The sequence below is a fragment of the Somniosus microcephalus genome, chromosome 9, assembly GCF_052327205.1.
Source record: "Somniosus microcephalus isolate GS21.2 chromosome 9, FLI_Smic_1.0, whole genome shotgun sequence".
Classification (NCBI taxonomy): Eukaryota; Metazoa; Chordata; class Chondrichthyes; order Squaliformes; family Somniosidae; genus Somniosus; species Somniosus microcephalus.
In genome coordinates this window covers 158,312,344-158,456,522 of record NC_140995.1, presented here as the reverse complement: position 1 = coordinate 158,456,522, position 144,179 = coordinate 158,312,344, and positions in this window count along the sequence as shown.

Here is a 144,179-nt window from a genome sequence, read left to right as displayed (position 1 = left end):
TGGACTCTAAAGGACCAGGGATAATGCTCACCAAACGCAGGAATAGTTTGTAGAGTGGAAAAAACTTGCAGATCTTCGGTTTCTTCCGAGTTGGTTTCTTGTTGGTCACAGTGGCCCAGTATTACCTGGCTGGCTTCTGGTAATATTTGGTTGTTGGTTTCGTGGGGCCCTTGGTATCATGAGGTGTCCGATGATGTGTTACTTCTTCTTCTTCTTCTTCGAGAGAGAGAACTGCTTCCAGATGCTTGCTTCTGAAACCACTGAGTTTCGATGGTGTTTTAAACTTGAACGATGGGTCTCTCCTTTCTTCTCAAACTGGTTGAACTGTTTCTGTTGAACTCCTTCTGCTGAACTGTACTTATTGAACTGTTCAAACCCATCGAACTCATCGAACTGCTTTCTTGTGGAGACAGGTCTTTAGTTTATACTAATTAAGGCCTGCTTCTCTGCCCGCCAAATTAGTCTCGGTTCATTCTTAAATTTTGGGCGGGCTCATTAACATTGATTGGTCCCATTTATTTAACTGGTTTCAGGATTGCTTCAAAACCTAAATTGGCTTTAAATGACTATTTAATCTTTTGTCCGATTAGTAAGTTTTGTCTTCTCCTGCTGGGGTCAGGGTCCCTTTTGTTGATCAGTGGCATGTACTGCATTATGCATACTCTTGATGGCCCTGTAATTTTGGCAGGAACTGCTCTTCCATAGGCCTTTTGTCATTTATGTGAAATGACTGAGACAGCCCAGAACATTCACAGACAGTTTGGCCTATGCCAATACCCTAGCTGCTTGTTTTACAGGGGCCCATCCCAACCCCTTTGTTGCAGCCTTCCACAGGCCTGGACTTGCCCTTTTAAAATAACCAAAATCCTGGGGTTTTAACTTTAAGCCCCTTTTTGGCCCAACATTCTTTAAAAACAGCCCAAAAATCTCTTCTTTGGGGTAATCTTCTTGGTTTGAGGGTGTTGTATCCGTGTGTTAATGGAGACACGGAATGCAGGAGTTGGTTTAACAGGTGTTTACTGAACAAAGTCTGGAGGTGAACTAAAAGATACAAGACGCTATACAGGCTTATATACCCGAGTGGTCACTACCGGTATTACAGTACACAGGGGCTCTTAAAGGTACATACACTACAATTCCTCCCCTTTTAGATAATTAGTACATAACATTTTAAGTAATCATTAATTAACATGTTTAGAAGAACAATAATCTACACATTTGCTGCAGTTAATCAATTATAAGTCAATCTCTCTGGAGGCTTCCTGACTCGGTCCGGATAACGCCTCGGTGGTGTAGTAGTTTTCAGTGGTGTAGTAGGTTCTTTTGGCAAGGTCGATTCGGCTTGAATGCCAGTGTCGGGTTCATCTGGTTCCAGTATCACCGGATCGGAGGTAGATACTATGGGTATCTCTGCTTCATCATTAGGCGTATAGAGTTGTGGTATAGGTTGTCCCTTTTCGGATGACTCTATGATCTGGTCAGCATGGCGCCTTATTATGCTTTCTCCAATGTCCACGGTATACATCAGTGGTCCTAGTCGTGTGCAAATAGTTCCAAGCTGCCATTTCTCGGTACGGTAGTCCCGGGCCAAAACTTGTTGACCTATCTGGAAGGTTCTAGTTGGCCTTTCATTCATGCCTTGAAATTGCCAGTTCTCTACGTCCCTTCTGATGCTTGGCTTGATCAAATCCAGCCGGCATCTTAGTCTTCTATTGAAAAACATCATGGCGGGAGTTTGGTTTGTAACCACATGTGTTGCATTCCTGTACGCAAACAAGAAGTTATCTACCTTATGTTGTAGATTTATGTCTTCATTACCCATGGCCTTTATGGCCTTCTTGAAGGTCTGGACAAACGTTTCAGCTAATCCATTGGTGGCGGGATGGTATGGGGCGGACGTGTAGTGCTTAACCCCATTGTTTTTAAAGAACTTCCTGAATTCTTCGGACACAAATTGCGGTCCATTATCAGAACAGATCTGTTCATGCATGCCCATTCCTGGCAAATATGGTCCTTAATACTGTGATGGTTTTTTCCGTTGTGGTGGAGGACATCTTTATTACCTCCAGCCACTTGGAGTGTGCATCAACCGCGATTAAGAACATTGAGTCCATAAATGGACCAGCAAAGTCGATATGTACCCTTTGCCATGGAGATGAGGGCCACTCCCATGGATGTCGAGGGGCTTGTGGTGGGGCGTTTTGGACCTTCTGGCATCCTAGACAGCTCTTGGTCATTTCTTCGATGTCTCCATCGATACCTGGCCACCACACAAACGCTCTGGCTAGGTTCTTCATTTTCACTCCATCCAGATGCCCCTCGTGAAGCTCCTTTAGCACTTTATCCTGGAGTTTGGGTGGAATCACCACTCTGGATCCACACATCAATGTTCCTCGGCACACTGACAGCTGTTCTCTTCTTTGCGAGAATGCTGGCAACAGTGGTTCGCCATGTGCTGGCCATCCCTTCACCGTTAAATCGTAGACTCGTGAGAGAGTCGGGTCATTTCCCGTTTCCTTTTCAATGGTAGAATTTGTTACTGGTAGACATTCCACTATGGTTGAGTGGAACATCTCCACTGGCTCCACTGTAGGTGCCTCTTCTACCGTTGGCAATGGTAGGCGCGATAAACCGTCAGCATTCCCATGCTGTTTTGATCCTTTGTATTCTATGTCATATTGGTGTGCCCCTAGGAAAAGGGACCACCTCTGTAGCCTTTGCGCTGTCATAATGGGAACGCCCTTTTTAGGGTTGAATATGGAGACGAGGGGTTGATGGTCAGTCAACAAGGTAAATTTTTGTCCGTGTAGGTAATGGTTGAATTTCTTCACTCTCCACACCAGGCTGAGTGCTTCCCTGTCGATCTGGGCATAGTTACGCTCAGCTGAGTTCAATGAGCGTGACGCAAAAGCTATCAGGCGCTCCGAGCCATCAGGGAATCTATGCGATAATACCGCTCCTACGCCGTAAGGGGATGCATCGCACGCCAGTCTGATTGGCAGTGATGGGTTGTAATGAGCCAACAATTCCTTGGACGTGATCAAGCCTTTGCATTTATGGAAGGCACGTTTACAGTCTTCGCTCCATTTCCAAATTACTCCCATTTGTAGCAGTGCGTTAAGAGGGTGCAGAACAGTTGACAAGTTCGGTAAAAATTTATGATAGTAATTTATCAACCCCAGGAACGACCTTATTTGTGAGACATTTTCAGGTGCTGGGGCTTTTATGACCGCTTCAATTTTTTCAGGTGACTTATGCAACCCTTCTTCGTTAATTATATGGCCAGAATATGATATTTGTTTCTGGAAAAATTCGCACTTCGGGTGATTTGCTCGTAGGCCCCATTCTCTCAGCCTCGTGAGCACCTGCTCCAAATTGGCAAGGTGCTCGTTGTCGTTTTTTCCTGTTACAAGGATGTCGTCTAGGTAGCATTGAGTCCCCGGAATCCCATGCAGGACTTGCTCCATAGCTCTTTGCCAGATAGCTGGAGCTGATGCTACTCCGAAAACCAGTCGATTGTACTGGTACAGGCCTTTGTGTGTGTTTATCGTGAGATACTTTTTGGAGGCCTCCTCAACCTCCATCTGTAGATATGCCTGTGCCAAGTCAATTTTGGTGAAACGTTTCCCTCTGGATAGTGAGGCGAAAATATCTTCTATCCTCGGAAGAGGATACTGTACCGTGTGAAGGACCGGTTTACAGTCACCTTGAAGTCCCCACAGATGCAAATTTTTCTCTATTCTTCAGATTTATCATTATTCAACGTTTTCTTCATGACCGGGACGATGGGTGTTGCCCACTCGCTCCAATCTACCTTGGATAACACGCCTGCCTTTTCCAAATTCTCCAGCTCTGCCTCGACTGCTGGACAAATTGCGTATGGCACTGGCCTTGCCTTAAAAAACTTGGGAATTGCCGCATCTTCCACTTTTATTGAGGCGGTGACGCCTTTCAAGGTTCCTAGTTCCTGTTGAAACACTTCTTTGGCATTGGCCAAGATGTCTTTTAATCGTTCAGGTATGACGTCATCCTCATTTTTTTTTCTTACTGGTCACCGTCAGTGCCTGAATGGAGTGCCAGTCTAAACATATCTTCCTGATCCATTCACGTCCCAACAGCGGTGGACCACCATCTTGCAGAACGTATAAATACAACTTCTGTATTTCCTTGCCGTTGTATACAACAGGCACCCTTATTTTCCCTCTGGGGTATACTTTCTGCCCCGTATATGCCTTCAAGATAATGGATGTGTCTTTCAAAGTTATATGCGGAAATAGCCGCTCGTAATTCCGTCGACTTATGACGGTCAGAGCTGATCCTGTATCTAGCTCCATTTTAACTGGGGACCCCGCGATCATGAGGGTAACCCAAATGGTCTGGTAATCTTCTTTGGCAATTACATTATGTAATTTGAGACAGCTTAGTCTCTTGTTTCCGGAGTCGCTATCGCTCTTCTGGTCTTCGGAGCTACTGTCCGTCATCATTTGTACCTTTCTGTACTTTTCCTTATTGATTTTTTTTCTGTCAGTGGATTTTTTGTTTCCAGATCGGCATACACGTGCAATGTGTCCCATCTTTCCGCATTGCCTGCATGCTTTGTCCTTGAACCAGCAGTCCTTCTGGTCATGGGTGGATCTGCTGCAGCGATAGCATCTCTCGAAACCCCGTGTCATTTCATGGGTGCCGAAGTCCTGTGGCTTTTGCTGTATCTCTGCAGCTCCTCTTGCTGCTGCTTCGTATGATACAGCCACACTGAAAGCCTTGTCCAGTGTCAAATCTTTCTCAGAAAGTAACCTTTTCTGTGTTCCTTCACTTCGGAGACCGCAGACGAAATTGTCTCATAGAGAATCTGCCAGTCCTGCCCCGAATTGGCAGTGCTTTGACAGCTTTCTTAATTCGGTGAGGTAATCAGCGTTACTTTCATTCTTGTGCTGATTCCTCCTGAAGAATTTGAATCGTTCCGCTATCAGCAGCAGTGTTGGGTTTAAGTGCTCCTGTAGGGTATCAACAATCTCCTTAAAATTCTTGTCCATCGGTTTGGCTGGAGTGATTAAGTTTCATAACAGCCCGTATGTCCTTGCGCCCATCAGATTTAGAAGTACCGATGCCTTTTTATCATCCTCTACTTCATTCGCTGTGCAATATACCTCCACTCTTTCCACATATGTGGTCCAATCCTCTATATTACGATCGAAAGCAGTAATATTGCCAGTCTTAGGCATCCTGAAAATCAAAAATGGCGCCTCCCGTGCTTTCCTTTCTTCCCTGCCGAGAAAAAATGGCACCTCCCGTGCTTTCCCGCCACTGCCGCTGCTGACAACGCTGTTCTCCACGGTTTTTATTTACACAGATATTTTTAATAGTTGGAGACTCGTTCCCGCTGGAATCTCTGGGACTTTTCCCTCCCTCTGCTTGGTCCGAACGCCGACCTGCTTTGCAGCGCCGGCCGTCTCCCGAGTGCGCCACCCTCCGTCTCTGTTTGCCTCCGCCTTCCGACTCGCTGCTTGGCACCGTTGCAGAGCCACCCGATCGAGCCCCAGCCCGCCGCCCAGGAAGGATTAGTGCAGTACCTGCCACCAGCCCGGCTAGCTGGTGAAACCAGTTTTTTTTTCTTCGACCTTCGTCTGAGGAATCGATCTCCTTGAGGTGCTGTCGAATTGCAGGTAAATCCGTTTCCAATTCGTCGCCACTGTTGTATCCGTGTGTTAATGGAGACACGGAATGCAGGAGTTGGTTTAACAGGTGTTTACTGAACAAAGTCTGGAGGTGAACTAAAAGATACAAGACGCTATACAGGCTTATATACCCGAGTGGTCACTACCGGTATTACAGTACACAGGGGCTCTTAAAGGTACATACACTACAGAGGGAATCTGCAGAATTTTGTGAACCTTACAATTAGTGCTTGATTTAGCGCTTCAATCCTTTCTTTGTGCAATGAAACTGAATTTTGAATGCAGTCTGAAGCATTAATGCCTGGCGATAATTCTCAAACTTTTCTAAAGTTACTGCCCTTTCCTGGGTTATAATGAATTTCTCCCTCTTTCTCTGAGAAATAGGACACTGGTACTCACATGAAACACAGAAGTAAAAAATATCTGTAGCAAAAAATTAGTAAAGAAACCCCAAAAATATAATATTGGATATACTATAAGTCCCGGTCCAGAGCTAGTTGGACTGAGGGGAAAATGGACAATTTTAAGGGCATATTTTCCACTGTTGGCTAATTTTAGTGAAAACATATAAAGGCAAGTACAAAGCACCCTTCCCTACTTTATACTTTCATCAGATTTTTCCGTTAGAATTATTGAATGGTGGAAATATATTTGGTTCCTTCTACATGCTTGTGATGCTATTTTCTAATACACAGTTATAATTTCCCTCCGTAATCTTGCTATACATCATGCACAGTGGAAATCTTCACTTTCATGTAAGTGCAGTTTTATGAAAAACTGAGTATCCAAAAAGTCTTGTGATTTTTGTCACTTTCATGAGGTTAGGTTCTACATACCACTTTCAGCCTTGGTGTAAAGGCTAATGTACTTACTTTTTCTCATCTGCTCTGCAGTACACCGTTAAGTGATAAGTTCCACAAGTGATAATTCTTGTTTGATTTTAAATCTAATAATACTCAAGTAATATTTTGCTTAGCTTTTTACAACTTTGAATTTCCGCATTGATTAAGAAAATGTAACATTCATATTTTCCTCTGCTGGGCGTACTTTCTTAAATGAAGAACTGAAAAACTCACAGGAAATTAAACCTCAAGTATGTTATTAGAAATAGGAAATATCTGTCAGAAATTAATTCTTGCAGTTTATAGTGTCTTCAGGGTAGTCTTTGTCACACTGTGCCTTTTTACTATGTATCTGACTAATGTTGTGCGTTACTAGCTCTCTGCAGCACAAAAATACACAATAACTGTTTTCAAACAGATGTTTCGCGGCTCCAACAAAAGCCAACACTATACACCTGCCAATAGTCATTAGATCACAGCCAGCTTGCAAAACGCCCATGAGGAAAATCCATGCTCATCAGGATCAGTTAATGGTCAGCAATTCATTAGCACTCAACCCCACAATCTGTTTGAACTGGAATGAGCTACCAGAGAGAAAAAAAATCTCAAATCATTATATATCGGATAGTATGTTGCTAAGTGTTAATTGTGCATTGAGATGTTCTGATGAGGTCATCAATCAATTTACTCTGAATCCTGAAAATTTGGCACTCTTTTTAACAAACTCTAAATGCGTCATTCTACAGAAGTGCAGAAAATAAAAATTCTTATTGTTTTTATGGATAATTTACAGCAGGAATTCAAATGGACAGCATGCTTCTGTAACTGCCGCACATGACTCAAACTGCAGTGATTTAAACACATTGGCCATGTTGCAGTGACACATGCACTTGGACCTTGCAGAGTAACAACAGACTGGCTATGTTTTATTGTGAAAACAGAAAAGAGATTGTACTGTAGAGCAGGAATTAATATTATGGCCTTGAAATTATACTGTATGCTAGTGGATGAAAGTTTAATATATTTGCCTGAAATTCCTGTCTCTGCTAGTTTAGTGAATATATCAACTAATTTATTTCAAACAGATTACAGCTCTGTTAAAAATAGCAGAGAAAGATGGCTGGGGCAGAATTAACTTTGTTTGCAGCTAATCACTATACAGTGAAGTTTTGTATTCATGCACTGCTAATGATCACACAGTGAATGTATATATATAATATATATACTAGCTGGTGTGCCCCGGCGGGGCCGAGGCTTTTTCGAGGGCATGTTTTGTTGGAAGAGAGAGAGCGACTGGGGGAGAGAGAGAGAGAGCGACTGGGGGGGAAGAGAGTGAGCGACTGGGGGGAAGAGAGAGAGCGACTGGGGGGGAAGAGAGAGAGCGACTGGGGGGGAAGAGAGAGAGCGACTGGGGGGGAAGAGAGAGAGCGACTGGGGGGGAAGAGAGAGAGTGACAGGGGGGGGGAAGAGAGAGAGAGCGACTGGGGGGGGAAGAGAGAGAGTGACTGGGGGGGGAAGGAGAGAGAGTCGACTGTGGGGGGGAAGAGAGAGAGCGACTGGGGGGGGAAGAGAGAGAGGACTGGGGGGGGGAGAGAGAGAGTGGACGGGTGGGAAGAGAGTGAGAGGACTGGGGGGGGAAGAGCAGAGAGCGACGCGGGGGGGAAGAGAGAGAGCGACTGGGGGGGGACAGAGAGAGAGCGACTGTGGGGGGGGAAGAGAGAGAGCGCACTGTGGGGGGGGAAGAGAGAGAGCGACTGGGGGGGAAGAGAGAGAGCGACTGGGGGGGGAAGAGAGAGAGCGCGGATGGGGGGGGGAAGGGTGGCCCGATGGACCCCTGCGAAGGAAGGAAGAAGGTAAGCTCTCCCACCCCCTCACTCTTTTCCCTCCCTGTCCCACCCCTTCACTCTTTCCCTCCCTCACCCTCTCTCTCCCTCCCCGTCTCTCCCTGCTTTACTCTCCCTCCCCCTCTCCTCACGCTCTCCCTCCCTCACCCTCTCTCCCCTCCCTCCCCCTCTCCTCCCTCTCCCTTCCCGCCCTCCCCCCTCTCCCTCCCCCCCCTCCCTCCCCCCTCCCCCCCACCCTCTCTCGCTCCCCTCCCCCCACCCTCTCTCGCTCCCCTCCACCCACCCTCTCGCTCCCCTCCCCCCCACCCTCTCGCTCCCCTCCCCCCACCCTCTCTCTCCCTCTCTCCTCCCCCACCCTCTCGCTCTCTCTCCCCTCCCCCACCCCTCTCTTTCCCCTCCCCCACCCTCTCTCTCTCCCTCCCCCACCCTCTCTCTCTCTCCCCTCCCCCCACCCTCTCTCTCTCTCCCCTCCCCCCACCCCCTCTCACTCTCCCCTCCCCCCACCCTCTCTCTCTCCCCTCCCCCCACCCTCTCTCTCTCCCCCTCCTCTCCTCCCCCTCCTCCCTCTCACCACCTCCCTACCCCCCTCCTCCTCCCTCTCACCACCTCCCTACCCCTCTTCCTCCCTCTCCCCCCTCTCCCTCTCCCCTGCCCGAGCCCTCATCCCCGCTCCAATCCCTCTTTCCGCCCTGGGGCCCGGGCCTCGGCACCTGGATGAACGCGTTCCCTCGGCCGTCACCCTGATGCCGTTGGCCGAGGCGAACACCCGCAAAGACATGGCCCAGCCGAGTCCAGCGCCCTGGTCAGCTCGAGGTCCGCAGCCGCTGTTCAGCCACAGGCCACAAAGCACCCGAGCCCAGCGCCGGCGATGGCTCCACGGAGCTCCGTGCCGCCCCACGCACTGACATGGCCCCCGCCCTCCCCAGCTGGCTTGAAGAGCGCCGATTGCGACTGTGAGAGACGGCCGGCGGGCCCGGTTGCCGGGGTAACCCTTCCCGCTCTCCAAGCCCCACCCGAGATCAGCACTCCCGAGAGCCCCGCCCCGCCCGAGCCGAGTGGGGAACAGAGAGAGACGCCGCGTCTCAGCTGCTCCTGCTGCGCGCGCACCCTTTACTAAGGTAGCGGCGCTCGGCTGAGGCCCGCCCCTCCAGCCTTCACAAAGATGGCGGCGATCGGGGCCGCTTGTTGACTGGGGCCGGGAGGTGCCTAGCTCGGGCGTGGGTGTGGAGGAGAGGCTGAGGCTTCGAGGCCTACCTGGAAAAACGGGGAAAGGTAGGAAAATTAATGAGATTAGATAAAAGATTTAGAAAGTAATTAACTTTTTTAAAAAACAATATGGCGCAGAAATTCCAGGCCAGAAGCGTGAGTACGGTCGGCTTACTCACGCTTCTGGCCGTTGGAAATGCCGGCGTTCAGCAGGAACAGCGCATGCGGGGAACGCCGGCATTTCCAGAACTCGAGCGCGTGCGACTGCACAGGCAGCGCTTGCGCAGTGAACTTCGTGGATTTCATTCATGAAATCCGTGAGGTTAAGTCCTTAGAAGTTACACTGAAAAAAAGCAAGTGTAAAGTGGTTCATTGGCTGCGGAGGAAGATATATTTTATCGTGGAGCTTTTGAAATGCGAATATTTTTGTTTGGGAAAGGGAGGGAAGTTATTTTAAAGAAATTTTAAGTAAAGTAAAAATTTTTTTTTTTTTTTAAAGGGTTTCAGAACGGTAGGTAGAAGGAGCAATTGTGGCTGTGTGAATGGAATGTGAGAATGAGTTATGTATGTATGTCCACATATATTCCTTTACGTATATGTATGTATGTTTTATATTCCTTTACTATGAATGTATGTTTTTAATTATGATTTTCCAATAAGTTACTTTCTCTGAAAGTCATAATTAAATAATACATTCATACACATAAGTAAAGGAATATATACATAACACGCAAAGGAATATATACAGACATACATACTTTCAGAAGCTCCACGATAAGAAATATCTTCCTCCGCAGCACTCTGTAGCAACTGTACCCATGCTTTTTTCATGTGTAAGTTGTAATGACTGGACCTCACTGAAAGCATTAATGAAAGCGGCGAATTATACTGCGCACGCGCTGCATGTGCAGTCGCACGCGTTCTGCCTCTGAACCCCTTCGTTCAGAGGACAGGAAATGCCGGTTTTCCCCACATGCACTGTGCATGCTGAAAACCGGCATTTCATCCGGCCAGATGCGTAAGTACCCCGACCGTACTAGCGCATTTGGAAGGGAATTATTGGGCCAACATTTTACATGTCAATAAAATAAAAAATTTAACACTTGCACGACTTGCCCCCTCGCATCTGCGACTGAGGGTCCAAGGAGGTGCATTGCGCAAGAGGTCATCATCGTACGTATCCTCACACTGTTCCCTTTGGGGAACTGTATGAAGTGGTGGAAGGATTTATGGCCGTGATTAACGCTCGTTCCGTGACCGTAACCATCTTTGAACCAGCCATTAGGGTGGTTAGTCCTATGGCGGGAGGGTTTTACGGGCTCCCACAACCCATCTGAGGGGGGGGGGGCCACCAACACCCACAGACGCAAGTATCCCGCTGGATGTCCACCCAGAATTTAAAGTTGGAACTCCGACTCCACTTGCCGGGACTGTCTGGAGTGGGGTTCAAAAACCCTACTCCTTCTGGCCCAGCGGCGGGGATGCTTACTGCTACGCAAAAGGCCCACTCCGCACAAAAGGTGACACCCATACGTTTCCTGCGCCTTTTCCCTCCCCGTGACTGGAGCCCTATGCTGCCATTTCACGTTGCTAATCGGATTGGGCCTTTGTCATAGCGGTAGGATCCCCGCCGCTGGGCCAGATCAGGGTAGGGTTTCGAACCCCGCTCCAGACAGTCCCGGCAAGTGGAGTCGGAGCTCCGGCTCTAAATTCTGGGTTGACATCCAGTGGGATATTTGCGTCCGTGGGTGTGGGTGGCCCCCCCTCCTTGTATAGCTTGTGGGAGCCCGTAAAACCCTCCCGCCATAGGACTAACCGCCCTAATGGCTGGTTCAAAGATGGTTACGGTCACGGACATGAGCGTTAATCACGGCCATAAATCCTTCCACCACTTCATACAGTTCCCCAAAGGGAACAGTGTGAAGACACGTATGACGACGACATTGCTAAATAAATAAATGGAATTTAAAAAATTCTTTTAGGGCTTTTAAAAGTCTTTAAATTGCTTTAATTCTCTTTAAAACTACTTCAGATTACTCAAAATAATGTAAACATTTTAAAAAGTTTATAAAAGTTACCAAAATCTTCAAAAAACTTCCAAAAACCTATTTAAACTGCTGCTTTGCATGTAAAAAAGCAAAGCAGCTTGACAGAAACATTGGGGGCGTGTCCAGTGAAACTGAGACCTCAAGGGGCATGTCTCACTTACACTGCACGCTCCTGGGTCCGCGCTGGCTGCACTCCTGGGCGGCGTGACGTCATACGCTGCCCGGGAATGTGCTTTCTATTTCTCCAAGTTCAGGCGTCCCAGAAGCTGATCGGCAGGAGCGCGGGGTAAGTGCAAATACGGGGCTTGCACGCGCTGCAAGCCCCGTTCTGGAATTTCTGGCCATATGTGTTTTAAAAGCAACGTTTTTTTGAAAGACGCAGAAAGCGGGAAAAAGAAAGGAAAAGTTTGGAATCAAGATGGCGGCGACTCACCTCGGTTCAGAACGATAAGGCCCGCCCACACACGCAGCGATTGGTCGACCGTCAGGTCACCGAAGCGTAGGATTGCTCAATCGTCCCGTCACTCGACCATAGGAGGGCCCGGCCGCACGCGCCAGGAACCCGGCGTATGATTGGTCGACCCCGAGGTCACTCTGTCGCTAATGAGCGGATAATGAGATGCTAATGAGCAGAATTTTGAACGTTTTTCGGATACCGCGGGCGCGATTTTCGTCCGTCCGAAACGTAAATACGCTTACCACCGTTCCGGAAAGGTAAGCTTTCTTTCGACGTAACGCACGCGTAGGTACGCTCTATAACTTTCGAGCGCATAGCCGGACAGACGCACACGTGAGGACAGACAGAAGGACAGACAGACAGAAGGACAGACAGACAGACAGACAGACAGATCGATCCATTTATATATATAAATACACACATCAATGAGATCAATGACTTACTCTGTGGATGATTGAGTGCAAACTTGCATCTGACCAGTCTGCAGCTACTGCACTTCTTTCTCATTCTTTTCTTAAATTTATTCCTTATTAGTTTAACCAGAGACCTTTCTGTAATTTGAAAATGCATTAGATAAAATGATGGATGCTGTAGTGACCTATTGCACCTTTCACACTGTCACAAGCTGTCTGTGAAATGGGCTCAGGCTGCAGATGGTCAGAAACCCAAAGCTGCAGTCTACTCAGACTGCCCACATTCAACATGACAGCCACAACGTGGCAACAGAAGTGTAACCCTCTTGTGGTTTTTAACTTTCTTAGTATTGATTTTTTTTTGTCAGTTTACTGATGCTGGAATAGCAATATTTCTAATTTCATTATTCATTATCCAAAGGAGGGAGTATGCATTCTTTAATTACCAAAAGCTGCCAAGGAACTTATCAGATGCAACAGATGTAACTATCTTAGCAACTGAATTGCATTGCATGGAGAATAATGGGAAGGATGGGAAGGATTTCAAGAAAATAATCATATTGAGGTTCAGATAATGTCTGAATTCACAAGTTCAAAGCTCAGTTTATTGAACCCCATTCACTTGTGGTGATCCCTTCTCTGTAAATTTAATTTGTGACGCACTCAGTACAAGATAGAAGGCAAGTGCTTTATTGGGCAGTAACACTGCTGTTACCATTGCTTTCAATGGGTGATTCTGTGATCCAGAGCTGTAGTCATAGAGAGTGCTTCTTGGGAAACACCACCCTAGAGTTCCTGATATACATTCCTTGTGAGCATTGAACCTCACTGAAAGTATCCGATCAGGAATCACCTCTCCAATGTCTTTTTTAAGTGACCTCAATAAATCGCTACAGATCCTTGCTGTAGTGTTTTCAGAGATCAGTTACAAGGAGCAATCAATACACAGCAGAGAGAGTAAATAATCCAGAAATTAAATTGGATGGTTTTTTTTCAAAATTGGTTTAAACTCTGTGATAATGGGATGACCAGCCCAAACATGAACTGAAGTCTGCCATTCATAAGCCTCTGTACTGTGATTTGCTAACCGAGAGTTGCATGCACAAAGTGTTATGGAAGACAGTCCTGCAGTTTAATTGTGAACCTCTGTATCATTGTACAGACGCAGTTGGCAAGGATCCCTGTGCTGGGACATAGTTTGGGCTGATTACAGTAATAAAAGCACAACCTGCTGGAATAACTCAACATTTGTAAAAAGGAAAGCACAGGTTAACAAAACCTATGCTGATTACAGTGTTTCTTTACTGGGAACTGTTGCTGTGCTTGAGTATCTGTAATAATTTGACCATTCATAGGTAGGAATGATTTTGTCAGATAATTGGACAAGTTAATAAACAGCAGCTTGCACAATTCAAAAGTTGCTAAGAAGCAGCTAAAGGAAATTGGAATTTGCACCGAATGTTTTTGTATCCAGGAAACATAGGGGTAAATTTGAGAGGTGAGGCTCCCAGCACAGAGCCTTGCTTGATGCAGGATCACAGATCAGCAAATAAGGCTTGGAGATCAGTGACCTGATTTGCAGTGTGCTGATCCCATACCTCAGTCTCTCATCAACTGAGGCTCTAAGCTGGGAGCCTAGCCTTGCAAAATGTAGGCAAACTCTTAACATCACTTCTTTAGAATAATTTCCATTCTCATCAATTTGAAGGTTATTATTTGCTGGAAGTAAAACACTTTCCCATTCTGCCATCCAGTGTCGTCATCATCAGAGGTTAGGTATAGCATGACCCGATGAAGAATAAAGGGGCCTCTATTGTACCCCAGTCACATTCCTTAACCCCACCAATAGAAGTGCACCTTTTATTGCACCACTGTGAATTTCTCCATTACCAACAATTGTTGTGGTTTGTATTGGTGAGGTTGCTAAATTATAGGGAGTTCTGTGTTGTGTGTCCACATCAACTGGGAACTATGTTGGGTCTAATTTGATTTTTGGGGGAGTGACCAGTGGAGTACATTCCAGCAGTGACGAGGCCCCCATGATTTTGAGGTCCTGGCCTCATTTAAATCAGGCAGATGAGCTGCAGGGCGCCAAACAGGTGCAGCTCCATGGATTCAGGTCTCAAAATCAGGCCACCAGCAAGGTATGTTGCGGGAGTCAGGAGGAAGGTTATGATCGTTGATCTAGCTCGTCTGTAGCCCACATTAATAATTCAACACTCACCTTTATGTTCTTTAGAGGGCCTCTTCGGATCCATCGCCTGTGGAGCTGGTGCTTCCTCACCATACCTTGTGTCCAAAAACATTTAAGATTTGGGCTTCTGCTTCCATTTCAACTCCCCCTTGCTTCTGCTGGCCACTTTCATTACCTTATAATTGTTGATCTTGGGCCCACTTGTTGCTCTGTGCTTGCCTACAATGTTCTCAGACTAGGCCTCCTGCCACACTGCTGAAGGTGCTGGGTCTCTCCAGTACTACCAGCAAGAAATTGAAGCTTCTGAATTTTTTATCATTATATAAATTACAGTTAACATTTTTAAAGATGTTTTTAATATATTATAGATTGCATTTTATTAAAAATGTGATGACTTTAATAATTATAAATTACTTATTGTTATTATGTAATGATTTGACAATATTATACTAATTAAATTTAATAAAGGCTGATTTTAATGTTATGGATTGTATTATATTATATTTTATTTTCACATTGCTATTTCATTCCCCGTGGTGTTGTATGCTGGGAGTGTGCAATCTTCAAAGTGTAGTGAGATTAGAGGGAGGGAGATAATTTGCCAAGGGCGTGTACATGTAAAAAAATTTATGTTTCTACTATAAACTTGTACTTCCACATGTATAATGGAAACTGCCTATGTAAACTTGTCACACTGTAACTACATCCTCCATCCAGTGGTATGATGCCACACCTACACTAGAGGGAGAGAGAATGTAAAAGATGTAACATAGTAACATAGAGATAGGAACAGGAGTAGGCCATTCGGCCCTTCGAGCCTGCTCCGCCATTCAATGAGATCATGGCTGATCCTCGTCTGAGATCATAGCTGATCTTACCAGTTCAGTACCCCGTCCCCGCCTTTTCTCCGTAACCCTTAATCCCCTTAGCCTTCAGAAATATATCCAATTCTCTCTTGAAAATATTTATTGAATTAGCCTTCACAGCCCTCTGTGGCAGGGAATTCCACAGGCTCACCACTCTTTGAGTGAAGAAATTCTTCCTCATCTCTGTTTTAAATGATTTGCCCGCTATTTTTAGACTGTGGCCCCTGGTTCTGTGCTCCCTGGCCATTGGAAACATTCTCTCTGAATTCAGCCTGTCCAGGCCTGCCATAATTTTATATGTTTCGATGAGATCCCCTCTCAATCTTCTAAACTCCAGTGAGTACAAGCCCAAACTATTTAATCTCTCTTCGTAGGTCATTCCCGCCATTCCAGGTATCAGCCTGGTGAATCGCCGTTGCACTCTTTCCATGGCAAGAACATCCTTCCGCAGATGGGGCGACCAAAACTGTACACAATACTCCAGATGCGGTCTCACCAGCACCTTGTACAGCTGTAGTAAGGTATCCCTATTCCTATACTCGAACCCCCTTGATATGAAGGCCAACATACCATTTGCCTTCTTAATCGCCTGTTGCACCTGCATGCTCTCCTTCAGTGACTGGTGCACAAGAACACCCAGGTCCCTCTGCACTTCCCCATCTCCCAATCTATTGCCATTTAGATAATAATCTACCCTCCTGTTTTTACCCCCAAAGTGGATAACCTCGCATTTATCCACATTATAGTGCATCTGCCACGTATCCGCCCATTCCCCCAACCTGTCCAAATCGCACTGTAGCCTCCTGACATCCTCATCAGAGCCCACCCCTCCTCCTAGTTTAGTGTCGTCAGCGAATTTGGAAATAACAACACAGTCCACATGGAGAAGTTGTAATGGAGCATTTTTTTAAGCATTAAAACTTAAAATTGTATATCCATATAATTAAATCTAGACAATAAAATCTCTGACGCTAGCATCAGAAGTCCACTTTGAACAGATTATAACTCATCACTTACTGAACAAAGTAGGTTACTTTCAGCTAAGAATAGCCAGCACCTCCTTTACAAGCATTAAAAGCGGAAAATGCTGGAAATAATCAGCTGCTCAGTAAGTGTCTGTAAAGTGCAAGGACAAGCTGTGATGTTTCAGGTACGTAGCATTCATCAGACTGAAGGTGAAGAGATAAACATATTAATAAGGTTGGGAAAATGTAGAAAAAAGGCGGGTGCGGAGTGGAGAGAAAACCAACAGAAACAGTAATCACAGAGAGGGAGTTAATTTATTAAATAACCTGCAAACTGAATATTGATAAACAGTTGGGTGATACGAAAGATTATCAGTGAGGTAATCCAGACATGAAGAAAGGATGGTGTTTGTTAGTCTCTAGGGTTGTTTTTAACCCAGATCAGGCTTTGGGTATGCGGGGGGTATTTTGACTCCTGGGCCTCATTTAAACACAGTTGGCTCATTTCCAACCCGGAACAGCTCCGGGCAGGTGAAGATCGGCCGGCCGGCCGAGGGCCGCCCACTGACTTACCAGGTGAGTGGAGGGGAGGGGGTTTTGGAAAAGTTTCACAGGAGGGAGGGAGGGAGGGGTGGGGAGTTCAGGACAAGGGAGGCCACGACTTTCCTGGTGGAGTTTGGAACAGCATTTCTGTTCTTCCTGGCTCCACAAAGGAAATGTGTTAACTTACCTGGTGGTGGCAACTTCATAGAAACATAGAAACATAGAAGATAGGAGCAGGAGTAGGCCATTCGGCCCCTCGAGCCTCTCCCGCCATTTAATGAGATCATGGCTGATCATCCAAATTCAGTACCTTGTCCCTGCTTTCTCCCCATACCCCTTGATCCCTTTAGTATTAAGAAATATATCTAACTCCTTCTTGAATATATTTAATGAATTGGCCTCAACTGCCTTCTGTGGTAGAGAATTCCACAGATTCACCACTCTCTGGATGAAGAAATTCCTCCTCATCTCAGTCCTAAATGGATTACCTCTTATCCTTAGATTGTGACCCCCTGCTTCTGGACTCCCCCGCCATCGGGTACATCCTTCCTGCATCTAGTCTGTCTAGTCCTGTTAGAATTTTAGAAGTTTCAATGAGATCCCCTCTCATTCTTCTAAACTCTAGCGAATATAAGCCTAATCGACCCAATCTCTCTTCATACGTCATTCCTGCCATCCCAGGTATCAGTCTGGTGAATCTTCGCTGCACTCCCTCCATGGCAAGAACATCCTTCCTCAGATAAGGCGACCAAAACTGCACACAATACTCAAGGTGTGGTCTCACCAAGGCCCTGTACAACTGCAGCAAGACATCCTTGCTCCTGTACTCGAATCTTCTCGCTATGAAGGCCAAAATACCATTTGCTTTCTTAACCGTCTGCTGCACCTGCATGCTTACCTTCAGTGACTGGTGCACAAGGACACCCAGATCTCATTGCACTTCCCCCTTTCCCAATCTATTGCCGTTCAGATAATAACCTGTCTTCCTGTTTTTGCCACCAGAGTGGATAACCTCGCATTTATCCATATTATACAGCATCTGCCATGCATCTGCCCAATCACCCAATCTGTCCAAATCCTACTGGAGTTTCTCTGCATCCTCCTCACAGCATACACGCCCACCCAGCTTTGTGTCATCTGCAAACTTGGAGATATTATATCTAGTTCCCTCATCTAGATAATTAATATATATTGTGAATAGCTGGGGTCCTAGCACCGATCCCTGCGGTACCCCACTAGTCACTGCCTGCCACTCGGAAAAAGACCCGTTTATTCCAACTCTTTGCTTCCTGTCTGCCAACCAGTTCTCTATCCAAGTCAGTATCTTACCCCCAATCCTATGTGCTTTAACTTTGCATGCTAATCGCTTATGTGGGACCTTATCGAAAGCCTTCTGAAAGTCCAAATACACCACATCCACTGGTTCTCCCTTATCTATTCTACCAGTTACATCCTCAAAAAGTTCCAGTAGATTAGTCAAGCATGATTTACCTTTTGTAAATCCATGTTGACTTTCTCCGATCCGGTCACTGTTTTCCAAGTGCTCTGCTATTACATTTTTATAATGGACTCTAGCATTTTCTCCACTACCGATGTCAGGCTTACCGGTCTATAATTCCCTGTTTTTTCTCTACCACCTTTTTTAAATAGTGGGGTTACATTAGCTATCCTTCAATCCATGGGAACTGTTCCAGAGTCTATAGAATTTTGGAAGATGACCAGCAATGCATCTGCTATTTCTAGGGGTACTTCCTTAAGTAACCTAGGATGTAGATTATCAGGCCCTGGGGATTTATCGGCCTTCAATCCCGTCAAATTCCCTAACACAATTTCCCTACAAATACTGATTTCATTCAATTCCTCCCTCTCGTTAGACCCTATGTTCCCCGACATCTCTGGGAGGTTATTTGTGTCCTTTTTGAAGACAGAACCAAAGGATGTATTTAATTGGTTTGCCATTTCTTTCTTCTCCATTATAAATTCCCCAGATTCTGACTGCGAGGGACCTATGCTTGACTTCACCAATCTTTTTCTCTTCACATATCTATAAAAGCTTTTACAGTCAGCTTTTATGTTCCCTGCAAGCTTACACTCATACTCTACTTTCCCCCTCTTAATTAATCCATTTGTCCTCCTTTGCTGAATCCTAAACTGCTCCCAATCCTCAGCTTTGCTGCTTTTTCTGACCATTTTATATGTCCTCTCCTTGGATCTTATCATATCCCTAATTTCCCTTGTTAGCCACGGTTGAGTCACTTTTTTGTTTTATTTTTATGCCAAACAGGGATGAACAAATTCTGTAGTTCATCCATGCGATCTTTAAATGTTTGCCATTGCCTATCCACAGTCATCCCTTTAAGTAAAGCACCCCAATCCATCCTAGCCAACTCGCGCCTCATACCATCGTAGTTTCCTTTATTTAAATTCAGGACCAAGTCTCTGAATCAACTACTTCACTCTCCATCTTAATGAAGAATTCTATCATATTATGATCGCTCCACCCCAAGGGGCCTCGCACAACATGATTGCTAATTAATCCTTTCTCATTACATAATACCAAGCCTAAGATGGCCTGATCTCTAGTTGGTTTCTTGACATATTGGTCCAGGAAACCATAGAAACAGAAACATAGAAGATAGGAGCAGAAGTAGGCAATTCGGCCTCTCGAGCCTGTTCCGCCATTTAATAAGATGATGGATGAACATCCAAATTCAATACCCTGTCCCTGCTTTCTCCCCATATCCCTTGATCCCTTTAGCCTTAAGAAATATATCTAACTCCTTCTTGAATATATTTAATGAATTGGCCTCAACTGCCTTCTGTGATAGAGACTTCCACAGGTTTACCACTCTCTTAGGTGAAGAAATTCCTCCTCATCTCAGTCCTAAATGGCTTACCCCTTATCCTTAGACTGTGACCGCTGGTTCTGGACTCCCCCGCCATCGGGTACATCCTTCCTGCATCTAGTCTGTCCAGTCCTGTTAGAATTTTAGAAGTTTCAATGAGATCCGCTCTCATTCTTCTAAACTCTAGCGAATACAAGCCCAATCGACCCAATCTCTCTTCATAGATCACTCCTGCCATCCCAGGTATCAGTCTGGTGAATCTTCACTGCCCTCCCTCCATGGCAAGAACATCCTTCCTCAGATAAGGCGACCAAAACTGCACACAATACTCAAGGTGTGGTCTCACCAAGGTCCTATACAACTGCAGCAAGACATCCTTGTTCCTTTACTCGAATCCTCTCGGTATGAAGGCCAACATAGCATTTGCTTTCTTAACCGCTTGCTGCACGTGCATGCTTACCTTCGGCGACTGGTGCACAAGGACACCCAGGTCTCGTTGCACGTCCCCTTTTCCCAATCTATTGCCGTTCAGATAATAAGCTGTCTTCCTGTTTTTGCCACCAGAGTGGATAATCTCGCAGTTATCCACATTATACTGCAACTGCCATGCATCTGCTCAATCACCCAACCTGTCCAAATCATACTGGCGTTTCTCTGCATCCTCCTCACAGCACACACGCTCACCCAGCTTTGTGTCATCTGCAAACTTGGAGATATTACATCTAGTTCCCTCGTCTAGATCATTAATATATATTGTGAATAGCTGGGGTCCTAGCACCGATCCCTGTGGTACCCCACTAGTCACTGCCTGCCACTCAGAAAAAGACCCATTTATTCCAACTCTTTGCTTCCTGTCTGCCAACCAGTTCTCTATCCAAGTCCGTACCTTACCCTCAATCCCATGTTTTAACTTTGCATGCTAATCTGTTACGCGGGACCTTATTGAAAGCCTTCTGAAAGTCCAAATACACTACATCCACTGGTTCTCCCTTATCTATTCTACCAGTTACATCCTCAAAAAATTCCAGTAGATTAGTCAAGCATGATTTACCTTTTGTAAATCCATGTTGACTTTGTCCGATCCTGGCACTGTTTTCCAAGTGCTCTGCAATTACATCTTTTATAATGGACTCGAGCATTTTCTCCACTACCGATGTCAGGCTTACCAGTCTATAAATCCCCGTTTTCTCTCTACCACCTTTTTTAAATAGTGGGGTTACATTAGCTACCCTCCAATCCATGGGAACTGTTCCAGAGTCTATAGAATTTTGGAAGATGACCAGCAATGCATCCACTATTTCTAGGGCCACTTCCTTAATACCCTAGGATGTAGATTTTCAGGCCCTGGGGATTTATCGGCCTTCAATCCCATCAATTTCCCTAACACCATTTCCCTACAAATACTGATTTAATTCAATTCCTCCCTCTCGTTAGACCCTATGTTCCCTGACATCTCTGGGAGGTTATTTGTGTCCTCCTTTGTGAAGACAGAACCAAAGAATGTATTTAATTGGTCTGCCATATCTTTGTTCCCCATTATAAATTCCCCAGATTCTGATTGCAAGGGACCTACACTTGACTTTACCAATCTTTTTCTCTTCACATATCTATAGAAGCTTTTACAGTCAGTTTTTATGTTCCCTACAAGCTTACTCTCAGATGCTATTTCCCCCCTCTTAATTAATCCATTTGTCCTCCTTTGCTGAATCCTAAACTGCTCCCAATCCTCAGCTTTGCTGCTTTATCTGGCCAATTTATAGGTCCTCTCCTTGGATCTTATGCTATCCCTAATTTCCCTTGTTAGCCATGGTTGAGTCACCTTTTTTGTTTTATTTTTATGCCAAACAGGGATGAACAAATTTTGTAGTTCATCCATACGATCTTTAAATGTTTGCCATTGCCTATCCACCATCAACCCTTTAAGTAACGTTCCCCAATCCATCCTAGCCAACTCGCGCCTCATACCATCGTAGTTTCCTTTATTTAAATTCAGGACCCTAGTCTCTGATCAACTACTTCACTCTCCATCTTAATGAAGAATTCTATCATATTATGATCGCTCCTCCCTAAGGGGCCTCGCACAACAAGATTGCTAATTAATCCTTTCTCATTACATAATACCCAGTTTAAGATGGCCTGCTCTCTAGTTGGTTCCTCAACATATTCGTCCAGGAAACCATCCCGTATACACTCTAGGAATTCCTCCTCCACAGTATTGTTACTAATTTGGCTAGCCCAATCTATATGTAGATTAAAGTCACCCATGATAACTGCTGTGCCCTTATTGCACATGTCTCTAATTTCCCTGCTCAGTTCTCAGTTGAAATGCCATTGGGGTCATATTGATGCCATAGGACCTTGCATTTTATAAGTTCATTGCATAAGTTCATTGCAGTCTCCTTTACGTGGGTGCCTCATCCCCCTGAAAAACACTATGTTAAAATAGTGCAAACTGTGTTTATGTCCTTTCTCCGGGGTCTCTGCAGCTCTTCAGCCAAAGTTACAGCAATTCAGCCCCCATCAGTTTATTACAGGCATGGGATGCAGCAGGTCTCAGGATAGCTTTTATTGCACTTGACTTTAATAGTGGACAATATTACTTTCAGTTACAGACTGGTCTTGCAACATCATATTTCAGATTCTTCAGACACTAGAGGGCATCGGTTGACCAGCATTTAATCACAATATTTCTCTTCTTTGAGACACACCAGTAGGGAGCAGTAAGTCACCTTGATCAGCATAAAATTCTCCCAGAGCCACACAAAGGCAAACGTACACTCTTCCCAGGAAACATAGGCAACATTCCTCAGTGAACCTGGTACTACAGGGACATAAATATACCAAGTCGACATGTTAATCAAGCGAGGGATTATAGGAGAATGTACACAATGTAATTTGTTTTTTTGTTCCCAGGTAATCAGCTTTCATCAACTTACGTCTCCTTGCTGGCAGTTAGTAAATGAATTACCTTGGACTTAGTAATCGTTTGGAAACATACAATTCTAGAATATAATAAGTATTGTTTAAAACAGACAGCAGAACAGAGAATGTGCAGTTGTGGACTATTTGTTCCTTTGCAATGTTTTCAAAGTGATGGGGGAAAAGGAGGCTTAACTATGTAAGAACAGACTAATGTTTGCTGCTGAGAAATGTACACGTTTACTTTCCTTTCATGGGCTATAATTCCCCTATCTGCAAATAACAGAACAGCTTTTCATGTAGAATATCCATCCACCACTGAATTTTCCAATAATCAAGATAATTGCTCAATAAACTGGCAGTGATGACATCCTAACCATTAATTAATTTGTGTTAATATTATCATACCTGAGCGACTAAGGACTTGTAGGTTCTGATGACAGTTTCCTCCAGCACCATATAAACAGATCCAGAAAGGAATCGATCCCGACCTCCCCTCCACCACATAAAAATTTAGTACATACCACAAACAAACAAATAAAAGATAGTTGGGAGTGATTGCAAGGCTGTAATTTAATCTCAGGCTTCAGATCACAGTTAATAATCATGACAACAAACCTCTTGTAGTTATTGAGGTCATTTGAACCCCTGGACTCCACTAGATTTGAGCTTGAAATCATTTCCTACAGATCCGTTATTCTCGATATATTTTTGTTCTAGTGTTTTTTTTCATAGTGGATCAGAAATGTTATTACGAGCCTCACATGGGTTAATGTAGCTGAGATATCTACAGAGCAGATCTATTTATAAGAAAGATATCTTGTTACAGTAAATTCACATGATGAGACTTTTATGTTACTTTCACCTGTGCCATTTTTTGTGCAACGACGTGTAGCAAAATTTTGAGTTGCAGGATAAATGTTGTATGGGGACTGGACATTAACATGCAAAGAAGATACTTCACGGAGGTCCATGCAATAGGGCTTTTATTTACATAAATGATGCGACCATGCAATTTATGAGTATATACATAAACAAAAGCCAATTAGAGCTAACCACATAAGCGGAAATAAAAACCACATTAGAGGCTTTCAACAACTGGATAATCTGTTCTTTAATATTTTAATTTACTTAAAATGCATGTTTTAATGTTTCCTGTATTCTTTTCTTGGGGTTGGAAATTGGAGCCAACAGTCTGATGATATCAGTGTGCTATTGCCACATAGTGTGTGCCCTGATGTTATTTGTTGTTCAGCCATTGATTGAATGGATATTTGAAAAACACAATGGGGGAGAAATTCGGTATCACCCCGTTTGCGGCGCTATTATCGGCTGGGCACAAAGTTTAACGCCTGGTGCTAATTATCGCTGCCGACTGCAAACTTGGCTTCTATCACCCCTGGAGTTGATTGGAGTGCTAAATCAGGCGCTACACACCTCTCTTAAGGCGCTAAGGCCGAGGAGCGAGGTGCTACCTCACAGCGCTGGCGAAGCTCATGTGATGTCAGTCAGCAATGGAACACAGACACACTGGCTCCATTCAATTCTTAAAGGGCAGTTCTGACGAATGGTCATCGACCTGAAATTTTAACTCTGTTTCTCTCTTCACAGATGCTGCTTGACCTGCTGAGTTTCTCCTGCATTTTCTGTTTTTATCTTAAAGGGGAGGGTTGATCTTGCTCTCCATCCACATCCTGCTCATTGCAGCCTTGAATCTCAGCCTGAATCTCAGCCTGGAGAGACCTGCACATCAAATCTGCAGGAAAGAACAATGGAGAGAACCAGGGAAAGAGCTTAGAGTGCAGACCCCATAGTCTCTTCTAAATCGATACAAGGAAGGTCAAATCAAAATCAACCTGCAAAGTGCTGTTCAGTACCCAAAACTCCTTCACACAGCGTTGAATCTCTCCAGAAGTCTCTCTCTCTCTCTCTCTCTCTCTTAGAATGCGTGGTGCAAAAATGTCACTGCCAAAAAAAGGCAGGAAGTGGTCACCTTTAAATAGCGCTCCCCTAGTCCCTTTCTGACAGCATAACGCTCTCCTCAACCTGTCGTTGCTAGCGGCAGGCGGTAAGGCAGGGGGCGCCACTCAATTTCCGGTCCGGGATGCTAACGGGGCATTGCACACTCGACTGACGTCACAATCTGCCAGCGCAGGAGATCGTGGCGGTAGTGTTTAGCACCGCCGCAAAATGTCTAGTTAATTTAGCGAGCGGCACAAACATCGCTGCGCCCGGGCGTTAGTTACTTTGCGCCCCACTTGGCACCCTCTTAAGGCACTAACGGGAGGCGCAAACAACTGAATTTTCCCCCCAATGAATGGAAGTGTATTTTACAGTGGGCCCACTAACAGTATTCTTCAGTCAGCTTGAGTTCAGCCCCCAGTTTCATCCCATGTTGATGTTTGGGCTTGATGTTAGAGAATGACTTTATCCAAAAGCAAAACACTGCAGATGCTGGATATCGGAAATAAAAAACGAAAATGCTAGAAATACTCCGCAGGTCAGGCAGCATCTGTGGAGAGAGAAACAGAGTTAACGTTTCAGGTTGATGACCTTTCGCCAGAACTTTATCCAGTCTCTCCCTTGTCAGTTAGAGAGGGAAGAAACCTTTTCCACATGAAGGAAACTCATTTCCTGTCAGGACAATGCACAAATGGCATCAATTGCCTTTAGGAGCTACCGGGCAGAAAAACAATGTTTAAAAATCAAGTTTTTTTTTACAAAAAAAGCTTCACCCTAACCACTGCCAGGGTCAGTTACCTGCCATGTTGTAGCACACATGACAAGCGTTATATTTTGTTGATTTACGTTATAAGCTCTGAATAGAAATAGTTCAGATAGTATTACACCATTAAGAAAACTGCACTGGTTTATTAATAATGTGTGAGCTTTATTGAATAATATTATGTTTCTTTATCTGTCCCTTGCTGTTCCATTCATTAAACAGAGCTGAATTTAAAAATGTAGATATAACCAACAAGATATGTGGTTTATAAAAGCCACGTCCGCTAATTTTGTCTTCGTTTCTGGCTGTTGCTTTCAACACATATCTATAGACGGTTTTGTAAGAAAAACTAAACCTGTGTCTGAGTATCCTTTGTTTGTAAAGAATCGATAATAAAGTCATGCATTACACCCTTCTTGTTTAAGAAAATAAAACAGATAAAAAAGGGTGATTTGGCCAGTGCTTACAGTCAAAGTTCCAATGTGTATATAGTCGAGATCCTGAGCTGTGATACAGTGCATTCAATGTAAAACATTTTTTCATCACCTACTATATATTTATTGGGACTTAAATGTTAAAAGGAATTATCAGCATTAGAAAATTATTAGTATAAGCTATGAATGGTGTTTGTTTATATAGAATGCAATATTATTCATATATTGGAAGCTATTACATCTCTTGCTTGAGATGAAAATAATAGTGATGATATCCTTTTAATAGAACATAAGGAGAATACAAGATTGGAAGCATAAATTTATTAAAAACATTTTATACTTAAAATCCATGAATTGGGAAAGTTTAGGATTCATTGGACAATGCAGTGAAGGAGGAATGTTAATCTCACTTGTTTAGAACAAGTGGCAGATTAAGCATTGGAACAGGAGAAAGCAGGATTACAGATGCCGGGCTGAGAGTTTCTGCCAGGTTGCATTGTATTTTTCAGCGGCCAAACCAGCGCAGTAGATCGAGGAATTTCAAGTGCAAATTACGTCCAGCGCAAATCGGGTTTCCGCGATATTTAGCGCTCATTTAAAAAAACATCCCGCTGGAAGCTGGCCCCATCCACAAAACTGTCCATGCCCCCTCAGATCAAACTAATGACCATGGCGAGTTTCCACTAATTGCGCTCGTTTGTGGGCCTTTGAGGAGGCTCTTAAAGTTAAGCTGTTTTTTCGGCGCGAGGGCACTAATAGTCACCTTTTTAAAAGCTTTTTTTTTGAATTTACTAAGAAACTGAGTACTGTACACCAATATAACTAGTAAATGGTTTAGTATAGCTTTTTTAAAATTAATTTTCAGTTATTTAAAATCAGGTTACTCATAGGTGTTGGACAAGGCACTCTTGCTAAAAATGCTTATTGTTTTGTAATAAACCAATTTTAAGCTGTATTAATTAAACGGCACCAAGTTACCATTCTTAAATACATCAAGGAATATTTTTTAATGTAACAAAACTATGTTCTAAAATGCTGCCTGATTGCGTTGGTTCATGGAAAATTTTATTTTCGGTGATATGCAGATGAGTTTGAACAAAAACTTGAACCAAAAAAAATCACTTCTGAAAATTAGCGCAATTGGCACCAGGATTGCCAATTGCACCCATAGTGGAAACTCTACTATGCTGTTTAAGAGTGGGTGCAGGAACAAAAACATCCCTTCTCTCCAAATAAATTGTTTTAAAGTTTTTTCTGTTACTCTCTCATCTGTGAGAAGATCTTGCCCTTTTTGCCAATTGGTTGGACCTTGCTGGAGACCCACCGGCCTAGAAATTCAGTGCCCTTAGCACCGATTTTGCGGTGCTAGAGGGCCTAGCGCTGCAATTGGCGCCGGTTCCTAAATTGCCTGGGGCCCTTCCGCGGCGGTAGACCGGTAGCGCTGCGCCGGCACTGATGACGTCATCGGTGTGCGCAGCGTCCCGGTTGCCGTGGTAACCCGGCCCCAAGCCGAAATTCAGTTGCGGCCGCCTCGCCAGTGGCAGCCGCAACTAAGACTCCGGCAAACGAGTGTTGCCGGAGTCTGCGCCGGCGCTTTAAGGAGGCGCGGCGGCCGGCCGCTTTCCCGCCGGCCGCCTGCCCGCAGCTCCCTCCCCGGACTTCTCCCCCCCCCCCCGCCGGAACAGATGCAAGCCCGGCACTTGTCCGAGGTGCCGGGCTCATTTTTGAAGAGATTTGCGCGGGCCGCAGCCAGGTGCAGGCAGCTCCTCCTTAACGGAAGGAGGAGGCCTGCACTTCCCGAGCCTGCCGCACCGCAGCGGGCGCCGCAGCGCCGGAATAGCGCCGCAATGCGGCGCGTTGCGCCAGTTTTCAGGCGCTAAAACCCTTCAGTAGCGCCGGCAGCCGTTTGGGCGCGGCGCTACTGAATTTTTGGCGCGCGCAAAGGGACTTAGCGCCGGCGCTAACTTCCGGCGCTAAAGCCCTGGCGCAGCGCAAACTCAATTTCTAGGCCACCATGTCTAACAGGTAGAAAGAAAAGACATGCTCAGCACTTCCATTCTGGTGGTAGAGGTTGGGGGGTGGTGGGTGGGGAGGGTAGTGAGCAAGTTCTCTGCCTGCCTAATCCTACATCAAGGAAGTGTGCCTGGGGGAGTTCCTGGGCTAACCAAGGGCCCATTACGCTCTTGTAAGGTCTCAATTGAACTTTCTCTAGCTGAGAGCTAGTGTGAGTTCTGCTAAAGCCCTTGGGAACACCCCGGAAAGGTAATCATTCTGGAGGGGATTGATTATCTTTATTTCAAACATTTGTGGCTCCCTTAGGATCTGAAGACACATTTAACTACTTTTTCTTCAGCCCAGGAAGGGCCCCTGGTTCCCATTAGTGGGGCAAGTGGCACTGATGTGCCTTCACAGGCATGGTCCATACATCTGGACTATACTAATGACCCAATATCTGCAATTCAATCTGCATCCTTCATCATGGGTGTATGGGAGCTGGCGTTGGCAGCACAAGACACCCAGTATTTCAGGCCCTCTAGTTACTTTATGTTTCATTCTTCCTTTGATTAATAGGGCAGATCCTCTTAGACATAAGAATATAAGAAATAGGAGCAGGAGTAGGCCAATCGGCCCCTCGAGCCTGCTCCGCCATTCAATAAGATCATGGCTGATCTGATCCTAACCTCAAATCTACTTCCACTCTCCATCCACCCGAACCCATGTGATCTCCTGGGAGAGGTGAAAAACCAGATAAAAACCCAATGGCCAATTTGGGAGAAAAAATCTGGGAAATTGCTCTCCGACCCATCTAGGCGATCGAAACTCGTCCAGGAGATCACTCTGTCCCTGTATTTCCTGCAGTACTTACCTTCTGTAAAAGATGATCTCCACCCCAGCCAGCAACAGGCCCAATTTACTCTTGAAGGACTCCTAGCTGGCAGCCTGTTCCCGAGGCCTCCACTAATCCCTGTGAATAGAACCATCTCCTGAAATCTAACACAGAATTAGAAGACAAGAAGTAGGAGCAGGACCAGGCTACACGGCCCCTGGGCCCGCTCCGCCACCCACAGGGCCATGACCAATCTGAACCTAGACTTATGTCCAATTTCCTGCCCGCTCCCCATAACCCCTAATTCCCTTTACTTCTAGGAAACTGACTAGTTCTGTTTTAAATTTATTTAATGATGTAGCTTCCACAGCTTTCTGGGGCAGCAATTTCCACAGACCTACTACCCTCTGAGTGAAGAAGTTTCTCCTCATCTCAGTTTTGGAAGAGCAGCCCCTTATTCTAAGATTATGCCCCCTAGTTCTAGTTTCACCCATCATTGGGAACATCCTCACCGCATCCACCCGATCAAGCCCCTTCACAATCTTATATGTTTCAATAAGATCGCCTCTCATTCTTCTGAACTCCAATGAGTAGAGTCCCAATCTACTCAACCTCTCCTCATATGTCCACCCCCTCATCCCCGGGATTAACCGAGTGAACCTTCTTTGTACTGCCTCGAGAGCAAGTATGTCTTTTCTTAAGTATGGACACCAAAACTGTATGCAGTATTCCAGGTGCAGTCTCACCAATACCTTGTATAACTGCAGCAATACCTCCCTGTTTTTATATTCTATCCCCCTAGCAATAAAAGCCAACATTCCATTGGCCTTCTTGATCACCTGCTGCACCTGCATACTAACTTTTTGAGTTTCGTGCACCAAGACCCCCAGATCCCTTTGTACTGCAGTACTTTCCAGTTTCTTGCCATTAAGATAATGGGCCAGAAATTCCAGAACGGGGCTTGCAGCGCGTGCAAGCCCCGTATTTGCACTTACCCCGCGCTCCTGCCGATCAGCTTCTGGGACGCCTGAACTTGGAGAAATAGAAAGCACATTCCCGGGCAGCGTATGACGTCACGCCGGCCAGGAGTGCAGCCAGCGCGGACCCAGGAGCGTGCAGTGTAAGTGAGACACGCCCCTTGAGGTCTCAGTTTCACTGGACACGCCCCCAATGTTTCTGTCAAGCTGCTTTGCTTTTTTACATGCAAAGCAGCAGTTTAAATAGGTTTTTGGAAGTTTTTTGAAGATTTTGGTAACTTTTATAAACTTTTTTAAATGTTTACATTATTTTGAGTAATCTGAAGTAGTTTTAAAGAGAATTAAAGCAATTTAAAGACTTTTAAAAGCCCTAAAATAATTTTTTAAATTCCATTTATTTATTTAGCAATGTCGTCGTCATACGTGTCTTCACACTGTTCCCTTTGGGGAACTGTATGAAGTGGTGGAAGGATTTATGGCCGTGATTAACGCTCATTCCGTGACCGTAACCATCTTTGAACCAGCCATTAGGGCGGTTAGTCCTATGGCGGGAGGGTTTTACGGGCTCCCACAAGCTATACAAGGAGGGGGGGCCACCCACACCCACGGACGCAAATATCCCACTGGATGTCAACCCAGAATTTAGAGCCGGAGCTCCGACTCCACTTGCCGGGACTGTCTGGAGCGGGGTTCGAAACCCTACCCTGATCTGGCCCAGCGGCGGGGATCATACCGCTATGACAAACGCCCAATCCGATTAGCAACGTGAAATGGCAGCATAGGGCTCCAGTCACGGGGAGGGAAAAGGCGCAGGAAACGTATGGGTGTCACCTTTTGTGCGGAGTGGGCCTTTTGCGTAGCAGTAAGCATCCCCGCCGCTGGGCCAGAAGGAGTAGGGTTTTGAACCCCACTCCAGACAGTCCCGGCAAGTGGAGTTGGAGCTCCAACTTTAAATTCTGGGTGGACATCCAGCAGGATACTTGCGTCCGTGGGTGTTGGTGGCCCCCCCCCCTCAGATGGGTTGTGGGAGCCCGTAAAACCCTCCCGCCATAGGACTAACCACCCTAATGGCTGGTTCAAAGATGGTTACGGTCACGGAATGAGCGTTAATCACGGCCATAAATCCTTCCACCACTTCATACAGTTCCCCAAAGGGAACAGTGTGAGGATATGTGCGATGATGACCTCTTGCGCAATGCACCTCCTTGGACCCTCAGTCGCAGATGCGAGGGGGCAAGTCGTGCAAGTGTTAAATTTTTTATTTTATTGACATGTAAAATGTTGGCCCAATAATTCCCTTCCAAATGCGCTAGTACGGTCGGGGTACTTACGCATCTGGCCGGATGAAATGCCAGTTTTCAGCATGCACAGTGCATGTGGGGAAAACCGGCATTTCCTGTCCTCTGAACGAAGGGGTTCAGAGGCAGAACGCGTGCGACTGCACAGGCAGCGCGTGCGCAGTATAATTCGCCGCTTTCATTAATGCTTTCAGTGAGGTCCAGTCATTACAACTTACACATGAAAAAAGCATGGGTACAGTTGCTACAGAGGCTGCGGAGGAAGATATTTCTTATCGTGGAGCTTCTGAAAGTATGTATGTCTGTATATATTCCTTTACGTGTTATGTATATATTCCTTTACTTATGTGTATGAATGTATTATTTAATTATGACTTTCAGAGAAAGTAACTTATTGGAAAATCATAATTAAAAACATACATTCATAGTAAAGGAATATAAAACATACATACATATACGTAAAGGAATATATGTGGACATACATACATAACTCATTCTCACATTCCATTCACACAGCCACAATTGCTCCTTCTACCTACCATTCTGAAAACCCTTTAAAAAAAAAAAAAATTTAACTTTAAAACTTACTTAAAATTTCTTAAAATAACTTCCCTCCCTTTCCCAAACAAAAATATTGCATTTCAAAAGCTCCACGATAAAATATATCTTCCTCCGCAGCCAATGAACCACTTTACACTTGCTTTTTTTCAGTGTAACTTCTGAGGACTTAACCTCACGGATTTCATGAATGAAATCCACGAAGTTCACTGCGCAAGCGCTGCCTGTGCAGTCGCACGCGCTCGAGGTCTGGAAATGCCGGCGTTCCCTGCATGCGCTGTTCATGCTGAACGCCGGCATTTCCAACGGCCAGAAGCGTGAGTAAGCCGACCGCACTCACGCTTCTGGCCTGGAATTTCTGGCCCTCTAGCTTCCTCTATGATTTTTCCTGCCAAAGTGCATAACCTCACACTTTCCTGTATTGTATTCCATCTGCCAAATCTCTGCCCACTTACTTAGCCTGTCTATGTCCCTTTGCAGGTTTTTTACGTCCTCCTCACTCACTACTTTCCCTCCTATCTTTGTATCATCTGCAAACTTTGATATGTTACACTCGGTCCCCTCCTCCAAATCGTTAATATAGATTGTAAAGAGTTGGGGTCCCAGCACTGACCCCTGCGGAACACCTCTAGTTACTGATTGCCAGTCCGAGAATGAACCATTTATCCCAACTCTCTGCTTTCTGTTAGATAACCAATCCTCCACCCATGCCAGAACATTACCCCCAATCCCGTGGTTTTTTATCTTGAGCAATAACCTTTTGTGTGGCACCTTGTCAAATGCCTTTTGGAAGTCTAAATACACTGGGCTGGATTTTGCTACGGGGGCGGGTTGGAGGTGGGAAACCCACATTCGGGCTTGTTGTCCCGCCTCCATGGAGATGTGGCCAACCCACTGGATTTTCCTCTGATTGACCTTGTTGAGCCCGCCCTGTGGGCTCAGCAGGCCAATTAAGGGCCACCCGGCAACAGGTGACGTCAGAGATTGACATTTCATCTGTCAAAAGCTTTTGGCAGATGAAATATCAGTGTTTAACAGCTGTTTGAAGCTGTCAAGCACTGAGAAACTGCTAATTCAGCCTCAGTCCTTTCTCAGGATAACTTTAAAATCATTTTGCTGCCGAAACCAAGAAGCTGATTTTTTTTTAAAAATCGGAGCTTCTGTGGTTCTTGCAGCCGACTCCCGACACCGGAATGCAGGACTCCTGTAAAGGTAAGTAAAAGTAAGTTAAACTTATTTAAACACTTTAAACACTTGCAAAACACTTACCTTTGCACTCCTGCACCCCTCACTCACCTGAACACTGGACATCTCGACCCCTCCAAGACCTCAGACCCACGTCCCGCCTCGAAAACTTTTCGTGGTTTGGAGCTGTCGGGAAGCCCACAAACCAGCAATAAAAATCGCGAATAGGCAAAAAACTACCTGTTAACTACCTGTTAACAGGCAGTTTAATTGCCTTTAATCCCTTCCCGCCTCTGGGAGTCGGGTTCCAGCACTTGTCGGCAACCCGACTCCTATGAAATTGACATGGAGGCGGGTTGGAGGCGGGATGGGGTCGGGACCCCCGGATCTCCGATTTTTATCGCCCGCACGCCTCCAACCCGACTCCAGGGGCTTAGGAAAATCCAGCCCATTATGTCCACTGGTTTCCCTTTATCCACCCTGTATGTTACTTCCTCAAAGAACTCAAGCAAATTTGTCAAACATGACTTCCCCTTCATAAAACCATGCTGACTTTGTCCTATTAAATTATGTTTATCCAAATGTCCCGTTACTGTCTCCTTAATAATGGACTCCAAAATTTTACCAACCACAGATGTTAGGCTAACTGGTCTATAGCTTCCAGCCTTCTGCCTACTACCCTTTTTAAATAAGGGTGTTACATTAGCAGTTTTCCAATCTGCCGGGACCTTTGCTGACTCCAGGGAGTTTTGGAAAATTATTACCAATGCATCCACAATCCCTACCGCCACTTCCCTCAAGACCCTAGGATGTAAGCCATCAGGTCCAGGGGATTTATCTGCCTTGAGTCCCATAATTTTACCGAGTACCAATTCCTTAGTGATTTTAATCATATTTAGCTCCTCCCCCCCTAGAGCCCCCTGTTTGTCCAGTGTTGGGATATTCTTAGTGTCCTCTACCGTAAAGACTGAAACAAAATATTTGTTCAGCGTTTTCGCCATCTCCATGTTTTCCACCATTAATTTCCCTGTCTCATCCTCTAAGGGGCCAACATTTACTTTAGCCACCCTTTTTCTTTTTATATAACTATAGAAACTCTTGCTATCTGTTTTTATATTTTTTGCTAATTTACTTTCTTCATCTATCTTCCCTTTTTTAAATGAATCTTTTAGTTATTTTTTGCTGTCTTTTGAAGACTTCCCAATCTTCTATCCTCCCACTAGATTTGGCTACCTTGTATGCCCTTGTTTTTAGTCGGATACTATCCTTAATTACTTTACTTAGCAATGGATGGCTGTCATTTCTTTTACACCCTTTTTTCCTCAGTGGAATATTTTTTTTTTGAAAGTTGTAAAATAACTCCTTAAATGTACACCACTGCTCATGTACCGTCTTACCCTTTAATCTATTTTCCCAGTCCACTCTAATCAATTCCGCTCTCATACCTTCATAGTCTCCTTTATTCAAGCTCAGCACGCTTGTTTGAGATCCAACCTTCTCACCCTCGAATTGAATATGGAATTCAACCATGTTATGGTCACTCATTCCAAGGGGATCCTTTACTAGGACATTTTTAATTAATCCTGACTCATTACACAGGACCAGATCTAAGGTTGCTTGCCCCCTGGTTGGTTCAGTTGCATACTGCTCAAGAAACCTATCCCTAATACACTCAATGAACTCTTCCTCAAGGCTGCCCTGCCCAATTTGATTTGTCCAGTTAATATGTTAGTTAAAATCCCCCATATTTATAGCTGTTCCCTTATTACAAGCCCCAACTATTTCCTGAATAATACTCCATCCAACAGAGTTACAACTGTTAGGAGGCCTATAGACTACGCCCACTAGTGTTTTTTTCCCCTTATTATTCCTTATCTCCACCCAAACTGTTTCACTATCCTGATCCTTTGACCCAATATCATTTCTCTGTATTACAGTGACAGTGATTCCTTCCTTTATTAACATAGCCACCCCACCTCCCCTTCCTTCCTGCCTGTCCTTCCTGATTGTTAAATACCCTGGTATGTTTAATTCCCAGTCATGGTCACCCTGCAGCCATGTTTCTGTAATGGCCACAAGATCATACCCATATGTAATTATTTGTGCCGTTAACTTGTCCATTTTTTTTACGAATGCTACGTGCATTCAGATAAAGAACTTTCAAATATGTTTTGTGACACTTAGTTCCTGCTTTTCCCCCTTTTACTATTTTACATTTTACTCCATACCTTCTGTCCCTTCCTGACACGCTCTGGTTTTTAATTCCCTTACTGCTACCTAGGTCTATGGCCTTCTCCGTTGTCATTTTTATTATTTGCTCTCTAGAAACCTCCCCCCCCACTAATTAGTTTAAAGCCCTCTCTACAGCCCTAGTTATATGATTCACCAGGATTCTAGTCCCAGCACTGGCCAAGTGAAGTCCGTCCCAACGGAACAGCTCCCTCTTGCCCCAGTACTGATGCCAGTGTCCCAAGAAGCAAAACCCATTTCTCCCACGCCAGTCTTTGAGCCACGCATTTTTTTTATTTATCCTAGCCAAATTCGCTCGTGGCTCAGGTAATAATCCAGAGATTATTACCCTTGAGGTTCTTTTTTTTAATTTGACCCCTAGCTGCTCATACTCCTTTAACAGAACCTTCTTCCTTGTCCTATCTACGTCGTTTGTACCAACATGGACCACGACAACTGGATCCCCCCCTCCCACTCCAAGTTTCTTTCCAGCCCAGAAGAGATGTCCTTAACCCTGGCACCGGGCAGGCAACACAGCCTTTGGGACTCCCGCTCTCGACTACAGAGAATCCTATCTATCCCCCTAATGATACTATCCCCTACCACTACAATATTTCTTTTTACTCCCCCCTCTTGAATGGCCCCCCGTTCCGCGGTGCTGTGGCCAGGTTGCTCATCGCCCCTGCAGTCCCCGCTCCCGCCCTCACAGGGAGTAAGAACCTCAAACCTGTTTGACAAGAGCAAGGGCTGCGGCTCCTCCAACACAGAGTAAGCTTGCAGGGAACATAAAAACTGACTGTAAAAGCTTTTATAGATATGTAAAGGGAAAAAGATTGGTGAAGTCAAGCATAGGTCCCTTGCAGTCAGAATTGGGGGAATTTATAATGGGGAGCAAAGAAATGGCAGACCAACTAAATACATATTTTGGTTCTGTCTTCACAAAGGTGGACACAAATAACCTGCCAGAAATGCCGCGGAACATAGGGCCTGATGAAAGGGTGGAACTGAAAGAAATCAGTATTTGTAGGGAAATGGTGTTAGGAAAATTGATGGGACTGAAGGCCGATAAATCCCCAGGGCCTGATAATCTACATCCCAGGGTACTTAAGGAAGTACCCCTAGAAATAGTAGATGCATTGCTGGTCATCTTCCAGAGCTCGATAGAATCTGGAACAGTACTCATGGATTGGAGGGTAGCTAATGTTACCCCACTATTCAAAAAAGGTGGCAGAGAAAAAGCGGGGAATTATAGACCGGTAAGCCTGACATCGGTAGTGGGGAAAATGCTAGAGTCCATTATAAAAGATGTAATAGCAGAGCACTTGGAAAGCAGTGACAGGATCGGACAAAGTCAACATGGATTTACAAAAGATAAATCATGCTTGACTACTGGAATTTTTTGAGGATGTAACTGGTAAAATAGATAAGGGAGAACCAGTGGATGTGGTGTATTTGGACTTTCAGAAGGCTTTCGATAAGGTCCCGCATAAGAGGTTAGCGTGCAAAATTAAGGCACTTGGGATTGGGGGCAAGGTATTGACTTGGATAGAGAACTGGTTGGCGGACAGAAAGCAAAGAGTTGGAATAAATGGGTCGTTTTCCGAGTGGCAGGCAGTGACTAGTGGGGTACAGCAAGGATCGGTCCTAGGACCCCAGCTGTTCACACTATATATTAATGATCTGGACGAGGGAATTGAATGTAATATCTCCAAATTTGCAGACGACACAAAGCTGGGTGGGAGGGTATGCTGTGAGGAGGATGTCGTGAAACTCCAGTACGATTTGGACAGGTTGGGTGATTGGGCAGAAACATGGCAAATGCACTATAATGTGGATAAATGTGAGGTTATCCACTTTGGTGGCAAAAACAGGAAGGCAGATTATTATTTGAATGGCAATAGATTGGGAGAAGGGGAAGTGCAAAGAGACCTGGGTGTTCTTGTGCACCAGTCGCTAAAGGTAAGCATGCAGGTGCAGCAGGCGGTTAAGAAGGCAAATGGTATGTTGGCCTTCGTAGCAAGAGGGTTCGAGTACAAGAACAAGGATGTCTTGCTGCAGTTGTACAGGGCCTTGGTGAGACCGCACCTTGAGTATTGTGTGCAATTTTGGTCACCTTACCTGAGGAAGGACGTTCTTGCCATGGAATGAGTGCAGCGAAAATTCACCAGGCTGATACCTGGGATGGCAGGAATGACGTACGAGGAGAGATTGTGTCGATTGGGCTTGTACTCACTGGAGTTTAGAAGATTGAGAGGGGATCTCATCGAAACCTAAAAAATTCTGTCAGGTCTGGACAGACTAGATGCAGAAAGGATGTTTCTGATGGCTGGGGAGTCCAGAACCAGGGGTCATAGTCTAAGGATAAGGGGTAAGCCATTTAGGACTGAAATGAGGAGGAATTTCTTCACCCAGAGAGTGGTGAACCTGTGGAATTCCCTGCCACAGAGGGCGGTGGAGGCCAGTTCATTAAATATATTCAAGAAAGAGTTGGATATATTTCTTGAGGCTAAAGGGATCAAGGGATATGGGGAGAAGGCAGGGACAGGGTACTGAATTTGGATGATCAGCCATGATCTCTGTGCTGCCTCTCCCTCTAACTTAACCTCACTGTATGTATTTAACTTACTTATATATGTATAACCTACCTGTTGGGGCTGTTGCAGCAGGCTCGAAGGGCCGAATGGCCTACTCCTGCTCCTATTTTCTATGTTTCTATGTTTACTACCTCCTGGATCCCCGTACCTGCCTCACTCATAGTCACACCGTCCTGTCCCTGACCACGGACTTCATCTGAATTAATTAATTTCATAGGTGTGACTACCTCCTGAAACATAGAGTCCAGGTACTTCTCCCCCTCCCTGATGTGTCGCAGTGTCTGAAGCTCGGTCTCAAGCTCTTTAACACGGAGCCTGAGTTCCTCTAGCAGCAAACACTTATCGCAAATATAATCACCGTGAGCCTCAATGGGGTCCACCGGCTCCCACATTTTGCAACAGTAACACATCACCTGTTCACCCATTTCTATGTAATTAATTAAATTTCTTATTATTAGTTATGAAGACCCTCTGCCCCGATATAGATGATGAATATTACACCACTAATTAATAGGACTTACCAACTTATAAGGTATAACAGAGAAGGAAGAGGACCTACCAACCAGCTGATCACCTACCTCCCTTCTGAATGCTGTCTGTGGAGCCTGTTAGGTTGAGTCGTCTTGCTGCTCCGCTTCCGCAGTGCTGGCTAAGCCTGATAGTGGGAAACAAAACAGGGCAGAAACACCCCCTCACCTCCCACTTGCCCGAACTCTCTCACTTACCAAACTCTCGCTTCACTCAACGCCGTCCGCACTCGTGCTGCCGCGCTTGGCTCGCCCCTTTTTAACCCCGGATTCTACTTCCGGTTTAAACTCCCCAGCAGTTTAATTTACTTTAAGAAATTAAACTTACTTCAGAAAATTAAATTTTCCCTTCACTTAAACTCACTAAATAAACTTAAATAACTTTTCTCTCACTTACCAAACTCTCGCTTCACTCAACGCCGTCCGCAATCGCACTGCCACACTTGGCCCGCCCCTTTTTAAACCCGGATTCTACTTCCGGTTTAAACTCCCCAGCAGTTTAATTTACTTTAATAAATTAAACTTACATAGACATAGAATCATTGAATGATATGACACATAAGGAGGCCATTCGGCCCATTGTACCTGTGCTGGCTCTTTGAAAGAGCTGTCCGATTAGTCCCACTCTTTCTCCATAGCCCTGCAAATTTCCCCCCTTCAAGTATTTATCCAATTCCCTTTTCAAAGTTATTGTTGAATATACTTCTATCATAACACCTCGTTGTGTAATTTTATTTTTCCTCATGTCACCTTTGGCTCTTTTGCCAATTACCGTAAATCTGTGTCCTCTGGTTACCAACCCTTCTGTTACTGGAAACAGTTTCTCCTTATTTACTCTATCAAAATCTTTCATCTGCTAATGTTACTGAAAAATGGCATTGTGACTGTCCAAGTTTACTCCTCTCACATGGGCAGGCATTTGGCTGGTAACATCACTGCGATTAGGAACTCAGAGTGGAAGGTTGAACCACTGTGGTCTTGTGCTGTACCTGTCCTGGACAATCTATCAAATACACTAAAACATTTTAAGTTGGTGCCCATCTCATCCATCTGAGAGATCCACTGCAATTGTTGTAGGAGGGGATTAAACTATCCATGCTGTTCGCGGAGAAATAGCTAGACTTATTGACTATTTAACATGCTTAGGAGAACATACAAACATAGGAACAGGAGTAGGCCATTCAGCCCCTACAGCCTATTTAGTTAGATCATGGTTAATCTGTACCTCAACTCCATGTCCCCACCTTGGTTCCATATTACTAGATGTGTCTGTTAGAAATTGACCCTAAATTCAGTTTGGAGCTAATCTAAAGTCCAAGTCCATCCGAAGCTGTGGGTGAATCAATCTGAATGAATGAATAAATTCAGATCGAACTATTGAAAATGCTTTAACTGGATTAATTCCGGAGCTGGTATGCCATGCAGCACACATATTGCTGATGCAGGCAATGTATGTTGTTGAAACATTTCCCCTTGGACTAAATTATAGTGTGAGTAAGTGGTTTGGGAGACAAAAAGAGATCATATTGCTTTAGCTGCAGCTAATTTGGATTTGCTGTGAGTGGTTAGTATAAACATGGCTTTGTTTCCTTTTACAGTAGTCAGCCTCTAAGTAGCATTATGACAACCAGGAATGCCATAAGTTTCCAAGTAGCAAGTCACTGACTTCTCCACATATTATTACAAAGAAGAATACCCAGGTAATGTAAGGGGTTTTCTCTTGCTAGCTCTCTCTCTCTGGCGAGACCTCTCTCTTTTGCACAGTAATTTACCGAGTGGTTCGACCCACTCACCCCTTAGGTTCTGTACACTGGACTTTGAGGCAGGAACTACAATGCAGAGAATACTCTGTAGACCAAGTTTAATGAAACAAAGTGAAATTTTATTGCATAAAGGAAAAATTGAATGTAAGCCAATAAGGTACATGGGAGGGAAAAACAAATCATAATACAGTACTAACCAATATATCCACAGGCATATTATACTTGACAAGGTTCACCATGAAATAGGGAAACACACAGAACATCGAGGGACAACAACTCATTGTTAATTATCCCCTAAAATGCCCACCCCCTAAACCTAGCTAAATTAGATTATGAGGGGCCAGAAACATGCTCACCAGTCCCAGTTAGAAAAGTCTTCAAAACGTCTCCGATCCCAATCGTCTACCGAATCATCTTCTTCTTCCAAGTCTGAACGGCCTCTCTACCGAACCCGAACTCCTAACCGAACTGCACCTTCTTCGGACCCCCGAACGATCTCTTGAAAATGATCTCTACAATGCTCTTCTTGCTCTTCCGCACTGCTCTCTCTCCGAACTTGAACTCCTAATGGCTACCCCAGGTCTCCAGTTATACTTCTCATGGAGGCCCTTATCTCCCGCCCTATCAAGGTTAGTCTTTGTTTAAATTTTGGTGGGCTTGTAGCACAGAGGGGTAGTCATTGCGTTTAAAGTACTTTCGGGATGGCCGGTAACTGCCATCTCTGGTCTGGAATGACCTTGTATTGTCTTTAATGGGTCTTGAATTTGAAGCTGTTTCCCTTTGTCTGGGTAAACATTTTGATGGCCTTTATCTACAGGCCAATCTGATTGGATCTGCATCCAATCCATATGTATGGGGTTCTGTCTGGTTTCGCATTCTCCGAAATTGCATTCCAGAACTTACTATGGGCTGAATCCACAAAAGCTGTCTGTGGACTGCAGGAACCATTTTAAAATGTCCCAAAAAGCTGGTCACGGGGTCTGGCGGCCATTTTGTGTGCCCCTTTTTCTGGGCTTCTTTTAAAACAGTCTTTAAAATTAAGGCCTTTTCTGCCAATAGACCCTTATAGGACAATGTTCAATTTTGCGAATCCTACAGTAACAATATCTACATTTAAGATGTATGGTTCTATCCGGTTCAACATTTAAAATTACAATCCCTTGCCAAATGGTGCATTACATTTTTGTGGATATTATAAATGATTAAATAAATACTCTTGGAACTCAACTGCTGTGTTCTACCTTCTGAATGATGAACCCAGCAAGCCTACATAAACACAGTATTATAGTGGCAACTCACTCTGCTTTTCCAGTGTATTATGTCAAGCTCCCTTTAGTTATTTGTTTCCCTCAGGCTTACTGTACACACTCTCTCTCAGCATGAAATGTAAGACATACTTGCCTGTTACAACTGCAATATCTGTTAGTTGGCCTGCCCAGTGCAGAGTGCAATTTTGTAGCTGTGCAAAGCGCACAATACAGAATGTCCCCTGAACTCAATCTCTCTATAATGGTGTCAGCAGTTTCAATTACATTTTAAACTCTAGCTGACAGCAGCGTCTGAGAATGCTGCACTGTTGGTACCCATGTGTTTTCATGAGAACTGTAAATAACTTGCTATCAAAACAACTCATTTTCTTTTTACAAAGTCAGTGCTAGTAACTTTGTGACAAGACTACTATATCTTAAGGAAGATTCAGTACAGACATGATTCTTCATAGTTTTGAGACAAACACAAATGCTATAATGTGACATTGGACGAGTGAGATTCCTTGAGGGCTGGATTTTTGGTGGTAACTAGAAACAATACCACTTTCAGTTGGTTTGCGGTATTCTATTTGGCAGTGGTGCTAAAAGTGGAGCAGATTATTCTATCTCTTTCTAATGCTAAAGGTAGGAAGTGGGCGGAACAGTCTAATGATAGCAGCATGGTGAAAGTACTGCCCTGTCACCTAATATTCCACTTTCTGTGTTTTTGTTCTGCATTATTAATATTACTTTTTTTGAGAGTGCGATCCTCTTCAATCAGACATAGCTGGGAATGCTGTGCTCACTGGGGCAGGGCTCCAGCTGTGTGTCCCCATGGCAAACAGCAAAAGGGTTGGTAAAAATATATTTTTTGCTAAGTCCAAACCTTGCCAATTATCCCTCAGATGAATTTTCCATCTTTATCATTTTACTGCTAGTGGCTTACCTACACATTGTCTAAAGTCCACTGGGAAATTTTTTGACTGTGTTGGAATCTGGTGGGATGTGAAGGTGTCTATCAGTGCTGCCAGTGGGGCCCAGCAGGCAGCACGACTGCTGGTGTCTGCTGCGTGAGAGTGAGGTTCTTTTTAATTAATGCTTATCAAAGTAAAGAATGTCAATGCTGGGGAATGGACCATTTTCCTACTTTGTGTAATCAGGGCATTCATAGCATTTGCTAAATGCAAATAAAGCCATCTGCTCTACCCTAACAATGCACTTTAACACCAGTCCAGCCTAAGGAAGCTTATTTTTACAGGCAGGGATATTCAGGTAGAGTGTACATTATTTTCAACTGTAAATAATAAGCCACCCTCTGACTTGGACCTGCACATATCTCAAGAGATTGACGATACTGCAAGAGATTGACGATACTGCAAGAGATTGACGATTCTGCAAGAGATTGACGATGCTGCAAGAGATTGACGATACTGCAAGAGATTGACGATACTGCAAGAGATTGACGATTCTGCAAGAGATTGACGATGCTGCAAGCGATTGACGATACTGCAAGAGATTGACGATACTGCAAGAGATTGACGATGCTGCAAGAGATTGACGATACTGCAAGAGATTGACGATACTGCAAGAGATTGACAATACTGCAAGAGATTGACGATGCTGCAAGAGATTGACAATACTGCAAGAGATTGACGATGCTGCAAGAGATTGACGATACTGCAAGAGATTGACGATGCTGCAAGAGATTGACGATACTGCAAGAGATTGACGATACTGCAAGAGATTGACGATGCTGCAAGAGATTGACGATGCTGTAAGAGATTGACGATGCTGTAAGAGATTGATGATACTGCAAGAGATTGACGATACTGCAAGAGATTGACGATACTGCAAGAGATTGACGATGCTGTAAGAGATTGATGATACTGCAAGAGATTGACGATACTGCAAGAGATTGACAATACTGCAAGAGATTGACGATGCTGCAAGAGATTGACGATGCTGTAAGAGATTGACGATGCTGTAAGAGATTGATGATACTGCAAGAGATTGACGATACTGCAAGAGATTGACGATACTGCAAGAGATTGACGATGCTGTAAGAGATTGATGATACTGCAAGAGATTGACAATACTGCAAAAGATTGACAATACTGCAAGAGATTGATGATACTGCAGTCTTAAGCTGAAACACCTTTTTTCCAGGTGTGTACAAGCCATAGCTGGGTCCTTATCATAAACCCATAATCTTCATAGAATCATAGAATGCCAATTACCTTAAATCTGTGTCCACTGGTTACTGACTCTTCTGCCACTGGAAACAGTTTCTCCTTATTCACTCTATCAAAACCCTTTATGATTTTGAACGCCTCTATCAAATCTCCTCTTAACCTTCTTTGTTCTAAGGAGAACAACCCCAACTTCTCCAATCTCTCCACATAACTGAAGTCCCTCATCCCTGGTACCATTCTAGTAAATCTCTTATGCACCCTATCCAAGGCCTTGACATCCTTCCAAAAGTGTAATAACCAGAATTGGACACAATACTCCAGCTGAGCCCTAACCAGTGTTTCATAACTTCCTTGCTTTTTTACTCTATTCCTCTATTAATAAAGCCAAAGATCCCATATGCTTTTTTAACAGCCTTCTGAACTTGCCCTGCTACCGTCAAAGATTTATGTTCATAGACCCCCAGGTCTCTCTGTTCCTGCACCCCCTTTAAAATGGTACCATTTAGTTCATATTGCCTCTCCTCATTCTTCCTACCAAAATGTACCAGTTCACACTTTTCTGCGTTAAATTTTATCTGCCATATGTCTGTCCATTTTACCCATCCTCCTGAAGTCTGTTACTATCTTTCTCATTGTTTATTACATTCCTGAGCTAAGTATAATCTGCAATCTATGAAATTATGCCCTGTAAACCCAAGTCCAGGTCATTAATATATATCAAAAAGAGCGGTGGTCTTGATACCCACCCCTGGGGAACACCACTGTATACTTCCCTCCGGTCTGAAAAATAACCATTCACCACAACGCTCTGGTTTCTGTCCCTTAGCCCATTTTATATCCATGCTGCCACTGTCCCTTTCATCCAATGGGCTTTAATTTTGCTAACAAATCTATTATGTGGTACTTTCATAACATCAGCCACATTACCCTCATCAAACATTTCTGTTACTTCATCAAAGAACTCGATCAAGTTAGTCAAACTCGAGTTGCCTTTATCAAATCCATGCTGACATTCATTTATTAATCCATACTTTTCCAAATGCCAATGAATTTTGTCCCAGATTACTGTCTCTAAAAGTTTCCCCACCACCATCGTTAGGCTGACTGGCCTATAGTTGCTGGGTTTATCCCTCTCCTCTTTTTTAAACAGCGGTGTAACATTTGCAATCCTCCAGTCCTCTGGCACCACCCCCACATCTAAGGAGGATTGGATGATTGTGGCCAGAGCCTCTGCAATTTCCACCCTTACTTCCCTCAGTAACCTAGGATGCATTCCATCTGGACTGGGTGACTTTTGTACTTTGAGGATTGCCAACCTTTTAAGTACCTCCTCTATCTATTTTTATCTTATCCAATATCGCTACTGCCTCCTCTTTTACTGCTACATTGGCAACATCTGCTTCTCTAGTGAAGCCAGATGCAAAATACTCATTTAGTACCTCAGCCATGCCCTCTGCCTCCACAAGAAGATCTCCTTTTTGGTCTCTAATCAGCCCCACCCTTCCTTTGACTACACTTTTACTGTTTATATGTTTAAAAAAGGCTTTTGGGTTCCCTTTTATGTTAGCCGCTAATCTATTCTCATATTCTCTCTTTGCTCCTCTTATTCCCTTTTTTAGATCTCCTCTGTGCTTTCTACATAAGAACATAAGAAATAGGAGCAGGAGTAGGCCATTTGGCCCCTCGAGCCTGCCCCGCCATTCAATAAGATCATGGCTGATCTGATCTTGGCCTCTACGTCACTTTCCCGCCCGCTCCCCATAACCCTTGACTCCCCTGTAGCTCAAATATCTGTCTATCTCCGCCTTGAATATATTCAATGACTCAGCCTCCACAGCTCTCTGGGGTAGAGAATTCCAAAGATTCACGACCCTCTGAGAGAAGAAATCCCTCCTCATCATCATTTTAAATGGGCGACCCCTTATCCTGAAACTGTGCCCCCAGTTCTAGATTCCTCTACGAGGGGAAACATCCTCCCTGCATCTATCCTGTCAAGCCCCCTCAGAATCTTATATGTTTCAATAAGATCACCTCTCATTCTTCTAAACTCCAATGAGTATAGGACCAACCTGCTCAACCTTTCTTCATAAGACAACCCTTTCATCTCAGGAATTAACCTCGTGAACCTTCTCTGAACTGCCTCCAATGCAAGCATATCCCTCTTTCAATAAGGAGACCAAAACTGCATGCAGTACTCCAGGTTTGGTCTCACCAGCATCCTGTACAGTTGTAGCAAGACTTCCCTACTTTTATACTCCATCCCCCTTGCAATAAAGGCCAACAATCCATTTGCTTTCCTAATTACTTGCTGTACCTGCATGCTAACTTTTTGTGATTCATGTACAAGGACACCCAGATCCTTCTGTACCACAGCATTTTGTAATCTCTCCCCATTTAAATAATAATTTGCTTTTTTATTTTTCCTACCAAAGTGGATAACCTCACATTTTCCCACATTATACTTCATCTGCCAATTTTTGCCCACTCACTTAACCTATCTATATCCCTTTGCAGACTCTTTGGGCTCGATTTTTCGGTTCGAGGCGGCTTGGGTGCAGGACAGCAACCTTCCAGGTTCCAGTCTCGCCCCCAATGACATCAGATGCACAAACGTGATTTTGCATCAATTGGCCTTGTTAAGCCTGCCCTGCGGGCTTGCTGGCCAATTAAGAGGAAGCTGGTGTCAGATGACATCAGTTGATGACGCATCATCTGTCGGTTTTCTTAAAGGAGCCACGCACATTTTTTTTTGACAGCTGATTTTTCAGTGTTTGACAGCATTGAGGTGCTGCAAATACTGACAATGACTGTTCACAGGTGAGCTCTTGCATCCAGGTTCTCCAGTGACTGCCTCCTTAGACTAGAACAGATGGCAGCTGCAGGTGAGGTTACAGAAGCGATCTGTCACTGGTGAGAGAGGTTCTCCCAGTGAGGTGGAACTAAACAGCCAATTCAAAACCTGTTACCTACAGAAAAGTCTAAATGCATTACAAATTAATTTCCCAGCATTTCCTTACCTCTGAAACTCACCAATGCACCATTGGATCCTTCACACCACTTCTGCAGCTGTCATCAATGCATAAGCATTACAGCAGACTCACAACATGCCACATTTAACTGGCGTGGTGTCCGGATGTTGGGAAGCCCACAGTAGAAGTGTCAAAATTGGAAAAAGCCTGTTAACTGCTTGTTAACAACCTGTTAACAAGCAGTTAAGTGACTGTGATCCTCTTCCCACCACGATGAGTCGGGTCCATGCGCAAATCCGGGACCCGACACTTGGGAAGATTGATTGGAGGCGGGTTGACAGCGGGTTTCTGACCCACTGTGAATCTTTGCGATTTTGCTGGATGTCCCGTCTCCAAACTCGTCCCCTGAGCGCCAGCAAAATTCCGGCCTATGTGTCCTCCTCACAACTTGCTTTCCCACCTAACTTTGTATCATCAGCAAATTTGGCTACAGTACACACGGTCCCTTTATCCAAGTCCTTAATATAGATTGTAAATAGTTCAGGCTTCAGCACTGATCCCTGTGGCACCCCACTAGTTACAGTTTGCCAACTGGAAAATGACCCATTTATCCCGACTCTATGTTTTTCGTTAGTTAGCCAATCCTTTATGCATGCTAATATATTACCCCCAACCACATGAGCTCTTACCTTGTGCAGTAACCTTTTATGTGGCACCTTATCGAATGCCTTCTGGAAATCCAAATATATCCCCTTTATCCACCTTGCTCGCTACATCATCAAAGAACTCTAGTAAATTTGTCTAACACAATTTACCTTTCATTAAACCATGTTGACTCTGCTTGATTTTATTATGATTTTCTAAATGTCCTGCTATTACTTCCTTAATAATGGATTCCAGCATTTTCCCAATGACAGATGTTAGGATAACTGGCCTATAGTTTCCTGCTTTTTGCCTCCCTCCTTTCTTGAATAGGGGTGTTACATTTGCGGTTTTCCAATCCATTGGGGCCTCTCCAGAATCCAGGGAATTTTGGTAGATTACAACCAACGCATCCACTAACTCTGCAGCCACTTCTTTTAAGACCCTAGGTTGTAGGCCCAGATCTAGGGGACTTGTCAGCCTTTAGTCCCATTAGTTTGCCACTACTTTTTCTCTAGAGACAGTGATTGTTTTAAGTTCCTCCCTCCCTATAGCCCCTTATTGGAATGCTTTTAGTGTCTTCTTCCGTGTAGACCAATACAAAATTCTAAATTCTAAATTCAGCTTAGTTCTCTATTGTATTATGAACCTTACAATTGTCTTAAGCCTCCTTTTTCTGTCTGATTTTAACCTCTATATCTTTAGTCATCCAGGGAGATCAAGCTTTGGATGCTCTCCCTTTACCCCTCAAAGGAATGTGTCTACATTGTACCTGAACCATCTCCTTTTTGAAGGTCTCCCATTGTTCAATTACTGTTCTGGTTACATATTTTTGATTCCAATCAATCTGGGCCAGCTCCCTTTTCAACTCACTGGCCGGAATTTTTATCTGTGAGGTGAGTCAGGTGCGGGGGTGGGGGGTGTGGTGGGGGGGTTGCATAGTGAGTTGGCCTCATGCAACACTCGGCAGCGCATTGTCCACTTTGTCTTTAACTGAGTTGGATCAATTGAATTAGGCCTGTGGGTTTCCTGGTCAATTAAATGACACGCCTTGAGCTCAGATATGTAATAGGGCCTTTCACACATCACACTTGAAGATTGTTGGAGGGGATGGCAGGTCTTTGGCAGAGGTGTGGTTGTTGAGAAACCAAAGATTTTCGATCTGAGGCTTGAGGGAAGCATGCAGTCCCAACGGCAGAAGGCAGCACCCAGATTCTCTGACACCTCCCTGGAAGTCCTGCTCCAGGGAGTTCGAGCAGGGACATCCTGTTCCTTGGGGTTGGGTGCAAGAGACCTTCCAGTGAGACCAAGAGGGCATGGTTGGAGATTGTGGAGGAGGTCAGCAGCAGGGATGTAGTCAGGTGGTTCTGGATCCAGTGCTGCAAAAGATTTAATGATCTCATGAGGTCAGGAAAGGTGAGTGCGATGCCACATTCAACTACATCCTGATGTGCGTGTCACCCCAACCCCATCACTCTGCCTTCCCAAGCCTACTCCTGCACATCACTCCTCACACCACCTACCTTGCAAGGTGCACCTACCCCTCTCTCTCTCTATGCACCTACTCACATCCCCATCTGACTAACCATCCCTTACACTCACCCTCATCCTAATGCAATCATAGGAAGTAGCGCCACAGAAGGAGGCCACTCCCTCATAGTCACACTCTACAGATGTAGCCCATCCATTCCTTACACTCATTTCTTCACTCACTCAATGTTCTCTTCTTTCTATCCTTGCAGGAGAAGAGAGCCCAGAACATCCAGGTGAGGCAAAGAACCGGAGGTGGCCTCCAATTTACACCAACTTGACTCCAGCAGAGGAGGAGACGGTGCAAATCAGTAGAGTTGCAGAGCTGCTGGTGGTGGGAGATGGAGAGAGGGGGACCTCCCAGCAACCTGGTGACAGAATTAAATATCATACAGCCACATGGCATACAGCAGTCACTCATGGTGACGTGATGCCAGCAGCCTGTGAAATGTCATCATGTGCTTAATGGTAACATTGCGCATTACTTTCATTACATTTCTAATTCATGTCTTTACTTCCCTACAGGTCCATCAAGTGCCCCCCCCCAGCCAATTTTCAGACAAAGGAGGAAGACGTCTCCTCAGAGGAAGCTCCAGCCTCTGATGGTGCACCGTCACCAGACCCATGCGCATCCAGCACCAGCGCAGATATGCGCACCTCGGTGGGTCCAGTGAGACATTGGCCCAGAAATTCGGGTCGGGGGCTTCCCACGGGTGCAAGTCCCTGATCTGCACTTACCTAGCGTGCCGGCATTTGAGTTGTAGGGCCCCGTGGAATTCCGATCCGGGGCCTGCTCCAGCTGCCGGTGCGCAGTGCTTGCGTATCCCAGGGGCGCAGTTAGTTCGATGCATCCCCTGGGATCACGTGGACCATGGACAGCCAATCGGAGCAGGGAATGCTCCATTCATAAGTCTGACAGGAAGACCTATCAAGACTTATAAATACTACAGCCCCAAAATAGCACTAAACCTTCAAATAATTTTTTTTAAAATCACATTTTTTAAATAAACTATAAATTACATGAAATAACTATTTTAAACAATAATTTAAATTTTTGAAAAAAATAATTTTATATTCTAACGGGGCTAAAAATGAATTTACCTTGCTTTAAAGTATTTAAAAATAATAAACCTGTGGAAAAAATGTTTTAATTTTAATTAATTCACCACTTACCTCATAAAAAGTAGGCCTTAAAAAACATCCTAATCATTAAATTAAGTATAAATAAGTTAAAAAAAATAATTTAAACAATAATTTTTTTTTTGAAAAAAATAAATTTTTAATAAAAAGGGTCTAAAACTAAACTTACCTTATTGTAGATTCTTTAAAATAATAAACCTGTGGAAAAAAAAATTCTTAATTACACTAAAACACCACTTACCTGTAAAAATAAATACTTACGTGTGCTTTTTACAAGCGTAAAGACCGGAGGCCTTTACACATGCGCAAATCCCCCAAAACAGAGGAAATCCAAGATGCACGCGCTGCCCCCTACAGCGCACGCGCTAGCCTCTTCAACTCTTGGGTTAGAGGAGAGGAAATGCCGGTTTTCAGCGCATGCGCTGTGCATGCTGAAAACCGGCATTTCCTCCGGCCAGACGCGTGAGTACCCCTTCCGTACTTACGCGTTTGGGGAGGAATTTCTGCCCCATTAGTGTTAAGTTTCAGTTCTATTTATGATGCACATAAATTTATTTCTTTGCACTACTTTTCCATCTTGCCCATTTTTGCCTGTTGCCTGGGAAGTGGCTTTGTCACTTGGAGTGAATGGTGAGACATTACTTAACCTCAAGTATTGGGGGGTTGGGTGACAGGAATGGCTTGGTCATTGTAGGATTGCATGGTGGTATTGTTGGGTGGGGGGAGCAAAGTTGATATAGGATCTGGGAGCCATATGGCTGCACTGGTGCAAGTTAAGTAAATCAGGCCATTATGAAGCCATCCCGTACCTCCCAGGCAGTAATATACGCTGTTGCTGGTGCCATATCCACCTCAGGTTCCTCCTCCTCTTCCTCCAAAGAGGCTGTAAGCTCTGCGCCTTGCTCCTCCTGCTCCAATCCTTGCTGCTGCGCTTTGCTGTGCAGCGCGCAGCATATGACAATGATTCTGGAGACCCTTGCTGGTGTGATCTGTCAAGGCATCTGAAGTGCATCTTCAGCAAGCTGATTGCTTGTTCTATGACACATCTGGTGGACATGTGGCTGTCATTATAGCACTCCTTGGCCTCATTACTTGAACTCCTCAATGGTGCCATCAACCACGTCTTCAGTGGAAAGCCCTTGTCTTCAAGCAGGCAGCTGGTAAGTCTGTTTGAAGGTGCAAAGAGCTGAGGGTGGGTGGACTGGCACAGCCGAAAGAGTCATGACAGCTGCTGGTTGCAGAGGAGCTGCACATGGAGGGAATGGAAGCCCTTGCGGTTCACAAACACTCCTGCGTGATGTGGAGTTGCCTTGATGGCCACCTGTGTACAGTCGATGATGCCCTTTACCTGTGGGAAGCCAGCCAGAGCTGCAAAGTCGAGCACCCGCTCAGTAACACTGGCTTCATCAGTGGCAAAGTTTACATAATTGGCTGACTTGTAAAACATGGCATCGATCACCTGGGTGATGCATCTGTGGATGGCCGACTGCAAGATTCTGCAAATATCTGCTGCAGATCCCTGGAAGGAGCTTGAGGTGAAGAAATTGAGGGCAGTGTTGTCTTTGACAGCCACTGGTAAGGCATGTCCACCAGGTCCACTTGGCAGCAGGTCTTCTTCCAGCAGGCTACAAATGTCTGCGATGACCTGAGCCTCCTGAAGCACTGCTGCTCAGTCATGTCCAGGAAGCTCATCCTCTGCCTGTATACCCTGTGTTGGGGGTATTGCCTCTGGCATAGTGCAGCCCTGTGCTGACTCCCTCTCTCCTGTGGAGCATCAGGTCATTGAGGAGAAGGCTACTTGTGTGATTGCTGCTGCTGCTGCTGGTGTGGTTGCTGCTGCTGCTGGTGTGGTTGGTGCTGTTGGTGCTGGGGCTCATCTTGATCCGAATCTGAGCTCCAAGGTGAGACAGCATAAGCACCACCCTTGCTGATCTGATAGATGCCAGGTAAAGTGGAGATCAGAGGCACAATCCTCCAATGTACTGAGAGTGACTAGCATTTTGGTGAGAGTGGCTTCCGAGGTTGCAGAAATCACCTGCAAACTCCTGAAGGCTAAATCTCTGCACAAAATGGTGTCAGCAAGAGCCTTTCCCTTAGGCAAGGATGCAGGTGTAAGGTGAGTATTTACGTGCTTTTTCCAGCTGTCACTTAATGAAGTAGTACAATGGCCACTGAGCTCTCGCCTCCCCTTCACAGGCGAGCTTCCTGAGGTCCTCAAGGTCCCCGAGGTCCGTGAATCCCATGCACAGCCAGTTAAATTTCAAATCTCACATTAAAAAGGCAGTTAAGCATCTGTAAACGAGCTGTTAACAACCTCAATGAGGTTGCCTGCCTCTCCTGAGCAGGTCGATGGCATGCCTCGAAACGCGCTCCAGTGAAAGGCGGAAGTGGGCGAGATGACGGCGAGTTCTGGTGCGCTGTCAATTTCAGCACTTTTAACTGCCAACCCACTGCCAAACCTGCACGCTCTGCAATGTGAAAATTCCGGCCACTGAACTTAGCCTTCCTCCAGTTAAGTACTTTTACGTTTGATTGTACCTTGTAGACTAACTATTCTAAACCTGATAAGGGCACAAGAACATCAGAAATAGGGGCAGGAGTAGGCCATTCGGCCCTTCGAGCCTGCTCCACCATTCAATAAGATCATGGCTGATCTTCTGCCTCAACTCCACCTGCCCACAATATCACCATATTCCTTGATTCCATTTGTATCCAAAAATCTATTGATCTCTGTCTTAAATATACTCAATGACTGAGCCTCCACAGCCCTCTGTGATAGAGAATTCCAAAGATTCACGATTAATGATAGTATTATCATAATATTATTATATTACTAGCTTCATATTAATCAATCAATAGAGCCATCTAATATAACATTTGAATAATATGAATAATTTTGAAGTTAAACTTCAATAATTATGTACTTTGTTTCTTACATAAGGTTAGAAATGTAGAAAATAACTGCAGCCACTTTGCTACTTCAATTTGATCATTTTATCAGACATAGGCATTCAATTCCAAATTTTACATCTGCAATATCCAATGGGTAAATGTTAAAACTCTCAAGTGGCTCACTTGGTATTTGTACTGCTCAGTGTGGTACAAATAGGCAGACCAGAAGGTTCCACGTACAATCCCTGGCCATGCTATTTAGTTAATCTCATCTGAGACAGTAGCAGGGGCACTATATTGGGCAGAGGAGGGGGGAAAAAGCGAAGTTTCCCACAGCTAACTGCTATGCATGACTTCTGATGGAAAGTATATGTGTTGGCAAGGGCAGCACTGGGTTTGGTTACATACAAACATACGAATTAGGAGCAGGAGTAGGCCACTTGGCCCTTCGAGCCTGCTCCGCCATTCAATAAAGTCATGGCTGATCCGATTACTCCACATTCCCGCCTACCCCCAATAACTTTTCACCCCCTTGCTTACCAAGAATCTATCTACCTCTGCCTTAAAAATATTCAAAGACTCTGCTTCCACCGCCCTCTGAGGAAGAGAGTTCCAAAGACTCACAACCCTCTGAGAAAAAATTTCTCCTCATCTCTGCCTTAAATGGGCTACCCCTTATTTTTAAACAGTGACCCCTAGTTCTAGATTCTCCCACAAGAGGAAACATCCTCTCCACATCCACCCTGTCCAGACCCCTCAGGATATTATATGTTTCAATCAAGTCACCTCTTACTCTTCTAAACTCCAGCGGATAAAAGCCTAGTCTGTCCAACCTTTCCTCATAAGACAACATGCCCATTCCAGGTATTAGTCTAGTAAACCTTCACTGAACTGCTTCCAACGCATTTACATCCTTCCTTAAATAAGGAAACAATACTGTACATAGTATTCCAGATGTGGTCTCATTAATGCCCTGTATAACTGAAGCATAACCTCCCTACTTTTGTATTCAATTCCTCTCGCAATAAATGATAATGTTCTATTAGCTTTCCTAATTACTTGCTGTACCTGTACAGTAACCTTTTGCGATTCATGCACTAGGACACCCAGATCCCTCTGCATCTCAGAGCTCTGCAATCTCTCACCATTTAGATATTATGCTTTTTTATTCTTCCTGCCAAAATGAACAACTTCACATTTTCCCACATTATACTTCATTTGCCAGATCTTTGCCCACTCACTTAACTTATCTATATCCCTTTGTAGCCTCCTTATGTCCTCTTCACAATTTACTTTCCTACCTATCTTTGTGTCATCAGCAAATTTAGCAACCATACCTTCGGTCCCATCTTCCAAGTCATTTATATAAATTGTAAAAAGTTGAGGCCCCAGCACTGATCCCTGTGGCACACCACTCGTTACATCTTGCCAATCAGAAAATGACCCATTTATGCCTACTCTCTGTTTCCTGTTAGCTAGCCAATCTTCTATCCATGCCAATATGTTACTCCCTACACCATGAGCTTTTATTTTCCGCAATAACCTTTGATGTGGCACCAAACAGGCCCCACAGACAGTATTCAAGGAGGAGGTTGGTGATCAGCTGGTTGGTTGGTTTTCTTCCTTCTCTTCTCTTTTATACCTTTAAGCTGGTAAGTCCTATTGAATAGTGGTGTGATATTATCATCTATATCCGGGCAGGGTCTTCATAACTAATAATAAGAAATTTAATTAATTATATAGAATGGAGCAGGTGATGTGTTACTGTTGCGAGATGTGAGAGCCGGTGAACCCCATTGAGGCTCACGGTGATTACATTTGCGATAAGTGTTTGCTGCTAGAGGAACTCAAGTTCCATGTTATGGAGCTTGAGACCAAGCTTCAGACACTGCGACACATCAGGGAGGGGGAGAAGTTCCTGGACTCTATGTTTCAGGAGATGGTCACACCTATGAAGTTAATTACTGCAGATGTAGTCCGTGGTCAGGGACAGGACGGTGTGACTACGAGTGAGGAAGGTACAGGGATCCAGGATGTAGTGTTGAAGGAGATGCAGCCGTTGCTCTTGTCCAGCAGGACCGAGGTTCTTACTCCCTGTGAGGGCGGGAGCGGGGACTGCAGGGAGGATGAGCAACCTGGCCACAGCACCGTGGTACAGGGGGCCATTCAAGTGGAGGGAGTAAAAAGAAATGTTGTAGTGGTAGGGGATAGTATCATAAGGGGGATATGGTGTGGAGATGCCGGAGTTGGACTGGGGTGGACAAATGTAAGAAATCACACAACACCAGGTTATAGTCCAACAGCTTTATTTGAAATCACAAGCTTTCGGAGCGCTGCTCCTTCTTCAGGTGAAGTGGAGAAATGCATAAAGACACGGCTTATATAGTCAGAGAATCATGTCAGATGTTTACAGGTAACCTTTCCAACTGCCATTTATCGCACCTCGGCAGAGAGATAATCACAGCAGCCAAAGGTGTGAATGGTGTCCAAACAGGTCAGTCAGGGAAACATTACATCAAAGAACAATGAGGTGGGGTCACAAGGGGTCAAATATTGCAGATGCTGGGGTCTGTAGTGTTCCCTCCCAGTCGGGGAACACTTCAGCAGTCAAGGACATTCAGCCTCCGATCTTCGGGTAAGCATTCTCCAAGGTGGCCTTCGAGACACACGACAACGCAAAATCGTCGAGCAGAAACTGATAGCCAAGTTCCGCACCCATGAGGACGGCCTTAGCCGAGATCTTGGGTTCATGTCACGCTACATGTAACCCCACCTGATGCAGGGTCATCCAGACTCGAGTCGACATTGGCTTGTTCTCTCTACACAGATGCGGCTGGACCTGCTGTGATTTCCAGCCAAAAAAAATGCTTTTTGTCTGTTTTTTTGTTTTTCATACAGACCCCAGCATCTGCAATATTTGACCCCTTGTGACCCCACCTCATTGTTCTTTGATGTAATGTTTCCCTGACTGACCTGTTTGGACACCATTCACACCTTTGACTGCTGTGATTATCTCTCTGCCGAGGTGCGATAAATGGCAGTTGGAAAGGTTACCTGTAAACATCTGACATGATTCTCTGACTATATAAGCCGTGTCTTTATGCATTTCTCCACTTCACCTGAAGAAGGAGCAGCGCTCTGAAAGCTTGTGATTTCAAATAAAGCTGTTGGACTATAACCTGGTGTTGTGTGATTTCTTACATAAGGGGGATAGATAGGGTTCTCTGCAGTCAAGAGCGGGAGTCCTGAAGGCTGTGTTGCCTACCCGGTGCCAGGGTTAAGGACATCTCTTCTGGGCTGGAAAGAAACTTGGAGTGGGAGGGGGAGGATCCAGTTGTCGTGGTCCATGTTGGTACAAACAACGTAGATAGGACAAGGAAGACGGTTCTGTTAAAGGAGTATGAGCAGCTAGGGGTCAAATTAAAAACAGAACCTCAAGGGTAATAATCTCTGGGTTATTACCTGAGCCACGAGCGAATTTGGCTAGGATAAATAAAAGTAAAGAGTTAAATGCGTGGCTCAAAGACTGGTGTGGGAGAAATGGGTTTTGCTTCTTGGGACACTGGCACCAGTACTGGGACAGGAGGGAGCTGTTCCGTTGGGATGGACTCCACTTGGCCAGTGCTGGGACTAGAGTCCTGGCGAATCATATAACTAGGGTTGTAGAGAGGGCTTTAAACTAATTAGTGGGGGGGAGGTTTCTAGAGAGCAAATAATAGAAATGACAACAGAGAAGGTCATAGACTTAGGTAGCAGTGGGGGAATTAAAAAACAGAACATGTCAGAAAGGGACAGAAGGTATGGAGCAAAAAGTAAAGTACTTAAAAGGGAAAAAACAGGAACTAAGTGTTACAAAACATATTTGAAAGTTCTTTATCTGAATGCACGTAGCATTCGTAACAAAATGAATGAGTTAACGGCACAAATAACGACATATGGGTATGATCTTGTGGCCATTGCAGAAACATGGCTGCAGGGTGACCATGACTGGGAATTAAACATACCAGGTTATTTAACAATCAGGTAGGATGACAGGAAGGGAGAGGAGGTGGGGTGGCTATGTTAATAAAGGAAGGAATCACTGTAATACAGAGAAATGATATTGGGTCAAAGAAGCAGGATAGTGAAACAGTTTGGGTGGAGATAAGGAATAATAAGGGGAAAAAACACCAGTGGGTGTAGTCTATAGGCCTCCGAACAGTTGCAACTCTGTTGGACGGAGTATTAATCAGGAAATAGTTGAGGCTTGTAATAAGGGAACAGCTATAATTATGGGGGATTTCAATTATCATATTAACTGGACAAATCAAATTGGGCAGAGCAGCCTTGAGGATGAGTTTATTGAGTGTATTAGGGATGGGTTTCTTGAGCAGTATGTAACTGAACCGACCAGGGGGCAAGCAACCTTAGATTTGGTCCTGTGTAATGAGACAGGATTAATTAAAAATGTCCTAGTAAAGGATCCCCTTGGAATGAGTGACCATAACATGGTTGAATTCCATATTCAATTAGAGGGTGAGAAGGTTGGATCTCAAACAAGTGTGCTGAGCTTGAATAAAGGAGACTATGAAGGTATGAGTGCGGAATTGATTAGCGTGGACTGGGAAAATAGATTAAAGGGTAAGATGGTACATGATCAGTGGTGTACATTTAAGGAGTTATTTTACAACTGCCAAAAAATATATATTCGACTGAGGAAAAAAGGGTGTAAAAGAAATGACAGCCATCCATGGCTAAGTAAAGTAATTAAGGATAGTATCCGACTAAAAACAAGGGCATACAAGGTAGCCAAATCTAGTGGGAGGATAGAAGATTGGGAAGTCTTTAAAAGACAGCAAAAAATAACTAAAAGATTGATGAAGAAAGGGAAGATAGATTATGAAAGTAAATTAGCAAAAAATATAAAAACAGACAGCAAAAGTTTCTATAGTTATGTAAAAAGAAAAAGGGTGGCTAAAGTAAATGTTGGTCCCTTAGAGGATGAGACCGGGAAATTAATGGTGGGAAACATGGAGATGGCAAAAACGCTGAACAATTATTTTGTATCAGTCTTTACAGTAGAGGACACTAAGAATATCCCAACACTGGACAAACAGGGGGCTCTAGGGGGGGAGGAACTAAATACGATTAAAATCACTAAGGAAGTGGTACTTGGTAAAATAATGGGACTCAAGGCGGATAAATCCCCTGGACCTGATGGCTTGCATCCTAGGGTCTTGAGGGAAGTGGCGGTAGGGATTGTGGATGCATTGGTAATAATTTTCCAAAACTCCCTGGACTCAGCAAAGGTCCTGGCAGATTGGAAAACTGCTAATGTAACACCCTCATTTAAAAAGGGTAGTAGGCAGAAGGCTGGAAACTATAGACCTGTTAGCCTAACATCTGTGGTTGGTGAAATGTTAGAGTCCATTATTAAGGAGACATTAACGGGACATTTGGATAAGCATAATTTAATAGGACAAACTCAACATGGTTTCATGAAGGGGAAGTCATGTTTGACAAATTTACTTGAGTTTTTTGAGGAAGTAACATACAGGGTGGATAAAGGGGAACCAGTGGATGTAGTGTATTTATACTTCCAAAAGGCATTTGACAAGGTGCCACACAAAAGATTATTGCTCAAGATAAAAAATCATGGGATTGGGGGTAATATTCTGGCGTGGGTGGAGGATTGGCTCTCTAACAGAAAGCAGAGAGTTGGGATAAATGGTTCGTTCTCAGATTGGCAACCAGTAACTAGTGGTGTTCCGCAGGGGTCAGTGCTGGGTCCCCAACTCTTTACAACCTATATTAATGATTTGGAGGAGGGGACCGAGTGTAACATATCAAAGTTTGCAGATGATACAAAGATGGGACGGAAAGTAGTGAGTGAGGAGGACATAAAAAACCTGCAAAGGGACATAGACAGGCTAAGTAAGTGGGCAGAGATTTGGCAGATGGAATACAATACTGGAAAGTGTGAGGTTATGCACTTTGGCAGGAAAAATCATAGAGCAAGTTATTATCTTAATGGCATGAAACTGGAAAGTACTGTAGTACAAAGGGATCTGGGGGTCTTGGTGCACGAAACTCAAAAATTAGTATGCAGGTGCAGCAAGTGATCAAGAAGGCCAATGGAATGTTGGCTTTTATTGCTAGGGGGATGGAATATAAAAACAGGGAGGTATTGCTGCAGTTGTACAAGGTATTGGTGAGACCGCACCTGGAATACTGCATACAGTTTTGGTGTCCATACTTAAGAAAAGACATACTTGCTCTCGAGTCAGTACAAAGAAGGTTCACTCGGTAAATCCCGGGGATGAGGGGGTGGTCATGTGAGGAGAGGTTGAGTAGATTGGGACTCTACTCATTGGAGTTCAGAAGAATGAGAGGCGATCTTATTGAAACATATAAGATTGTGAAGGGGCTTGATCGGGTGGATGCGGTGAGGATGTTCCCAATGAAGGGTGAAACTAGAACTAGGGGGCATAATCTTAAAATAAGGGGCTGCTCTTTCAAAACTGAGATGAGGAGAAACTTCTTCACTCAGAGGGTGGTAGGTTTGTGGAATTTGCTGCCCCAGAAAGCTGTGGAAGCTACATCATTAAATAAATTTAAAACAGAAATAGATAGTTTCCTAGAGGTAAAGGGAATTAAGGGTTACGGGGAGCGGGCAGGAAATTGGACATGCGTCTAGGTTCGGAATGGTCATGGCCCTGTGGGTAGTGAAGTGCGCCCAGGGGCCGTGTAGCCTGGTTCTGCTCCTACTGTGTTCTAATTCTGTGTTAGATTTCAGGAGATGGTTTTATTCCTGTTCCTGGCTGGGGTGGAGATCGCCTTTACAGAAGGTAAGTACTGTAGAAAATATAGGGACAGAGTGATCTCCTGGAAGAATTTCGATCGCCTAGATGGGCCGGAGAGGAATTTCCCAGATTTTTTTCTCCCAAATTGGCCATTGGGTCTTTTATCTGGTTTTTCGCCTCTCCCGGGAGATCACATGGTTTCGGGTGCATACAGAGTGATAGAAGATTTGAGGTAAGGATCAGATCAGCCATGATCTTATTGAATGGTGGAGCAGGCTCGAGGGGCCGATTGGCCTACTCCTGCTCCTATTTCTTATGTTCTTATGTTCTTATCAAATGCCTTCTGGAAATCTAAGTACAGTACATCCACCGGGTCCCCTTTATCCACAGCACATTTTACTTCCTCAACGAACTCCAATAAATTGGTTAAACATGATTTCCCTTTCACAAAACCATGTTGACTCTGCCTGATTACTTTGAACTTTTCTAAGTGCCCTGCTCTAACGTCTTTAATAATAGCTTCTAACATCTTCCCTATGACAGATGTTAAGCTAACTGGCCTGTAGTTTCCTGCTTTCTGTTTCCCTCCTTTTGTAAGATTTGCAAAATTTCTGCATTTCCCCGAAGGCTGTTATTAATAAACGGGAACCTGCGTAGACATTTTACATCAAAAAGGGTACCCAAGATGGCGTCTGCGCCTCGTGGCAGAAAGCCTGTGGGATTTTAAAACGCACTCTGCAATGCAGACAGCTTGTGGATCGAAACCCAAGCTGCAGTTTTCTGTGACGAGAGACTTTGTATTTTGAAACCAGACAGGACTCTGAATTATGTATTAGACCGAATTGGAGACAACTCTAAATTCAGTTTAGGCCTCTAGTTAAGGCCATCAAGCAGTCTACATATATAATCGGAAACAGATTAAGAGAGCCATCGAGGGTGGACAGGCCCATCAAGGAACATTCCTGACAATACAAGTCGATTATCGGGCCGGTAGATGCGATTACCGGCCATCTAAAACCAGTTAGTATGGATTGCTACCATTATTTAAAATAGCCCGCCAACATTAAGACAAAGAACTAACCTGATTTGGCGCACAGATAAGGGTTTTCGAAAGGAGTATAATTGAAGGCCCCCGGGTAGCAATCGCTCTCTTCTGGGCTCTCTTCTCTTCTCTCTCTGCTCTTCGGCCCCTCGCCCTCGTGGCTGCTGCTCTTTCCCCATCCTGCGCTTACCCCCTGGCCTTTGCCCATGCCTTTTGCCACTCCATCTGAAAAACAGCCCCAGCACTGCATCGGGCGGACACGGACAATTCAGGCCAGGCGAGGCGGGACGCGACGAGGGGAGGAGGGAAGACCACCGGAGGGAAGGCCACCTGAGGAAGACCGACTGAAGAAGACCAACTGAGGAGATGAACTGAGGGGAGGGTTCGAATTACCGGGCCTTCAGCCTCAGCCGTCCTTCGAATATCTGCACACCAACTCAAACTGTCGGCTGGCGATGAAGAATCATCCCTGCAAGGTAAAGTACCCAAACAGAGACTTTAACTTTGGGGTACTCGAACCTGGAAAATGCCCTTGCAGCGCCCAGAGGCCACGTGCCGACGGCAGGCTCCAGAGAGCACCAAGAGCGAACCCCGTACCCCACCGCTGTTTTGAGTCCAACACACCCTTTTGATTGGTGAGCATGAAGTTCTGACCCCTCATAGCTTAATCTAGTTAGGTATAGGGTGTGGGATAAGGATAAGGGGATTGTTAAGATAGTTGTTTTCCCTCGATGTGCCGTGTGCCTGTATAAGTATAGTTATTGTTTTGTATTTTTGCCTGTAGAAGTGTACACTAGTAATTTTCTATAAGATTGTATCAGTTTTTCCTTTTCAATAAAACCTTGGTTTTTGTTTACATCCAACCACCTGTCTACATGTTTTTTTGCATCGCCGCCTGTACCTAAGTCCGGTGTCTAGAACCCAGGGGTGTGGGAATGATTCGAACCGCTCAAGGGACAGTCAGAGTCGAAGCTGACTGGGCATACGCACCACACGCCACCCCCTACAGAAAATGGCAACCGCGGCAGGACTCCGGCAACAGGGGTGCGATGCAGTAGACAATGGTTCGGATGAGCAAACCATGATGGAGGAAAGGATTTCTGATTTTGTGTTTAGCAAGGTGAATATCACAAAGAAGTGGATCACCACTCTGTTAAGGGCTGGGCGTCCGGTAGATGCAGCAGCTAAGTGGACAGAGGGAAAGGAACACAAGAAGTCCTTAGAGAAGGCAGTTTGGCTGATGTGCTTTAAAAAGCAGGTCCAGCTCTTGGACGGGCTTGTTGCAGCACAGGCAGCCGAGATAAGGGAGTCAGCCCTGGAGATCCAGGATAAGGCTCTCGCAGGGGAAAAGTTATTAGCAGCTTTGCATGCTTTGAACCAAGAGAGAGTACATTTAGTGGGAGGACACAAGGCCCAGTTGGAATACTTACGGTGCCAAGTCACCGAGGCCAAGGGAAACGAGTTCAGGTTGCGGGAGAGGAACGCCCGCTTGGCAAGGCAGATCAGGGAACAGGAAAAGAAAGTACAGGAGGTAAAAGCCGCTTACAAGCTAGCAAGTGAACAGGGGTTTGAGGAGGCAGACCACGGCCCCTGTAGAGAAAGGATAGAAAATCTGAGCCGGGCCCTCCGGAAGGCAGAAGGCATGGTATCTTATTATTATTTATCTATATATAAAAGGATAGTGGTGTCTGTCTGTCTGTCTGTCCGGGCATCACTCAAAAGTTATAGAGCGTACCTACACATATGTTATATCAAAAGAAACGTTATGATTAGGAGGGTGTCCTAGGCATATTTACTTTTTGGCCAGACAAAAATTGTTCGGACAGTAGACAAAAAACGTTCAAAATTCCGCTCATTAGTGGTTGGCCAATTCATACGGGGGGAATCCGCTCATTAGCATTGAGTGACGTGAACGTTGACCAATCCTACGAGGGGGAGCGTGCTGCGTCACGGGGGGCGTTTCATGGCGTGTGTGGGCGGGGCCTAATCTTTCAAACTGCAGTTAATTTGGCCATCTTTACCTCAGCTTTTACTTTAATTCACATTTTAACAGCTGCCACCTTCCTGTTCTATATGGCTTAATGCCAGATCATGTAGTGCAGTTGTCTTCTTAGCTATGGGGTGCTTAAAAACCTGAACTTTAATACAGGGAACTAAGGAAAAGAACAAATTAATTCAGTTTTAAATAGTATTTAGGAACAGTTAGAAATGAAGTGATCCATTTCAAGTATGAAGGAACTCAGTTGTCTTCCAGGGAAGGTCTCCCCACCTTGTGGAGCTGGAGGCCCCAGCCGGGGACTCGGGCTTTCCCTCCCTCGGCCCGGTCCTCGGCTCCATTTGCGGCTGCGGGCCGGGGACTTCGGGTTCTCCCCCCCCTAGGCCCAGTCCCGGGGCTCGGCTCCGTTTGCGGCCGGGGACTCAGGCTTTCCCCCCCCTCGGCCCGGGTCCCGGGGCTCGGCTCCATTTGCGCCCGCGGGCCGGGGACTTGGCCTTTCCCCCCCCCCCTCGGCCCGGTCCCGGGGCTCGGCTCCGTTTGCGGGCCGTGGGCCGGGGACTCGGCCTTTCCCCCCCTTGGCCCGGTCCCAGGGCTCGGCTCAGTGTCAGGGCCTGAGGTGCTAGGGAGGGAGAGGGGAGGGAGGGAGAGGGGAGGGAGGGACAGAGAGGAAAGCAGGGAGAGACAGGGGGAGGGAGAGAGAGAGGGGGAGGGAGGGAGAGAGGCAGAGAGAGGAGAGGGGGAGAGGGAGAGAGAGGGATAGGGGAGGGAGGGAGAGAGAGGGAGGGAGAGAGAGCGGGGAGAGGGGAGAGACAGGGGCAGGGAGAGAGAGAGGGGAGAGAGAGAGGGGCAGTGAGAGGGGGGAGGGAGAGAGAGAGGGTGAGGGAGGGGAAAGAGTGAGGGGGTGGGAGAGGGAGGGAGTGCTCGCCTTCTTCCTTCCTTCCTTCCTTCTCAGGGGTCCATCGGGCCAGGCCTGAGGCGCTCCTTCCCCCCTCTCTCTCCAGGCTAATCACGAACTAAATCGAGCAGTCTCTCTCTCTCTTTTCCCCCATCTCTCTCTTCTCCCCCCCAGTCTCTCTCTCTCTCTCTCTTCCCCCCCCGTTTCTCTCTTCTCCCCCCAGTCTCTCTCTCTCTCTCCCCCCCTCTCTCTCTTCCCCCCAGTCTCTCTCTCTCTCACTCCCCCATCTCTCTCTCTCTCTTCCCCCCAGTCACTCTCTCTCTCTCTTCCCCCCCGTCTCTCTCTCTCTCTCCCCCCCCAATCTCTCTCTCTCTCTCCCCCCCAGAGTCTCTCTCTCTCTCTCCCCCCAGTCTCTCTCTCTCTCCCCCAGTCTCTCTCTCTCTCTCTCTTCCCCCCCAGTCTCTCTCTTTCTCTCTTCCCCCCCCCCACTCTCTCTCTCTCTCTCTCTTCACCCCAGTCTCTCTCTCTCTCTCTTCCCCCAGTCTCTCTCTCTCTCTCTCCCCCCCCCCAGTCTCTCTCTCTCTCTCTCCCCATCTCTCTCTCTCTCTCCCCCCCAGAGTCTCTCTCTCTCTCTCTCCCCAGTCTCTCTCTCTCTCCCCCCTCTCTCTCTCTCTCTCTCTCTTCCCCCGTCTCTCTTTCTCTCACTCCCCCATCTCTCTCTCTCTTCCCCCAGTCTCTCTCTCTCTCTCTTCCCCCCACTCTCTCTCTCTCTTCCCCCAGTCCCTCTCTCTCTTCCCCCCCAGTCTCTCTCTCTCTCTCCTCCCCCAGTCTCTCTCTCTCTCCCCCCCGTCTCTCTCTCTCTCTCTCCCCCAGTCTCTCTCTCTCCCTCCCCCCCCAGTCTCTCTCTCTCCTCCCCCCAGTCTCTCTCTCTCTCTCTTCCCCCCAGTCGCTCTCTCCCCCCTGTCTCTCTCTCTCTCCCCCCCAGTCTCTCTCTCTCTCTCCCCCCCAGTCTCTCTCTCTCTCCCCCCCAGTCTCTCTCTCTCTTTCCCCCCCAGAGTCTCTCTCTCTCTCTCTCCCCCCAGTCTCTCTCTCTCCCCCCCGTCTCTCTCTCTCCCTCCCCCCCAGTCTCTCTCTCTTCTCCCCCCAGTCTCTCTCTCTCTCTCCCCCCCAGTCTCTCTCTCTCTCTCTCCCCCATCTCTCTCTCTCTCTCCCCCCCAGAGTCTCTCTCTCTCTCTCTCCCCAGTCTCTCTCTCTCTTCCCCCCACTCTCTCTCTCTCTTCCCCCAGTCCCTCTCTCTCTTCCCCCCAGTCTCTCTCTCTCTCTCCTCCCCCAGTCTCTCTCTCTCTCCCCCCCCGTCTCTCTCTCTCTCTCTCCCCCAGTCTCTCTCTCTCCCTCCCCCCCAGTCTCTCTCTCTCTCCCCCCAGTCTCTCTCTCTCTCTCTTCCCCCAGTCGCTCTCTCCCCCCTGTCTCTCTCTCTCTCCCCCCCAGTCTCTCTCTCTCTCTCCCCCCCAGTCTCTCTCTCTCTCCCCCCCAGTCTCTCTCTCTCTTTCCCCCCCAGAGTCTCTCTCTCTCTCTCCCCCCAGTCTCTCTCTCTCCCCCCAGTCTCTCTCTCTCTCTTCCCCCCAGTCTCTCTCTCTCTCTCTCCCCCCGTCTCTCTCTCTCCCTCCCCCCCAGTCTCTCTCTCTCTCCCCCCAGTCTCTCTCTCTCTCTTCCCCCCAGTCTCTCTCCTCTCTCTCTCCCCCGTCTCTCTCTCTCCCTCCCCCCCAGTCTCTCTCTCTCTCCCCCCAGTCTCTCTCTCTCTCTCTTCCCCCAGTCGCTCTCTCTCCCCCCTGTCTCTCTCTCTCTCTCCCCCCCAGTCTCTCTCTCTCTTCCCCCCAGTCGCTCTCTCTCTCTCTCTCCCCCCTGTCTCTCATCTCTCTCTCTCCCCCCCAGTCTCTCTCTCTCTTCCCCCAGTCGCTCTCTCCCCCCCTGTCTCTTTCTCTCTCTCCCCCCAGTCTCTCTCTCTCTTCCCCCCAGTCGCTCTCTCTCTCTCTCCCCCCTGTCTCTCTCTCTCTCTCCCCCCCAGTCTCTCTCTCTCTTCCCCCAGTCGCTCTCTCCCCCTGTCTCTCTCTCTCTCTCCCCCCTGTCCTCTCTCTCTCTCTCCCCCCCAGTCTCTCTCTCTCTCTCCCCCCAGTCTCTCTCTCTCTCCCCCCCAGTCTCTCTCTCTCTTTCCCCCCCAGAGTCTCTCTCTCTCTCTCCCCCAGTCTCTCTCTCTCCCCCCAGTCTCTCTCTCTCTCTTCCCCCAGTCTCTCTCTCTCTCTCTCCCCCGTCTCTCTCTCTCCCTCCCCCCCAGTCTCTCTCTCTCTCCCCACAGTCTCTCTCTCTCTCTCTTCCCCCAGTCGCTCTCTCCCCCCCCTGTCTCTCTCTCTCTCTCCCCCCCCAGTCTCTCTCTCTCTCTCCCCCCCAGTCTCTCTCTCTCTCCCCCCCAGTCTCTCTCTCTCTTTCCCCCCCAGAGTCTCTCTCTCTCTCTCCCCCAGTCCTCTCTCTCTCCCTCCCCCCCAGTCTCTCTCTCTCTCCCCACAGTCTCTCTCTCTCTCTCTTCCCCCAGTCGCTCTCTCCCCCCTGTCTCTCTCTCTCTCTCCCCCCCCAGTCTCTCTCTCTCTTCCCCCCAGTCGCTCTCTCCCCCCCAGTGGCCGGTGTACTGGAAGGCTTGCCCGGGGATTCCCTGACGTATTGGCTCCATTGCCTGGTGGCGAACAGCTTGCCACAGGTCCGGGCCAAGGCAGAGGCCTGGTTCGACCCCAAAGATCCCCAGACCACAGAACTCACGGTAATTAGGCAGCTCACTCTGGCTTACAAGAATGGCAGGGGAGCCGATGCACACCCGCCCAAGGGGAAGGTGCATGAGATAAAACCAGGAGTGCAGAGTAGGAAAGAGTGGCACCAGGAAGGGAGTAACCCCCCCAACACAAAGACCAATTGTTACGGGTGTGGGAAGGATGGTCACAGGCGGAAGGAGTGCAAAAACCCTTGGAAGGATAACAAGGGAAAGCATCCCACAGCCCCAGCCCAAAAGGCGGGGGTAGGGACCCCTTCCCGCAGAGGTTGAGTCACTTTTGGACACCATGAGGTCCTTACTGACTGGCCAGGGGAGAGTAGCAGCCACCACCGGTGCTCTCACCCCATCAGCCCCATCCAACCCACAGCCGTGACTAGAGCCGGCGCAGCCTGTTTACCTGTGTTCGCTCTGATATGATGAGTGGAAAAGCCCCTTTTGGAGATGGAGGTGGAAAAGGTGACAAGGACCTATCTGTTGGACACGGGGGCATCGCGCACCGTGGTCTACTCAGCTAATCCCATCACCTCACCTCTCTCCAGCGGGGACCCATACAGTCTATCGGGGTTCACGGGTAGGGAACAGGCCGGCTCGGTTTCCATCCCACTCGTCATTTGGATAGGACCGCTCCGCTCCCAGTGGACGAGTGTCCTGATGAACTGGGACATGGAGGGTGGAAGAGGGGTCCTGGGAGCCGACTTTTTTGTAGGCCACGGGATCCTAGTGGATTTGAGGAATCACTGCCTTTGGGGGGCAGGTAAAGTAAAGAACAGAGAGATCGTAGTTATCCCGGGTAAGGAAGGGAAGGGGACCCTCTGCACCATGAAGCCCCAAGAGGATTACAACCTGGGGCTCATGGTCAGCAACACCCCACCAGAGTTCCAGGCATTTGTGCAGGCCCACCTGGCCACATTTGCCACTCACAAACATGACTGCGGGAGGGTCACAGGGTTTGAGGTCAGCGTAGACGGGGACCCCATGGCCCGACCACAGAAACAGTATAACTTCCCCAGGGAAACAGGGCCGGACATGGAAGCAGCCATGTCCTCGTTAGAGCAGCAGGGAGTTCTGAGACCGATAGCAACCCACGTGAATTCTCCGTTATGGCCGGTCAGAAAGCCGGACAATTCCTGGAGGGCCACGGTGGACTATCGGGTGCTCAATAGCAACATCCCAGCCTGCGCACCCACAGTAGCAGCAGTTGCCGACCTCATCGGGAGTATTCCAGCATCCGCGACAACTTTCACGGTACTGGATATTTCAAATGGGGTTTGGTCCATCCCTGTAAGGAGGGAGGATCAGTACAAGTTTGCCTTTACGTTTAAAGGGCAACAGTGCACGTGGAACTGTTTGCCACAGGGCTTCCACAACAGCCCCAGCATTTTCCATCAGTGCATGGCCGACAGTTTGAAGGATTTTAGCCAGCCCAGACAGTTGGTTCAATATGTGGATGACCTGCTCCTGTTCACTGATTCGAAAGAGGAGCATGGCCCGCTATTGGCCGAACTTCTGTTAGGACAGAAGGGTTTCAAGGTAAATCCCAAGAAAGCGCAGATCGGCCAGCCGGAGGTGAAAATCCTCGGTCTGATTGTGCGCGCTGGAGAAAGGGCCATAGATAAGGCTGGGGAAGGAGAGTCCCGGGACCCCTATCAGGCAGGTCCGGAAGCCGCAGTCCGGGACAAGGGAGGCACACAGGTGCCCTAAAGCAGGTCTGGGCCCAGGACCCCGTCTGTAAGGCCGTCCCGGTGAGGAAAGAGAAAGGGAAGCCCCTCGAAGGTCCGTTCGGGGCAGCGGACGAGCTTTCAGCACAGGTTTTAAAACAGGCCACTGGTTATATCAACCAGTGTAAGCTGTTTACACCTGAAAGGGGAAAGCAGCCAGTTGGGAAAAGGTCTGAGGATAAAGATCCTCAGCCTGCAGCAGGAGCGAGTTCACAGACTGCACAGGCAGGCTCTGTGGCTTGCTTAAAGGGAGGGGCCATCTCACCCATCGATTGGGACACTCCCCCACTCTTCTGGGATCTAGATGAGGGGGAGGGACCCGAGGGCAAAAAACCCCGCCCCTAACCCAGGTGTAGAGAGGGAGGGACCTGAGGTCGAACACCCCGCCCCGGACCCAGCCATGGGACCTGGGGGCGGAGACTCTCAGCTCGCAGCAGCAGGCTGCGAAAAGTTACCTGCCCCCAGCCTAGGTTCGGGAGGGGTCAAGCCTGGGGGAGCAGCGGTTCGGGTAAAAGGCCCAGCGGCCAAGAAAGCCCCACCCGCCAAAGCCCCTAGAAGGTCCCCACGGATGCCCCAGCCGAGAAAGCCATGGTTACCAGCCCTCCAGTTACCAAGGGCCACCCCTCGAGTCAGGGAGAGGTCCAAGGACACAGGCCCTCAGCCAGCAGCCGCAGGCTGCGAGGGACCAACAGTCAAGGATGGTGCGGTCACGCCGGGGGTAGCGGTGAGCCGCAGTCCGACCAGGGATTAGACTGGCCGCCCGGAGACGGTTGGCGGATGTATATAGTTTAGTTTAAGTTAAGTTTAAGTAAAGTGTAATTATTTAGCTTAAGTTTGGGTGTTTTTGATTTAAGTTAAATAAGGTGATGGGTAGTTTTAAGTTAACTAATCTGTTAAGAGTGTATCTTTGGGTCGAGGTCGCGGGACCCGACCATGCTTCACCAAGCCAGAGAATCTCTTGGGGACCTGGCTGCATGTTCTTTTCCATCTTTTGCAGAAAGATTTTCGGAATGGAATGGATTGTGATCCTATTCGCCCTGATCGGGATGAGTGTGGAGAGGAGGGGCGACGTCCAGGACTCCCACATCTACGGGTGTTCGGGAGGCAAGGCGCCCCTGGCGATCGATGGGAGCAGTGAACGGGATGCGGAGGAGACCGCTGTTTACTTCCACGAGGGAAGGTGGCCAGGATGGCTGGGGTCCAATTCGTCTCAGTACTCCAGCCAAACCGGATTCACGTACGGGGAGACCTCCCTCCTGTGCCCCAAGGTACGGGTCGTTACCATGAGGGTCAGCGTCACTGTTGGAAAGTGAATATGTTTGACGTGTAAAGGACACATTCTACTGGATAGGTGGTGGTGGCTCAGGAAGTTGAGCAAGGACATGAGGAATGCCGAAGTCGAGTGGGAACGGTTGGGAAATAACACCCATCGGACGATTACAGGGGCTCATGGAGGACTAAGCGTGTGTTGGGACAAGTGGTGGGAACCGGATCAAGGGATTTACATCTGTTTGTGGGGGTCAGAGAAGGTCTGCCCCGCAGGCATATCCATTGTTTTCCACCGGCAGTGGCACAACACCGGGGAGGGGATGAAGTGGAATACCAGCCTGAAGGTGTGTGCGGTCCCTTACACCCCAATCCCAGTCAACGCCACTGAGCTTGTGCCCCGCCCATGGTGCAGGTGGCGAGGTTACCCAGGGAAGGTTGCCCCACCGCCACCAAGGGACCAGGGAATGGGTTGGTATTAGTCCCCACCGATCAGATGCTGTACCAGGGGGTACACTATGCGGTAGCCTCCGTGATTTTAAATCTCACCGAGGTACATTTACCGGAGTGGTGCCCCAAAGAAACAGAGCAGTTATACCAGGCCCTATTAAAGGCCGTGTTCAAGAAGTTTTACAAGTTTGATTTTGCCCACGTGGACAAGACCGAACTCTACACCACACACCGAGAGTTTTTGGGTAATGCAGGGAGGCAAAGAAGGGGTGTATGGAATGATGTTTTTCAGAAGTACGTAGCACACTTTGGCTATGAAATTCCCCCTCTCCCTGAACACCTTACCAAAATACTCAAAGCCGTTATAGTTGCGCAGAAACATTTTTACACACTGGAACAGAGAACAGTAGAGATAGGGACTAAGATATTGGATATAGTGACTCCACCCTGGTGGAACATTTTCAGTAATATAGAGGTCCCTTCATGGATCAGACTGGCTTCCCACATTCTCGTGGTTTGTCAGTTAGGGATAGTGTTGTATTTAGTGTGTATCCAGTGTAAGGGAAAGGGTCGGTGGTCAGAATTCCAAAACCAGAGAATTTGGAAGGAACACTATGTTAAGGTGGAGGGAGATACGCCGGTTTAAGTCTATTCCCTGTATTATAAGTAAAGGATTGTTGTTTCTTTGTGTTTGTTATTTTTAATAAAGTTTTTTTATTCTTTTGTTGTTTTTTTGTGACGCAGTTTAATAAAGATGTGTGTACCAAGTGGTGCAGAGGTGTTGGACCCTCCATGCTTGGATGTGTGTGTAAAGTCTGTAATTTTACTCTCTGTATGCTGATAGACACTACATTTTTGCGGAATGGGAAGTGCATGTGTCGTGGGTATATTAGATAGGTAATTACAGGGGAAGGTTGACTATGGAGGGTCAGAAAAATTTTGCTCACCTTAAAAGCATGATGCTTCAAGCAAGTTTTAGTATCACAGGGGGAGTGTAAGATTTGCAAAATTTCTGCATTTCCCCGAAGGCTGTTATTAATAAATGGGACCCTGCGTGGACATTTTAAATCAAAAAGGGTACCCAAGATGGCATCTGTGCCTCGTGGCAGAAAGCCTGTGGGATTTTAAAATGGATTCTGCAATGCAGACAGCTTGTGGATCGAAATCCAAGCTGCAGTTTTCTGTGAAGAGAGACTTTGTATTTTGAAACCAGACAGGACTCTGAATTATGTATTAGATCGAATTGGAGACAACTCTAAATTCAGTTTAGGCCTATAGTTAAGGCCATCAAGCAGTCTACATATATAATCGGAAACAGATTAAGAGAGCCATCGAGGGTGGACAGGCCCATCAAGGAACATTCCTGACAATACAAGTCGATTATCGGGCTGGTAGATGCGATTATCGGCCATCTAAAACCAGTTAGTATGGATTGCTACCATTATTTAAAATAGCCCGCCAAGATTAAGACAAAAAACTGACCTGATTTGGCGTGTAGATAAGGGTTTTCGAAAGGAGTATAATTGAAGGCCCCCGGGTAGCAATCGCTCTCTTCTGGGCTCTCTTCTCTTCTCTCTCTGCTCTTCGGCCCCTCGCCCTCGTGGCTGCTGCTCTTTCCCCATCCTGCGCTTACCCCCTGGCCTTTGCCCGTGTCTTTTGCCACTCCATCTGAAAAACAGCCCCAGCACTGCATCGGGCGGACATGGACAATTCAGGCCAGGCGAGGCGGGACGCGACGAGGGGAGGAGGGAAGACCACCGGAGGGAAGGCCACCTGAGGAAGACCGACTGAAGAAGACCAACTGAGGAGACGAACTGAGGGGAGGCTTCGAATTACCGGGCCTTCAGCCTCAGCCGACCTTTGAATATCTGCACACCAACTCAAACTGTCGGCTGGCGATGAAGAATCATCCCTGCAAGGTAAAGTACCCAAACAGAGACTTTAACTTTGGGGTACTCGAACCTGGACAATGCCCTTGCAGCGCCCGGAAACCACGTGACGACGGCAGGCACCAGAGAGCACCAAGAGTGAACCCCGAACCCCACCGCTGTTTTGAGTCCAACACAGCCTTTTGATTGGTGAGCATGAAGTTCTGACCCCTCATAGCTTAATCTAGTTAGGTATAGGGGGTAGGATAAGGATTAGGGGATTGTTAAGATAGTTGTTTTCCCTCGATGTGCCATGTGTTCCCCATTCCCTGTATAAGTATATAGTTATTCTTTTGTATTTTTGCCTGTAGAAGTGTACACTCGCAATTTTCCATAAGGTTGTATCAGTTTTTCCTTTTCAATAAAATCTTGGTTTTTGTTTACATCCAACCACCTGTCTACTCGAGTCTTCTCTGTACCGTCGCCTTGTACCTAAGTCCGGTGTCTAGAACCCATGGGCGTGGGAGTGATTCAAACCGCTCACAAAACAGTCAGAGGCATAACTGACTGGGCGCACGCACCTCCACCACAGGCCACCCCCTACACCTTTTTGAATAAAGGAGTTACATTTGCTATTTTCCAATTTATTGGAACCTTCCCCGAATCTAGGGAATTTTTGAAAATTAAAACCAATGCATCAACTATCTCACTAGCCACTTCTTTTAAGACCCTGGGATGAAGTCCATCAGGACTCGGGGACTTGTCAGCCCGCAGCTCCAACAATTTGCTCAGTACCACTTCCCTGGTGATTATAATTTTCTTGATTTCCTCCCTCCCTTCCATTTCCTGATTTACAGCTATTTCTGGGATCTTACTTGTATCCTCTATAGTGAAGACCGATGCAAAATACCTGTTCAATTCAACTGCCATCTTCTTATTTTCCATTATTAATTCCCCAGACTCACTTTTTATAGGACCAATGCTAACTTTGTTAACTCTTTTCTTTTTTAAATATCTATAGAAACTCTTACTATCTGTTTTTATATTTCTAGCTAGCTTTCTCTCGTACTCTAATTTTTCTCTCATTAATCTTTTAGTCATTCTTTGCTGTTTTTTATATTCTGTCCAATCTTCTGACCTGCCACCCATCTTTGCACAATTATATGCTTTTTCTTTAAGTTTAATACTATCTTTAACTTTTTTAGTTAACCACGGATGGTGGGTCCTCCCCTTGGAATTTTCTTTCTTGTTGGAATGTATATATTCTGTGTATTTTGAAATACCCCCTTAAAAGTCTGCCACTGCAACTCTATTGACCTATCCCTTAACCTAATTTGCCAGTTCACTTTAGCTAGCTCTGCATTCATGCCCTCATAATTGCCCTTATTTAGGTTTAAAATACTAGTCTTGGACCCACTCTTCTCTCTCTCAAACTGAATGTAAAATTCAATCATAGTGACCCAGAAATTAGGGTCGGCGGCTTGCCGTGGGTGCAAGCCCCCCATCTGCACTTACCTAGCGCGCCGGTCGTTGTGCTCTCGGCGCGCGTGGAATTCCGTTTTCTTGAGGAGCACTCCCGGGCAGCGTCTGACGTCACACCACCCAGGCGTGCAGCCTGCGCGAAGTGACCAGCGCGGAGTGTAAGTGAGACCCACCCTGTGAGGTTGCATTAGCATAGGACACACCCCCAATCTTTCTCACAAGCTCCAAAGCCTTGGTACATGCAGAAGCAGCATGGTAAGTAGGTTCTTTGTATTTTTATGAACCTTTTGGTAACTTTTATAAACTTTTAAATACTTTAACATGAATTGGAAGAATCTTAAATAGTTTTAAAGAGATTTGAAGCAATTTAAAGAGTTTTAAAAGCCCTGAAAGCATTTTTTTCATTCATTTTATTTAATTAGCAAAGTGAAATGGCTGGAATGAACACAATTCACTTCATTAAAATAACTCAGAATTTCACTGGCGATGACCTCAGCAATCTCCTCAACGAGGTGGAGGCGAAGTGCCTGCGGATCATTGGGAATGAGAAGTCCAGGGTGCCGCGAAAAGGACAGATGATAGCTTGGTCAGATGTTGCCCAGGCTGTCAGCGCGAACTCCACCATTCCACGTACAGCGGAACAATGCCGCAAGAAATGTAGTGACTTATTGCGATCTGTCAAGGTTTGTACAGTTATTAGAAAAGTCAACTGTAACATTGCTTTAAATTTAACTGAACTAGTTTTAAAACGCTATTCAATGCATGTAGTATAGTCAAGTGACTTCTTGGTCCAGTCCCCTGAGGTTGCAATAAAATGTTATGGCTTTGGGGCCAGCTCAGGGTCATCTATTCTGCTCTTATCTTGATTCCACTGGTTTGAGCTGTAAAAATTCAATTAGTGAGTGAAAAAAACACCCAGTCTTCAAAGCATTTGGTGTCCCTGTCTGAAATGCGGGTGGGTGTTTCATATTTTCTGCTTTCATTTTAGAGTAAAAGTGCTCACAACGCCAGAGAACGTGCACTGACAGGCGGTGGTGTTGTAACGCTAAGGGATTTAACCGAACATGAGGAAAGGGTCCAGCAGCTGTTTGGGTTTACTAGCGATCGCCCCTCGGCTGATTTTCAATCAGAGATTGGTACACCTGAACGTGAGTTGCGCTGGCCAGCTATATGTTTAAAAATGTTAGGTGTGTGTTGAATATCTGTGATGTGGCGGATCATGCTTTACCTTTGCAAATGTTTACTGTTTCCTTTCCACAGTTGGACAGCATACATCTCACACACGGGATGAGCAGTGCGTTGAGTCTGCGGCCGCAGAGGGCATTGGGGAAGGGGTTGCTGATGCAGTGGGAGCAGTAAGTGAGGTAGTGGAGGAGCAGGAGCAACTTGTGCTATGTCAGCTAGTGCAAGAGGAGTGTATGGACCCTGCGTTGCTGCATAGTATCTCACCATCTCCTGGCCCCTCTGGCTCTGTGCGAGGCACTGATGACTGTAGCCCCACAGACAGACACCAGCTTGATACTGCAGCGCAGGTGGGAGGAGCAGAAAGACATTTACTAGAACAGCACTTACAAGCTGAGGTGCAACAGATTGAAGGTTTCAGTCAATTGATGTGTTCTCTTACTGAGAAGGATGTTGACTCTGGAGCCTCTATCAAGCAGGGAATCGATAATCTTGGCATTACACTTAATCAGATAGCATTGCAGTTGGTGTCGCTTAATGAGAATCTCATTCGACTATTTAATTCGCATGAACCACATTCTGCTGCCATTACTTTGACTCCCGCAGAAGCGCCCTTACCTGCTCCCAGTGCAGAAACAGTGCGGGCCCAGGAGCCAGCTGGTCCGCCAGTCATGATGCAAGCAAACGTTGACTTGCAGCAGCAGCAGCAACCCTGTCATGAGGCAATTGCTGAAGGGCAAGAGACGGCACACAGGGGCCTTTCAAGTGGCAGCAGATGGCTCCAGTCACGGGGAGGGAGAAGGTGCAGGAAACGTTAGGGTGTGACCTTCTGCGCAATGCACCTGTTTGGACCCTCAGGCACAGATGCAAGGGGGCAAATTGTTTAATTGTTTAATTTTTCATTTTATTTACATGTTAAATGTTGTCTTTGCTTTTTTCATTGAAATGTATATTTGTGACTGAAAGGATATGTAACCTTTTCGTTTAAAAATTACAGCCTGTAGTCACTTTGAAAAAAATTTCAACTTTTAATTTAGCGAAAATATTTTTACAACTGTTTGAAATTTAGAAAATAGCTAGTTAACATCTTGAATGTCTTAATTACACAAAGAAACCAAAAAAAGTCACTTTAACCTGTTTACAATTTTTTTTCTGAACTATTCATGTTTACGAATCTTTGAAAAGTAGAAAATAGCTGGTTAACATTTGAAAGTTATAAGCTATCTACATCAAAACTGAACCTGAAAAGTCTTTGATGCTGCAATAAAACTTCACTGTTTCACTTTAAGTTGTGTCTGCTCCTTTCTTTGCCTTGCTGGGGGAGGGGTAGGTACAAGGTGACACTACCTCGTGAAGGTGTTGGCTACTAGCAGTTCCCGAGCAGCCTTACTTTCAGCAGCACTTGGCTCCTCCCCACCAGGCCTGGCCACAGGCACATTGGCATCGCTTATATCCTCCATTTCAGCAGGGAGCTTTTCTGCAGTGTTAAGGGTCAGTCCTTCCTGCAGGGCAAAGTTATGCAAAGCACAACAGGCCATCACAATCCTTGTCACTTTCTGGTGAGAATACTGCAAGGTCCCCCCTGACCTATCCAGGCACCGGAAGCGTGATTTCAGAACTCCGATTGTCCTCTCCACTTGACGTGTGGACACGTGTGCCTGGTTGTATCTCTCCTGAGCCTCATTATTGGTCTTGCGGTAGGGAGTCATCAGCCATGGTCTTAGCGGGTAGCCCTTGTCGCCCAATATCCATGCGGATCCTGGAGGCAATTTGCTGAGGGCATCATATAAGTTAGAGTTATGGAGGATGAAGGAGTCATGATTACTTCCCCGGTGCGCTGCATTCACGTTTAGGTTGCTGAGGTGCGCATCACATACTATCATTACATTCAATGAATGATACCCCTTCCTGTTGATATATGTCACAGGTGCATCCACTGGTGCCTTCAATGCAATATGGGTTCCATCGACAGCTCCAATCACTTTGGGGAATCCAGCAATGCGATGAAATGCAAGGGCCATCTCCTTTTGATGTCGAGTGGACAAGTCAAACTCAATTAACTCTGAAAGCCTACGGAAAATGGTATCTGTGACCTGGTGAATGCAGACCCTCGCAGCATTCTTGGAGATGTTGCTTATGTCACGGGTGCCTGCTTGAAATGACCCACTTGCAAAGAAGTTCAATGCTGTGGTTACCTTCATGTTCACTGACAAGGCAGTGCGGGTCTTCGAGCGTGTTTGAAGGTCCTCCTTCAACATGTCACATAGTCGGCCGATTGCCTCTTTACTGAAGCGCAGCCTCCTCACACACAACTCCTCCGACAGCATCTCAAATGATCGCCTCTCCCTGTACACTCTCTGGGGTGGGTAGTAGTTCCTTCTGATCAGGAGACGGTTATGGTTCCTCACTCTTCTATGTTGTTCCCTGGCGTTTCGAATTCTCTGAAGCAAAATCGCACAGAGCATCAGGGCACCATTTATAGAGGGCATGTTTCTCGCTCACAGGCTTCCTCTTTACACAGACGTCCTTGTAAGGAAAAAATGGAAAGAGTTGTTAAAGTAATTTTAATAAAGTGAGTGGCTAGAAAATCACCTCGGGCTATGGCAGGAAACATGCGTTACCGGCTTGGGAACATGTCATACCCGCCTGATGAATATCACGGCCCGAGATGATTTTCCAATAACTAACATTTTCTGAAAGTCATACATACATACATTAATACACATACTGAAAGGAATATATACATACATACACATACTTAAAGGAATATATACAGGCATACATACTTACTTAAAGGAATATATATTACTGATGAAAATTTTCTTTTTTTTAAATTTTGTAAATGTTAAGTTATTCATTTTTAAACAGTCCCTTTCACATTTAATAAAAAAATCAAATTCAATTAGGCCTTGCACACAGCAAGAGTTGCTCCTTATAACTACAGTACTCAAAACCCATTTTTAAAAAAAATTTAAAGTTGGAAACTTACCTCAGGCTTTCTTAAAATAACTTTGCTCCCTTTCACAATTAAAAATGTTCCATTTAGTAGCCCCACTGCTGAAAGAGTTCTTCCTCCTGATCGTTACGGAGCTTCTGCCAGGGCTTTACTCATGCTTTTTAAATGTGCAAATGCTGGGGACTTACCCGCACTGCACCAGTTGAGAAAAACGCCGAAGTTCAATGCGCACGCGCTGCCTCATACGTCACACGCGTTCCACCTCTGAACCCCTGCTTTCAGGGGAACGGAAGTGCCGGTTTCCCGCGCCTGCGCTGTGCATGCAGAAAACTGGCAATTCCATCGGGCCCACGCGTGAGTACCCCATGCGTACTCACCCGTGGAGACCCGAATTTCTGGGCCATTATGATTGCTGCTACATGGGGTCACTATGAGGTCATTAATTAATCCTATCTCGTTGCACAATACCAGGTCTAGTATAGCCTGCTCTCTGGTTGACTCCAGAACATGCTGTTGTATATACTATCCCCAAAACATTCCATGAACTCCTCATCTATGCTACCTTTGTCCATCTGATTTTTCCAGTCTAGATGCAGATTATTGTCGTACCCTTCTGACAAGCTCCCATTATTTCTTCCTTTATACTCCATCCTACCATGTGGTTACTGTTAGGGGGCCTGTACACCACTCCCACAAGAGACTTTATTATTTCTGATGTTTCCCACTGTTGATTAGCCTATTGATGCTCACCAACTAGGCTCACACATAAATGGGTGAGGTACAGGAGAGCAGCAAACACCCAAGGAATAATATCCCACCACAAGTCTGTGCTTTCAGAAGAGGAAGGGGCAAACTGGGTAAAAAAGGGAGGGGAACATTTTTCTCTTTCCCTGATTCTCTGGCATATTCCATAAAATAATTAACTGGGCTATTCAATATTCAGGAAGGACAGGCGAAAAGGAAAAGGTGGTGGGGTAGCATTGCTGGTTAAAGAGGAGATTAACACAATAGTAAGGAAGGATGTTAGCTCTGATGATGTGGAATCTGTATGGGTAGAGCTGAGAAATACCAAGGGGCAGAAAACGTCAGTGGGAGTTGTATACAGACCCCCAAACAGTAATGCGGAGGTTGGGGATGGCATTAAACGGGAAATTAGAGATGCGTGCATTAAGGGCACAGCAGTTATCATGGGTGACTTTAATCTACATATAGATTGGTCTAACCAAATTAGTAACAATACTGTGGAAGAGGAATTCCTAGCGTGTATATGGGATGGTTTCCTGGACCAATATGTCGAGGAACCAACTAGAAATCAGGCCGCCTTAGACTGGGTATTATGTAATGAGAAAGGATTAATTAGCAATCTTGTTGTGCGAGGCCCCTTAGGGAGGAGTGATCATAATATGATAGAATTCTTCATTAAGATGGAGAGTGAAGTAGTTGATTCAGAGACTTGGGTACAGAATTTAAATAAAGGAAACTATGATGGTATGAGGCGTGAGTTGGCTAGGATGGATTGGGGAATAGTAATTAAAGGGTTGACGGTGAATAGGCAATGGCAAACATTCAAAGATCACATGGATGAACTACAGAATTTGTTCATTCCTGTTTGGCATAAAAATAAAATAAAAAAGCTGACTCAACATTGGCTAACAAGGGAAATTAGGGATAGCATAAGATCCAAGGAGAGGACATATAAATTGGCCAGAAAAAGCAGCAAACCTGAGGATTGGGAGCAGTTTAGGATTCAGCAAAGGAGGACAAAGGGATTCATTAAGAGGGGGACAATAAAGTATGAGAGTAAGCTTTCAGGGAACATAAAAACTGACAGTAAAAGCTCCTATAGATATGTGAAGAGAAAAAGATTGGTGAAGTCAAGCGTAGGTCCCTTACAGTCAGAATCAGGGGAATTTATAATGGGGAACAAAGACATGGCAGACCAATAAAATACATACTTTGGTTCAATCTTCACAAAGGAGGACACAAATAAACCCCCAGAGATGTTGGGGAACATAGGGTCTAATGTGAGGGAGGAACTGAATGAAATCAGTATTTGTAGGGAAATGGTGTTAGGGAAATTGATGGGATTGAAGGCCGATAAATCCCCAGGGCCTGATAATCTACATCCTAGGGCACTTAAGGAAGTGGCCCTAGAAATAGTAGATGCATTGCTGGTCATCTTCCAAAATTCTATAGACTCTGGAACAGTTCCCATGGATTGGAGGGTAGCTAATGTAACCCCACTATTTAAAAAAGGTGGTAGAGAGAAAACAGGGAATTATAGACTGGTAAGCCTGACATCGGTAGTGGGGAAAATGCTAGAGTCCATTATAAAAAATGTAATAGCAGAGCACTTGGAAAACAGTGACAGGATCAGACAAAGTCAACATGGATTTACAAAAGGTAAATCATGCTTGACTAATCTACTGGAATTTTTTGAGGATGTAACTGGTAGAATAGATAAGGGAGAACCAGTGGATGTGGTGTATTTGTACTTTCAGAAGGCTTTCGATAAGGTCCCGCATAAGAGACTAGCATGCAAAGTTAAAGCACTGGGATTGGGGGTAAGGTACTGACTTGGATAGAAAACTGGCTGGCAGACAGGAAGCAAAGAGTTGGAATAAACAGGTCTTTTTCCGAGTGGAAGGCAGTGACTAGTGGGGTACCGCAGGGATCTGTCCTAGGACCCCAGTTATTCACAATATATATTAGTGATCTAGACAAGGGAGCTAGATGTAATATCTCCAAATTTGCAGATGACACAAAGCTGAGTGGGTGTGTGTGCTGTGAGGAGGATGCAGAAAAACTCCAGTATGATTTGGAAAGGTTAGGCGATTGGGCAGATGCATGGCAGATGCAGTATAATGTGGATAAATGCGAGGTTATCCACTTCGGTGGCAAAAGCAGGAAGGCAGATTATTATCTGAACGGCAATAAATTGGGAAAAGGGGAAGTGCAACGAGACCTGGGTCTCCTTGTGCACCAGTCGCTGAAGGTAAGCATGCAGGTGCAGCAGGCGGTTAAGAAGGCAAATAGTATGCTTGCCTTCATAGCGAGAGGATTCGAGTACAGGAACAAGGATGTCTTGCTGCAGTTGTACAGGGCCTTGGTGAGACCACACCTTGATTATTGTGTGCAGTTTTGGTCACCTTATCTGAGGAAGGGTGTTCTTGCCATGGAGGGAGTGCAGCGAAGATTCACCAGACTGATAGCTGGGATGGCAGGAATGACGTATGAAGAGAGATTGGGTCAATTAGGCTTATATTCGCTAGAATTTAGAAGAATGAGAGGGGATCTCATTGAAACTTTAAAAATTCTAACAGGACTAGACAGACTAGATGCAGGAAGGCTGTTCCCGATGGCTGGGGAGTCCAGAACCAGGGGTCACAGTCTAAGGATAAGGGGCAAGCCATTTAGGACTGCGATGGGGAGGAATTTCTTCACCCAGGGAGTGGTGAACCTGTGGAATTCTCTACCACAGAAGACAGTTGAGGCCAATTCATTCAAGAAGGAGTTAGATATATTTCTTAAGGCTAAGGGGATCAAGGGATATGGGGAGAAAGCAGGGACAGGGTACTGAATTTGGATGATCAGCCATGATCGCATTGAATGGCGGAAGAGGCTCGAGGGGCCGAATGGCCTACTCCTGCTCCTATATTCTATGTTTCTATGTTTCTATCAAGTTCTATTTCTCATGAAGCTCTTAAAACGCCTTTTATTATCCGATGCTACTGATGTGAAAAGCTTGGTACCTGATTATTGACTGATAAAATAGAATACACGGGGCTGAACCTTCCTTTCAGGGGCTGAGTAGCAGTAGGGTGGGACTTCTGCCCACTCCTCTGACCTACTTTCTTGGGTCAGAAGCAAGACTGGCTTATAGAAATCATAGCAATTTACAGCACAGAAGGAGGCCATTTCTGCCCATCGTGTCCGCGCCAGCCAACAAAGAGCTACCCAGCCTAATCCCACTTTCCAGCTCTTGGTCCGTAGCCCTGTAGGTTACGGCACTTCAAGTGTACATATGTGGATTCCCACCACCAGAAGCGAGCCTGCCACTGCAGGGCTGGAAAATCCCTGTTGCGCTGCAGCAGAACCGCTGTTAGCTACCCTTACCTGGCTTTACCCTGCCAGTTAAAGTGGTGTCTCTGGTGTGGCCACTGTCTTGCACTGACAATTCCAATGAGCCGCCGGTTAGAATTGGTTGCAGTTTGTTGACCAATGGCCCAGCCAACCAAGACTGGTCATAGATGCAACTGCCCGAGGACCAGCAGTGCTACTCCTACAGGAACTCCCCAGACACCCCACCTAGTCAGAAATGTTAAAAAAATGTTTGCTTTATTTCCTGTTTTGTTTAAAGAAGTGAAAAAAAACACTAGCTACCATACTAGCAGTTCAAAAACTCATAGAAAGAGGGAGATACCATAGGCTGGCCAGCCAGAGGCTTGTGTATGATTCCCCAGGGTGAACCTGTCTCCAAAATGAAGAGATTTATTCTGGTAAATGACAGCTAGTTAGCTGGCAGAGACCCTGCATTTCCTGAGCAGAAACCCAAGGCCAATCCAGTCATAACTTGGGCCCCTTTTCCAAGTGCATCCTGTCTTCAGCTGTCAAGAAAGAAAAACAAATCAGAAACTGTGAAGTGAGCATCAGGCAAAATTTCTATGAGAAAAATGAAAGGCTATCGCATGTGAAAATTGATCTCAATTTACCAGTAGTACGCAGCTGGCATTTTGATTACTTTTGTTTCGCATGCTGTGGTATGCGGGTCTGGGCTACGCTGCTGTGCCAGAGTACTCTCCATTTCTCTTACTGCCAATTCATCGGCCTTTTCTGATTTATTGCTTATGGTTTTGGAGTTAGCTGATGTACGAGACGTTTGATGCCACTTCACCTTTCACACTTCGTCTTCATTTGTAGTCATTACAGAGCCGGGTTTCTGAAGGTGGGGGTGAGTTAGCGGGGGAGGAAGATCATTTCAAATTAATATTGAAGTGAGAGTATTTGTTTAATTGGCCTGGCTTGTAAAAGCTCACTGATTATTCATTTATTATTGGATTGTTCATTTTTCATTTAAGTTGTAGCCATCAGGCTAAACAACTGGATTTCCAATAGGTTTGGATACGTAGGCCTAGAAATTCAGTTGGCTGCGCCAGCCGTTAGCGCCTTAGGAGGAATAGATCTCGAGCGCTAGGCGCTTAGCGCCCGGGCGCAGCGCGATCTGCGCCTCGCCCCAACTTCAGTAGACATTTAGCGCCGTTGCAAAGTCATTGCGCGCGCTCATCTGCGCGCGCAGATCATGACGTCATTTCGTCGTGCAACGCCCTTTGTGCGCCCGGAACCGGAACTTCACTCGCGCCGCCCCATTGTGCGCCTGGCGGCCCGGACGACTGTGAAGTGGAACGGTACACAGCCGAGGTGGGCCGCGGGGAGCGCAAATTAAAGGGCACTTACCCTGCACTATAAAGGGCAGCCATTTTGCAGCACTCACTCTTGTGCAACGGATTTTTGGAGAGAGACCAAGGAAGAGAGCTTACTGCTTTGGCCTAACACTAGGACAGGTATTTTTGGCTTCAGGCCAGAGCTTTGCAATTCTCTTTGCCTTCATTGAGATCTCAGTGTTTGCCAGCATCTTATGGGGGCTGCATTGGGTGCCAACGCTGAGTTTCAGCATTATGTCCGAAGGGCTTACAGACGCCGTGAGAGAGTGACAGCCCTGGCTAGACGCAGAGGGGGCAAATGGTGTCGGCAACGGAGGCCTTACCCACTCAGGGAATACCGCCAGCAGTTCTCCTATCTCAACATGTCTGCCGCGCAGTGTCTTAGGAGGCTGCGATTCAGAAGGGAGGTGGTTGCAGAGATCTGCCAGCTGCTTCACAGAGATCTGCGTCCACAGCTGAGGCGCAGGACGTCTCTGTCGGTGGCAGTGAAGGTGACGGTGGCTCTCAACTTCTATGCCATCAGCTCCTTCCAATCCGCTGCTGGGGACATCGCTAACATCCAACAGTTCACCGTGCATTGCTGCATCCGCCAGGTGACCAATGCCCTTTTCAGAAGGAGACGTCAGTTCATCTCCTTCCCCATGACCCTGGACAAGCAGCAGCAGCGTGCAGTGGGATTTGCAAGAATAGCGGGCTTCCCCATGGTGCAGGGCGCCATTGACTACACGCATGTGGCTTTGCGGGCACCTCTGGAGCATGCCGAGGATTACCGCAACCGGAAGGGCTACCATTCCCTCAACGTACAGCTGGTGTGTGGCCACAGGCAGCGCATCCTAGCTGTCAATGCCCGCTTTCCAGGCAGCAGCCACGATGCCTTTATCCTGCGACAGACAACTGTGGCTGACATGTTCCAGGCACAGCCTCACCGAAGAGGATGGCTTATCGGGGACAAAGGCTATCCTTTGTGTACCTGGCTCATGACCCCGCTCCGCGCGCCCAGGACCCCTGCTGAAGAGGCATACAACGAGAGCCATCAAGCGACCAGGAACATCATCGAACAAACAATCGGCGTCCTGAAGCAATGGTTCCGCTGTCTGGATCGCTCCGGTGGAGCCCTCCAGTATTCGCAGGAGCGAGTCTCCCAATTCGTGGTCGTTTGCTGCATGCTGCACAACCTGGTTATCCGCAGGACTCAGGCACTGCCACCTCACGTTGGACCACCACCTCAGGAGGAGGAGCAGGAGGAGCATGAGGAGGAGGAGGAGGAGGAGGAGTACCAGCCCAGGAGGGAGGCAAAAGTTCCAAGGGCCGCCCGTCGGCGGCTTATTGAACGTTACTTCTAGGCCCCCTGTCAGGGAATGGCTTGTGCCAATGAAAGAACATGATTGCAGCCGCTCCGCAAGCCGTCAGCCAGTTAAGGCAACAAACACTTCAAAGATCAAACATGGACAATGTGAATAAATAAAATGCTTTATTGTACAAACTCAGGGCCCTTCCCACATGAAAACCAAAAACAGACGAAACCCCCAAAAAACACTCACACACATGACTCACTCCCACAACCTGGGGAGCATTAACAAAAGATGTAAACAAAAATGGCCTTCATCCTCGGCCTTCACAAAACACCCATTCCAAAAAACAAAACATTTGGCCACACCCTCTACTTTGTGGCCCGCGAGGGCGATGCCTTCTGCAAACTTTGGTGGCCCCTGCACGCCCTGCTGCTCCTCCTCAAAGTGAGGCCAGTGGCTGCTGCAAGGCTGGGGGAAGGCTCCTGAGGGGCACATGTCGTGACGGCAGATGCCCTTGGGGGTCGGCCTAGACGAGGTCTGGCCCTCGAGGGGCCGGCTGGTGAATGCTGCAGCTGTGGCTGGGCAGCATCAGGCGCTGCAGCAGCTCGTGGCAGCTCCACTGGGGGAGTGGCAGTGGCGGCCGGAGGAATGGGGGCAAGCTGGCGGATGGCAGGTGCTCGCTGGTCGCCTGAGACACTGGCACTCACCCGGGCCAGCACTGCAGCATGCGCAGCAATCTGCCGAGGGACAGACCGCTGTGTTGCTGCAGCGCGGTGGGTGCCCTGGCAATGCCTGGCTGACGCAGCGAGTGTGGCAACAGTGAGTGCCCATGTTGCCCTGTTCTGTGACCGCATCAGAGCAGCCAGTGACTGCATGGCACCACTGATCACCTGGCCAGTCGCTGCCTGAGCTGCCCCAAATTCCGCCCGACTCGCTGCCTGATCTGCCCCGAATTCCGCCAAACTCGTGGCCTGTGAGGCCCCGAATTTGGTCACACTCCGAGACAGGGACTCGATGGCCTCAGGCATCCGTGCCACTACCCCCATGAGCTCCGTGTGCCGGCGCTCCGAGTCCGCGGACATGTCCTCGAGGAGGCGCAGCTCCTCGGCGGTGACCGTCTCCGGACTGGAGGCCGGACTCTCCCTCTGGGGAGAAGGCCGCCGAGCTGCCCGACCCTTCCTGCGTTGCTGGACGCCGCTGGGCCCAGCAATTGGACTCCCCTCCGACCCTTCCCCCCTCTGGGGAGAAGGCCGCTGAGCTTCCACCCCCCTCCCGCGTTGCTGCAGGCCGCTGGTCCCAGGAGCTACACTCCCCTCCGACACTTCCCCCAGGCTCCCCTCCAGGGAAGACGTGTCCCCTACATTGGCATGGCTTGCCGCGGCTGAGGGTTCCCCTGATGGGCCGCCATCCTCTTCCTCCTCCTCCTCCTCCTCTTCTGAGGGGCTGTCACTGGCAACTTCAGGGACCTCCTCCTCACCATCTGAAAGCAGGAAGGCACAAGAGTAGCTTTAGAGTGAGGAGAGGGCGTCAGCGAGGGATGCATGAGTGGTGGCATTCAGCGCATTGGTCGGACAGTGGCAAAGGATGTAGATCTGATGCGCAAGTGGGACGAGAGAGGTCCAAAAGGTGATGTCCTTACCATTGGTGCCCAGAACAGGGTTGGCATCTCCAGATGCAACGGGGCCAATCACCCGGGCACCCATGATGCGCTCCATGCGCTGTTGCAGCTCGGTGAGCTGCTGGATCTGGGGTCTGCCTCCCCCGGTCTCAGTCCGGCTCCTCTTATTATTGGCCAGCTTGGCCTGCAAGAGAAAGAACGGCCTCTAAGTACAGTGTGTAGCCCTGATCTTGTGTGCACTGCCTCCCATGGTGGAATAGCCTGGCCAGTGTGTAGCCCTGATCTTGTGTGCACTGCCTCCCATGGTGGAATAGCCTGGCCAGTGTGTAGCCCTGATCTTGTGTGCACTGCCTCCCATGGTGGAATAGCCTGGCCAGTGTGTAGCCCTGATCTTGTGTGCACTGCCTCCCATGGTGGAATAGCCTGGCCAGTGTGTAGCCCTGATCTTGTGTGCACTGCCTCCCATGGTGGAATAGCCTGGCCAGTGTGTAGCCCTGATCTTGTGTGCACTGCTTCCCATGGTGGAATAGCCTGGCCAGTGTGTAGCCCTGATCTTGTGTGCACTGCCTCCCATGGTCGAATAGCCTGGCCAGTGTGTAGCCCTGATCTTGTGTGCACTGCCTCCCATGGTCGAATAGCTTGGCCAGTGTGTTAAGTGCAGAATGTGCAATTGATGTTCATGACTGTCCCATAGCTGCTGCATGAGGGCTGGCCATTAGGGCTTTCAGGTCCCTTTGCCCATAATGTGAGGTGCACATGCAAGGATGAGGAGGACACTGGAAAGGGCACTCACCCTGACAATCCTGGTGAGGTCATTTAGCTTTTTGCAGCATTGTACAGAACTCCTGGGGACCTCACTGTTGGGTGTCACCCTGGTGGCAACATGCCTCCAGGCTTTCCGGTAGACGCGGGCCGCCGGCTTCTTCCCATTGTCCGGAAACAAGTTATGGCGTCTCTTCTCCACAGCGCCAACCAGCACCCTCAGATCATGCTCTGAGAAGCGCTACACTCGTTCACGGGACTTCTCCATCCTTTCAGGCGCTATTTGGGTCCAGCAGCAGTGTTCAGGCCTAGCTGGAGGGCTGCAGTGTCCAGGGCGTGGCAGCAGACCAACTCGACCCTTCCCCCTTAAGAGCTGGCCGGCGCCAGGGTGTCTGCTGTCAATCAAGAAATGACCGCACCTGCGCTGCGCCCGGCCTCGGCGGTATCGCTCAGCACCGCCGGCTTAGCACCTAAAGATAGTCGTGCATCGCCAGTTTTAGCGCTCGAGCAAACTCTTAGGGCGAAGCTACTGAATATCGGCAAAGTGGCCTCGACTTTGTGCCAGGCGCAAACTTTAGCGGCTGCCCGACTTTACCGCCCCAAAAGTGGCTATAATGAATTTCTAGGCCGTAATGCTCAAACAGGAAACTGACACCGGGCAGGATTTTCATTGGGCCGTGGAGGCGGGGTTGGAGGCGTGTGGGGGGTTAAAATCGCAAAGTCGGGAGGCATGAACCCATCCTGCCCCCAACTCGCATCCATGCCAGTTTCAAAGGAGACGGGTACTCGAGCCGCGCTGGGACCTACCTCCCTGAGGCGGGAAGGGGATTAGTGCCAATTAACTGCCTGTTAACAGGCAGTTAACAGGCAGTTTTTAGCCTAATCCCTATTTTCATTGGTGAAGTGTGAGATTCCCGACGGCTCCAAACTACGCCAAGTTAGCGAGGCGGGCCGTCGGGCTGAAGGGCTTGGAGGGGTCGAGATGTCCGGTGTTCAGGTGAGTGATGGGTGCATGAGTGCAGAGGTAAGTGTGTTTGGTGTGTTTAAAGTGTTTAAATAAGTTTTACTTACCTTTACAACCTTCCTTCCTGCAGGTCTTGGGAGTCCCTCATCTCACCGGCACAGAAAGCAGAAAGCAAAAATTGCAGCATTCAGCTTTCTGTTCCGGGGAGATCTCTAAATCATCCTGAGAGGAAGGAATTAACTTAGAGTACAGATTGTCAGTGTTTGACAGCTTCAAACAGCTGTGAAACGCTGATATTTCATCTGTCAAAAGGTCTTGACAGATGAAATGTCAATCTGTGACGTCACCTGTTGCCGGGTGGCCCTTAATTGGCCTGCTGAGCCCACTGGGCGGGCTCAACAAGGTCAATCAAGTCAAAATTGTGTGGGTTGGCTAGAACTCGATGGAGGAGGGACTACAACCCTGAAAGTTGTAGTCCCGCCTCCTACCCGCCTCCTCAATGAAAATCCAGCCTGTGGTCTGCAGATCATCAAAAGAAAAATTCATGGATAATGCTCAAAGATGAAGATATCAGCACAAAGAACAAGCCTTTTGTTTCTGACAGCTGTGAGCGTCAGGCAAGGAGCTCAAAAAGAATATCTGAAAATCTTAACTTCTACTTGCTGCGCACTCGTGATTATATTGGCAATCAATCTCCACTTACACCCAGAATGAGAAATAAAAATCAGACCAGACTGCAGTATTTTTCAATGCAATCTTTCTAATCCAGGCCTCTCTCCCGCCAGAATACCGCAGTCCTTCCTGGTGTAGCCTGTGCTACTGCCTTCCCATTCAAATACAACCAACATCAAGATTTCCAAATAATTCATCAGCAACTCCTGCTGATCTGATTAAGCTCTATGAGATGTCTCTACAAATATCATACAAAACAACTTTGTGTTCATGCCCAAATATTTCACCTTGAAAATCTGTCACGGAAAATTCAATCACCTGTTTATTCCTTCAATCATCCTTGCTTGTGCATAATACTCACAATTTTATGGTACCTGTTGCTTTGTGCAATACAGGTTTCTGTTCATAAAATTAGAAACCAATTTCTCACCATTTTTGAGATTGTCATGCCTTGACACTCCAGGGGTCCAATAGGGCAGAATGGGTGATGGCCACCCAACGGGGCCAGGAGTTTGGGGTGGAACTAGTTTGCACCAGGTTTCTGGCCCATTTGTAATGCCTCTTTAAGCTGCAATAGAGGAGCTGTGGGCAGATCTTCTACCTGCTCCTCCTACCTCAAGGAGGAGTATGTCAGGGGTGTTCCTGTACTTGCCTGGGAAATTCCACCCATTCCATCTTATAAGGCCTCAGAGGATCTCACAACAGCTGAGAGCTGGCATGCTATCTGCCGAGTCTCAGGAAAGGTCCCAGAAGCTCCTGTAGTTAAGTTAATCAATCCGAGAGAGGATTGATTACTGTTTGAATGCCCCCAAAGTTGTTCCCTTAGGAACAAAACATTCACTTACTTCTTTCTTTATGCCCTTCCTGGGCCTTGGGATCCTCCTATTGGAGTGGCTGGGTATTGATCCAACATCCACCAGGCGATGGGGAAGGTGCCACTGAAATTCTCTTATAGAGACGATGCGCTCAATCTGGTCAGGCAAATAACCCATATATGGGACATGGTCTGCGGCCTCACCAACAACTGGATGGGGGTTCTGCTGGCAGAGTGGACCCCATTCAATTTCAGAACCTCAATGTCTACTGTGTTTCAACATGCAACATTTTGCACGCAACTCAGATATATAATTGGTCATATTCGGGAATATCTCACTTTATTCAACCCTAAGAATGCACTTTGCCTCAGTTTCTGAAGAATAACTTCAGTGTGAGCTTTCTATTTCTAATGCCAACTATACCTAAAACCGTAAGAAAACATGAAATGAGTAAAAGTCATGTGACTTATCAAAATCCTTCCAAAGGACCATGTACAGTTTACGTTATTGTGGTCCTTGTGGGCTCACTGAGCGAGAACGTCAAATTAGTGTTGCAAATTTAGATTGCTTGCAACCTCTGTAATTAATGTGGCCTCACTTGATGCATGACCCTTACAGCCAGCAGAGAGAGATTTCAATCCTGTCAGCAGGGGTTGGATTGAACCCAGGAGACGGAAGTGAAAGGACAGTGCGTTAACCCATAACAACTGACTTTTCCCTATGCAGTTAAGTTTCTGTATGATAGAGCGAATAAATCACTTGGTGGTATTGTTAATAATGAAGAAATAACTATTCTCCTTATTAATATGAATAATTTTTCCTGCAAATTATGAAGGATTTTTTTAAGGAAGTTTATAAATCTGGATTTACAATTTATTTAAAATTTAATAGCCCAACAGCATGCATATCTCATTCAAAATGGAGTCGTAATGGTGTGAGAGAGGTATCAGGTCAATATATTTCTTTAAGAAGTGTGCTAGAAAAGGTATCTGCTATGGCCAGACAGCTGGAAGTGATTGAAAGCCATGAGCCACTTTTAGGAACAATGCTCAAGAGAAGCCCAGGCATTGACAATTTTATCTGCTTCAAAAAGAAATTCAGCAAACAAAGATTGAGACACAGCAGGACAGGTCAGATCTAAAATTTCAAACGCCAATGTTATCACCAGGTGTATTCATCATATTCTTATACTTCCCTCTTCCGAAAACATTAACTCTTTGCTGGGGTACATTTCTACAGGCACTAGTTGTCCTCTAATGTCATTAATCATGTTTGAGCCTTGACAGTGAGTGTTGACCAGCTATTCAATTGTATGGGAGATCATACTGAATCTAATATTGTCCTTTCCTGATGTTTATAATGTGCCCTATCAGCAATGGTCATTGGATGATGGGGACCCTGGGCAATTTTTTCCACCCTAACCCATGGATACTGAGGTCAACTGTAGTTCCTCTATAGATGTCCGGGCTGAAATCAACTAACTCAGTACAAACCACTTAACAGGGAGATAGGGAGACATCGAGCAGAAAAGAGGATAAAAGAGTTCTGGAGTCATAGGCGCAGTTAAAGAGAATAATTTTTAGAAGACTTCTGAAGACTCACTGAGAGGTAGCAAACCAAAGAGATTTTGACAGAATTATAGAGAGGAGGGATGTTGTGAGTCAAAGATTGGCCATGAATAGTGGAGCAGGCATAGTGGAACTAAGCAGTTAACTGACAAGGAGTGTATGTAAGGAATTGAAGAAAATTGTTCAGATAGGATGAAGCAAGGCTATGAGAGGTTTGAAAATGAGGACAAGAATCTTGAAGTCAAATCACTAGGGCACAGGGAGCCAGTTTAGCTTGGCGAAAACAAATGGATATGCAAGGGGGCTCAGCCACTCTCTAGATATACTTACTGATCTATCACTTTAATGCTGTCCAAAATAGTCTTTTTGTGTGATATTCTGATTTCTACCACTGCTACCAGTGATATAACTTGTAAACCAATATTTCAATATCTTCTCTTCTTAGGCAGTCCCTCAGAGTAGAACGCTTGTTTTGGGAGTCTCGTATCGGGCATGTGGACGATGTGGCCCGTCCATTGGAGCTGATTGAGCATGGTCAAAGCTTCGATGCTGGGGATGTTTGCCTGAGCGAGAACACTGATGTTGGTGTGCCTATCCTGCCAATGGATTTGCAGGATCTTGCGGAGGCAGCGTTGGTGGTACCTCTCCAGTGCTTTGAGGTGCCTGCTGTACATGGCCCATGTCTCTGAAGCATACAGGAGGGCGGGTATCACTACTGCTCTGTAGACCATGAGCTTGGTGCTGGGTTTGAGATCCCGGTCTTCAAACACTCTCTTCCTCAGGTGACCGAAGGCTGCACTGGCACACTGAAGGCGGTGTTGGACTTCGTCATTTATGTCTGCCCTTGTTGACAGTAGGCTCCCGAGGTATGGAAAGTGGTTCACGTTGTCCAAGGCCTCGTCGTGCATTTTGATAACCAGGGGGCAGTACTATGTGGCGGGGGCAGGTTGGTAGAGGATCTTTGTCTTACGGATGTTTAATGTAAGGCCCATGCTCTTGTACGCTTCGGTGAAGGTGTTGACAATGGTTTGGAGTTCGGCCTCAGAGTGTGCGCAGAAACAAGCGTCATCTGCATACTGTAATTCAATGACAGAGGATGGGACGACCTTGGATCTGGACTGGAGGCGATGGGGGCTGAACAGTTTCCCATTTGTTCTGTAGATTAGCTCCACTCCAGTGGGGAGCTTACTGAGGGTGAGATGGAGCATTGCAGCCAGGAAGATCGAGAAGAGCGTTGGTGCGATGACACAGCTTTGCTTGACCCTGGTCTGTATGAGAATTGGGTCTGTTGTGGATCTGTTGGTTAGGATCACAGCTTGCATGTCGTCGTGAAGCAGGCGGAGGATGGTGACAAACCTTTGAGGGCAGCCGAATTTGAGAACACTCCATAATCCCTCACGGTTGATGCTGTCGAAGGCCTTATTTCAACCAATATTTCAATACAGCTCCAAATGCTCTCTCCAGATACAGTCCAATGCTGGCAGCACCAAATCTTTCATTGGATATTTTTCCACAGTTCAAAAGGAAATGCCACAAAAAATCAATATGGCTACCATTGCATTTCACTGAAATCCTAGTGATCCAAGAAAAAAATGCATGTTCATGATGTAGAAGTCTACCATCGGATCCATGGTGGCACTCCCAAACCAAATATGTAGGAGTCGATTTTTCCTCTTCTGCTGCAATTTGAATCTAAAAGGTTAAATCCAAATGAGTGGTGATGTGTCAATGACACTTAATTTCCTGTGTCAGCTCATTTGCAGCTTTACTCACAGATCCAGACTGGGTCAAGTGTAGGGATCACATTAGTAGTAGGAGAGAACATTTGTGAGTAAGTTATATTTAAGGGAATGGAGCCAACTAAAGAGGAGTGTCATGGGGGGGGGGGGATTGGGGGTGGTTGGGGTGGGGTGCGTGGGTAGAGAACAAAATTGTTGAAAGCCTTTACAAAGATTCAGAAGGTATTTCAACCCACTGACAACCTTTGCCGAGGCTGAAGGGCCATAGGATTAAGGAAGTGACAGACAATACTGAAGGCAAAGGAAACATTGAGGCTATTTGGTGCATGTTAGCATCAGGTGTCCTTAAAGCAGGTAGCACAGCTCTACATCTGGCTCCGCTGATCCATACCCTGTGAAGACACTTCTCCAAAGCCATTACCAGGTGGATACAACAATATCTGCAAATAGGTTGGCAGCATCTTGCTGGGAGAGAACAGACAGATTTCACTTCTTGGTAATCGCATTGGCATGCCTTCTTTCATTCTGTGCAACACCACATAAAGCATGACATGTAGTGATTGGGGCACTTCTGAAGAACCATCCAGCATAATAGTTAGTCAGGCCTTCACACTTGTCTGTGCCATTACTTTGAGAGTGCAGTACTCTGCCTGCACTGCTTGTCTGCTAAAACAAGATCTGGTCACTTCTGTGCGCAGAAACAGGTGTGCGAGTTCATGCAAGTGGGCACAGCACACCACCCGGGCGTCACGACCCACCTGTCATCCCCGGAGATCCTTCTTTTCTTTCCAGCAACTCACATAGGGGAACTTCTATTGGAAAAGCCATTGAAAGATGTAATGGTGCTGCAGAAAAAAATTCACAGAGGAAAGAAAAGTACATCTTTTCAAACTTTGAAGAGCTCACTACACTGGCAGTGTATGAACTTGAACCATCTCAATAAGGAGACCAAGATATCAGCAGATGCACCATTAGGATTAGGAATCACACTGCTGCAAAAATTTCTCAGGTGCCTGGAAACCAACTGTATCTACATCAACAGCTTTATCTGGCATTGCATTACATACAAATGGAGAAAAAAGCCTGAGGGTTATTCAGGGCCTGTGAGAAGTTCAAGGACTATCTCAGTGGCATCCAGTTCTACATAGAGATAGATCACAAACCATTTATCTGCCTGTTAGGTATGGATGGCCATGGTATACTGGCACTAAAGATGAAGTTATACAGGATACAACTCACAAAATATTCTTAGATTATTTCCTATGTTTCAGAGAAGGGTTTGATTGCTGCAGGCACTTTGTTGTGTGCTACACTGCCTTGTTGGCTAAATTGGAATGCGTAAACCTACAGGGATATTCACATGTATACATGCTCCCTATGGCACAGGAAACTAGCCTTTGAATGCTTGAAGCATTCATCTGAAATTCCTCTCACTGCTATTTTAGCAGAGGTGTTAACCTATTTATTTTAAACTGTTTAATGCCTCTACTAAAAATGAGAGAGATTTCAGATGAGCATGCTGACCTGGGTTTTCTGTTATTTTTCTGGCCTGTTTTTGGGAAGTTTCTGGGCAGGTGCAGGAAATACATTGGGAAGCTGTCTTACCAGCTCCGTTGCTACTGCTGGGATTTCCCACCAGAAGTAACGGTGGACTAATGCTAAAGTCAGAAATATGTCATCCAAAGTATTTTCCATCCCTAGTGCCTTAGCAGCATTGAGCAGCAGTTGTATTCCTGGTACCCAGCGTTGCTAAGGGAGCTCTATATAAAATAAAAGAACAATTAAATTAACAAAAGCTTTTTGCACTTCAGCTGGTACAAGCTTCATACTTTTGTATAAACTAGGCAGGGTGGCAGTTAAAATGGAGCGGGGGACTTACCAACTCCTTTCATGCTTCGATCTGGCCAACTGAAACTTTCAACTGAAGACGACAAGGACACTCCTGAATATGCAGATCGGGCTCCGATGACATCATCAACACTAGACCAAACCTGCCAGGAGCCAGGGCCAGAAGAGGCCCAGCAAGTTGAGTTTTTAAAGAAAAATAATTTCCTGGTGGACTAAGAGGAGCACGAATGCTCTTCCAGACCCTACAAGGAAACCTTGGGCCTGCCCTGCCCTGCCCTGCCCTGGGCTTCCGCCCTCCCCCAGCCAGAATTCTCTTGCTGTAACACATACTTTGTGCCCTGGACCGATCCTGTGGGTCACCGGCGACTGTCTTCTGCCACCCAATTGTTGATAGTGTAAACAATAGTGGATCGGCCGTCCATTATGCACCTCACCTGATTTTGTTTCCATTAACTTGATTGACTGTCATGAAAAGTTAAAATTACCCCCTTTTCTGTATACTATGAAATATATCAATACCATTCAGTCACTTTTTGTAGGGAAGACTTTTCCTCTATTTTTTCCCCTTCTTCTCCTGCCCTGGCCTGAAAATGCTGAATCACGCTGGGGTATCGTTCAATGGGTAAGGACAACCTGTTGATACCATAACCAAGTGGCCATTCTTCATGCATGAGCACACGAGGACTTGGAAAATCTACCATGTAGCATGATTACTGAAATCCTGCTACGAAATGGAAATTATTTTTATATTCCATCAAAGAAGATGAAAATAGAGACAATAATAAGCTGTGATAACAGGGTATCTTCTTTTGTTCAGGTCAACAGGATGGCATTGGCCAAACTTAATGCCACCAGGGCATCTACATGCACCACCTGTAAAAGAGGACACTACTAATAAAAATGGACAACCTGCCCAAATTAAAAATGTGTGTTTGTAAAATCTTGATATTGTAATTTGGAGCAATAAAACATTTGATATCCTGTGATACTTACCCGGTATGGAAAGCGCCTGATTGTATTCTGTGGGCACAGAGATTAAAATATTGGCAAACAGTCAGGGACACCTGCCCCAGTGAACTTATGCATCCTTGACATGTGCACAGCAGATTTTGCCAAGCCCAGGTGCAGACTCACCAGACGGTCCTCTGATCTGCTGCCCTGCCCTGCTCACCAGGTGACCAATGATGAACATAGCTGAACTGTGAAAAATACCGCGAGCGACGTTTCATTTAGGTCGTGTATTGTAAGAATTCGCAATCATTTACAGTTCTGAAGATTAATTATTTTTGATAAAAATGGCCATCAGACCACATGGCCGAAGACAAAAGGACTTGGAAGCAGCTTGTGTGTGTGTCTGTGTAAAAGGGGTGATCAAAGATGGCTGCCCGACCTCGTGTCAGGACACAGAGACAATCGACATGAAAAAGGAGGACTAAACTGCCAATCAAAGACAGTTCGGGGAGTTCCCTCCCTGCAGAGATAATCGATGTTTGTTTACAGGAACTGCTACTTTGTGTACACAAGGGATTATCCACTTCAGACTGCGGTTTCAGGTGACCACAGAACAATGGCCTTCTGTTTACACTCCTCCCAAGCTGTTTACATAGTAATACAGCTCCATTCAAAACCCATCAGGATGAATGGAAATGGTTCAATAGCCCATCACACACAATGAAAACACATTTAAACTGCAGCTTTACATTCAAAGCTCAGCACAGAAGAGACATTTGAACTAAGAAAAGGAACAGTTTAAAATGAATGGGGTTGGATGAATCACCCATTACTGGACAATGGGGCAGTTGGATCCCTTTTGTTTTAGCCCAGAAACATCTGGAGCTGGGCGGGCCCCAAAAGGGGGCATAAAAGATAGCTTCCCAGAAGCTCTCTCTCTCTCTGGCCTTGCCTCCGTGTGCCTCTACAGCGTGGGAGTCTGCCTGTGGAAGCGAAACACCAGCAGTTTACTTTTAAAACACTGGGGTGTTTTTTACTTCGGGGAAGTGAAGATCTAAGTTCACAGGGCACAGAGCTGGCATTGCAGTGGCGAGCATATATTTTTCTGGCCTTCCACAAGGCAACTTAGGATAGGCATAGGGGTGGGAGTAAAGTGGGAATTTCATTAGAATTGTGATTTTAGTCAATTTCCCTCGTTGTGTCCATTTTTTCTCCCCCATTTAAGTAAGACAGTGCTGCACCTAGCAGAGAAGTGTGATGGTGAACACTGAATTCGGTATTTAAAACTGTATTAAAAGGGAGTAGCTGTTTTAAAGTACTGTATTTAAAACTGTATTAAAAGGGGTGTTGCACCAAGCAAAGGAGTGCTGTGGTGAATGCTGTTAGCTGTTTTAAAGTAATTGTATTAAAGTGCTGTGTTTTTAAGTAAAAGCCACTAAGCTAAGGTGCTGTAGTGAGTAAAGGGTCTTTTAAGTAAAAAGTACTGGATTAAAAATAAAAGCAGTGTTGCACTGAGCAGGTAGCCCTCTAGTGGACACTGAGTGTACTGCGTGTATTAATCAAAGGAGAGTTGCACTGAGTAGGGAGCCCTCTAGTGGACACTAAGTGTACTGCGTTTAAGCAAAAGTGTTGTATCAGGCATAAGAGCCATATCGATTATTTTAAGTTGTTTCTTTCTTTTGTTTTCAATAAATACTGCTCTGTTTTGCACCCAAACCATGAGTCACGTTGTTTTCTGTCTACATCGCCACCGAATAAGTCCGGGGGTCAGAACTCAGGAATAGGGGAGCACTTCAAAACCGCAAAGGGGGTCCCTGGAGCAGCTCAGAGGCTTCTGACTGGCCAGAGACAAATAACCCCAACCCCGCTAGTGTGTGCTAATTCCTTACAGTATGCAGTAATGTCTTGATTAAGTACATTCTATGTCAAAGATAGTGGGGCCAAAAATCTGAAGACCTTCCAGCACTATCCCACTGTAATTCCACGTGTTTCCTAATCCCTGCCCGGTACAATAAAGTGGGGCCCACCTATGGGTTCAGGCGCAATGATTAAAACATTTTTTTTGCTATCTTTGTCACATTAGCAGGTTCTTTTGGAGGGCAAGAGGCTCCTGGCCCCTCCGCACACCAACATCTTAGGCTCTAATTTTTCACCCTCCTCTAGAATGTGGGCTCCTGAGATGTGTCGCTGGAGGCACAGTTGTCCATCTGTGACTTCCCTGACCCTGCATACATTATCGGGGTCAGCACCAGAGGTCACCAGCAGATGGATCCAGGCACCTACGCTGGGATCAATGACACATGTATTATTGGGGGTCAGGCAGCTAGCTGTGGAGAAAGTCCTTGCAGCAGAAGTCCTGATGTAATTAGAAAGAAATGATCTATAGCTGTAATCTCATGAGAAATAGTGCGATATCTCTTGAACCAAAAAAGCCTTGCGGTTTTCTTCGTACATGGTCCTTTAATCATGCGTTTTACTGAATTAAGTTTAAATTCAGACTGAAGTGCAGTTTTGCACCAACTGAAGTACAGTTTGTTCAAATGTAAATTCCATACCTCGGGAGCCTACTGTCAACAAGGGCAGACGTTGACGACGAAGTCCAACACCGCCTTCAGTGTGCCATTGCAGCCTTCGGTCGCCCGAGGAAGAGAGTGTTTGAAGACCAGGACCTCAAACCCGGCACTAAGCTCATGATCTACAGAGCAGCAGTGATACCCGCCCTGCTGTATGCCTCAGAGACATGGACCATGTACAGCAGGCACCTCAAAGCACTGGAGAGGTACCACCAATGCTGCCTCCGCAAGGTCCTGCAAATCCATTGGCAGGATAGGCGCACCAACGTCAGTGTTCTTGCTCAGGCCAACATCCCCAGCATTGAAGCTTTGACCACGCTCGATCAGCTCCGATGGACGGATCACATTGTCCGCATGCCCGATACGAGACTCTCAAAACAAGCGCTCTACTCGGAGCTCCGGCATGGCAAGAGAGCCCCAGGTGGGCAGAGGAAACGCTTCAAGGACACCCTCAAAGCCACCTTGAAAAAGTGTAACATTCCCACCGACACCTGGGAATCCCTGGCCCAAGACCGCACAAAGTGGAAGAGAAGCATCCGGGAAGGCGCCGAACACCTCGAGTCTCTTTGCCGGGAGCAAGCGGAAGCCAAGTGCAGGCAGCGCAAGGAGCGTACGTCAACCCAATCACCCCACCCACCCACCCCTTGAACCATCATCTGCCCCACCTGTGACTGAGACTGTAGGTCCCGCATTGGACTAATCAGTCACCTACGAACTCATTTTTAATGTGGAAGCAAGTTATCCTCGGTTCCGAGGGACTACCTAAGAAGAAATATAAGTTTGCACCAGGCTTAAAGGTTTAATTTTACCTAATTTTAAGTTCTGATTTTAATCTAACCCAATTTACACTCTGCCCGATTTGTATCCCGCCTAATTTTATGTTCCAGATTGATGCTTTACTGTCAGTAAATGACTTGATGAAGGCATACAAAAACAAAATACTACGGATGCTTGAAATCTGAAATATAAACAGAAAATGCTGGAAATACACAGCAGATCAGGCCACATCTGTGGGGAGAGAAACAGAGTTAACGTTTCAAGTCAATTCGTCAGAAAATTGGGCCAAATCTGCTGCAGGCAAGGTAAGTTCTGACGAAGGGTCATCGACCTGAAAGGTTAACTATGCTTCTCTCTCCACAGGTGCTGCCTGCCCTGCTGAGAATTTCCAGCATTTTCTGATAAAGGCATATTTGTTTTCTGAAATGTCATCGACAGTTTTGCAGTCAAACTCACTGGGGTAGATGTTGACTTATGTGTGGCCGACCGGCAGAGAACTTTTGAGGCTCCTGGCTCATTTAAATTCGGCCGCGAGCTGCAGGGTGCCAAACCAGCATCCCAGTTGGTGCAGTTTGCCGGATTGAAGACTGGAAATCGGGCCCGATCTGCTGCCAGCATGGTAAGTTGTGGAGTGTTGTCCTGGGTGAGAGCGGGGGGTAGGGGGGCAGTCCCGGAGCAGTAACGGCCCAGATTATTTTGCTTCCATTGCCCATGAAATTGATTGGAGCTTGCACTGCGCAGTTTCAGACCAGTTCCTGCCTAAAAACCCAATCAGGGTCCTAGTTACATCATTGGACCCCAATTTCCATATTAAAAGGAGCCTGTTGTCAGAAACAGGCAGGCACTTTGAACACTTGGCAGTAGCCCCCTTTTAAATGGAGCTGGCCGCATTGTTACTGTTAGCGGGCGGTAAGTCTACCGATCCCATTCTGAAACCGTTACCACCCCAATAATGCCAGGTGAAGGCACTCAAAATAGACCCCACTCTGTATAAAGAGTAGCACCTTTGTCTGAATTTTAGCATTTCATTCTGGTAAATGAACGCTTGTAAAACAAGATAGTTTGCATTTACAGGAAGTGTGCGCTTCCTGTAGTAAAAGTATCCAGAGGATACAGAAAGAGGGTTAGCATATTGTGCACACTAAAAGCATGAAAATGTCAAAGATCAAATAAATAATAAAGAAACCCTCAACATTTAAAAGCCTGAAGATTTTACAAACAGATAACAGTCTCCTCGGATATTCATAAAACACACAAGAAGATACCAGAGTTCACACATCTGATTCAAGACTTCAAAGCTGTTTCCTCCTTTTCATGTTTCAACTCTGCTTTCAAGAAATGAGGCCACTTTCTCTTGCAATTTAAGAATTCCAAAAATATTTCTTTGAAATTGAATCGAAGTGTTTTTGGTGAAGTAAATGCTTCAGTCTCAGTGATGGCAGATGCAGTTCTGCTTGGCTACCAAGGGCTAACATATCATGCGTTAAAATGTTGTACAATATAGTGCAGATTGTTACTGACGTTGCTGCTAAAAAGACCTTGTGACAGCCTTTTACTAGCCAAATGATCAATATGCATTTTCTTAGGTTACAAAAGTTTGCAATATGCACTTCTTGAATGGTCGGAGGCAGTGTAGTATGCTAATAAGAACTTACAGATCCCATGAACAAAAGTTTTACTTCTACATACATTGGGGAGAAGGCCAACACAGCTGCGTGTAGTAGGACTAACTAATGACTGTGCAAGGAGCAGCACTGAGAATCACCAAGAGTGTGCTTATATCAAGACTATGGAGATAATTCTGACTTTGTGCGATAGTGTAAAATGGATGATAACAAATCGGCAGCCCGATTTACATCTCCCGATTTTTATTTCCATTGACTTCAATGGAGGAGATGTAAAACAGGCTGCCGATTTGTAAAACGGGCGAAAGCGAATCGGCAGCCTGTTTTACATCTCCTCCACTGAAGTCAATGGAAATAAAAATCAGGGGAGATGTAAATCGGGCTGCCAATTTGTTATCACCCATTTTACACTATCGCACAAAGTCAAAATTACCCACTACATGTGGATTTGACAATATTTTAAAAAACGGTAGATAGGAGGCAGTGACACAATCTCCAGGTTAAGTGAATGCAGACAAGCTATTTGAGCTTCACTCATGAGGTTTACAATTTCATCTGAATCCACTGGTTGTGTTATTTCCCTGTAGCTCCTGCCTACAAGTCCATTGTTCTATATTACTCTTTGGACTGAAGATTAGAGGCTAAAGATGAATTGCTTGACACACTGAACAGAGTCCACTGTGAACTCTTCCCAAGTTTATAAGACTCAATAAGCAGAAGAACCATGTTTAAATAAAGGATGTTTGGCAGGGATTTTCAGGATATGGGATGTGTCCCATCAGTGGTTCAGGTTATGAGAATTTATATTGCAGCTCTCACTCATCTTTCCTACTGGATTATTTAATAGTTTTGTTATTCCAGACTGGCCGATTGAATATTTATTTTACTAAAGCTATTGGCCTAGAAATTCAGTTGTTTGCGCCAGCCGTTAGCGCCAGAAAAGGGTATATTTCCGGCGCTAGCCACTTAGCGCCCGGGCGCCGCCGGATCTGCGCCTACGCCAAAATTCAGTTGGGATTTAGCGCCGGCGCAAAGTGTTAGCGCCTGCTCAGCTGCGCGCGCATCTTATGACGTCATTTGGGTGTGCAACGCCGTTTGTGCGCCCCAAACCGGAAATTCAGTGGCGCCCGCCCAATGTGGGCGTGGCGCTGTTAAGAACTGTGAAGTGGAACTCAACAGAGGCCCTGTGGGATTCGGGGAGTGCTAATTAAAGGGCACATCCACTCACCCATAAAGGCCAGCCATTTCGCTGCAATGACTTTACTGCTTTGGATTTCTGGACAGAGAGCAAGGCACAGAGATTTCTGATTTCGGACAACATAGGAGAGGTATTTTTGGCTTCTAGCCAGTGCTTTGACATTTGCATCCTTGTGATTTGGCTGTTTGGAACTTTATAATGGGGGCTGTATGGGGTGCCAACCCTCAGTTGCATCATTTTGTGCGAAGGGCTCGCAGACGCTGTGACAGAGGGCCAGCCATGCCTAGACGCAGAGGGGCCATCAGGCGTCGCCAACGTAGGCCTTACCCAGTCAGGCAATACCGGCAGCAGGTGTCCTATCTCACCATGACTGCGGCGCATTGTGTGAAGAGGCTGCGCTTCAGGAGGGAGGTGGTTGCAGAGATCTGCCAGCTGCTTCACGCAGATTTGCGGCCACAGCTCATGTGCAGGACATCTCTCTCGGTGGAAGTGAAGGTCACGGTGGCTCTCAGCTTTTATGCAAGCGGCTCGTTCCAAGCCGCTGCTGCGGACATAGCGAACATCTCCCAGTTCGCCGCGCATCGCTGCATCCGGCAGGTCACCGATGCACTTTACGCGAGGAGACACCAATTCATCTCTTTCCCCATGACCCAACACAAGCAGGAGCAGCTTGCAGTCAGATTTGGCAGGATCGCGGGCTTCCCCATGGTGCAGGGCGCCATTGACTGCACGCATGTGGCTATGCGGGCACCTATCCACAATGCCGAGCATTACCGCAACCGCAAGGGCTACCATTCCCTAAATGTGCAGCTGGTGTGTGACCACAGGCAGCGCATCCTAGCTGTCAATGCCCGCTTCCCAGGAAGCAGCCACGATGCATTTATCCTGCGCCAGACTACTGTGGCTGACATGTTCGAGGCACAGCCTCCACCAAGGGGATGGCTTATCGGGGACAAGGGCTACCCTTTGTGCACATGGCTCATGACCCCGCTCCGCGCGCCCACGACCCCAGCGGAGGTGGCATACAACGAAAGCCATCAAGCCACAAGGAACCTAATAGAGCAAACGATAGGCGTCCTCAAGCAACGGTTCCGCTGCCTGGATCGTTCCGGAGGAGCTCTTCAGTATTCGCCGGATAGAGTCTCCCAGTTCGTCGTCGTGTGTTGCATGCTCCACAACCTGGCGATCCGCAGGACTCAGGCACTGCCACCTGACATTGCCCCACCACCTCAAGAGGATGAGCTGGAGGACCATGAGGAGGAGGAGGAGGAGGAGGAGCAGCCTAGGAGGGAGCGACAAGTTCCAAGGGCCGTCCGCCGGTGGCTTATTGTTCGACACTTCTAGGCCCCCTGTCAGGGAATGGCCTGGGCCAATGAACGCAGCTGAAGGCAGCCGCTCTGCAAGCCCTCAGCCGCTTAACCCAACAACCAGTTGAAACATGACACCTGCACATGGTGAAAAGATAAAAATCTTTATTTCACAAACTCAGGGCCCTTCCCACATGGAACAGCAAAACAGAGAAGACCTCCAAAAAACAGTCGAAAACTTCTGTCACTCCCAAAACCTGGGGAGGACTAACAAAACTTCCACATGCAAATGGCCTTCCTCACCGGCCTTACAAAAAAACGCCCCCCCCCAACACAAACACCCCCATAAAAACAAACAAGATAATGCCCCCCAGAACAGAAGCCCCCGCATGACCAAAACCCGCGCTCGCCACACTCTACTCGGCGTGCCGAGAGGGCGAGTCCTTAGAGAGCGTTCTCTTGCCCCGGCCCGACCTGCAGCTGCACCTCAAGCTGGGCCCTGAGGCTGGGGCAAGGCTGGGGGAAGGCTCATCAGGGCGACAATGCGTCTCGCCAGATGCCCTTGGGAGTCGCCCTACACGAGGGCCGGCCCGGGAGGGGCCGGCTGGTGGCTGCTGCAGCTGTGGGTGGCCATCTTCAGTTCCTGCAGCAGCTCGTCGCACCCTGGCTGGGGGAGTGGCAGTGTCGCCTGCACCAATGGGGACAAGCTGGCTGATGGCAGGCGCGCGCTGCTCGCCAGAGACACTGGCACTCGGCCGGCCTGGCAGGGGAGCAAGCGCACCAATGTGTTGGCCGCCAGACCGCTGTGCTGCAGCAGGGTGGCGGCTCGCCTGGCGACGCCTCCGCGCCAGTGCGAGGGTGGCAGAAGTTAGTGCCCCAACTGCCCTGGCATGTGCCCGCAGCTGCTGTGCCAGTGTCTGCCCAGCACCTCTCATGTGGCGACTGGCGTGCTGCGCTGCGGCGAGTTGCTGCACCCCCCTGTCGTGCGCTGCCACAAGTAGGTCCACCCCCCTGTCGTGCACTGCCACAAGTAGGTCCACCCCCCTGGCGTGCGCTGCCGCGAATTGTTCCAGGCCTCTGGCCTGTGATTCGGCGAAAGCCACCACACTATGTGCCAGGCTCTCCATGGCGCGAGGCATCTGCTCCACCACCTGCATAAACTCCACGTGGCGCCGCTCCGACGCCGCCGACATGTCATGCAGGAGGCGCACCTCCTGGGCGACGTCCGACTCCGGACTGGAGGGCGGACTCGCCCTCTGGGCAGAAGGCTGGCGTGGCGCCGGACCCTTGCCGCGTTCGGCCACCCTACTGGGACCAGGTTCTCCCCTCCCCTCCACCACCTGCCCCCTCTGGGCAGAAGGGCGGCGTGGTGCCGGGCCCTTGCCGCGTGCGTCCACGCCACTGGTACCAGGTTCTGGCCTCCCCTCCACCGCCTCCCCCCGGCTCTCCTGCACGCCAGACGTCTCCCCTCCATTGCCATCTGTTGGCGCGGAGGAGGGTTCCCCGGAGGTGCTGCCTTCCTCCTGGTCCTCCACGTCCTCCTCCTCCGAGGGCCTGGCTCTCTGTGCTTCAGGGAGCACCTCCTCCTCAGCAGCTGAAAGCAGGAAGGCACAAGTGTAGCTTTAGAGTGAGGACAGGCCGACAGCCAGGGAGGCCGCAGTGGTGCATTATGCGCATTTTGCGGTCAGTGGGGAAGGATGTACATCTGATGCGCGAGGGCAAGGAGAGAGGTGCACCCGGTCATGTCCTTACCAGTGGGCTCCAGTACAGGGTCCGCATCGCCGATCGCGACAGGGCCTGTCACCCGGGCACGCAGGAGTCGTGCCACCCTCTCCTCCAGATCAGTCAGCTCCTGGTAGTCGGGACGCCCTCCACCAGTTGCTACCTGGCTCCTGGCGTTCCTCGCCAGCTTGGCCTGCAAGAGAAAGGAGGGCCTCTAAGTACAGTGTGGTGCCCTGCTGCTGTGTGTGAGGCCTCCCATGGTTGAATAGCTTGGACAGTGTGCTGCCCTGTTGCTGTGTGGGAGCCCTCCCATGGCTGAATAGCTTGGACAGTGTGCTGCCCTGTTGCTGTGTGGGAGCCCTCCCATGGCTGAATAGCTTGGACAGTGTGATAAGTGCAGAAAGAGCTTTGATTAACATGCAAGTGCCATTGCAGCGGGAGGAGGGCTGGGCATCAGGCCTTTGATGTCCCTTTGGCCCTAATGGGAGGTGCACATGCAAGGATGAGGGGGACAGTGGAAAGGGTACTCACCTTCACCATCCGACTGAGGTCATTGAATTTCTTGCGGCACTGGTCCGCACTCCTGGGAACATTGCAGTTGGATGAGACCCTGCGGGCAATTCTGCTCCAGGCGTTCCTGAACTGGCTCCTGGGAGCCTTCCTGCCACTAGCCGGGCACATAATCCGTCTTTTTTTGTGTACCCCATGGATGAGCACACTCAGCGCATGCTCAGAGAAGCGCTGTGCTCTGTCACGGGCCCTCTCCATTCCTCCAGGCGCTGTTTTGGCACACCACCAGTGCTGAGGCCTAGTTGCAGCGCTACAGCATGCAGGGCGTGGCAGCAGTCAAAGTTGACCCTTCCCCCTTTAAGAGCTGGCCGGCGTCAGGGTGTCTGCTGACACTCAACACATGACCGCACCTGCGCTGCACCCGGAATCGGCGATATCAAGCCGCATCGCCGGATTAGCGCCTGAACACAGCATTGCAGCGCCAGTTTCAGCGCTCGGCCAGAATCTGGTCCAACTTCACTGAATTTCGGCGAGTTGGCCTGCAGTTTCCGGCGGGCGCTAAATTTACCGAGCGCCCGACTTTAGCGCCCCAAAACTGTGCAAACTGAATTTCTAGGCCATTATTAATAATAAGTGCAAATTTAGTTTAATACTGTTAGATCCGTGGTTCAGTGGATAAATAATTACACGGATGCTGTACATAAACAAATAACAGGTCTTTACTGGAGGAGGGTAATCTCTAGAGGGGGGTACAGAGGCATGCGTACAGCTTATAGACCGGTGTGGTCACTGTCGGTACTACAGTATACAGGAGCTATAAAAAGTAGTTCTGACTTAAAGCACATGCACTACAATTCCTCCCTTTTTATATTAATAATACCCCCTTAATATTCAAATAACAATTACATTTTTACATGTACATTCAATAACAAAAGTCCATTTATAGATTCAGTCTTTGGGGCGGCTTCCTGACCCTTTCGGGATAGCGCCTTTCCGGAGGTTCTTGTTCTTGGTGCAGAGGCGATTCTGACCTCCTTTCATCGGATAGTTCATCGGGTTCCACTGCTACTGGGTCTGAAGTAGATGCTACCGGTATGTCGGGTTCATCCCCAGGTACTCGAGACATGGGGTTGACGCATTCCTGTGATGCTAAGATCTGATCGACGTGGCGTCTCACAATGTTCTCCCCGACATCCACTGTGTACATTAATGGCCCCTGCCTTGTACATATCGTTCCGGGTTGCCACTTCTCTGTTCGATAGTCCCGGGCCAAGACTGGTTGCCCTACATTGAAGCTCCTTGTCGGCTTCTCGTTGATGTGCTGGAATTGTTTGTCCTCAACATTTCTTCGCACATTTGGTCTGAGCAAGTCCAGACGAGATCTCAACCTTCGGTAAAAGAACATCATGGCCGGGGTCTGGTTGGTAACTGCATGTGTCGCGTTTCGGCAGGCTAATAAGAAATTGTCCATCTTATGCTGTAGTGGAATTTCCTCATCGCACATGGCCTTTATCGCCTTCTTAAAGGTTTGTACGAACCTCTCAGCCAATCCATTGGTGGCTGGATGATATGGGGCGGATGTATAGTGCCTTACCCCATTCCTTTTCATGAATTTTTGGAACTCGTTGGACACAAACTGTGGTCCATTATCAGAGCAGATCTGCTCTGGCAAACCGTTCCTGGCAAATATGGTCCATAGGACTGCAATCATTTTCTCTGTAGTGGTTGAAGACATCTTTATCACCTCAGGCCACTTTGAATGAGCATCCACTGCTATTAAGAACATTGAGTCCATGAATGGACCAGCGAAATCAATGTGCACCCGTTGCCATGGAGAGGAGGGCCACTCCCATGGGTGTAGAGGGCATGTGGTGGTGCATTTTGGACCTTCTGGCATCCTAAGCAGCTCTTAGTTAGGTCTTCGATTTGTTGATCGATTCCCGGCCACCACACATAAGCCCTAGCTAGGCTTTTCATTTTCACTCCCCCCAGATGATCTTCATGTAGCTCATTTAGCACTCTCTCCCTTAACTTGGGTGGAATCACCACTCTGGATCCACACATCACTGTCCCCTGGCATACTGACAGCTGTTCTCTTTTGGATGAGAATGCTGGCAACAGTGAGTCGCCATGTGTTGGCCATCCCCTCACTATCAATTCATATACCCGTGACAGCGTCGGATCATTGCGGGTCTCCTTCTCTATATCCGCGTTTGTTACTGGCAATCGTTCAATTATCGACGAATAAAATATCTCGATAGGGTCTACTGCTGGTCCTTCCTCCACAGTAGGCAGTGGCAGGCGCGATAGCCCATCAGCGTTCCCATGCTGTCTCGTGCCTTTATATTCTATTTCATATTGATTCGCCCCTAGAAACAGGGACCATCTTTGTAACCATTGTGCAGTCATTACTGGCATGCCCTTCTTAGGATTAAAGATGGAGACAAGTGGTTGGTGGTCAGTCAGCAAGGTGAACTTCTGCCCATGCAGATAGTGGTTGAATTTTTTTTACTCCCCATACTAGGCTGTGGGCCTCCCTGTCAATCTGGGCGTAGTTGCGCTCGGCTGAGGTTAGTGACCGAGACGCGAAGGCTACTGGCCTCTCCAATCCGTCTGGGAATTTCTGCGACAGCACTGCTCCAATGCCGCAGGGTGATGCATCACATGCCAACCGAATTGGTAGTGCTGGGTTGAAATGGGCCAACACCTCTTTTGATGCGATCAATTCTTTTCACTTCTGGAAAGCTCGTCTACGTTCGTCATCCCACTTCCATGGTACCCCTGTTTGCAGTAGGGTGTTCAGCGGGTGTAATACCATAGACAAATTTGGTAAGAACTTGTGGTAATAGTTTACCAGCCCGAGGAACGACCTCAGTTGTGACACATTTTCCGGTGCTGGATCCTTGACTACTGCCTCAATCTTGTCAGGGGACTTATGTAACCCCTCTTCATCGATGACGTGGCCGCAATACGAGATCTGTTTCTGGAAAAACTCGCACTTGTGGTGGTTAGCTCGTAGCCCATATTCCTTTAATCTGGCGAGCACCTTCTCCAAGTTAGCGAGGTGATCACCTCATTTTCGCCCGTGACCAAGATGTCATCCAAATAACACTGGGTCCCTGGAATCCCTTGCAGGACCTGATCCATCGCCCTTTGCCAGATAGCCGGAGCCGAGGCCACTCCAAACACCAGCCGGTTGTATTGATAGAGACCTTTATGGGTGTTGATCGTAAGGTAATATTTTGAAGCTTCTTCTACCTCCATTTGCAAGTACGCCTGGGCTAGATCAATTTTGGTGAAGCGTTTGCCACCAGATAGCGAGGCGAAAATATCCTCAATTCGTGGAAGCGGATATTGCACCGTGTGAAGGACTGAGTTCACTGTCACCTTAAAATCCCCACAGATGCGGACCTTCTTTGGTTCCCCAGGTGTATAACTCAATGACCTCTTCATTACAGGAACGCTGGGTGTAGCCCACTCGCTCCAGTCCACGTTGGACAGTACTCCTGAATGTTCCAACCCTTCCAGCTCTGCTTCAACCGCTGGTCTGATCGCATAAGGCACTGGTCCGGCCTTCAGAAACTTTGGGCTTGCATTATCCTCTATTTTAATTGTTGCTGTTATTCCTTTTAGTGTTCCTAGTCCCTCCTGGAACACTTCTTTTGCGTCAGTTAGCATTTTTGACAGTCGTCCAGGTGTGGCGTCATCATCCTTTTTGGCCTCCACCTTCAGTGCCTGTATGGAATGCCAATCTAAATGTATCTTCCGGATCCATTCACGTCCTAGCAGTGGTGGTCCTCCATTTGGCAATACATATATATCCATTTTAGGTATTTTCTGACCTTTATATGTCACTTTCACCCTTATTTTTCCTTTGGGGTAGACTTTTTGCCCCGTATATGTCTTCAAGACAATCTCTGTAGCTTTCAAGGGTATGTGTGAAAATAGCCGCTTGTAGTCTCTTTGATTTATGACTGTTAGAGCTGACCCTGTGTCCAATTCCATTTCCACTTGGACTCCGTCTATCTTGAGCGTAACCCAGATAGTCTGGTGATCCTCTATTTCGGTTACATTATGTAGTTTCAGACAACCCAGCTCCTTGCTTCCGGAGTCTGTGTCACTTTTCTGTTTGTCTGAACCACTGTCCATCACCTGGTGTACCTTTTTGTACTTCTCCTGTGGAGATTTCTTACTGTTGCTATGTGTCCTGCTTTCCCACACTGTCTGCACACTTGGTCCTTGAACCAACAATCTTTCTGGTCATGTGTTGTTCTGCCGCAGCGATAGCACTTCCCTGTTCCATAGGTCATTTCGTTGGTGCCATATTCTTGCGGTCTCCATTGTATCTCTGCAGCGCCCCTTGCGGCTGCTTCATATGATACTGCCCTACTGAAAGCTTTGTCCAGCGTAAGGTCCTTTTCTGATAGAAGCCGTTTCTGGGTTCCTTCACTTTGTAGCCCACACACAAACTTGTCCCTTAACGTGTTTGCTAGTCCCGCTCCAAACTGGCAGTATTTCGATAGCTTGCGCAGTTCCGTTAGGTACTCAGCATTGCTTTCGTCTTTGTGTTGGTTCCTTTTATGGAACTTAAATCGTTCTGCTATCAGCAGCGGTGTGGGGTTTAAGTGGTCCTGTAGGATTTCTACTATGCTTTCAAAATTCTTGCTTACCGGCTTCTCTGGGGTTATTAGATTTCGCAGTAACCCATAAGTTTTTGCACCCATGGAATTTAACAGAACCAGTGCTTTATTAGCATCTGGCACTTCATTCACCCTGCAGTACACCTCAATACGTTCCACATATGTCGCCCAATCTTCGACTTCATTGTCGAACGTAGAGATACTGCCACTCTTCGGCATCCTTGGTTGTGCGTTAACTATCACCAATGGCGCCTCCCGCGCTTCCCCTTCTTCTCCGCTGGCACAAAATGGCGTCTCCCGCGCTTTCCTTCCTTCCCGCGCTCGCCCGTCTTCTCCGCTGCAGCTTCGCAAAATGGCGTCTCCCGCGCTCTTCCTTCTTCTCCGCGGCTCAATGGCGCCTCCCGCGCTCTCCCTGCTTCTCCGCGGCTCAATGGCGTCTCCCCATGCTTCGCCCCATGGACCCTGATCAGCCCGTGATCCCTGGCTGTGCTCTGCGCGTTCTTCTCTTGATATTTGTCGATGCCGCTCAGTCTAGAACCCGGCTGTTTCTTACCCTTTCTCTCTCCGGTTTGCAGTATTTTTCCTCAACGCCGCTCGGTGATCAACCCCCGGCTGCGCCCTGCTCTCTTCACCCTCTTTCTTACCCCATCGACGCTGCCCTGCTCTCTCTCTCTGCCGTCGGTCGGCTCCAGCCGCCGCTGCTCGGGAAGGGTCTGCTCTGGACCTGTCGTCGGTCTCTTACTGCTCGTTGTGGCTGGGGAACCAAGCCCGACTCTCCACAGCCTCCCCAGCGAAGTTGGATCTCTGCCTGGCTGCTGGGCGGTTGCTCGCGGTCGACGCCCGTGTTCCTGGACTCGACAATTTTTTTATTGTTTTTTATGTTGCAGGTAGATTCGCATCAACACTCGTCGCCACTGTTAGATCCGTGGTTCAGTGGATAAATAATTACACGGATGCTGTACATAAACAAATAACAGGTCTTTACTGGAGGAGGGTAATCTCTAGACTGGGGTACAGAGGCATGCGCACAGCTTATATACCGGTGTGGTCACTGCCGGTACTACAGTATACAGGAGCTGTAAAAAGTAGTTCTGACTTAAAGCACATACACTACAAATACGAGTAAAAGATTAACGCTGGTATATTTTTACAGAATTGAATGATTGTACTCAGACACTCCAAATGACAGTGATGCATATCTTGTTTGTATCACACAGGAGAACAATTCTAGTTGAAAGCAGCTAAATTTAATATTCTGATCCAGGAGTTAGGAACCATTTATTGTTCAATTTCTGCTACATAGCTCCCAACTCTACTATATATCATGGGCTGCATTATTCAGTCTAGGAAATGGCACCCATGAGATGTATTTTTTACAGGGCTACTTCACTTCATGTATGGTCATAACAAACCATGTTCACTTTTCAAAACAAACAGCTGGGTCCCTTCAGTCATGAGCTACAAAAATATTATCAGCTACAAACCAAGCATGCCTTTAGAAACCACACTGTCATCAATGACCACAAAACCGAATAAACAAATTTAAATATTCCCCACACTCATAGCCATGGCAACAAATAGTAAAACTCTTTTTGCTGCCTACAAAAGATGTCATGTGCTCTTTGTGCTGTGTGTCTGATCACTTTAATCCACAATAAATCTTTCTTACTTTGTGTTTTTTCATCTGATTTTCCCTCAGAATTTCTCCCCTTATCTCACTTCTTGCGCAGACAGCAATTCACACTGGGATATGTTGCCATAGGGATTGGTAACTTTTCAGTAGTTCACCCAAGTGACCATTTCTGCCTGGAACAGCGAGAATCAGTGGACTACTCAAATATGAGGGCCTTCATTTCTGAGCCAAATTCTGTGCACATCCGGTTGCATACTATATGGTAAATTTACCCACAGTAGCATTGAAAGAATTAATCAGCCTGTTTTCTAACACTTTAGAAGCATGGGAACCATTTATTTCCTTTCCTCCTGGACATCAGATTCAGACGAAGACCAGCCGTGGCAGCAGCAGAACCCTGAACAACAGCATCACCAACAGCAGGAGCAACAACAGGAGCGCCAAGCTGCTGTTCACCCACCTGAAGCTGCACAGGCCAGAAGGCGCCAGTGCGTGGAAGCACGTCGCCGCAGGAGATACCCCCAAAACAGGGTTTACAGACAGAGGATGAGCTACCTCAACATGACTGAGCAGCAGTGCCAAAGGAGGCTCAGACTTTCGCGAGAGGTAGTGGGTGATACTTGCGCAATGCTGCAGCAAGACCTGGAGCCCAGAGGAGCAGTTGGACATCCCTTACCAGTAGCCATCAAAGTCACCACCGCACTCAACTTTTTTGCTTCAGGATCATTCCAGGGATCAACAGCAGACATCAGTGGCATCTCCCAGGTGGCCGCACACACTTGCATCATGCAGGTAACCGATGCCCTCTTTGCCCTTGCGCACAATTACATCAACTTCTCCAAGGATCAAGCAAGTATAACTGCGCATGCGGTTGGATTTGCTAACCTAGCAGGCTTTCCAAGGGTGCATTGCGTTGTTGATTGCACACATGTGGCCCTTAAGTCACCCCATCACAATCCAGGTATTTTTGTCAACCGCAAGGGCTTCCACTCCCTCAACGTGCAGCTGGTGTGTAACCACAATAAGGAAATTTTGCATGTTTGTGCCAAGTACCCTGGCAGTTGCCATGACTCCTTCATACTGCGCCAGTCTAGTGTGCCTCCACTGTTCAGTCCACCAGACCAACTTTTCAGATGGCTACTTATGCTGTTGAGGAGGCCATCCAACGAAGCTGAGGAGCGCTACTACTCCAGCCACATTTCCACCAGATCCATCATTGAGCAAACCATCGGCTTGCTGAAGATACGATTCAGATGCCTTGATAGATCAGGTGGAGCCCTGCAGTACTTAGCAGCCAGGGTCTCCAGAATCATCGTGGTCTGCTGTACACTTCACAACATGGCACAGCATCGTGGCTTGCAGCTGCCTGAGGTACAAGTGGCTCATCGCTTAGCCTCCTCAGATGAGGATGAGGAGGAGGAGGAGGAGGAGGAGGAGGAGAGTGACAACAAACAGCTTGCAGAGGCGCATCAACCAGCAGCAGCAGGATGCGAGCACATTGCTGCCCGGGATGCAAGGGATGCACTCATCTTGGCCAGATTTGCTTAGCCTGCCCAATCAAACACATTTGCCTCGCACCTTCTTACCACACCATCGACAATGGACAATAACCTATGGCTTCCTATCACTCTGACCACCATACTGATAATTCCAAGTCGCCCTGAGTCCTCAATGTGGAAGTCCCATTTGCGAAATGACACAGCCCACAACTTCAACAGTTTGCCATCAAGTTATTTTATCACATAAATGCACGGATGGCTTTTCAAAAATAAACACAACAGAACACCCAAGTGAGTACCCTTGTGACCACTTGTGCTTTATCTTCCTCTTACGTGTGCTGCTACGTGGTGCTTCCCCTGTGACTTCAGCAGATGGGGAGACCCCTTGCTCACTTTCTTGCTGCTCCTGCCTCGACACCTTTGTTGGGCTTCCTCTGGGGTTGTGAGCCTGTGAGGGCTCACTAACAGTCTGCTGCTCCTGCGGCTGTGCAGGGGCTGAGACGCCGATCTCAGTTGGGTGAGGACTCTGGTGGGGCTCTGACTGAGGGCTCTGCAGTGGCATGGTCATGTGAGCACTTGGAGAGGAGCCCCCACTTCCTTGTTGCCTGCCACCAACATCCCTCTCATGGGTCAGCCCCACTTCAGCACAAGTAAGTGGCTTGACAGCACCTTGCTATATTTCAGGGGGGTCATGTGGACCTGTTTCTGCACTGGAAGTCCTACTCCAGAGGACTTCCATGAAGGTCTGGTTTCTTTGCTCAATAGGTGACCATCACTCCTCAAGAGATGTCAGGCTATTCTGAACAATGACCATGTTTTCAAGAATTTCTGACACCCCACAAACAACCTTCCCTTATACTTATCTATATCTATCTCTGATCCCTTAACACCTCCATCCCTCTTCCTCAGAGAGCATCGCAGTGCACGGTAGGTATCTATCGACAGAAAAACATGATTAGTTACAATAATTCAAGCATGGAGGGGGTCCAATGCCCCTGCACCAATGAGTATTTACAATAATTCAAGCATGGAGGGGAACCAATGCCTCTGCACCACTTGTGACATAGTTTTAACACGATACAACATCTTTAATGAGATTACCACCAAGCCAAAACATATCTGTTAAAAATACAAACCGAAGAAACGAGTTTCCCTTTTTTTGTAATGCAATTGCCTGACACTTTAATAAATGGCACCATTCTTCAGCCATAAATGTATTTCAAACTTCCACAATCTACAAACAGAACAATCCACAGGCCTATGCAATTTGTTCAATTGACTCTAAACAAGTCGTACAATCTCACAGTTAGAAACTACATTCACACATTATTTCCTTTGGAGTTGGGACCAGTACATAATACAAATATAAAATAATTAACAAGCCTTTTGTAAACTCTTAATCTTAATCTGGATTTCCAATAACAGTTTAATTGCTGTGAACAATAATGTCAAGTATTGTTACACATTCTACATGTCAATCAATGTGTTCTAGTATGTGAAACTGAATAGAAAATTTAAATTACTTCTCAAGGATAGCGTCTGCCATCACCCATGATTAGTTACAATTCGGTCTTACTGGCCTCTGAAAAGTCAAATTTACAGAATTCCTGAAACATCTTTACTTGGGGTGACGGTTCATATCCTCGGGCACTGGAGGGAGGCCTCCCCATACGTGAAACTGGTCTCACTAGAATACTGGGTTGCCTTGGATCCCAGTCATCCTGGCCAGCTCCCCTCATGGGCATCTGCCTCCTGCAGACCCCTCCCTTCATGGGCTAGGGGTGCTCCCTTCCCCGAGCGTCTAAAGACACGGTGGTCCTCTGCACCTTCCGAAACTCTGAAAAAGACTTAAAAAAGCATCTAGCCAGGTTCCCTGGCTTGGGGGAATGTGATCGGGTCCCGCGACCTCAGCTCACATAGACAACACTCTGGAACAGTACCATACTTGAAACTTATACTCTAATACTTAACACTACCGAATTGCAATATAAAATTTAAATTAACACATTCTAACTTAATCCTTTATACACATTACTTGAACAAAGCTATATACAAGCGCCGCCCATCTCCGGGCGGCCAGCCTAATCCCTGTTTGGACTGTTGCAGACTACTGCCTGCAGCGAAGCTGGACTGATCCCAACTTCAAGTCCCTCGCAGCTTATGGCTGCTGGTTGGGGACTTCTGTCTTTTGGCTTCCCCCTGACTCGGGAGACCGCCCTATTCCACTGGAAAGTGGGTGACCGTACTTTTTTGGGCTGGGGTACCCGAAGAGACCTCCTAGGGAGTGTCGCTGGTGGGGCTACTCTGGCGGGCTGACCCTTAGCTCGGGTCACAGTCCTTGCTGGCTGGGGACCTTCTCCCTCGGGTCCCTCCCTTCCCAAACCTGGGCTCGGGATGGGCAATCCCTTACCACCGGCTGCCGGTGGCTGAGAGTCTTCCCCCACAGGTCTGAAACTTGGTTCATGCTCCTCCCTGGAGTCCCATAAGAGAGGGGGAATCGCTCGGGCCAAGTGCTGGGGAACTTCCCCCTTCACGCACGCGACTGCGCCTGCATGTGCAGTCTGTGTGAGTGTACGCGCTGCAGGCTGAGGATTTCTAATCTCAGGCTCAATCCCAGCTGCCTGTTTCCCTGCCTCCGGCTTAAACAATTTGCATTGATTCACATGGAGCCATTTTGTGCACCGGGGCAGTTTTATTGCATTAACCATGAGGCTGGCTCTATCGACTATGTTACAGGGTCCCATGTACAATGGACCTACGCTCCCCACCCGGGTGTAGTTCCTAACCATCACTTGGTCCCCTACCTCCCACTGATGACTCTTGTTAGGCTCGAGCAGCAACCGGTTATTCCGATGCTGCTTCCCCATACTACCTGCTGCCTGCCCATAAATCTGTTTTAGGTGCTCGAGGAGTGCTTGCGTGAATTTGTCCCAATATATTTCTCGAAGTTGCCCTTCAGTAAGGACTGGGGCTAGGATATGGGTGGGGGTCCTCATAACCCTACCAGTCATGAGTTTGTGCAGGGAATACCCTGTACTCTTGGACTGGCTGGCCCGGATCCCCATGAGGAGTAGAGGCAGGGCCTCTGCCCATTTTTGGGGTGACTCCACTGTCTACTTCCTCAACTTTTCCTTAATGGTGTGGTTCATGCGCTCCACAATCCCTGAGGACTGTGGATTGTGAGCTACAAGCCACTTCCCCTTGATGCCGAGCAGCATAAGGGTGTTCTGCATGACTTGGCCGGTGAAGTGGCTTCCCTGGTCGGACTCCACAAACTGGGGTAGTCCCCACCGCGAGAACGCTTCTCGTACCAAGATCCTTGCAGTCCCCAATGCTGTGGCCGTTTTGCAGGGGAAGGCTTCCACCCACTTAGAAAACACGTCTACCAGGACGAGGCAATATTTGTAGCCTCCCTAGGCGGTGGGCAGGGGCCTGATGTAGTCAATCTGGATCGACTGCCATGGTCCCTCTACCCTCCTAACATGTCCCATGGGCACTTTCCTTCTGTGGGGGTCGGGGTTATTTGCGGCGCACACAAGACAGCTAGCACAGAACTCGCGGACGTCTTCCCGGAGTCCTGGCCATCATCCCACCTGTTCCACCCGTTGCCAGGTGGCCTCAGGCCTGGGGTGTCCCGCTCCCGGCCCCTCATGGGCCAGTTGAAGGAACTCCCTCCGGTGTTGCTGGGGTACTGCCCACTGTTCCTCTCTGAACAGCATGCCTTCCCTTATGGAGAGGGGGGCTGCGCCGTAAGGGTCTTTTAACTTCCTGCCCTCCATTACTGCGCTAATGACAGTTTTCAGGACACGGTCCTGGGCTTGGACCATTTTAAGATCCGGGGTTAACACTACCCCTAAGCTCCCTTGGGTCCCATCCCTGCCTCTAACTGCCGCCACGGACCCGGACTCATACGGGTCCCAGAAAGTGCCTGTGTGAACACCCTCCTTGGCCAGCATGTCGGCTTGCTGGTTACCCTGGCTGCGGGGTTCTGTGGAGGAATGGGCCTTCACTTTGTGGATGAAGACCTCGCCTCCATCCCCCACGGCTGCCAGGATTTTCTCCAGCAGGGGCTTTACTGTTAAGGGCCTCCCGTCGGCGGAGGTACACCCGCGACGGGACCAGATGGCCAGGTATTCCGTACACGAGTTGCAAGTGAACATGCTGTCAGAGCAAATCATGTATGGGGTAGGGAAGATTTCGGGGTGGGTAACCACGTACATCACCGCAGACAGTTCAGCCTGTTGGGTGCTCATGATATTGGGGAGCTTGATTGCCAAGGCAATGTTTGCCGTTGGGTCATAGACTCCACAACCCGTGAGTCGTTTGCCAGCAGATACCATGCTGGAACCGTCTACATAGATCTCGCGGCCTGAGGGATGTATCCCGGCCCGTAAACCTATGTTCACCTCCCATACCTCTTCTATGGAACACCGATGGGCTGTTCCAGGATATACCATATTGGCCGCGAGCTTTGGCTCGCAAAGGCCCCTCACCCTCAGATCCATCTGCGAGAGGAGGCAGGTCCAGCGCGCAATGTGGGCACTGCTAACTGTCCCATCTTTAATCCTCCCGTCCAGAAGCATCTGGGTGGGTGTATGGTGTGTGAGGAGGGTGATGGGAGAGGTGCCTGTGAAGATCAAGGATCTTTTCACAGCCTAATATGTGGCCAAAAGGTGCCGTTCGCATATTGAGTAGCTCCTCTCCACATCACTGAGTACTCTGGAGGAGTAAACCACGGGCCTTAGCCTACCATGCCGCTCTTGGAGCAGCACAGCACTCAGGCTATCCCCACTAGCCGCTACCTCCAGAAAGAACTCCTTCTACCCATCTATGGCTCCTAGGGCTGGTGCGGTCTGCAAGTCTCCCTTGAGTTGGACAAATGCTGCCTGGCAATCCTCATCCCAAGACCACTCCACTCCCTTGTGTAGGAGTCGGAGCAGGCAGGCTGCTGTGGCTGCATAGTCTTCAATGAAGTCCCTGCAGTACCCTGTTAACCCTAGGAATGACCTCACCCCATCTCACTGTGTTGGGGACCGGCAATTCCTGGACCGCTTCCCTCCTAGCCTAGTCTATGGCTCTCTCCCCTGCACGGATGGTTAGACACAAGAATTTAACTTCCTGCTGACCGATCTGCACCTTTTTCGGGTTGACCTTGAACCCTTTATTCTGTAGCAGCTAAAGCAGTTCGGCGAGTAGCGGGGCATGCTCCCCGACTGAGTCGGTAAACAAAAGCAGGTCATCCACATACTGCAGCAACTGGGTGGGCTGACTAAATTCCTTCAAGCTATCTGCCATACACTGGTGGGAGATGCTGGGGCTGCTATGGAAGCCTTCTGGCAAGCAGTTCCAAGTATACTGTTGCCCCTTAAAAGTGAAAGCAAACTTATACTGGTCCTCCCTCCTCAAGGGGATGGACCAGAACCCATTTGAAATATCCAGCACGGTGAACGTGGTTGCGGATGCTGGAATATTCCCGATGAGGTCGGCCACTGCTGCCACTGTGAGGGCGCACGCGGGGATATTGTTGTTGAGCACCCGATAGTCCACCGTGGCTCTCCATGAACTGTCCGGTTTTTTAACCGGCCAAAGCGAAGAGTTAACATGGGTGGCTATGGGCCTCAACACTCCCTGCTGCAGTAAAGAGGACATGGCTGCCTCCATGTCAGGTTCTGCTTCTTTGGGGAAATTATACTGCTTCTGGGGCCAGGCCATGGGGGTCCCCGTCCACTCTAACCTCAAATCCTGTGACCCTCCCGCAGTCGTGCTTATGTGTGGCAAACGCAGCTAGTTTGGCCTGCACGACTGCCTGAAATTCCCCCGGGACACCATAGACCATGAGCCCGAGGTCGTAACCTTCTTTAGGCTTCACAGTACACAGGGTCCCCTTCCCTTCCTTGCTCGGGATGATTACTACACCTCCCTCTTCACCCGTGTTGGCTCCCCAAAGGCAATGATTGCGGAAATCCACGAGGATCCCGTGGCCCACCAGGAAGTCGGCTCCTAGGATCCCCTTCCCTCCCTCCGCCTCCCACCTTGCCAGGATGCACGTCCATTTGGTCCGGATTGTGCCCAAGTGGATTGAGAGTGGCTTGGAGAATACTCCCGCCTGTTCCTTACCGGTGAACCCCGATAGGGCGTATGGAATGCCGCTAGACAGAGGTGAGGTGGCGGGATTAGCTGCGTGGATCATGGTGCATGATGCTCCCGTATCCAGTAGATAGGTCCCTTTAACCCTCTCTACCTCCATCTGTGCAAGCGGTCTCTTCCATCCGTCATACCGGAGGTCACACAGGTAGACAGGCTGCGTGGGCTCTAGTCATTGTGGGGCGGCAGAGGGGCACGAGGGAACTACAGCACCGGTGGTGGCAGCTATTTTTCCCTGGCTGGCCAGGAGGAGAGATCGTAGGGACTGTAAAAATGACTCAATCGCAGCGGGAGGGATATCTGGCCCTGCCTTTTGGGCTGGGGCTGTGGGATCCTTTCCCTTGTTATCTTTCCAGGGATTCTTACAGTCTTTTCTCCAGTGACCATCTTTCCCGCACCCATAACAATTTAACTTAGTCTGGGAGGGACGGTTCCCCTCCTGGTGCCACTCTTTCTTACTCTGGCTCCCAGGTTTAACCTCATGGACTTTTCCTTTGGGTTGGGGCGCCTCGATACACCTCATGTTTCTAAAGGCTACTGTGAGCCGGCGGATCACCGCTTCTTCGGTGGTCTGGGGGTTTCGGGGGTCAAACCAAGCCGCGATCTGGACTTGGATCTGGGGTGGGCTGTTTGTCATAAGACAACGGAGCCAGTGAGTCAATTGGACTGGGTTCAGTGCTGCCCACCCTGGCATTACCGGGCATGCGCTCTGGTAGACTGGCCACAGCCTGTTAGATCCATGTGTTAATGGAGACACGGAATGCAGGAGTTGATTTAACAAGTGTTTACTGAACAAAGTCTGGAGGTGAACTAACAACACAAGACGCTACACAGGCTTATATACCCGAGTGGTCACTACTGGTACAACAGTATACAGGGGCTTCAAAAACATAGTTCCTCTTAAAGGTACATACACTACAATTCCTCCCCTTTTAGATAAATAGTACATAACATTTTAAGTAATCATTAAATAACATTTTTACAAGAACAATAATATACACATTTGCTGAAGTTAATCAATTACAAATTCAGTCTCTCTGGAGGCTTCCTGACTCGGTCCGGATAATGCCTCGGTGGTGTAGTAGGTTCTTTTGGCAAGGTTGATTCGGCTTCAATGCTAGTGTCGGGTTTATCTGGTTCCAGTATCACCGGATCGGAGGTAGATACGATGGGTATCTCTGCTTCATCACTAGGCATATAGAGTTGTGGTGCAGGTTGTCCTTTTTTGGATGACTCTATGATCTGGTCAGCATGGCGCCTTATTATGCTTTCTCCAATGTCCACGGTATATATCAGCGGTCCTAGTCTTGTGCAAATAGTTCCAGGCTGCCATTTCTCGGTACGGTAGTCCCGGGCCAAAACTGGTTGACCTATCTGGAAGGTTCTAGTTGGCCTTTCATTCATGCTTTTAAATTGCCGGTTCTCTACGTCCCTTCTGATGTTTGGCTTGACCAAATCCAGCCGGCATCTTAGTCTTCTATTGAAAAACATCATGGCGGGGGTTTAGTTTGTAACCACATGTGTTGCATTCCTGTACGCAAACAAGAAGTTATCTACTTTATGTTGTAGATTTATGTCTTCATTACCCATGGCCTTTATGGCCTTCTTGAAGGTCTGGACAAACCTTTCAGCCAATCCATTGGTGGCGGGATGGTATGGGGCGGACGTGTAGTGCTTAACCCCATTGTTTTTTAAGAACTTCCTGAATTCTTCGGATACAAATTGCGGTCCATTATCAGAACAGATCTGTTCAGGCAGCTGATTCCTGGCGAATATGGTCCTTAATACTGTGATGGTTTTTTCCGTGGTGGTGGAGGACATCTTTATTACCTCCGGCCACTTGGAGTGTGCATCCACTGCGATTAAGAACATTGAGTCCATAAATGGACCAGCAAAGTCGATATGTACCCTTTGCCATGGAGATGCGGGCCAATCCCATGGGTGTAGAGGGGCTTGTGGTGGGGCGTTTTGGACCTTCTGGCATCCTAGACAGCTCTTGGTCATTTCTTCGATGTCTCCATCGATACCTGGCCACCACACAAACGCTCTGGCTAAGTTCTTCATTTTCACTCCAGCCAGATGCCCCTCGTGAAGCTCCTTTAGCACTCTATCCTTGAGTTTGGGTGGAATCACCACTCTGGATCCACACATCAAGGTTCCTCGGCACACTGACAGCTGTTCTCTTCTTTGCGAGAATGCTGGCAACAGTGGTTCGCCATGTGCTGGCCATCCCTTCACCGTTAAATCGTAGACTCGCGAGAGAGTCGGGTCATTTCGCGTTTCCTTTTCAATGGTAGAATTTGTCACCGGTAGACATTCCACTATGGTCGAGTGGAATATCTCCACTGGGTCCACTGTAGGCGCCTCTTCCACCGTTGGCAATGGTAGGCGCGATAACCCGTCAGCATTCCCATGCTGTTTTGTTCCTTTGTACTCTATGTCATATTGGTGTGCCCCTAGGAAAAGGGACCACCTCTGTAGCCTTTGCGCTGTCATAATGGGAACGCCCTTTTTAGGGTTGAATATGGAGACGAGGGGTTGATGGTCAGTCAACAAGGTAAACTTTTGTCCGCGTAGGTAATGGTTGAATTTCTTCACCCCCCACACCAGGCTGAGTGCCTCCCTGTCGATCTGGGCATAGTTACGCTCAGCTGAGTTCAATGAGCGTGACGCAAAAGCTATCGGCCGCTCCGAGCCATCAGGGAATCTATGCGATAATACCGCTCCCACGCCGTAAGGGGATGCATCGCACGGCAGTCTGATTGGCAGTGATGGGTTGTAATGAGCCAACACTTCCCTGGACGTGATCAAGCCTTTGCATTTATGGAAGGCACGTTTACAGTCTTCGCTCCATTTCCAAACTACTCCCGTTTGTAGCAGTGCGTTAAGCGGGTGCAGAACCGGCGACAAGATTGGTAAAAATTTATGATAGTAATTTACTAATCCCAGGAACGACCTTAATTGTGAGACATTTTCAGGCGCTGGGGCCTTTACGACAGCTTCAATTTTTTTCAGGTGTCTTATGCAACCCTTCTTCATTAATGACATGGCCACAATATGATATTTGTTTCTGGAAAAATTCGCATTTGGGGCGATTTGCTCGTAGGCCCCGTTCTCTCAGCCTCGTGAGCACCTGCTCCAAGTTGGCAAGGTGCTCGTTGTCGTTTTCTCCTGTTACAAGGATGTCGTCTAGGTAGCATTGAGTCCCCGGAATCCCTTGCAGGACTTGCTCCATAGCTCTTTGCCAGATAGCCGGAGCTGATGCCACTCCGAAAACCAGTCGATTGTACTGGTACAGGCCTTTGTGTGTGTTTATCGTGAGATACATTTTAGAGGCCTCCTCAACCTCCATCTGTAGATATGCCTGTGCTAAGTCAATTTTGGTGAAACGTTTCCCTCCGGATAGTGAGGCGAAAATATCTTCTATCCTCGGAAGAGGATACTGTACTGTGTGAAGAACCGGGTTTACAGTCACCTTGAAGTCCCCACAGATGCGAACTTTTCTCTGTTCTTCAGATTTATCATTATTCAACGTTTTCTTCATGACCGGGACGATGGGTGTTGTCCACTCGCTCCAATCTACCTTGGATAACACGCCTGCTTTTTCCAAATTCTCCAGCTCTGCCTCGATGGCTGGATGAATTGCGTATGGCACCGGCCTTGCCTTAAAAAACATGGGAATTGCCGCATCTTCCACTTTTATTGAGGCGATGGCGCCTTTCAGGGTTCCTAGTTCCTGTTGAAACACGTCTTTAGCGTTAGCCAAGATTTCTTTCAATCGTCCAGGCATGATGTCATCATCGTTTTTTTTCTTACTGGTCACCGTCAGTGCCTGAATGGAGTGCCAGTCTAAACGTATCTTTCTGATCCATTCATGTCCTAACAACGGTGGACCACCATCTTGCAGAACGTATAAATACAACTTCTGTATTTCCTTGCCGTTGTATACAACAGGCACCCTTATTTTCCCTCTGGGGTATACTTTCTGCCCCGTATATGTCTTCAAGACAATGGATGTGTCTTTCAAAGGTATATGCGGAAATAGCTGCTCGTAATCCCGTCGACTCATGACGGTCAGAGCTGATCCTGTATCTAGCTCCATTTTGACTGGGGACCCCGCTATCGTGAGGGTAACCCAAATGGTCTGGTAATCTTCTTTGGCAATTACATTATGTAATTTGAGACAGCTTAGTCTCTTGTTTCCGGAGTCGCTATCGCTCTTCTGGTCTTCGGAGCTACTGTCCTTCATCATTTGTACCTTTCTGTACTTTTCCTTATTGACCTTTTTACTGTCAGCGGATTTCTTTCCAGATCTGCATACATGTGCAATGTGTCCCATCTTTCCGCATTGCCTGCATGCTTTTTCCTTGAACCAGCAGTCCTTCTGGTCATGGGTGGATCTGCCGCAGCGATAACATCTCTCGAAACCCCTTGTCATTTCATGGGTGCCGAAGTCCTGTGGCTTTTGCTGTATCTCTGCAGCTCCTCTTGCTGCTGCTTCATATGATACAGCTACACTGAAAGCCTTGTTCAGTGTCAAATCTTTCTCAGAAAGTAGTCTTTTCTGTGTTCCTTCGCTTAGGAGACCGCAGATGAATTTGTCTCGTAGAGAATCTGCCAGTCCTGCCCCGAATTGGCAGTACTTTGACAGCTTTCGTAATTCGGTGAGGTAATCAGCGTTACTTTCATTCTTGTGCTGATTCCTCCTGAAGAATTTGAATCGTTCCGCTATCAGCAGCGGTGTTGGGTTTAAGTACTCCTGTAAGGTATCAACAATCTCCTTAAAATTCTTGTCCATCGGTTTGGCTGGAGTGATCAAGTTTCATAACAGCCCGCATGTCCTTGCGCCCATCAGATTTAGAAGTACCGATGCCTTTTTATCATCCACTACTTCATTCGCCTTGCAATATACCTCCACTCTTTCCACATATGTGGCCCAATCTTCAATATCACTATCGAAAGCAGTAATATTGCCAGTCTTCGGCATCTTGAAAATCTAAAATGGCGCTTCCCGCGCTTTCTTTCTTCCCCGCCGAGTTAAGATGGCGCCTCCCGCGCTTTCCCGCCGCTGCCGCCGCTGCCAACGCTGTTGCTGGTGATTAATTAATTAATTTTTTATTTTTTTTAATGGCGACGCACTATGGTCTTTGCGCCTCCCCAATCGCTGCTGCCAACGCTGTTCTCCGTGGTTCCCGTTGCGACCTGCAGCTTTTCGCGGTATTTCTATTTTTTTTAATATATCGCTTCAATAGTTTCTCCGTTACTTGGAGAACCATTCCCGTCGTGGAGCGGACCCTCTGGGACTTTCCCCTCCCTCTGCTCGGTCCGAACGCCGACCTGCTTTGCAGCTCCGGCCGCGCCCTGAGTGCTCCACCCTCTCGCTCTCTTTGCTCCTGCTTCCCGACTCGCTGCCCGGCCCCGTTGCAGAGCCACCCGGTCGAGCTCTAGCCCGCCACAGCCCAGGAAGGATCAGTGCACTACCTGCTACCAGCCCGTTTAGCTGGGGAAACCACAGACTGGAGACCAAGCCTGGCCCTCGTTTTCGAGTTTCTTTGAGTTAATTTATTTATTTTTTCTTGCTTCTGGCTTCGACCTTCGTCTGAGGAATCAATCCCCTTGAGGTGCTGCCGAATTGCAGGTAAGTTAGTTTCTAACTCGTCGCCACTGTTAGATCCGTGTGTTAATGGAGACACGGAATGCAGGAGTTGATTTAACAAGTATTTACTGAACAAAGTCTGGAGGTGAACTAACAACACAAGACGCTACACAGGCTTATATACCCGAGTGGTCACTACTGGTACTACAGTATACAGGGGCTTCAAAAACATAGTTCCTCTTAAAGGTACATACACTACACAGCCTGTCTGCGAATGCCTGCGGGGACTCCCCTGGGAGCTGCACCTTTCTTTCTACCCGGGCGAACGGACTACCATCATTGAGCCCCATGGCCTCCAATATCTCATTCCTCAGATCCTCATAATCCTTCTGCCCCCTTTTGCATTCGCCAGATAGGGCCTGGAGGAGATCACCTACCAGGGAAAACAGCAGCATTTTTGCTTGCTCTGCGTCATCGCAGTCATTAACACAAGCTGCTTGTTCTATCTCCCTGAAGTGCAGTGAGGGGTCTCCCTTTTTAGTGAGCTTGGGGATGTGGCTAACCATGTCCCTGAGCTGGTGGGTGCCATACGGCACCACAAACTGATTCTGAATGGCCCCTGGGTCATCTTCATCAATGGGCGGACCATACCTCCGTTGTCGGAGGGGGTACACTGGTCCTAGTCCTGGCCTATCTAGTGGGGCCTGCTGTGCTTCCTCTACCACCTCATCCTCCACCCCCCCTCGCTGCCAGAGCTCCTGAAAGCTCAGAGCTGTGGGTGGCGGTCATGGGACCTCTGATTCCTTAACCAACTTCGTTCTGGGTGTTGCCTGTGGGATGGTTCTATTTGGGTTGCCGGTAAAGGCCGACTGACCTGTCTTCGGGCTGATAAGACATATCATCCCCTTTGCCCTCTTTAAAGCCATATTCAAGCTTTCTATCTCTTCCCTACAGGGGCCATGATCTGCTTCCTCAAACCCTTGGTCGCAGGCCAGCTTATATGCTGCCTTTAGCTCCCTAACCTGTTCCTCCTGCTCTCTTACTTCTTGTATGAGGCGGGCGTTCTCCTCCCGCACCCTCATCTCATTGCTCTTGGCCTCTGCAGCTAGGCACTTCAGGTACTCTAACTCGTATCTCGTGTGGCTTTTGCCCTCACTAAACTGGTCCACCAGGCGCTCTATCTTGGCCTGGTATTCTTCAATTTCCATTTCTTAAACCCCAACTCTCTGCTTTAACTTCCCTAAGCCTGCGGGTACCTAACCACAGACATACCAGGGGTGTGATAAAAAGGAAACCAATAACTGCTGCTCTCTCCAGACCCAGACCACCGTCTGCTACATCACATACTGTTGCCGACGGTCATGCTGCGGTTGCCATTTTGTAGAAAGGGAGGGGTATTTGGTTTTGGGGTTATTGTCTGGCCAGCCAGGCATATCTGAGCGGCTCCAGGCCCCGTGCAGTTTCAAATCGCTTCCCTTTCTGGTTCTGACCGCCGGACTTATTTCAGTAGCGATATAGACAAAACGAGACTCGTGGTTGGGTGCAAAGAAGACCAACGTTTATTAAAAATAAAGAATAAATTGCTATGCAGTGAAAATATTTATGAATACAGCACACTTGTACACTTTACTTAATGGGGAGGAGAGAAAACGGACACATCGAGGGAAAATTGACTAAAAATGACAATTTAACAAAATTCCCCTTTAATTCCCACCCCTTATACCTATCTAGGTTGCCTTGTAATGGGCCAGAAAGTCTATGCTCACCAGTAAATACCTGCTCCATGCCCCTGCGACCTGCCTTGAATTCTTCACCACCCCGAAGTAGAGATACCCCAGTACTTCAAAAGTAACTGCTGGTATTCCACTTCTTTGGGCGGGCTGCTGAGCTGTTCCTCTGGTAAGCAAGGCACTGGAGGCAAGGTGGTAGAGAGAGAGAGAATGGCTTCCTGAGGGGCTATCTTTATACCCCATTTGGGAGCCCTTATCTTCGCGCCCAAATCTGGACGTATCCGGGGTACACAAAAGGGACCGATCTGTCCCCATTGACCGTAATGGGTTTGAATGAGTTTCCCATTCATTTAACTGGTTTGTGCTCAGTTTAAAATGTCCCACTGATTTCTCAAGTGCTGGACAAACAAATCCTTAAGTGTTCAGTAAACAGTTCTTTGTCCTGCGGTTACATTCCAAACACAATTGATTGACAGCTTCAAGTGCTTAAGCCCTTGAGTCAACACTTTTGAGAGCTTGTAAACAAACAATCCTTTGTTCGATGTTGAACTTCCTAAACCGCAGTTGATTGACAGTTTAAGTACCTCAAGTACTTCAGCCAGTGATGGGAGATGTTCAGACAGGCTGTCTTTCTCTTTTGCCATGAGGCCTGGCAGCCATCTTTGATGCCCTGGGTTTTTAAGGTACATTCCAACCAGGTTTTCTTTAATGAAATAATCTTCGGGGGCTGTCGAAATTTTCCAAAATTTTGCGAACCTTACAGAATCACGATCAGTCACTAATGCAATGTCAATGAGAGAGATGAAAAACTATTCTGTCACCAGCTTGCTCTGATGCACCCAACTGTCCATCCCCCACTTGCACCTCCTCCTCGACCCCCATGATCTCCAGGGCCGTCTCCTCTGCAGTGGTGAGCTGGGCTATTGAGGGTGGCCCTCCTCCTGTCCTCGCCATTTCCCTCTTATTGTGGGCTCTCTTTTCCTGCAATGAGGGACACAAGTGGAGTTTGAGCGAGAATGAAGGAGTGAATGTAGAGAATCCATAGCATAGATGCTTAGAAGGACACAAAGACGGAGTGCGGTCCCACGACCAAGGGCCCTCCCTGTGTGTTGTAAGTTGTTGTCATAGCATCAGTGATAGGGAGTGTGAGGGCTCTATAGTCGAATGTGAACATACAGAGAAAGGGAATGGTTAAGTGTGCAGGGATGTAAGGGTCAAGTGGGATGTGGAGGAGGAGGTTGACAATGAAGACTGCTGGTGATGAGAGGCGTTGGGGATCAAATTGAGTGTCATGGTGATGTAATACTCACTTTTCCTGTGTGGAAAAGGTCATGAAACCTCTTTCTGTACTGCAGCCAAGTTCTGCTGCACATTGAGATGGCATTCACCTCCTGTGGCGCTTGCAACCACACAGCTTTGATCTGTTGGGGAGGCTTTTTCCTCCCTGAATAAGGAAACAGCGCTTCCTTATTAGCTCTTGCTCCCTCCACCAGAGCTTGGAGGGAGTCCTCATTAAAACAGGGAGCACACTTTGGTCTTGAGCTTGCCATCGTTGGAGCCCTAATCCCTCAAAAGTGTAATCCAAAAGTTGTAAGGCAGAAAATGAACCAAGGCTGCTTGCAGGCCTTAAATGCAGCTGCATAGATTACGTCATCAGAGGTGAGGTTCAGGACCAAAACAATCATTGGGCCAGGGGTTCGCACACGCTGGAAATCAAGTGCCCAATTAGGGTAAAATCTCTCAATTGTCCCGCCTGACTTCGGAGGCGGGGGCTGGATCCGCCGACCGCCTGACCCGACGTAAGCCCACCCCCAATGACAAAATCCAGCCCATAGAGTCGTAGGGGACGATTTTGCCAGCCCTGGGGAGGTGGGTATGGAGGCTGGACTGCCGGGAAAATGGCAGAATCTGGGAGCGGGTACTCATCCCATTCCCAACCCGCCTCTGTGCCATCTTCCCGGGCGGCGGGTACCCGACCCGCGCCGGGTCCCGTCTCCTCGAGGCGGGAAGGGGATTAGTGCCAATTAACTGCCTCTTAACAGGTAGTTAACAGGCAGTTTTTTGGCTAATCCCTATTCTCAGCCCTGAAGTGTGGGCTTCCCGGTGGCTCCTGTTGTGTCGGTACCTTTCTACCTAGACACAATTTAGGACTCAGAACTCAGAGATTCAAACATGAAGTGCTTTATTGGAAGGATAGGAAGTTCTGGAAAGTTCCGAACAAAGAGAGCTAAACTTAACAGAGAACACCCAACCATTTATCTCCTGTGACAGTGCCACCACAGGTGGGAGGAGAACACACAATAGAACACACAATGCATAACATTTCCTCCCCTCTTAAATGGAAGGTCCACATTATTCCTCAACAGGTAAGTTACTTTCAATGCACTCAACGAACCTAGGGTAGAGGTAGACTGCCTCAAACCCTGACTTTACCCTGGGGTTTATTCTGCTCCAGTCTTGTGGGTATGTCACTAAGCCTACAGATCCAAGCGTCTTGGAAGCCGCCACTCTCTGACAGGATGCCGGCGGTCATCGCTAGCTTCCACAGCAGTAGGCATTGACACAGGCCTGGATGGAGAAGGTGCCTGTGTCAGTCGAAAGTCAGGAGTTTGCACAGGTGGAACAGTCTCTTTGACTTCCTGTGTTGGAGAAGAGCACTGTGGCAAAGGATGCTGATTTGCGGTATCATCTGGAAACAGTTCAGGCCAACCAGCCGTTGGAGCCTCTGTGGCTGTCTCTGCTCCTAGCAACAGTTGATCTGTGTGTCTTCTCCAGACGACGTCCTCAGCAGTCTCAACCGTGTAAGACACAGGGCCCGTCTGCGCGATCACCGTAGCAGGAACCCATTTCGGTCCAGTGTTGTAGTTTCGAGCTAGGACTTGCTCTCCCAGATGAAACCGTCTCTCCTTGGCTCTTTTCTCTCTCTTTTCAACTTGAGCTTGTTGTTGACAATGGACAACCTGTTCTGCCCTTGGAGGTTTGAGTAAGTCAAAACTTGTCCGCAACTGCCTCTTCATCATGAGCGAAGCGGGGGAAGTTTTGGTTGTGGCATGCGGCTCGTTCCTGTAGGACAACAGGAAGCTGTTCAGACGTTGGTGGATTGAGCCCTGACCTTGCGATGCCTTCAAGGCGTGCTTCAAAGTTTGCACAAACCTTTCTGCCTTGCCGTTAGTAGAGGGATGATAGGGCGCAGACCTGATGTGTTGGACACCATTCACATGCAGGAAGGTTGCAAACTCCTGTGATACAAATTGTGGACCGTTGTCACTTACGAGTTGTTCTGGTGAGCCATAACGGCTGAACATCTCACCAAGTTTCTCAATTGTTTTCTCTGCTGTGGTAGACCTCATCACAGCGACCTCTGGCCACTTGCTATGAGCGTCCACAACCACCATAAACATCTTCTCTTCGAAAGGACCGGCGAAGTCCACATGTACTCGCTGCCACACTTCTGCAGGCCAATCCCAGGGGTGTAGGGTTGCCAGCTGTGGAACATTCCGGACCCTTTGACATGGGGAACATGTTTTGGCTTTCTCCTCAATATTCCCATCGAGACCTGGCCACCAGAAGTAGCTTCTTGCCATCTCCTTCATCCGAACCATCCCACTGTGGCCTGTATGAAGTTGTTGCAGTATAGGTTCCCTCAGAGGTGGCGGAATGATGACACGGCGTCCCCAAAGAAGACAACCTGCCTGAACGGAGAGCTCATTTCTTTTTGAAACGTAAGGTTTCAAACTAGGAGAATCTCTTATAGCTCTCCCTCGAATGACATCGTCCATTAACTCAGACAGGACTGGATCGTTGTGGGTGTACCTTCGCACCTGAACTGCAGTGACAGGTGCTCCCTCCACTTGTCTAAATTAGAAGATGTCTATCTGACGAGGCTCTGGGGGAGTAACAGGCAAGGGTAGCCTCGAGAGACCGTCTGCGTTGCCGTGCAAGTCTGATTTGCGATATTTGATGTCGTATGTGTGTCCTGACAACAGTAAAGCCCACCTTTGCATCCTGCTTGCAGCGAGAGATGGAATTCTGGTGTGGGGCCTGAAGATTGAAGTCAATGGACGGTGGTCCATCAGGAGTGTGAACCTTCTCCCAAACAGGTACTGATGAAATTTTCGAATTCCAAAAACGATTCCCAAGGCCTCACGCTCGATCTGCGCATAGTTACTCTTGGCCTTGTTCAAGGTGCGTGATGCAAAGGCGATAGGTTTCTCTTCACCCGAAGGCATGATGTGGGATATGACTGCTCCCACACCATATGGTGATGCATCACATGTTAGCTGCACGGGTAGCTTTGGGTCGAAGTGTGTCAGGACCTCCGATTTCAGCAATGTTTTCTTTGCTTGGGCGAAAGCTTCGTTGCACAGTTCAGTCCATTTCCATGTTTTGCCTTGACATAGCAACTGATGTAACGGCTTCAGCAATGTTGCTAAGTCTGGAATAAACTTCCCATAGTAGTCAAGTAGCCCCAGAAATGAACGTAACTGGCTCACATTCTGGGGTGCTGGGGCCTCCACGATCGCCTTGACCTTTGATGGCGCCTTATGCAGGCCAGTAGCGTCAATCATATGCCCCAGGTACTCAACTGAAGACTGAAAGAATTCACATTTGTCTTTACGAACTCTGAGTCCGTACTCTTTCAGTCGTTGTAGTGTCGCATCCAAGTTCAGAAGATGATCCTCCTCATTTGTCCCAGTGACAAGGATGTCGTCCAGGTAGCACTGGACTCCTGGCAGTCCACTCAAAATCTGATCCATTGTCCTTTGGAATAGAGCAGGGGCCGACGTAATTCCAAACGGAAGGCGGCAGTACCTGTATAGCCCCTTGTGTGTCACAATTGTCAGCAGCTCCTTTGATTTGTCATCAACATGCATTTGTAGATAAGCCTGGCATAAGTCTATTTTGCTGAACTTTTGCCCTCCGGCCAGGCCCGTAAAAAGATCATCAATGAGGGGAAGAGGGTACTGTTCCGCAGACAGCACCGGGTTAATAGTCACTTTAAAATCCCCGCAGATTCGAACAGATCCATCCTTTTTCAGGACAGGAACAATGGGTGTGGCCCATTTGCTCACGCTCACAGGCTCCAGGACTCCATTCTTGACTAAGGCCTCCAAGTTAGCCTCAACTTTTGACCTAATTGCATAGGGTACAGGTCGGGCTTTGTGAAACTTCGGCTTGCTGTCAGGTTTAATGTCCAGTCTCACGCTGATCTTTTTCATGCTCCCAAATTCCCCATTGAAGAGTTCTGCATGTTTGTTTAACACTGCAGTCAGACCTGACTCCCCTTTAGACATCATGCGGACTGCAGGCCAGTCCAGCGTGATTTTCTCTAGCCACGCACATCCCAGTAGCGATGGGTAATTTCCCTTTACCACATATAGTGGCAGTTTTGCAGTCTGTCCGTTCAATTTAACTGTCACCTCAATGACGCCTCTCATGGCCACAGGTTCGCCGGTATACGTCTTTAGCACAATGTTTGTTGGCTGAAGGGTAAGATGCTTTAGCATTTTGTTGTAGACAGTGTCTGAAACAAGGGACACAGCCGCGCCTGTGTCCATCTCCATCTGCACTGATTGTCCCTCCACCAGTGGTGACACCCAGTAGCCATTTGAATCACCTGCAACCGTCAGTATGTGCACCTCTTCCTCCTCAGAGGTGTCGCTCCCCTCTGTTTTGCTTGTTCCATCATACTGCACTGAATGAACACTCTTTTTCCTCTCTTGTCCAAATACAGACATTTTGCTTCCATGCTTCCCAGCTCTGTCTGTTCTTTTTTTACCTCTACAGGCGCGTTCAATGTGACCCTTTTTGCCACAATTTCGGCATTCCAGCTCCGTACACCAGCAGTCATTAGCGTGATGGCCCGTTTTCCCACAACGGTAACATGTGCCGTTCCGCGCACCTTTAGGCTCAGATGACACCTTGTGAACTCTCCCTGTTGAACTCAACTGGTGAGCCTCCTTTCCCGCCATCTCCACGGAGACACTAACTTCAATGGCCTTTTCAAGATTAAGGTTGTCCTCAGTAAGAAGGCGCTTCTGTGTGGCTGGATTTTGCAGACCACACACAAGTCTGTCTCTAATGGTGTCATTCAGCACCTCCTTGAACTGGCAGTGTTCCGACAACCTTTTTAAAGCAGCAATAAACATCGTCACTGATTCCCCCTCCTCTTGATTCTGTTTGTGAAATCTAAATCTCTCAGCAATAACCAGAGGTTTTGGTGAAAAATGTGCTCCAAGAATTTCCACTAGTTGCTTATATGTTTTAGTTCCTGGCTTATCTGGCTGCACAAGGCTGTGAAGTAAATTGAATGTCTTCAGCCCGATTACAGTCAAAAAGGTAGGCACGACCTTTTCATTTGCCACCGCATTCGCCAATACAAAATAGTCAAAACGTTCCGTATATGCGCTCCATTGCTCCACATTTTCATCAAAATCACCGATGTTTCGTAATATAGTAGCCATCTCACGTTTCAAATTAAATTTTCTGTTTACTCACTGCACCCGTAACGTACGCAGATTCATCCGCTCCTCGTTGCCACTTGTTGTGTCGGTACCTTTCTACCTAGACACAATTTAGGACTCAGAACTCAGAGATTCAAACATGAAGTGCTTTATTGGAAGGAAAGGAAGTTCTGGAAAGTTCCGAACAAAGAGAGCTAAACTTAACAGAGAACACCCAACCATTTATCTCCTGTGACAGCGCCACCACAGGTGGGAGGAGAACACACAATACATAACAGCTCTGAACCTCGCCAGGGTCAGCGAGGTGAGCCGTGGGTCTGCAGGGGTCAGAGGGGCCAAAATGTCTGGTGTGCAGGTGAGTGATGAATGCAAGTGTGGAGAGGTAAGTGTGTGAGGTGACTCTAAAGTGTTTTAATAAGATTACTTACTTTTGCTTCTTCCTCCAGGCTTCATCCCTTTAGGCTGCAGTACTGCCTCATCTCACCGGCAGAGAAAACAGAATGGCCGCTGCATTCTTAAATGCAGCAGCCTTCTGCTTTCTGCTGAGGAAAGCTTTCTAAGTGAGTCTTGAGTAAAGGACTCAACTTAGAAGACAGATTGTCAGTGTTTGACAGCTTCACAGAGCTGTCAAACGATGACAATTCATCTGTCAAAACAGCTTGACAGGTGAAACGTCATACGCTGACATTCTCTGTCACCGGCTTTCCCTTAATTGGCCTGCTAAGCCCACTGGACGAGCTTAACAAGGTCAATCAAGGGAAAATAGCATGGGTTGACCTGGTTGACTTCGATGGCGGTGGGACTAAAACCCGACAAGCAGCAGTCCCACCCCCATAGAGTCATAACGGCACAGAAGGAGGCCATTCAGCCCATTGAGTCCCTGCCGGCTCTGTAGAGCAATCCAGTCAGTCCCATTCCCCTGCTCTATCCCCGTAGCCCTGCAAGTTTGACACTTGCCAGACCTAAGAACCAAGCAAAGATGAGGGTGGTTCCAGCCAGATGTCCCTTGTTGAGACAATCATTAGATTGAAAAGGAAATCTGATGTTGGAAAAGGAAGCTGCTCATGAATTCACATATGCCATGATGAGGTCTGGAGCTAGTTTAAATCAGCCTGATGACATTTCTGTGAGAGAGCTCCACTGAATTCACCAAATGTATGAAAAATATCTGCCTTAAATACTTCCGATCTATGTCCAACTTAAAGAGATTTAATTTGCGATCTCCAGCCTTCTGTGATAATTGATAAAATCCATGAGGCGTATGGGAGTCCAGAAATTGCTGCACTATTCACATTCACAGACAAAAGTCATGAAAAGGCCAGGCATGCCGTAATGTCTGACCTAGAAGTTGTGGAGTCCTGTAATGACATGATCATTGATCCATAAATTACTCAATAATTTTGAAAAACCGTGGATAAATGATGTATACCTTTGCAGTGATCTGAGTTATATGAAGAAGCTGTGCAATGACTTATTAAAGGCCAAGCTGAAGCTCAAAGTCTTTCTGATCCATAACCTTTGCCATTTACTTGATGCTGTTCTTAGGTGAGCTTTAAAGCCCTCCAGTATGATCAAAAATGCTGCTGTTTTTATCGTGCACTCAGATGCTTTGTTTAAATATGCTCAGGATCTGAAGTAAAAATTACTTTGCAGTTTGCTATTTAATGAGAATGAATCTAAGAGTCATCACACCTTTGGCACAACACTGACAGTATTCAGCTATTGAAGCAGTTAACATGTTGCTGACATTGTGGTGGCCCCCACATAATTTATGCTTACAGAGAAATGGACTGAGAAATGTGAAACTCTATGCAACTACGGATAGATTTGTTGGTCACAATGACTGGTGGCATTGGCCCAGATCAGGCGACTGGGGCTGTAAAATCATATGCCGATCTATATAGCTGGTTCAACACCAGCTTTGCACCAAGCACGATCTTGCAGACAGTCTTTAAGCATTTAAACTTGTACTCCTTGACCATTATTCCACAGAAAGGATTTGAATAAAAGAGTTACTTTTAAATGTTGGGTTTTCAAACAAACTGTATTTGCATAACTTTTTTTTGAAGAAAGTAGAGACAAAGCTGGTTATTATGATGGGTTAGAACTTGATGTTGTTTTCCCCAAGACTGTAAAAATATAAGCAATTACCTAGCCTGTCTCCATAATTGGTCAAAAGAAAACCTCACAGCCATTGTGTTGGGAACCCTCTGGTCGCTGCCACTCGGCTTTGAACACAGGAAAATAAAAACATGGGTAGAACTGCTCACTAACAATCAGACCCAGTAAAGGCTGCAATGACAGTCAGGTTTTAAACAGAAATCTGTGAGGTTAAGCTTTGGCTAGGCTCAGAAGGAAAGTTCAGGAGGGTAGTTAGTAGTTATTTTGTTTAAATCAAGCAGGCGACCCACTGACATGGGGAAACTTCGGGTCCCCACGGGTGAGTACGCGCTGGGTAGGCCCAATGAAAGTACCGGTTCCGTGCATGCACTGCGCATGCGCGGGAAACCGGAACTTCCGTTCCCTTAAAGGAAGGGGTTCACAGGTTGAACGCGTGCGCCGGAGAGGCAGCGCGTTCGCCTGGAACTTCCCTTTTTTTTGCAGGTTTCTCCGGGAGGGTAAGTCTCCAGGAGCTACGCTTATAAAAAGCAGTCGCAAGGCCTGCTTTTAACAAGGTAAGTGGTGAATTAAGTAAAATTAAAACATTTTTTTCACAGGTTTATTATTTTTAAATACTTTAAAGAAAGGTAAGTTTATTTTTAGCCCCATTAGAAAGTGTAATTAATTTTTCAAAAATTTAAATTATTGTTTAAAATAGTTATTTTATGTAATTTATACTTATTTTAAAATATGCTGTTTTTTAAAAAATGTATTTGAAGTTTTAGGGATGTTTTGGGGCTGAACTGTACTCATAAATTTGACAGGTCTTCCTGTCAAATCTATGAATACAGATTCCCTACTACCATTGGCTCTCCATGGCCCACGTGATCCCAGGGGACACTTTGAACTAACTGTGCCCCTGGGATACGCAAGCACTGCGCGCCGGCAGTTGGAGCAGGCCCAGGATCGGAATCCCACGTGGGCCCACAGCTCAACGGCCGGCGCGCTAGATAAGTGCAGGTCGGAGGCTTGTACCCGCAGGAAGCCTCCGACCCGAATTTCTGGGCCCACTGAACCTGAGAAGGCATTTAAGGCAACTCTGAATTTGCGACAATGGGTGACAGCTTCATTTAAATGTTGTAATATATTCAAATTAAGAATAGCATGATTTTTATCTCCTTAGGAGGGGATAATGCTGGTCAGACACACAGGGCTTCAGTTTAACATTTTATCTGAAAGATGACACTTATGACACTGTAGCACTTGCAGAGATGAGATTTAAAATTAACAATGGGAATTGGTTTTAATACACCCCAGTTACAGCATTTGCTTCAACTGGTACAAGATGAAAAAATGCTTACCAGGGATATCAGCAGGCACTAGAGATAGACTGCTTGCACCCACCAATATGCCACCAATCATATCCACAGATCCTGGCACATACAAGATGGAGACAAACTGGCTCTGTAGGCTCCGGGGCAGCAAGAAGGCAGTTACAGAGCTGTGCCATCAAAAGGACAGCATTACCCATCACATTGAAAATCACCACCTCCTTCAGCATTTCTGCCTCCACCTCCTTCCAGGAAGATGGATCAACTGCAGTATCAGCAAATACGTTGCACACATGTTTATCACTGAATAGCAAGAGCGGCATGACACAATCGGCAAATGTCACAACACTGCCGCACCAATCAAAGTACAGGAGGCCATTGATGGCAGCCATGGGTCCAACTGGGCAGCAGGTTTCTGCTTCTCCACCATCACTTGCTCCTCCTCACCTGTGCATCACCCTTGTTGCCTTCTCAAATTCACTAACTAGCTGTGGTATTACTTGCAAACATTAGTGAGAGGGATGCAGGCTGCTGGGCCACTGGTGATACTGTCAATTAGCTCTTCCGGGCCGACAATGACAGAAAAGGAACAAATGTTCGATTCCCTGCTTACGCTACTCCCGTTGGCAGTGCTGGACTGTGGAATCATGCCTTAGTTTTGATAGTGCAAAGACTGTTTAGCCAACCATCCTTCAGTGTACAGCTACGTACTTTGATTTTTTTTCAGAGAGCAGTAATATTTTGCTTTCCATAGAACTTCTCCATTGCACAAAATGCTCTCGGAGACAAAATAATTGACTGCTTCCTAATTGTGAACAGGCTTTGGCCAGTGCGCAATTAAGAAGCAGAAATACAGCATTGACTAATACACTTGGACTTAGTTCCCCTCTTTTAAAAGAAATAATGTCAAGTTTCAATTCTTTTGCAATGCAGTTTTACAAAATTTGCCAAGAACAATATCAGCTGCTATTTATCATAGTACTACTACTAAGGCATGCTACTATTTTAATACTATTTCCAGGTTCTAATCCTTGGAGTATTGAATTCCTTTTAAAGTTGCCAGCATACCAATATATTTACTGCCAGACAGAAGAGGTATTGTCATCACTGGTTTACTGATTGATTAATCACCATCACTGGAATGATGGCTACCAATGGGGGAGTGACATTTACGCCAACATTCTGGGTAACTGATGTCATGGTGTGGATCCTTCATAATTTTAATGAAAACCAGATACATAGTGCTGAACATTTTCATCCATTCCCTATGGGTAAGAACTGGAGCTAGAACATATATTATATACCAGTCCGAGCTAATGCATTGGAAGCTCTTCATTAACATCTTCAAGATTAACTTGGGGTTCATCTCCTGCACCAGAACAATGATAAAAGGTTTTAAAAAGTCACACACATAACCATTGCCAGATGTCAGTGTCTCCTTAAATATTGGTAACTGGTTGATATGTACCCTGATAACTCAGGCATATATTGATACAGCTGGCGAACATGATAACTTAATTTAATAAGGTACGGTATAAGTGACAAAATACATTAAATGTATGCTAACATAACTATGGACTGAGGAAAGGCTTTTGGCTCAGTCTTTTCACAGTCACTATAAAGGTTGCTGTGTTGTAGATTCCACCTATCCCCACTAATCTATTAAAAGGGGCCTAAATGGTAGACCCATTTGCATTTAATCATAAAATACCAGGTAAAGACAGCTCATGCAAAATAGTAGATCACCAGTGGCATAATTCACCATGAGTCCTCTACCACAGCCCTCCACCCCCCACCCCCCGCCCAATCTTTGTGTCACTCTCATTCTGTCCTCTGAATTATCTGTCTGGCTTTGTTCCCCAATTTTTTTTCTCTTCCTGATCTTTCTCTCTGCCTCTGAGCTCTCACCCTCTCTGTCTCTGAGCTCTCTCCATCTCTCTCTCTCTCTTCAACCAGTGGCAGAATGGATGAATACTGATCCCAGTGGCAGGGGCATCAATCAGACAAACTGCTCTGTCCTGGATGATGTTGACCTTGAGTGTCATTGTGGCTGCCGTCAGCTGGGAGAGTCGTGAGCATTCCAACATACTCCTGACTTCAAGTCCCACTCCAGAGACTTGGGCACATAATCCAGACTGACACTTCAGTGCAGTACTGAGGGAGTGCTGCACTGTTGGAGGTGCTGTCTTTTGGATGAGACATTAAACCGAGGCCTGGTCTGCCCTCTCAGGCGGACATAAAAGATCTCATGGCACTATTTCGAAGAAGAGCAGGGGTGTTTTCCCCGGTGTCCTGGACAATATTTATCCTTCAACGAACATCACTTAAACAGACTATCTGGTCATTATCACATTGCTGTTTGTGGGACCTTGCTGTGCTCAAATTGGCTGCCGCATTTCCTACATTACAACAGTGACGATACTTCAAAAAGTACTTCATCGGCTGTAAAGCTTTGGGACGTCCTGAGGTCATGAAAGGCACTATATAAATGCAAGTCTTTCTTCATTCTGCCCACTTCCCTCCCCACATCAAGGAGAGTTTCTGAGTTTTTTTAAATTTGAGACGTGGGCTTCTCTGGCAAGGCCGGCAGTTATTGCCCATCCCTAGTTGCCCTAAGAAGTTGGTGGTGGGCCGCCTTTTTGAAGTGCTGCAGTTCGTGTGGTGAAGCTGCTACCACAATGCTGTTAGGTCTGTCCAGTTTATTTATTCTTTGTAGCTGTTTGATACAACTGAAGTGCTTGCTAGGCCAATTCAGAGGACGATAGCAAAATACTGCGGATGTTGGAAATCCGAAATAACAACAGAAAATGCTGGAAAAACTCAGCAAGTCAGGCAACATCCGTGGAGAGAAATTTGAGTTGACGTTTCGGGTTTGACCCTTCTTCAAAACTGGAGAGAAAAGGAACTAGATCGAAGGCAGGGCTGCGATCGGACAAAAGAATAAAAGAACCAAAAGAAGTAAAAGAGATTAGAAGCTAGACGAGATGGTAATAGGCTGTGATTAGGTGTAAAGTGTACTGGCAGGGCAAAAGATAGCTGCCAGGTGTGAGAGAGAAACAAAAGGAAAGGGGGGGGGGGGAAAGGAAAGGAGTGGAAAAATATGAGTGAAAATGAAATAGGGGCCGAGGTTATGATCTGAAATTGTTGAACTCGATATTGAGACCGGAAGGCTGCAGACTGCCTAATCGGAAGATGAGGTGCTGTTCCTCGAGTTTACGTTGAGCTTCCGTGGAACAGTACAAGAGGCCAAGGACGGTGAGGTCCGAGTGGGAATGGAGCGGTGAATTGAAATGACAGGCGACCGGAAGCTCGGGGTCACCCTTACGGACTGAACGGAGGTGTTCCGCAAAGCGGTCACCCAATCTGCGTTTGGTCTCCCCAATGTAGAGGAGACCGCATCGTGAGCAGCGAATACAGTATACTAGATTGCGAGAAGTACAAGTAAATCGCTGTTTCACCTGGAAGGGGTGTTTGGGGCCCTGGACAGTGGGGAGGGGGGAGGTATAGGGGCAGGTGTTACATCTCCTCCGCTTGCACGGGAAGGTGCCAGGCGAAGGGGAAGGGCTGTTTGGGGTGATAGAGGAGTGGACTAGGGTGTCTCGGAGAGAGCGGTCCCTGCGGAATGCTGAAAGGGGAGGGGAGGGGAAGATACGTTTGGTGGTGGGATCACTTTGGAGGTAGCGGAAATGCCGGAGGATGATCCGTTGAATGTGGAGGCTGGTGGGGTGAAAGGTGAGGACAAGGGGAACCCTATCGTGGTTCCGGGAGGGAGGGGCAGGGGTGAGGGCAGAGGTGCGGGAGATAGAACTGACACGGTCGAGGGCAGTGTCAACCATGGTAGAGGGGAATCCTCGGTTGCGGAAAAAGGAAGACATGTCTGAAGCACTGGTGTGGAAGGTGGCATCGTCGGAGCAGATACGGCGGAGGCGGAGAAACTGGGAGAATGGAATAGAGTCCTTACAGGAAGCGGGGTGGGAGGAAGTGTAGTCCAGGTAGCTGTGGGAGTCAGTGGGCTTGTAGTAAATATTGGTCGATAACCTATCCCCAGAGATGGAGACGGAGAAGTCGAGGAAGGGAAGGGAAGAGTCAGAGATGGACCATGTGAAGGTGAGGGAAGGGTGGAAATTGGAGGCAAAGTGAATGAAATTGTCAAGTTCGGGGCGAGAGCAGGAAACGGCACCGATACAGTCATCAATGTATCGGAAAAAGAGGTGAGGGAGGGGACCCGAGTAGGACTGGAACAAAGATTGTTCCACATAGCCCACGAAAAGGCAGGCATAGCTAGGACCCATGCGGGTACCCATGGCAACACCTTTGATTTGGAGGAAATGAGTGGAGTTAAAGGAGAAGTTGTTCAATGTGAGAACAAGTTCAGCCAGGCGGAGGAGGGTCGTGGTGGATGGGGACTGGTCGGGCCTCTGTTCGAGGAAGAAGCGGAGTGCCGTCAGGCCATCCGGGTGGGGGATGGAGGTGTAGAGGGATTGTACGTCCATGGTGAAAAGGGAGCGGTTGGGGCCAGGAAACTGGAAACAGTTAAAGTGGCGGAGGGCGTCCGAAGAGTCGCGGATGTAGGTGGGAAGAGACTGGACAAGGGGAGAAAAGATAGAGTCAAGATAGGAAGAGATAAGTTCCGTAGGGCAAGAACAGGCTGAAACGATGGGTCTACCAGGGCAGTCCTGTTTGTGGTTCAGAGGACAGTTAGGAGTCAGATATATAGGCCAGTCCAGGTAAGGGCGGCAGGTTTCCGTCCCTAAATTAGTGAACCAACTGGGTTTTTAGGAAAATCGATAACTTTGTGGTCACTTTTTTACTGATACCAGCTTCTTATTAAACTGAATTCAAATTCCCAAACTGCCATGGTGGGATTTGAACTAACGCTTCCCAGCCTTCTGGATTACGAATCCCGTAACACTACACTATCCTCCCTGCTACTCTTGTATTTCTGTCCTATCCACCCTTATAAGGCCTCAGTGGAACTCTTGATAGTGGAGACTTGACGTAAGTAGTGTTAGGCACCAAACCCTCAGCAGCCAAAGGTAATTGATCCCAAAGTTAATGAAAATTTACCTGATTGTTGGGACATTCCCTGGCCTCCTGTTTTGCACTTCCATTTTCACGGATGATGTCAGATACACTCTGGGATTTGGGATGGGGTTCAGGCCTGTCTGGCCAGGCTATGTTCATTCTTCTGCTGTTGGAGAAATCCTATAGGAATTTCTGGATTCTAGTATATAGCATGGCCTGTCCTTTAAAGAGGTAAAATAGTGCAAGAAACATGTGAGAAGGTGGTATATCAGAGAGCACTAACGTGAAGGGCGACTGTATTTCACCATATAACAGCATATTAAAAGAGGTATATAAAAGGTCGGTTGGCTGAAACGCACTGACTGTAGTGGGATTAGGACCCTTATGTCAAAGCATTGTTTTAGGTAGTAATATTTTCACAGTAGGGAAAAAGATTTATTCATAAAATAAACATTATGGCCGGAATTTTTGCGCTGCTGTGCGTGTGGGTTTGGAGGTGGGTCGGCAGTAAAAGTTGCAGAAATTGTGAGCACGTCGGGAACGCGCCATCAACTCGCCTCCTCATGCCTTTACCTCGGGCGCATTGGCCAGTGCGCCACGGACCTGAACGGTAGAGGCGGCTGACCTAATTAAGCTCGTAAAATCCTTGTTGTGAGACCCTTAACCGGGATTTTAACCAGACCTTTTGATTTTTACTGGATGACCGTGGGAATCTCACAGCTCAGGAACCACGTCTGTTAACCTGAGGCGGAAGCTCAGTGGCCATTGAGCGAGGTCATTAATGTAGAGTATGGAAATCCAAATAAATACGTCCACATGACACTTGATTACTTGCCTATGGGAAAGGCTCTTGTTGACTCCATTTTGAGCACAGGTTTAGGTGTTTAGAGTTTGCAAGTTTTTTCTGCAAACTCAGAAGCCATTCTCACCACATTGCTAGTAATTATCACAACATTGGCAGTTTGGTCCTCTGACCTCTACTTGACCTGCCATCTATTACATCAGCATGGGTGCCGCTTATACTGTCTCACCTTGGTCCTGGGGTCAAGGTAGAAGCGTTCACGTCGCGGCCCTGTTTCAACCAATTCTACCACCACCACGCACAGCAAGTAGTGTATACATCGATTTTGTACCGCTAATTTGATCAAGTACCAACATCATGCCTGAAGACGGAAGTAGTCGTCGATGTCAGAAACACGGGTCTTTTTCAAGACTGGCATTGACTGTTATATCTGCTAACGTTGAAGGGTTCTCTATAGCTAAACAAAACATCCTCGCTACATTATGCAATGAGTTGGAGTGTGATGTCCTCTGCCTGCAGGAGACACAACCGCCCAAAAATACCAGGAATGGTCCTGGCTATTGAAAGACCTCATCGACAATATGGCAGTGCTGTATTTGTTAGAGCTGGTTCAGTTGTAGAAGCCACTTCTAAAACAGAGGAGGACAACATCGAAATTCTAACCGTAGAGCTGAGCAAAGTAGTAGTGACCTCAGTGTACAAGCCACCTGGCACAGATTTCAGCTTCTCTAACCCTGTACCCAACCTGCACAATAAACCACAGATCATCATTGGAGACTTTAATAGCCACAGTACCCAATGGGGATACAAGGAGACTAACAACGATGGAGAAGCAGTCGAAGAATGGATGGACGCTAACCAGCTTAGTCTCATCCACGATCCTAAATTGCCAGCCTCCTTCCACAGTGCCCGCTGGAAGTGTAGATATAATCCAGATCTTGCCATTGCTAGCAACGACATCGCTGGCCTCTGCAAGAAGCTTGTCACAGACCCAATACCACAGACACAACACTGTCCTATTGGTATCTATTATGTCCGCGTATAATTGAGACACGGACAGCAGGAGTTGATTATAACAAGTCTTTACTGAATGGAGACAATCGGGAAACTGAAATTACAGAAGATTGCTAGCGCCTTTTATACAGGGGTGGTCACTGCCGGTACTGCAGTCTGAGACCAGTTATTCCCTTAAAGGTACATACACAACAATTCCTCCCCTTTTAGATAAACAGTACATAACATTCATTTAACAACTAAATGATAACTAATTACAATCACAATTACGGTTGCTAGATACATTGGTTGAGGTTAAGCAATTATAAGTTCAGTCTTTGAGAAGGCTTCCTGATTCTGTCTGGATAATGCCTCTTTGGGGTATCAGGTTCTTCTGGCAAGGTTGAGTCTGGATCAATGTCGTTGTTTGGTTCATCTGCTTCCAATATCACCGATTCTGCGGTAGCTGCAATTGGTACGTCGGTTTCATCGCCAGGTGTATCAGATCGTGGTGTGGAGTTGACGTTTTCCAGTGACTCTAGAATCTGGTCAGCATGGCGTCTTACAATGCTCTCTCCAACGTCCACGGTATACATGAGAGGTCCTTGCCGTGTACAAATCGTTCCTGGCTGCCATTTCTCTGTGCGGTAGTCCCGGGCCAAAACTGGTTGACCTACCTTAAAACTCCTGGTCGGCCTTTCATTCATATTCTGAAACTGCCTGTTCTCCACATCTCTTCGGATGTTTGGCTTAACCAAATCCAAGCGGCATCATAGTCTTCGATTGAAGAACATCATGGCTGGAGTTTGGTTGGTAACCGCATGTGTCGCATTCCGGTAGGCAAACAAGAAGTTGTCCACCTTGTGTTGTAGGGGTATCTCTTCATTACACATTGCCTTGATAGCCTTCTTGAATGTTTGAACAAACCTCTCGGCCAATCCATTAGTGGCTGGATGATATGGGGCGGATGTGTAATGCTTAACACCATTGTTCTTTAAGAACCTCCGGAACTCTTCAGACACAAACTGTGGCCCATTGTCAGAGCAAATCTGTTCAGGCAGCCCATTCCTGGCGAATATGGTTTGTAAGGCTGTGATAGTTTTTTCTGTGGTGGTTGAGGACATTTTTATTACCTCTGGCCACTTTGAATGTGCATCCACCGCAATTAAAAACATCGAGTCCATGAAGGGACCAGCAAAATCAATGTGCACCCTTTGCCATGGAGATGAGGGCCACTCCCATGGATGTAGAGGGGCTTGTGGTGGGGCGTTTTGGACCTTCTGGCATCCTGTACAGCTCTTGGTCATCTCTTCGATTTCTCTATCGATTCCCGGCCACCACACAAACGCTCTGGCTAAGTTCTTCATTTTTACCCCTCCCAGATGACCCTCATGAAGCTCATTGAGCATTCTATCCTTCAATTTGGGTGGAATTACTACTCTGGATCCACACATCAAGGTTCCTCTGCACACTGACAGCTGTTCTCTTCTCGGCGAGAATGCTGGCAGCAGTGGTTCGCCATGTGCTGGCCATCCCTTCACCGTTAAATCATAGACCCGGGATAGTGTCGGGTCATTTCGTGTTTCCTTTTCTATGTTTGCATTCGTCACAGGGAGTCATTCGACTATGGTCGAGTGGAATATCTCCATTGGATCCACTGCAAGTTCTTCTTCCACCGTCGGCAACGGTAGGCGCGACAATCCATCAGCATTCCCATGCTGTTTAGTTCCTTTGTACTCGATGTCATATTGGTGTGCCCCTAGGAAAAGGGACCACCTCTGTAGCCGTTGTGCTGTCATTATCGGTACGCCCTTCTGAGGGTTGAAAATGGAGACAAG